The 144,179-nt window shown below is 48.1% G+C and overlaps 1 protein-coding gene across 3 annotated transcripts; it reads right to left on the reverse strand.

Annotated features, from left to right (window-relative positions):
• Positions 1–45,474: 45,474 nt before the first annotated feature.
• Positions 45,475–112,208, reverse strand: DICER1 (dicer 1, ribonuclease III). 3 transcript variants are annotated; one of them, XM_039254557.1, is made up of 29 exons: positions 111,958–112,208; positions 92,972–93,035; positions 91,959–92,054; positions 88,320–88,506; positions 87,506–87,668; positions 85,951–86,081; positions 84,852–84,986; positions 84,001–84,161; positions 81,577–81,745; positions 79,881–80,353; positions 72,678–72,810; positions 71,172–71,414; positions 70,416–70,570; positions 67,465–67,597; positions 66,415–66,490; positions 65,392–65,531; positions 63,295–63,474; positions 62,882–63,095; positions 62,527–62,680; positions 60,949–61,131; positions 60,570–60,675; positions 59,991–60,166; positions 58,304–59,087; positions 55,070–55,225; positions 51,134–52,013; positions 49,177–49,445; positions 46,337–46,499; positions 46,169–46,244; positions 45,475–45,825 (listed from the first exon to the last, which is right to left on the reverse strand). In XM_039254557.1, the coding sequence occupies exons 4-29, from the start codon at positions 88,464–88,466 to the stop codon at positions 45,660–45,662; spliced, it is 5,766 nt and encodes a 1,921-aa protein (XP_039110488.1). In that variant the 5' UTR covers positions 88,467–88,506; positions 91,959–92,054; positions 92,972–93,035; positions 111,958–112,208; the 3' UTR covers positions 45,475–45,659. The 3 variants fall into 3 exon arrangements, with proteins under 3 accessions (XP_039110488.1, XP_039110487.1, XP_039110489.1); XM_039254556.1 differs by having other exon boundaries at positions 91,959–92,059; XM_039254558.1 differs by lacking the exons at positions 91,959–92,054; positions 92,972–93,035.
• Between the last annotated feature and the right edge of the window lie 31,971 nt (positions 112,209–144,179).

The raw sequence follows: 144,179 nt of genomic DNA on the forward strand, positions 1-144,179 counted from the left end.
AGATTTAGTAGATTTTCTTACATAAATATTTCTGCATTTGCTTCATATCCTTAAAACAATTTCAAGATATTTTGGCAGTGCTTTTTTAAAATATAATTTTCACCAGTTATGGTTATTTCCCTGGAGAAAGAGTTTGCAGAACTCACACTGCCATTCTAGAAACCATTTCTTCTCCCTGGGTTTTGCAACAGCCTTGGAACTTGGATCCCCATTTGCACCATTACTTCCCTAGACCCGTCCTCCATCTAATAGCCAGAGTGACTCAAAAAACATAAATCAAGGGCACCTGGGTGGCTCAGTCAGTGAAGCGTCCTATTTTTGACTTCAGCTCAGGTCATGAACTCACAGTCATGAGATCAAGCCCCACATCTGGCTCTGCACTGGGCACGGAGCCTGCTTAAGATTCTCTCTCTCCCTCTCTCTGCCCCTTCCCTGACCACACTCTCTTTCTCAAAAAGAAAAAAAAAAGCCCATAAACCACATCATATTGCTCCCTTGCTTAGCACGTTCCAAAAGGTTTCTGTTAATTTTAGAGGAAATATAAATGGCCTAGTGACTCCAGAATGTTCCAGCCACTATCTACCGTTCTGATTTCATGGATGACACATTTCTTTCTTCATGGCCAGCTTTCTTTCTGATCTTGGAATATGCCAGACTGTTTGCCCCTTCAGGGATTGCATTTCCTACTCCCTCTGCCAGGAACACACCTCCCTGCATTTGTGGCATGGCTGGCTCCTTGTTCGTGTCCAGATCTCTGCTAAGGCGTCACCCCCCACAAAGGTGACCATCCATTCTATTAAAGTTGCTCTCCCTCCTCCCAGAGCTGCGTGTCAGTTCTCTCCACCGTGTTATCCTGTTTCACTTTCCCCCAGAGGCCCATTTCTGTTTGAAATGAGTCTGTTCACCTTCTTATCATCAGGCATCTGCAAGGAGAGTGTCCCGAGCCTTGCCATCCTATTTCCCACTTATTCTCCAGCACTCTCCACAATCCCTGGCACACCGGATGGGCTTGACAACCAGGCGAATTCAGCACCGGGTGTGATCCTCCTTTCGGGTTGTTTGATAAATGTGGTGGCTAATTTTACGTGTCAGCGTGGCTAGGCGATGGCGTCCAGCTGCTTAGTAGAACGCCGATGTTGCTGCGAAGGTACTTTTTTTTTTTTTTTTTAGCTGTGGTTAACATTTAAGCAAGGGAACTCTGAATAAAACAGACTATCCCCCGTCATGTGAGGGAGCCTCGTTCAATCAGTTGAAGACCCTATGAGCAAAGACGGGCTACCCAATGAGCGATGAGGAGGAATTCTGCCCCTACTCTACCTTTGGGCTCAAGTCTACAATATCAACTCCTTGCAGAGTCCAGCTTTACCAGCTCCCACAATTAACATTCTTTTTTTTTAAAATGTTTTATTTATTTTAGGAGAGAGAGAGACACACAGCGTGAGCAGGGGAGAGTCAGAGAGAGAGGGAGTCACAGACTGAAACAGGCTCCAGGCTCTGAACCGGCAGTCAGCACAGAGCCCGACGCGGGGCTCGAACCCACGAACAGTGAGATCATGACCCAAGCAAAAGTCACCCAACCGACTAAGCCACCCAGGCGTCCCATCATTCTTAAATGTCCCAGTAGATACAGATAGATAGATGATCGATAGATGATAGATGTAGAGATACACGCACATGTGCACACCCCCCCCAACACACACATGCATCTGTATGCATGTGTGTCTTTTGGTCTATGCGTGAAGGGTCGGTTTTACTTTAGAAGAAGCGCTAATCATATTCCTTGAAGGCAGGAACCATAACATGCTGTGCTATCCATTTCTCCACATCTCCCCAAGCATCCAGGGTGATACTGGGTGTATGTGAGCTCCTCCATGAGGCCTCGACGACTTCACTAATAAATCAGCAAATAGCTCTGGGTCTCCTTGCCTTTAGAGCCTTCACAGCTGTGCAAGAAAGAGAGAACAAAAACCTGTCTGTGCCCCAGGTTTCCAATCTGTTTTCTTTAAAACCAATGAAGTTTATATTATACGGGAGCCTCCTAAAGAGAACAGGCTTCATCCCATTGAAATGGAGTCTGTAAATGCAAAACAGTAAAAAAAAAAAAAAAAAAAAAATCACAAATTGGTACTTGATATTCCTATATTTCAATATTCCTTTGATATTCCTATATGAAACTTAAACCGTTGGGGTTTTATGCATTCTTCGTCTTTCCTTTGATTCAGCACAACTCGTTGCTTTGAATATGTTTGCTTTAATCACTGGACCATGGAGCAGGAGGGACGTGCATCTTGTTTGCGGAGGGGCTGGAGATACAGTCATCTGGGCCCAGAAAATGGCTGCGGAATCTTTCTGCTGAAACCAGGGACCCCCCCCCCACCCCCACCGCCGGCCTTGCACCAAAAGGGACACTTGCGCCTCTACCTTACGGTTCAAAGGAGGAACAGCAGAAAAAAGCAGCCGCAGCCGGTCCCCTGGTGGGTGCCAAGATCAGGGACAGGTTCCCAGGCCATCTGATCCTCAGCCGATCTGGAGCAGGAATGTACCGAGTTCTGTGCCAGGCTCTGTGCAGGGGAGCGGGAGGTGGGAATATGGGTAAAATCTGTCCTCTTTCAGTTAGGCAGCACTGGTCCTCAAGAAAAGGGATGACTTTGATGATCACAGTAATGCGGACCGTGACAATGTGGATGTCGTTAACAAGGGTGATGGTGGAACTGCAACGGCCCGTGTTTATTAAGCGCTGACTTGTACCAAGTCTGTCTTCAGACACCACTGCCTCCATCTGCATTCCCCCAAACAGACCCTGCGGCCAGGACTTGGGTGCCGTTGTTTATTTGGAGTGCGGAGCAGAGGGTGTGTTCATGAGTCTGTCAGTCACCCCTGCAGGCCTTAGGGCTTCACTTGGCATGGACTCGGGCCGTCTGGGAAATTATCGAATGCCCCTTAGAACTGCCCCATCGGGGGATGCAGATGCTGGTGCACTGATCCACTGACCCATGTCTCCACTGGTCAAGGGATTCCCCCAGGGCAGTAATTGCCCCTTGTCATCCTCAAAGTCCAGCTGGGAACAAGCCCTCCAGGTGACCTGGAGTCAGAGAATGCCCTCGGGCAGAGTGGCAGGAGGACCCGGGCCCTTGAGAAGGGGGACTGTCCTCAGCTGGACACATCCATCCCCGCAGCAAGTGAACTCAGAGATGACGGGCCCAGGAGGGATAGGGCCCCACCTGGGCAGAATCTGCACAACACTTTTGGGGTAAAATTGGTTTTTTTTTCCCTTTAGGTTTATTTTATTTCTTTTTGAGAAAGACAGAGAGGGCAGGTGGGGAGAGAGAGGATCCATTGTGGGCTCCATGTGGAGCCCGACGCGGGGGCTCGAACTCACAAACCTTGAGATCACACCCTGAGCCGAAGTGGGATGCTTAACCGACCGGTCCACCCAGGCGCCTCTGGGTAAATGTTTTTATTAACCCTTTTGTCATAGATAAATCTGAGGCTTAGAGACATGGCAAGATCTCGCGCAAGTGTGCCTGGCTAGGAAATGTCCAGCAAGCTCTGGAGATAGTTACTTACCATCTACGGTGTGTCTGATGTGGTCTGAACGCCAGGAACTTGATACAATTAAGACACAGTCTGTGTCCCCAGGAATGTCCCTAAGAACACCCTGCAGGATGTAAGCAAGCAACCCCCAGCCCCGAGTGATAAAAGCAGGCACAGAAGTAACATGGGGAAAGGGCTCCTACCCCAGCCTGAGGGGGTTGGGGGGCAGGAAAGCTCCCTGGAGAGCCGATGTCTGTTTCGTGGGTGGATTTTTGTAGTCTTGTTTATTAAAGAATAGTTAGAAAATATCTAAAAACCAAGGGCAGCCGGTACTGCATTGTGTGCGCCCTGACTCGTGTGCCGGCCCTACTCAGTTGCCCGCTTCCTGCCTGCCTTGGGCCACTGTCAACCTGGGGGCCATCTGAGAAGAGGAGCCGAGGTGGCCCGGGTCCTTGAGGTCCCTCCACTCCTGAGTCCTGTACATTTCCTAAGCTCTGAGGGACACCAAGCAGCCTGACAGACTGGCAGGAGGTCCCCAAAAGGGAGCAGACAGAGGAAGAGAAAGGACTCAGAGCAGGTAGCCCTGACTTCCAGCCCTGGCTTGACCCAGGCTCGTCCCACTAAGCCTCACCACTCAGCTCCTCCTCTGCTCCAAAGTGCCTTGGGGCGCCACCACCCCAGGGCCACCCCTGTACTGCTCAGATGCCTTCGGGTTCGGGGGGGGGGAGGGGAGGGGAGGGAGAGCCTCACCCAAACTAATCTGCACAAAAAGAGGGTTGGCCAGTCCCTATAAGGGAGTTCAAGGGTGTTAGAGGAGCTCATCCCTCTGTCTGGACTCTGCTCCCCCCTGTGTGGGTTCAGGGCATGCGGCTCTGGACTCTCAGTCGGCCAGTCACCCCGGCGGGACAGCTTCCTTCTGGGAAGTTCTAGCCAAGTTGGGTCATGCACCCATCCCTGCACTGTGGCCAGGGCCGCGGGGAAGATGGCCTCTGCTTTCCCGGGCCTGGCTCGCTCTCTGGGATCCACAGCAGGGTCCCTCAGCTGAACCCTGTGCGCCGTGACCAGAGGGCCGGGTCCCCGGACAGAACTCAGGCTGCTGATGTCAGAGGAGCACCATGGCGCCCTGAGCTGGGGAGGGGATAGGCAGCCCTGCAGGTAAGATTGGGGTCTCAGCAGGGAATGTCCACCCCACCAACTCTTCCCTGGGGAAGAAAGGAGGGAGAGGCAAGCTTGTGGAGAGCTGGTGTGTGTGTGAGTGTGTGTATGTGTGCGCGCGCCCGCGTGTGTACATACATAAGCAATTGGAGTTTGGTGGAACGGTGCCCGGGAGTGCATGTGTGAGTGTGTGCAGGTGTGTGTGTGTGAGCACCTGGCAGTGGGGGGTGCAGCCCGGCGGTGGTGGATGTGGGGGGGGGGAGGGGGGGCTGGAGAGGGGGAGGGGTCTGCGTGTGGCTGCCAGAGCCCTAGTGGGGGACAGCTCAGCTGGGAGGGCGCGCGCAAGGGGGGCCTGCTGCTGCCCTTCCCTGAGGGCTCCGGAAAGCCCAGGGACGGGGAGCAGCAAGGGGAACCAGTGTGGGACCAGCAGGCCACCCAAATGCCCCCCATTAGACCGGCAAGATGGGCTGTGCTGCCCGAGGCAGCATCTAGGGAAGGACCCGAGCCACAGCCGGCCCAGGGGCTCAGGGACAGAGATGTGGCCGCGCTGGGGGCGCACCCAGGACAACGCCCGTGGAGGTGGACATAGGTCATCACACACCCCATCCCAGGGGAGGGACCCCACACCGAGCTGGATCTCAGGCCCCAGGCGGTTAACGCCACCGCTTCCCTGCGCCCAAAACCCTCACTTTTCCTGCCGAGGATTATGGGCTCTGCCAGCTCCAGCCCGAATCCACTCCTGAGCTGGGGACTCAGGCTTTGCTTCTCTTTAAACAGCTCTTACCGTGCCCTCGGGCTCAGGCAGTGTTTACAGGGCAGAAGAAAACTCAAACAAACATTCTAGGAACGGAATGTGGCCCCGGGCTGGGGCCAGGTCCAGAAGCCTTTGGCCTCCCAGAGAGTTTAGAGAGGCACGGGGAGTGGGCGTAGGGCTGGGGCGGGGGAGGCGTGTGTCTGTCCGGACGTGTGGCAGGAAGTGGAGGCAGTGGGGGACGCTGGGGCAGGGTCCCAGGGCAGGGTCCCGGGCCCGTCCCCCACCCACACACACCCTGACCTGCTTCCCAGGGCCCTGGACCCGAGAGCAGTGCAGACGAGACAGGGGCAAGCACTGTGTGTTGGCCGGTCCATTTATGCTGCGGCGCGAAGACCAAAAAGGATTTGAAGCAGCACGAAAAGATTCACACACACTGTGAATAAAAATGATGTGGGGGCGCCTGCGTGGCTCAGTCGGTTAAGCATCTGACTCTTGATTTCGGCTCAAGTCGTGATCTCACCGTTCATGAGTTCGAGCCCCGTGTGGGGCTCTGTGCTGACAGTGCAGAGCCTGCTTGAGATTCTCTCTCTCTCTCTCTCTCTCTCTTTCTCTTTGCTCCCCTGCCCGCTCATATTCTCTCTTTCAAAATGAATAAATAAACTTTAAAAAAAAAATGATATGAAGAAACCAGCCAAAAGGGAACAGGGCAGGAGAAACCGGGAGAAGCCCAGAGTCAGATCAGCAGTGATGGCTGAGGTCCCCGGATGCCGGCCGTGAAGGACTGCAGGCTCGGCTCGCACCTTCCAAGGAGCCAACCTTTCTCAGAAATCATTTCACCAAGAGCCGCGATATATAAAACAGATGGAAATGGGCTGCTCTGGGCGGGGGAGGGAAGCATTCAGGGGCCCGAGCTTCCCCCCACCCCCTGTTCTCCCGCCCCCACTCCCGCAGCTGCCCTGAGCCACCCTCAGACGCCCAGGCTCCGGGGCCACCATCTGGAAAGCCCTGTGCCCATGCGTCCGGGCTGCCACGCGCTCCCAGCAAGCCCAGCCGGGGTCAGGGCAGTCCACACTCTGCCTGGACCGAGGCGAGAGAAAAATGACCTCCGTGGGTCCTCACGGGACACGCTGCCATGTGTCCAACAGTGTCCCCATAGCATCCTGACACCATGGAAGGAGCTCCCGTGGCTACTTCTCTGTCCCGTGAAGCCCGCTCAGCGCCAAGCCCCTCTCCAGGCCACGCGACAGGCTCCACACATCACAGCGAGCATCCGAGGAGTTACAGCCTGGGGCTCAGACCCATACCTGGTGCTGCCGCCTCTCTGAAGGGAGGGGCTGGTCTCCTATATTCCCAAACCCCAGAACTGAGACCTGGAGGGCCAGCCTTGCAGACAGCCGTGTCCACAATCAGAACTGCCCACAGGTCAGCAGGCGCCTGTATCACCCAGGGATACAACACCCCCGACTGGGAGCTGCGGGGTCAGGGGCTCCCGCCCAACTCTGAGTTCTAAGGGTTTCTCCTGGCATCTCCCATCTGCTCCTCCACTCCATCCATCCTGATGGATGGATGCATGTAGGAGCTCGTGCACTTGCTGGACTGGGGACCGAGTCCTGTTGGGTCAGCCGCCAGCCCCTCTCTGATCTCCAGACCCCCGAACGGCTCACTGGAAGAAGCCTGCTCACCAGCGGGGCCCCGGGTGGAAGGGCGGCATTCTCCTCTGACTGCTGGCCTTGCGACGGACACTCTCGCCTTGATGTGCTCTCTACGGCACACACGCCGTAGCTGGGAGTTCTTCTCATTTAGTGGTTTGCACTGTCAAAGGGTAAAAGCTGATGGGGAGCAAATGTCTCCGAGTTCACCAGTAATGACCCCCGGGAGGCCACGCTGAGGAAGTTATGTGCTACCAAATAATAAAACATCTCCCTGTACGTTCAGAAGCTTTGGGCAGCAAAGACAGCCCACCAGGGACTCCGAAAACCTTCAGACAGGATCTGTCTGGCTCGTCCAGCCTAACTCACAGTGACTTAATCCATCACCGGGAAGGGGTGGAGGGACCAGGAAGCCAAGCACAGCCAGATTTCCTCGATGTAAAATACCATAGACTGAAAGATTTAACAACAGTTCTGGAGGAAACGAAATCCCCACAACGCTAAGTGTACACGCAGATGCAAGACATACCCTGACTTCAAAAACCCTGAATGGTAGGAAGAAAGAGAAAGAACGTCCATTTTTCAGAAGAAAGAAATATGGTAGATCGTTGGCCCTTTGGATCTGCAGAGACTTCATTCCCAGCCCATTTCCCTGGGGCCGTGTTTTTGAAAGCTCCACTGGCCAACATGCGGTATGAATCACGCACTCTTGAAACGAAAGAATGTTCTAGGCCCTACCCATCAAAGGGCCCCAGACAGTCCAGTCTGCCCCCTGCACTCCCTGCACCGCCACCTCTGGCCCACCCCCACCCCCAGACACACCAGACACGTGTCCCTGGACAAGAAGATTCTAGAGATTCAAGGAAGGGGGAGACAGTAACAAACCTTTACGGAGCACCTGCTACTTGTCAGGCCCTTGCTAGGTGCTGGCGTGACCAGGCAAAATGAAACCCAACTCAGGTCCTTGATATGATTATAGCTTATGTGGCCTGCTGCTTTGGCCACTGCTGGGTAGCAGGCACATGCCACCCCATTCGAGGGCTCCGTTGGATGAGGAGGAAGTCAAGGCTGGGTAAAGCCAAGTCACCGTAAGCCCAGGGAGCCAATTAATGGTAGAATCTGAACCTGAACTCAGCCACTCTGCTTATTGGTGCTCTTTCCGCCACCCCACTAACCCTCTCCCCATCATCAGAAGCTCAGGGCAGCCTCAGCAGGCCCCACATAGCGATATGTGGGCCTTCCATCCCCTCCGCACATGGATCGCATCCGGCCCACCTCCTGACCATCAACCACTTCACCTGTCTGCTTCTCTTACTTTCCACTGCCAAAGACTTAGTTAGACCAGGTGACCATGTTCATGGTCTTCGGAGGCCGCCATGACCTCTCAACGAGTCTTCCGGCTTCCGTCCTCACCCACCATGGTCCAATATCCACACCACAGCTGGTGCGATCTTTGTAAAACACAAGCCATACACTGCCTCTCCTAACATGATCTCACATCTTCCCCTCGCCCTGGAGATAAATCTTTCACCTCGGAGGACCTGCATGACTCAGCCCCACCTTGCCCCAGACCCTGGATCGTGCCACGTCTGCCTTCCTTCCGTCATTCCAACATGTGTGCCTCTTCCCAGCCTCAGAGCCCTCGCACATGCTGTTCCCAGGTCTGGAGTGCCATTCCCCTCCACGAACGCACCTCTTCATCTTGTTCAGGCAAGACTGCTCTTTTCCTTAAAGCCCCGACCACGAGTCATCATGGTATATTGTCCCATTTATGTATTAAATGTTGGTCTCCTCTCTTGAGCCACAAGCTCCCGGACACCCAAGACCAGCGCTCTTTGGTTCCCCCTCATGCGGTTCACGGGGCACAGAGCTGGCGCCAGAAAATGTGTTGAGCAGAGGCATGAATGACTGGATAGGAACAGAATTGCCGAGCACAATGGCGTGAGCTCGGCTGACCAGGATGAGATGGTCATTGCCTGTCCCCGTGTTTCGAGAAGCCACCACCGACTGGGCAGATTTGACAATTTGGACGGAATGTGAGTTAAACAAACCGACACATCCACACCCTGGACTAATCCTCAGTAATAAGAAGGAACCCAGTTGGAGGGATCTCAAGGGCATGAGGGCAAGTGGAAAAAGCCAGCCTTAGGAGGTTCCGTACCATACGGCTCCATTTACGTAACGTTCCCCATCTGAGCAAATGATGGAGGCGCGGAAAAGGATGGAAAACAAAAACAGAGATGAGAGATCCCAGGCGTTAGGCACCGGCAGGGTGGGAGCGACCATCAAGGGGAAGAAGGAGGGGGCTCCTAGGGGGGAATGGTCCAGACCAAGATCTCGGTGGCAGTCACACGGATCTACTCATGGGATCAAGTGTTGTAGGACAGCACGCAGAGACACACAAAGAATAAAACATGAGCGTGTGTGAACACTGGTGAGACCGAAGCAAAGCCTATAGCCCAGCTCACTGTACTGTGCCAAAGGATGTCCTGATTTTGAGCATGCGCTAGAGTCACACACGTTGTCACCATGGCGGAAGGCTCACGCGGGACCTCTTGGCTCTGTTCTTGCAACTTCTTGTGAGTCTATAACTATTTCAAAATAAGGGTAAAAAAATAAAATAAAATAAAATTCACGTGCCACCCCAGGCTCAGACTCTCCATACCCACCGTCATCCCTCTGTCCTTGGGATGCCAGGTGACACGTGAACTGGGGGCCTATCTCTCGGCGGGGAAAACCGCAGATGGCCCAGAGCCATGGGCCAGTCACCCGCACCCCCTGTGGCTGGAAGGGACCGGAGCCCACAGGCCTACCTCTCCGGTGGGGCCGGGTAACACTCACCTGAGAGTCAGGAACCTCACCCGGTGTCTCAATTTTGCACCAGATTCAGAGGGAGGCCTCTGTATGTGTCCAGTGTGATCTTCAATGCGGTAAGAGAACACGCTGCCCCAATTGGATGTCGGCGCAGCGTGCGGGGGTGGGGGGTGTCTACCGCAGACCCCACTCTAAAGCCCGTCCTTGGGAACCCACCCCTACAATCTGGGGATGGCGAATCTGTAACTGCACCATTCTGTCCCAAAGAGGACGATTTTATCTGTCAGCTGGGCCCCGGGCTGCAGGCAGAAGAGCCGCTGGTTTTTGTTAAGGGTGAAACCCTTGCCAGGGTGAGATCAGAAGACAAAAACGCCAGGGGGCCCGCGTGGCTTCGCGGCTCGGGGCTGAGCTGGCGAGGCTGCTCTGAGTGTCGTCCAGGTCCTGGCGGGAGAGAAGCATTAGAAGGAAAGCGAGTTCCCGACTTGCGGCCACACAGGGAGGAGGAACTCTGTCTACACCAAAACGAGGCTGCGGGCACAGTGTTGTCTTAACCCCTGGCTAGCCCTGAGCACAGGCTGTCTGTCTACACAGGCAAAGGACTGGCAGAGCCCTGGGTCTCCTAGGCGAACCAGGTCCCTGACTTGGCCTAGGCTGGGACAGTGAGCACTGGCTGAGGAGTCACTGAGGTCCTTGATTCACCATGGGAGACCCTTCCCCTCCCCGCGCCTCAAGGAGAGCGGTGGGGGTGGGGGAGGTGCTGCTCTGATCCCTTGTGGCCCAGGCCCTGCCTCTACATCCTAAAAGAGGCATTTAGGGAGATGGCCACATGCCTATCGATCGTCAAATTTTCCCGACGTATGAGGTTATCATCAGAGCTACACATTTGTCCATACCAGGGATTTCCGCCCCCTGTTCTATGAGAACTGAGAATTCTTTGTTGTGGGGGCTGGAGTGAGGTTGTAGAACACGTAGCCGCATCCCTGGCCTCTACCCGCTACACGCCAGGAGCAGTGCCCCACCCGCCACACAATGTAACCACCGAAAGTGCCTCCGGACATTGCCTAATGCCCCCAGGAAGACCACTGCCTTAGACTCCCAATACTGAAGTCAAGGAGGAGCAGGGAGTCCAGACGTTCGCCTGATGGAGGAGGCCCCGGCACACCTCCTCCATCAGGCTGTCTCCCGTCTCTGAGCTCTGGAGCGGGGTCCTTGCCCCCAGAACTGCACTCCTCATTCAAAAGTTCTCTTTGGGTTGAGCTGCAAGACCCATCGCTGTTTGGAAGCACCCAGAACTGGGCTGGACTGTCCCCTGTGTTCCAAATCATTGGCCACTTGAAGAGACCCATCATTTCCCTTCTCTCCTCCAGGGCCACACCCTGGGAGGACAGGTACCTGCCTATGGGAGGGCAGAAAGGGAGGGGGCAGGTGACCCCCATCAGGCTCTGAGAAGGGGGTCATCTTCCTGAACCACACCGGCCCCCGGCGCCCAGCCCTGCTCCCTCTCTCCTAGCGCTCACGGTCACCTGGCCCGGAGCAGACATGACATGTGTGATGGTCGGGCTTCTCCCAGCTCCATGGCAGCGGGGGGCAGGGGGATGGTCTTTGCCCTGCTCGCGGCTGTCTGCGTAGCAACTCGACAGGGTCACACCAGATTCTCAACAGCTGATGGAAGACAGTCCGCTGAAAATGGAGGCTTGAAGACCCCAGGGAGCCGGAGCTGGCGAGGGCTGGGGCAAGAAGATCAAACACGTAGAAACCGTGAAGCTCAGGGCTTGAGACACCAGGGCAGGAGAAGTGAGTAAACGCTCGAGTTGGCTGTAGGCTTAGAGGCGACACGAGCCACCCTACATGGGTGTGGTGATATATTTATCAACTGCTATGCTAACAGAAACAAATATATTCATGAGCATGTAAACACGACTTCAAGAAATATTTGACGTATTCCAACATGCACATGTGTATACAAAGCACAGGGATCAGTTATCGTAGAAGTTGCTCAACCCACATTCTAACAGTTCCCCAAAAGGTGATTGGCTTCTAGCACCTGCTGGGCCATCCTTTGACGTGACCATTAATAAAGGGTGTCCCTGTCTGAGCCGTGATTTGATAGGGGAAACCCCTTCTTAGTCTGCGAGGGCTGCTAGAACAGAACCCCACAGACTGGGGGCTCCAACAACAGATGTTCATTTCTCACAGTGCTGGTGGCTGCAAGTCCAAGATCAAGGTGCCAGCAGATCTGGTCCCCGGTGAAATCTCTTCCTGGCTTGTAAGTGGTCACTTTCTCACCGTGTCCTCCCATGACCCCTTTGCACGTGAACGGAAAGAGCTATGCTGTCTCTCCCTCTTCTTACAAGGGCACTAATCCCATCTTGGGGGCTCCCCCCCGCCCAGTGACCTCATCGAAGCCTGTGACCTCTCATATGAAGGCTCTACCTCCTAACACATCACGTTGGGAGTTAGGGCTTCAACTTCCGGATTTGCGGAGGAGACACAAACACGGAGTCCACAGCACTCCCTAGAAGGTTCTAGCGGCCTGCTCACTGAGAGGCCCTAGGATGCTGGTGCCCAGCCCTGTGCTGCCCCCAGCAGGCGGATGTGACCTGGCCACACACCCAGCTGGACCCCTGACCCCGTCCAACCTCGCCATGTCCCTGACCTCATCCCCACCGCTGTCACATAGATTCCATGGAAAACTACTTTGGGTTTTTACTCAAAGTTTCATTTCTCCATTAAACCTTCCTTGGCCGCCCTTCTTCAAATCGTAATGTCCCCACTCCCGGCTACCCATTTCCCTCCTCTGCTCTGTTTTCTCCTGGCACTTGTCCCTAGCTGGCATCCACACATTGTGAGTCAGTAAGGAGTCAAGGCCGGGACTCTTCTCTAGGGAAGCTAATTGGGCTCCATAACGTGGCTGATGGCCCCCATGAGAAGACTATTCCCTGGGAGCCTTCAGCTCCACCATAACAAAACTATCACAGGATTTGAAATGTTTTTAAAAGTTATTTTAAGTTTATTTATTTTTGAGAGAGTGAGCAGAGGAGGGGCAGAGAGAGAGGGAGAGAGAGAGAATCTCAAGCAGGCTCTGCACTGTCAGCACAGAGCCTGATGTGGGGCTCGAACTCACAAACTGTGAAATCATGACCTGAGCTGAAACCAAGAGTCAGACGCTTAACCACCTGAGCCACTTGGGCCCCCCCAAAATATCACAGGATTTTTAAAGGAAAGGGATGGTGGCATCAAAGGGAAGGGACTTGCTTGAGTGCTCAGGGCCTCTGTCCATTATCTCATCTGTCCCCCCCAAAGACGTGTGAGGCAGGTGCTTTCAGGGCCATGTTCCAGGTCAGGGAATCATTAAGCACAGAGCCAGGACCAGACCCAGGCCTGTCCTGCTCCAGTGCCCATGTCCCCTGTCCCCCTCCACACAGCCTCTGGTTCTAGGGAGGAACAAAACCACAAGACACCCCCACCCCTCTCTGGGGTCATGGGCCTGCTTCTCACCTGCGTCCAGCCCAGGGATCCCAACGGCCCCGAAGTCGGAGCCTTCGGAGGAAGGCCGGCGGCAAGGAGCTGACCCTTTGGAGCCATGGCCTTGTTCCGGAGAAAGGAACCGAGGACCCGTGCCCTGCTCTGCGTTCCTGCCCGTCAGAGCTGTCTGCTCCCATCAGGACAGGGCCTCAGACGTACAAAACCCAGGCCCTGCCTCGGGCTGGTCTCGGGTTTCCACAGCACAGTAAAGCGGCGTGTTTTTATTTCTCCATCTGTAAACATCTCTCCCTCTAACACGGTAACTGCTGTTTATACAGAGCTATAAAAACAGAGGTCAGAGCACAATAAGATTATAGTCTTACTTCAATACATCCAATCCATAATAAAATAAAATCTTACAAACGAGCCAGAGGGCCCGTTTAGGGGTTCCCTAAGAATTAATGTCTGTCGTATGGAAGGATTCTATTTGGGCATAATATTTTCCACAGCTGTCAGGGCCTATTTAAGAGGCAATATCCTTTCGCTGCATTTGATTTAGACTCTGTTTATGCCATGTGGAGGATTGTTAATTCTGCAACATCTGACTCGGGGGTGTTTGATTACGCCGAGGCCACCGCCAAGGGGACGACGCATGACGTAGCGTGAGCGGGGGCAGAACCCGGCAGCGGGAAATGAGGTGTCCCACTCCCCAGGCAGCCTGGGCCAGTGGCGAGAGCTTCGGCCTGAGATGGCCTGACTGTGGCCACAGAGCAAGAACGGGCAGAGGTGCATCTGTATCGGGCGACCCTGCCCCTGTCCGCCACCCCGGTTTCCCCACCCCACTCCTTCTTGCTCTAGAACCAGCCTCACCCCTACCAGCTCGCCGGCTTGAACCCCTGCCTGAGCCACACTGGATGCCGGGAAGTTTCCCCTCAAGTTAACTTCCGGTTGCCAGGTTCTACTGCCGTCCACTCCCGAGAAAGTGTATTGGCCACAGTTCTGTTGACACAGAACAATAAAGAGATTCGCTATAAGGGACTGGCTCACGTGGCCATGGAGACGGGCAGGTCCAGACCCTGCAGGGTGCGTAGGCTGGCAGGCTGGAGCCCAGGGAGGGGGCGATGTTTTAGTTCAAGTGTGTCTGCGGGTGGAATTCCCTCTCGCTCAGGGGAGGTCAGTCTTCTGTTCTCCTCGGGCCGGCCACTGATTAGAAGAGGCCCATCCGCTTAATGGCGGGTAATTTGCTTCGCTCAAAGTCTACCAACTTAAATGTTCATCTCAGGCTGAAACACAGTCCCAGAAACATCCAGAATAATGCTTGACCGCATAGCCGGACATCGTAGCCCAGCCAAGCTGAGACGTACACTAACCATCCACAGAAGTCAGGATGTCCAGGCAACGCGCAGCTCCTCAGCACAGCGGCTCGAGCCCAGGGGCGGCCGTTACCTCCACCTTTTGCCAGCTGGGGTCCTCGATCAAGTCACCTCGTGTGTCTTGGGTCAAGCCCTCTGCTGACCAGGAGAGTCAGAGTCCTGCCCCTTCAGGCTGGTGCGAGGACCGAATGGGCCGGTGTCCGTAAGAGCTCGGCAGGGAAGTCTGGGAAACGCTATTCCGCGGTGGCGGCGTCAGCGGTGCGGCCCCACTGGCCTGCCTCCCTGCAGCCTGCCCTCTGCTGCCGTCCTCGGCAGCTGTCACCCTCCTGTCCATCGCCTCTGCACCCCCCGCCGGAAGCAGTCCTACGCTCTCCGTGCCCTTCCGTCTGCTCCGACCCCTGGCTCCTGGCTCAGTCGGGCCCTTTGGACCCTCCTAAGCCTCTGTCCCTGGAGCCACCTGAGGGCCGGTCCCAGTCCCCTCCCCGCAGATGTGTGCACAGTGACACACGCACACACTCACACATGTACCCACGCACACACTCACACATGTACCCAACACATGCACACACACGCACCCCAACATACACATGTATGCATACACCCCAACATGCACACACGCACACTCCAAACACACACGTGTGCTCCAAACACACGTGCACCCAGCACACACACATGCGCCCCCAAATCCACACACGTACCCCAACATGCATGCACCCCAACATATATACCTACCCCAGTGCACAAACGAACATGCACCTTAACACATATGTGCACACATACATTAACACATACACACTCCCAACACTGCCACGTACATGCATCCAACACACACACACACACCACTAACATACACACACACACACCCCCAGGACTGGGCAGCTGTCCTGACTTGGTCAAAGGCAGTGGCACATAAAATCCCCTTTGTCTCCATGTTCACCCAGTGTTTACACAGACGGCCTCAGTGTCCGACACTGTGCACTGTACTGGGCGTACGGAGACGACAGTGAGAGCGTGGGCTTGTCACGGCATTACGCGCCGTCACGGCGTTACGCGCAGGCTGAAGGCCACATGGACACCTGGCACAGAAAAGCAGCTGACGGCCAAGTGCTTTCCTTCATGACTGCGCCCCACTGGTGTGCCGGGGGCTCCACTGACCCTTCAGAAGGCTTCCATCTGAGGCTGTCGTTGTCTCAGCCGTGAGATGCCCCCCGGACAGACCCCACTGTTGCCAGGAGCCCCAGCCCCGGGCGAGGCCTGTGAGCCCTAGAAGACTTCTCCCGGAGCCGGAGGCAGGGCAGCGGGACCCCAGCCCACCCCCCACCATCCATCACCAAGCACCCAGGAGCGGCAAATCTGTGCCAGCCCGGGGACCCGCCGAGGGATGGCCACTGCCCGTCCTCAAGGAGGAGGTTGGTAAGCTCACGTGGGGGATCTCGTCCTGCCAGGGTCAGCGGCCACAACAGCGCAGATGGCAAGAGTCACGAGAGCCCTCCTCCCTCTACCACCTCGGGCCGGCCTGGGAGTCACAGCCGCCCCCCAGCGCGCCTGGCCCTTTCCCTTCCCACACCCAGCGCCTCACACGCCCACACCTGAGCACCAGGCCACGGGGGTGGCTGCTGTCTGGAGCTCTGTTTGAGGGAAAAGATGCATCTGTGAGTTCTTGGGAGCTGGGGCTGAGGCAAGGCTGGTGACCGACCCCGCTCGGCCACAGGCACCAACCGGGAGCCTGGGGGGAAGGGGGGACAAGTCACCTGAAGCATTTGGATTGTTTTCTACTCCTGTTTTGTCCACTGGCTGCGTAGACTTGACAATGACGGCCATGGGGGTCCACGGTGAGTCCTGAGCTCACGGTTGACGGGGATGTGCTCCGTGACAGGGGAGGTGGCCCTGTGCAGGTCTGTGACACGTTCTGCCGTGTCTTTGTGCATCAATGTGTGCATCAAGGACTTCAGCTACACAGCCACGCTGTGTGGCTACATCTGTGTACAAGGTCCGGTCAACAAGGACAGTGATGCACCTCGGGGGGCAGGGGACTCAGCCCAGCCTCGTCGCCCACCGTGTCTGCACCGGCACAGGACGGGATTCCAAGCCTCTCTGCTCTGATAGTCCTACCTGCGTGGGATGCCTTGGGCTTTCTCTAGATCGGCAGCAAGTTGCAGTAGTGCAACCTCTCGTAGATAACTACATCCTAGAAAACTGCAGGAAACCAGAGTGGTAAAGAAGGTTGAGACAGAGCCCAGGGGGTCCTCCAGACCTGAAGGGGGAGCCTTGGGGGTGCACCATGGTGGCACAAAAGCCCATATTCCGGAGTCAGACAGACCCAGATTCTGACTCCTTGCAGGCTATGTGACCTCGGGGAAGTCACTCAACCTCTCTGGACTTCATTTCCTTCATCTGCAGAATGGAACTGGCCACAATCGCAATGACAATCACACTGGCCGCACAGGGAGGGGCGAGGGCGAACACACAGCACCGAACTTACTGGCAAACAGCCACACGGTAAGTGCCTCCTGCGTGTTGGTTCCTATGATTATTGAAATGTGTACCCGACGTGCACGGCGGCGGCCCCATCCCTGGTGGCGGCTGGTCGCGGGGCTGAGCAGGCCGCACGGCAGCGTTTTGCCTGTGAAAACATTTTGGGGCAATTTTCTGACCCGCAAAAATATTTTTACAATGAAAACGCACGTCTGGTGTGGAGCTGCTCAGTCTCACTGGTTATTTAGCTTTTCAGGAAAATAAACAAAAGCGAATTCTCGGACACTGGGGGATGGCCTCGAATCAAACAATCGTGGCCCTCTCCCCGCCCCCAGCCTGCCCCCCTCCCCCGCCCCACCCAGCAGACAGACCGGGGCACCCAGCCAGTTTGTCACTTGTCTGGGAGGCCGATGAGCCCAGGGCCTTGCGGTCTGGAGCTGCAGCCGGGACCCCGGGGCGCCCGCCGGTCCTCATTGCTCAGCAGAGGTGATGGCCCGCAGTAGGAAGACCTGCCCAAGTTCTCAACCGCAAGATTGCGTTTGCTCATTTGTTAGTTTGTTGAGATGTTTGATATGATGGACTGAACCCACACCAGTTCTTTAAGGACGCTGTTCCATCCCTGTGTTTTTATAGGAGGAAAGTGGGATTTGGAGAGGTTGTTTGACATGTGCAAGGTCTTCAGGCACCAGGACTCAAGATTCCTTAATTCGAGAGGAAAGGCTCTTAGGGAAGGTTTTGTGCTGCCCTAGACGACTCTTCTCCAGGCAGAGTTGTCTGGGAAGGTGGCGGGGTGCCGAGGAGCAAGCCTCAGCCCTGGAACACGGGGACCCCTGCCTGGCCATTATTCAATGTGTGAGCTCGGACATTCCCTCATCCACCTCCGTCTCTGTGAGATGACAGTTCCATGCAGTGGGATATCACACAGCAACAAACAGGGACAGACCACGCACACGCCTCCCAGTGCGCTGAATCGCACGGACGCCGAGAGATGCTAGGCAGAGAAGCATCCTCTGGGTGAGCCCGTTTATGTGAAGTTCAGAACAGACAAAGGGCCTGGGGTGAGCAGTGTCTGTCTCTGCTCTGGGCTGGTGGCCGGGAGGGGGCCCGAGGGAGCCCACCGGCAGCTGGAAACACCCTCACAACTTGGTCTGGGTTCCCTGGGTGCCTTCGAAGGGAAAACCTGACCCAGCTGCGCCCCAAAGTTCCACGAATACGTGCGCCCTCGGCCTCAACACAGATAATGGAAATGAAGGAAAATGAGGACAGCACACGCGCCGGTCTCATGGCGCTGCGCCGTCCAGTTGGCGCTCGGTGGGTAACCAGGCAGAGGTAACTCTTACTTCTGGTCTCGACTGGCTTGAGCCTGCGCATTCTGCTCCCTTCGTTTACAGGCAGAATAACCGCGTAGATGCATTTGTGCACTCGGCCATTCCTTCACCCCCTCGGCACGCCCGGGGACCCACGAAGGGAGGCCATGCACGCACGGGCACACTCAGGCGGGCCTTTCTGCAAAATCATCCTGGCGCCAGGACCGGGGGTTGCTGGAGGGGCGGGAGAGATGCCGGTCAGCGGGAGTAGACCGTGAGCTCCCTTCCCGCTGGCTGTTCTCTGCCACGTGGCGATCACAGAACCTCTCTGGCAAGAGTTAGGCGTGGGTGCAGCCAGCTCACCCCAGAAGCCTCAGGAAGCTGCCCCGGTCGGTATGCAGCCACCAGGGATGCTCGGTAAGGTGTGCTCCTGGTAAAGGCACCAGCAGACACCTTCGTCCTCATGTTTTCCTAGACAAAGCTCTCTCTCCTGTGGCCACAGTGTTTGACCTCTTCATGGATGAACCTGCTGGTAATAACCTGGAAGGGGCGGGAGTCGAGCACGGGCGGAGGAGGGATCCTTCTGTACAGAAGTTTTCCTTGCGGTTAACTGAGCAACACGGCGGCGACACAGGCACACCGGGCCCCTGGCCTCCAGCAAGCGCACCCGCTGCTACGCCCGTAATCACCACTGGGACGTGTGCACTGGGATGAGGCCCGACCTCATCTGGGGTGCATGGAGGCCTCCCGGACGAGGCACCATCTCAAGGGGGAGGTAACAAATAGGCAGGGGGACAGGATTCCCACACAAGTGCGGGGAGGGAAGGGCACGAGCTGGGCGATGACGAGCCAGATGGGGCAGGGCCCACTCAGGCCACGCCTCCAGGCCTCTGAAGGGATTTGGGGCCTTCTGTGAAGACGGGGCCAGTGGTGTGGGGGCTCTGGGGGTTAATCAGGAGACTGACCTGGTGGGAATTAAGAGTATTTAGTGTCATTCCGGCTGTCAGGTGAAGAGCAGCTTGGGAAAGGCAGGTCTGGGGGGCGCCTGGGGGGCACCTGGGAGCCTCAGTCGGTGGAGCGTCCGACTTCGGCTCAGGTCATGATCTCATGGTTTGTGGGTTCGAGCCCTGCGTCAGGCTCTGTGCTGACAGCTCAGAGCCTAGAGCCTGCTTCAGATTCTGTCTCTCTCTCTCTCTCTCTCTCTGTTCCTCCCTGGCTTACTCTCTATCTCTATCTCTCTCAAAAATAAAATAAAGGTTGGGGCGCCTGGGTGGCTTAGTCGGTTAAGCGTCCGACTTTCGCTTAGGTCATGATCTCACGGTTTGTGGGTTCGAGCCCCGCGTCGGGCTCTGTGCTGTCAGCTCAGAGCCTGGAGCCTATTTCAGAGTCTGTGTCTCCCTCTCTCTCTGACCTTCCCCTGCTCACGCTCTCTCTCTCTCTCTCCTAGAAATAAATAAAAATATTTAAAAAAATAATAATAGCCCAAACTTTAAAAAAAAAAAAAATAAATAAAATAAAATAAAATAAAATAAAGGTTAAAAAAATTTTTTTTAAAGAAAGAAAAGGCAGGTCTGGAAAGCTTTAGGGCCCCTCAGAAGTGTCCAGAAAGGAGCAGAAGAGACAGGCCATGGGTTTGGGAATGACGCCAGGCCTCCTGCCTTCCTGGACTTGGTGACCAGGTAAGTGCAGAGGGTCATGAGAGGGAAGGATTCTGCGTGACACTGGGTGTCTGCCCGGAGCACTCGGCTGGAAGCAGAGGGAGACAAGTCTGGGGCCCCTAGAGTCCAGAATGTTCTCTTCTCTGCCTGACACAGCACAGCACCCACAGGCCCCAGGCCTGGAGCACTTGTCCACCCCCCCCCGGGGAAAGCCCAGCTGGGCCCGGAGGCGCAGGAAAAGCAAGCGCAGCCACATTCCCGTCCGAGCCCAGCGCCTCCGCCATATGACTTGCATACGGGTCACCAGGCACCTTGGTCAAATGCAGGTTCTCACTTTGCGGGTCTGGGGAGGGTCCCAGGGTCTGCTGGCCCACATACAACCGAGTAGCAACAGAGCCCCTGCCTGGGCTCCCAGTCAGAGACTTGGTGGCCCTGCGCCTGGCGGGAGGGGCTCCTGCATGTCCCACCCTCTAAGGCAGGATATCTGCTCCCCCCCCCATCCTCGGCTCTCCCGAGGGGTCCTGTCGTCACGTACGTGCCCTCGGCCAGAGGGTGGTACCTGCTGTTTTCCTGCTGCCCCGTGCCAGGGTCCCAGAGGTTTTGAGCACGGAGGCCGCCAAGGCCTGTCCGGGCACCACCAGGCCCCACTGCAGGGACACTGGGCCGACGGGGCCCAAGGAGCGACCGACCAGTGGACACGGCCACGCGGCGCTAAGGTGTATGTGGGTCTGGAGCCCGGAGAGCCGCGGGTGGGAGTGCAGCGCGTGGATCCAAGCAGAGGCCCTGGAGAAGGGGGCCACGTTAGTTTCCCAGGGAGGCCACACTACAAACCGCAAACCGGGCAGCTTAACGCAACAGGAACGTATTGTCTCACAGAGCTGACGGCCAGAAGTCCAAAGTCAGGGAATCGACGAGGCCGCACTCTGATGGTTCTGGAAGGAACCCTTCCTTACCTCTGCCAGCTACCAGTGGCTCCCGGGGGTCATCCAGCCCTTGGCTTGTGACGGCATGACCCCTACTCTATCTCCATGCCCACACGGGCTTCTCCTCGGTGTGTGTGTCTGTGTTATCATAGGGCCTTCTTTATATATATACATATATATATATTAAAGTTTTTTAATCTTTAGTTTTTGAGAGAGAGAGAAAGACAGAGCGTGAGCAGGGGAGGCACAGAGAGAAGGGGAGACACAGAATCCAAAGCACGCTCCAGGCTCCGAGCCATCAGCACAGAGGCCGACGCAGGGCTCGAACCCACGGACTGCAAGATCCTGACCTGAGCTGAAGTCAGATGCTCAACCGACTGAGTGCCCCAGGCACCCCTCTTCATAGGGCCTTCTTATGGGGACACTAGTCATTACAGATCATGGCCCATCCTAATGACCTAATGTCAACTTGACTGCATCTGCCAAGACCCTCCTTCCAAGTAAGGTCACTGGCCCAGGTATCTGGTTTAGGACTTCACATCTCTTGAGGGGACACACTTCAATGTACAACAATGGGGGGCCCCAAAAGAGCCAGGAACCTCCCAGTGCTGCTGGGGAGGCGCCCCCATCAAACAGCACCCCTCCCCACCGACCCCTAACAGAGGAGGGACTAGCTGTGTGCCTCTCCGCAGCCCCTCAGGGCCGCCCGGCGGTGAGGTCCTTGCCTATAAACTGTGCTCCATTGGCTGTAAACTGTTTGTAAGGTTTTAAATAAACACCACAGTCCTTCTGAAGTCTGGTGGCTTCCCACTCGCCCTGGGCTTTGGCAATTGTCAGCAAACTCCACAGCCGGGACTCTGAAAACTTACCCAATGGGCAGAGCCACCCACAGAGGCCAGCAAGGAGGTTCCTGCGGCCTTGAGGGGACCAAACAGCCCAGGAGGCTGGGGAGGGGTCGGCCCTTCTCTGGCTCAGACGCTGCCTGGAGGGTAGGAACTTGGCGCACTATTTCCCCCCAGGCAGCCGTGGCTTCCCAGTTAGTACAGGGAGGTCCGACTCAGCTTCAAGCAGGGATGCTTCCGCAGAAAGTCACATCCACTGAGGCCGGCTGGGCCCGGGAATGGGTCCCCCCCACCTCCTTACCATAATGGAAGCTGAGGACCTTGGTTCCCCGATGGAAGAGACAGACGGCTCCGTTTACCCTTGTAGCTTCTCTGGCTCGAATCACTTCACCGCCAGGGCCACTAGCTGGTAGCCAGCGGGCAACATCCAGCCCCACGTGGGGCTAACCGGGCTACCAAAGGGTGGATTGTAAATGTTTATAAGTAGGGGCCCACATGTTAAGGTGGGGAAATGTCCTATAGAGATCTGGTTTTGAGCTTTCCTTGAAAATCCCACCAGGCAGCATGGAGCCGACGCTGCCTTCTGGAAGGAAGGCCACAAGCATTCACTCGTGGGCTGCGATCTCCTTCTGGCGAGTTGGGAGGTTGGCGAGGTGGCTCTGGCGCCCAATATGTTTAGCCAGTGGGAAAATGAGATTGATGAAAAAGGCAAAACGTTTCGAAAAGAGCAGCGAGTGAGACATGAGGAACGGCCTAGCCATTTGCCGGGCTCCTGGGGCCCCTCAGCAGCGGCCCGGCCCACCCAGACCTCCTGGATTCCAGTCCACCGGTGCTTTCCCCAGCGTCAAACTTCTGGACGGTTCCACCAAAGGGCACCAACCGACAGGGCCGTTTGCCTAGAGGTGAGAGCGCGGGCTCCTGACTCTTCCAGGGCTGGAGTCCCCGCGCTGTACTCCTGAGCCGTGAGGCCTGGGCAAGCGGTGGAACCTCCCCGGGGGCGGCATCCTCGTCTGGAAAGGCACCTCCTGCCAGGGGAACGGAAGATTAAGGGAGGATGATGCGTGGAAAGCGATTAGCCTGCTAACTGGAATCTGTTTCTATTGTCGTTATGGTTGTTTTTCTTGCTGCTGCTGTTGGTAGGTGTCTCGTGTCTTAGTTTTTGTTCTCCCAGAAACAGACTCCAAGGCCGGACGGGGGGTGGGGGGGTCAGGGGCAGGGGTGTGTCTGTGGGAGAGGAAGGACCCCGGGACATACCCGCAGGGAGGGGGAAAATGAGACAAGAAAGGGAAGGTAGCAGAGAAAGTGTAGGTGGGCAAGCCTGTTACCACGGTGGGCAACTGCCCCACAATGCTGCTGGGGGCTCTGGAGCTAATGAGCCCATATGCCTCAGGGTTTACACACCTCAGAGCCCACACACCTCAGAGCCCACACACTTCAGAGCTTACACACCCAGAGCTTTCACACCTCAAAGCCCGTGCATTCTCAGAACTTACACACCTCAGAGTCCACACACCCCAGAGCTTACACGCTTCAAAGCCCATGGATTCTCAGAGCGCACACCTGCTTACACACCACAAAGCTCATGTACCTCAGAGCCCACACACCTCAGAGCTTACCTACCTCAGAGCTTACACACCCAGGGCTTTCACACCTCAAAGCCCGTGCATCCTCAGAACTTACACACCTCAGAGTCCACACACCCCAGAGCTTACACACTTCAGAGCCCATGGATTCTCAGAGCGCACACCTCAGAGCTTACACACCACAAAGCTCATGTACCTCAGAGCCCATGCACCTCAGAGCTTACCTAACTCAGAGCTTATGCACTCCAGAGCCTTCACACCTCAGAGCCCATGCAACTCAGAGTTTACGTATCTCATAGCTTACATACCTCAGAGAACCTCATGCCTCAGAGCCTATGTAGCTCAGAGAAAACCCACCTCAGAGCTTACACACCTCAGAGTTTATATACCTCAGAGCCCATGTATTCTCAGAGCTTATACACGTCAGGCCACATACCTCAGAGCTCATACACCTCAGAGCCTACATGTCTCAGAGCTTACCCATCTCAGAGCTTTCACACCTCAGAGCCCATACATTCTCAAAGTTCACACAGCTCAGAGCCCAGGTACCTCAGAGTCCATGTATTCTCAGGCTCACACACCTCAGAGCTATCCATCCACCCTACTTCCTGCCCCTGTGAACATGGGAGCTACCTCACTGATATATGAGGTACCTCTAGTCATGCATTGCCTGAGGACTGTTGCCAGAGGGGCTTCACCTCCTGGCCCTCTGGCCTGCACAGGGGAGGAGAAGTGAGCTTCTGCAGCATTTGGGAGATAAGTGGTAAGACCTGAAGTTCTCGAGGTGAGGAGATGTGGGCAGGCTGTCAATCGCATCTGCCAGAACTCCTGTTTCTCTTTTCCATGGATGCAAAATCCACATTCAATTCCATGGTATGTCCATGTTTGTTTTCATATAAAATATATCAGTGGGGGCACCTGGGGGGCTCAGTCGGTTAAGCGTCTGACTTCAGCTCAGGTCATGATCATCATGATCTCACGGTTCATGAGTTCAAGCCCCACGTCGGGCTCTGTGCTGACAGCTCAGAGCCTGGAGTCTCCTGCAAATTCTGTGTCTCCTTCTCTCTCTGCCCCTTTCCTGCTTATACTCTGTCTCTCTCTCAAAAATAAACAAACATTAAAAAAAAAAAAAGATAGATGGATAGATACTGGGCCTGAAGAACTGAGTAAAAGTGATATTATAAAAAAGTGCCTCATGTTTACCCTGCAATTCTTTGTACTCCTTAGCACACTACTACACACGTGCGCACACACAGATGTCCCAGACCTTGTTAGTGATACTAACCGACCTTACTTCATTCAAACCTCACAACGATCTGGTGCATTAAGTGCGTATTATCCCCATCTCACAGATGAGGAAATTAAGGCCTGGGCTGCTGAGTGACCTGCTTAGAATGAGAGCAGCAAGTAGGTGAAAACCACAGTAAGGTGCCCTTCAGCAGTGAGACCCCATGGAGCCCAGGCTATGGAGGGGTTCCCCTGTGTGCCCTATGCAGGGAAATACTCTACAGGACCAGAGGTCTCCCGGAAGTAAGGGGTGGGTGGTGGAAGCAGAGCCCATGCATTTCAGAAAGGTCATTGTGGCGACCGTGCTGAGAAGGGATCAGAAAGGCTGAAGTGGGGCCCGGAGAGCCGTGGGGAGGCTGCTGAGAGGTGCCCTGGCGGGCCCAAGAAAGACAACCCAAACCAGAAGCTCTAACAGAAGAAGAAGTGGCAGGACCAGGGCCCCCCGGGAGGCGGATGAGGAGATGGGAAGGCAGGTGACGAACGTGACTCCCACGGTTCTGATTTGGGCAACTGGGCAGAAGGTAAAGGAAGCCGTTTACGAAGACCGGAAGCACAGGAGGGGGAGTGGCTTTGGAGAGGCGGGGAAGGTGATCGGTTCTCAGGTTGCTGATGTGAGGGGCCACCCACGGGGGGAGTCAGGGGATGGACAGATATACAAGACCAGAAGGGGGCATGACTCATCTGAAGATGAAGATGTGGGAAGTCATCCTCACGGTGGGTAATCAAGACCATGGGGACAGAAGAGGTCACTCAGAGGGAATGAGGAGCAGGAAGAAGAGAGCAGCACCCAGGGCCGAGCTCAAAGAACACCCACATCCAAGGTCAGACAGAGAAAGAGCCAGTGCAGGAGACTAAGCTGTGGCCATGGAGGCCAAGGGAGAACCTGGAGACAGGAAGACATGGCGGCCAAGGACGGAATGGTAGGATCCAGCAGTGTCTCCGGGACTGGCACACAGCAGGTGCTCTAAGAAGACTTTCTTGATTGAAGGAGTGTATGGATGCATTGCCTTTCCTTAGAGCTTCGTGGCTTGCAAAGTTCGACCACAGCGACGGACCCATGTGACCCCTAGAAGAGTCGAGCAAGACTGACCCCACGCTCCAGATCGAAAGCCCGAGCCTTCAAAAACTTCCGCAGTTGGTGGAGAACTTGTAGGCTCATCACAGGGTAATTTCTCTTCCCTGGCTCCCCATGGCTCTGTCTGGCCCTGAGGGCAACTAATTGGTGCCCTGGGGTTAAGCGCTTTCCCAGAGCCCCCTCCGCCCCCCTCCCGCCGCCTCTCACACCCCTAAACACCAGGCCGGTTGCCTGCACCAAGCAGGGATATTTGGTGTGTGAGAGTTGATTGGTTTTTGACAAATCCAGCTTGGCCTCTTTTTAGCACCTACTCATCCCCCAGGGGCTGGAAACCTGATATTTTAATGATTTGCTCCAGACCCTTTGGGGGTGGGGCGGAGAATTTGTGGGGCCAAATTCGGTGGAGGCAGGCCTGGTAGATGTAATTAGCAGGTGAGGCTCCCTGGCTGGGGAATCAGGTACGGCCAGCACGCTGTGCTGGTCACTCACGTCCTTTCCAGCCAGAGAGATTCTTAGTTCCCCGAGAGGGGAGGAGCAGCCTTCCCGGGCCGAGGGTGAGAGAGACTTGAGGTTGCTCTTTTGTCTCGTGACCGAACAAACATTTTTCCCTCTGCTACTGTTTGTTTGGTATCAACTGGCAAGTTTTCCTCCAATCCCTTTTCTTTCTTTCTTTCTTTCTTTCTTTCTTTCTTTCTTTCTTTCTTTCTTTCTTTCTTTCTTTCTTTCTTTCTTTCTTTCTTTCTTTCTTTCTCTCTCTTTCTCTCTCTTTCTTTCTTCCTTTCTCTCTCTCTCTCTCTTTCTTTCTTTCCTTCTTTCCTTCTTTCTTTAAGTTTTTAATGTTTTTTATTTATTTCTGAGAGAGAGCGAGCAAGAGAGAGAGCGAGAGCAGGGGAGGGTCAGAGAGAGAGGGAGACACAAAATCCCAAGCAGGCTCCAGGCTCTGAGCTGTCAGCACAGAGCCTGAAGTGGGGCTCGAACCCACGAACTGTGAGATCACAACCTGAACAGAAGTCAGGCACTTAGCCCACTGAGCCACCCGGGAGCCCCCTCCTTTTTCCTTTCTTTACTAAAAGATTTTCCTGCACCCCTCTGATCCTCTCTTGGGATCACAGAATCTCACAGGAGGAAGGAGGCTGAAGTTCCACCTCTTTGTTCTATAAATGGAGAAATTGAGATGCTGTGAAGATAAATATGTTACCCAAGGTTATACAGGGAGGTAATGCCATCATTACCATCTTCACCATTGCCAGGTTGTCATCACCACCATCACCATCATCACCACCACCATCACTGCCACCACCAGCAACAATATCATCACCATCACCACCACTGTGATTACAAGCACCATCTTCACCATCATGTATTTGTTTGTTACCCCAGAAAGGATTCAGGGCACCTTAGCCACCACAAGATCATGGGTCTTCACACTCCTTCCTTAGGGATCCTCCTAACCCCCATCTTGTCCTCTCTTTCTACAGGCTTCCTACCTTCACACTATCTCTTCTTCCCTGTCATCCCTTCCCCCCACACCGGGAGATGGCTTTTGTCACCTGTGATTTCTCACATACACACTCCTGTGCAAAATCCCGTCTGTGTCTACTGTTCCTTCTGCTTAGGGAAGGACTGAGACAGAAGGGCCCTGGAGAAGAAACCTATAAAACACGGAAGATGTGAGGCTGGGGGCAGAGATGAAGAAAGTAGCACGTGCTCTCATGTGAAAGGGGTCCCGGGCACACTGCTGCGTCAGCTCCACAGCCGGGTAGGTGGGAACACGGATGGGCTACATCCACTCTCTGCCCCTCTATGTCTCCTTGCTTAGAGAATGGTCTGAGGGAGGGAAGGAAGGATTATGCTGGAAGATCCCGAAGTCCCATATGGCTGTCACGCTGCTGGGTTCTAACAGCATGGGGATTAGGGGGGCAGGTGGAAGGTCTAGTCTGGGCATTGCCTGAAGACGGCAGAGGAAACAGTCATCAGAGTCCCCAGCCCTTAAAATCTGACCAGCTCCAGAGTCTGGGCTGCATCTCCACACCCCACTAGGGGAATAGGGTTTTAGCTGCCAGATCTCCCAACAGGCCACTCCTCCTCCACTGAAGCCCCTTAGGTGGGGTCCGGCAGGCTTACATGTGGGAGGTGCCAGTGGCCCTGATCTCTGCAGGGACAGCCACTGGGGCAACGCCACCCTCCGGGCTGTGCCCTCCTGGGCGAGCTCCCGAGCACATAACTCCCCAGCCTCCCCTCTTCCAGCCCTCCCCCCCCCTCGCCAGGCCGCTTCCCCCACCCTCCATCCCCCTGTCTTGCGCTTTGCAGCCAGACACTTTGAAGTGCGGGTCCCACTTTGGCTGGGTTTGGCCAGGGACATCCATCCATCACAGTCGCGCCTTTGGAAGGAGAGTGAAATTCACAAACCACCTCCAAGAGCCTCCCAGCAGAAGGCCAGCTCCTCTGTCCTCTCCAGAGTGACAAGTGAAGGGACACAGATGACTTCAACCGTCCAAGGGCCCCCATAGCGGCTCAGCCGAGGCCTGACTTATGCCTGGTGGAGCGAGTCTGACAACACATCCAGGCTGCCTTCCACCCCCCTGCCCCCGGCTCCGGGGCCTAATGAGGTCCTTCTGGAGAATGGCTGCCAGGAGGCGAGGCCATGCCAATGGTGACATCCTGGGGCCCGGCTCAGTCATGGGACAACTGGCCGCAGGTCTGCAATCGATCCACAGCCTGGCCTGGTGATTCCCGGCTATGCTGGTGTTCATGCCGCCAAGGTCTGAATTTCCTTTCAGAAAAAGGAATGCAGTATAGTCCCGCAAATAAATGGGGGTGCAGCCAAGAGCAGCACCCTTTCCCCTCACTTGGGGCTAGGGGCCGGCTGGCAGGGGATGCGTAGTCATCTTCAGGACGCGGAGGTGACTTAGGTGACAACAGGCCTGTGTCTTTCACACGTGCTATCTGTCTGGTCCTGTGCTAAGAAGCAGAAGAATCCTGCAGTGGTACAGCCGTGGTCGCTTCTATGCAAGAAGGTCAGACCCCTGCTAGATGGCATGACTGGGGTTCGACCTCCGCCCCACCAGACTCCAAAGCCATGCTTCTCTCTCTGTTGTGTCATGTTGCCCCCACCTCGAACCATCCACTGCCACCAGGCCACTCATCTTAACCACACAGAGACCAAGGGTCGTGCTTAAGGAGGTGGCCCAAGGTCACCCAGCAGACAGATGGAGCCCGGTTCTGTGCTGCGAGTGAAGGTGGGGAGGGGGTGAAGACGGGGCGGGAGAGGAGGGCTGGGGTCAGGTGACAGCTGTGACGGGCCACTGAGGAGCCACACGAGGAGGGTGGGAGGCAGGGAGTGGAGAAAGGAAGGACGAAGCCATCGGAGGGCAGGGCCTGGTCTGAGCTATGTTTTTCCGAAAAGTCTGACAGCTGCACGGGACATGGATGGCAGGAAGGCTGACCATGGGGGCTGCTGCTCAGGGGCCGTGGGAAAGGTCCGGGCCGGCCGGTAGGAGAGGCAGCAGCCGGCTGATGGCCATGGAGGGACAGCGGGAGGAGGCGGGCAGGAGGGAGGAGGAAGAAGGGGGCCTGACTTTTCCAGAGAGGGAGAAAAGCAGGTGCGTTGACCCAGCAAAGAAAAGCAGAGGAAGCAGTGAGCCCGCTGTGCCCAGGCTGGGCTTGGGAAAGGCTGGGTAGGTAGGCATTGGGAAAACCGGGCCGGGCTTGACGTCCAAACTGGAATTTCAATTCAGGATGCACTCTGCACCTTCGACATTATTCACTGAGTAAATATGCTCCGGTAACCTCCGGTTTCAGGCTCTGGACCAGACACTCAGGTAGGAAAGATGGTTTGTGATGGTCCTTGCGCTGCGGGAGCTCAGACTGCCCCTGTCCTGGGCACCAGGGATGATGACGAAGAGACTCCTCACCTTCTCCTTCCTCTAAGAGCCAGGATGCCCACATCTCCATCCACCCCCATTCCGTTAGCCCCCATCTCCATTATCTCATCTCCATCCACCATATTCTATCACCCATCTCCCTACACCCATCTCCATCACCCCCCATCTCCATCACCCCCCATCTCCATCCCTCACCTCCATCGATCTCTTTGGTCCAGGTGTGAGTTTCTTCTCACTCTGTTCTTCCATTTGCCTCTGTGCACATTTCCCCAGCTGGACTGGCACCACCTCTGTGGCAGGAACCACCAACCCCCATGTGACCCATTGCGGAGTAGATGTTCAGCAACCAAATAAGACGCCCTTGATTACTGTGCTTGTCAGTTCCTTAATAAAGGTACTCATTGCCAAATGATCATTAAACAGTTCCAAGTTCTAACTAAAAACAAAAATCAAGCAACCTAGCTTCTGAAACTTGTGGATGAAGCTTCGGGATCAGTTCCTCCATTTTGCTTTCTCATCCATTCAACAGACTGGGGCTGTCCCTGGTGCTACAGCTAAGATCCGGAGGCCAGCGCCCAGCGGCTCCCGGCGGCGCTCCAGGAACGTGGAGCAAGACTGATAACGTGTGTGTGACAGATGTATACGGTAAGCAAACTCGGGAAACAGTTCTACCAAGATGAGGAATCCAGGAAGGCTTCCCAGAGGAGGGGCTGCCTTGAGAGCTGGGCGGGGTGGGCCAGGTGGAGGGAGACAGTGGAGGCCATGACAGTGGAAGTGTGCGGGGGGAGGCTGGAGGGTATGGAGTTGCCTGCTTGGGGAGGGGGGCGGGCTACCGGGCAACCATCACCTGTTGGTAACTCCCGCACCAAGCTAGGCTGTTGGCTGATGGGATCCTGGAGTTTTCTACTCACGTCATCATCTCAGGTCAGGAATCCCTCTGGGCAGCACTCCTAGCCCTTAAAGCATCCAGCACTGGCGCCCACCAGACTTCCCGAGTCCAAGCTCTGCGGGGAAAACCTTGCCACTGAGGCCCCAGAGTCCAGCCCAGCCCTGGGTCCACTTCCCTTCCAAGGTACCCCCCCCACTCCGATCCCGCCTCTGTCCACCTCCCCCAGAACCCATCGCCTCCTTCGCTCTTTATGACCCCCTCGGTCCCTTCCTTGGGGTGCAAACTGTGTCCTGGCTGGTCAGTCTGATGTTCAGATGCCTTCTCGTCCCCTCCGTAGGAGGCAACTGGGCCGAGTGGATGGGCGTGCCGGCTCGGGAGGCAGAATGCCTGGAGAGGGTGCAGAGGAACCGGAAAGCCTCCTGGAGGAGGGGACCAGAGTCCTTGGGTGAGACGAGGGAGGGATGAGAAAGGGGGCTCCAGGCAGAGGAAGCGGGAGGCGTGAAAACACTTGGCATTTGGGGATCATGGTAGCAAGCGGGTGAGGAGGAGAGTAGGTGCATGGGGGTGAGGAGGGGGGGTGAGAAGGACGTGGCAGTTCTGGGGCCGGAGCAGGACAGGCTGCCCATACGGTGCCCAAGGAGGTAAATGCAGCCCCTCTCGGCCCCGAGAATGCGGCGCACGTCAGTGGCCGGCAGCAGACGCTGGCTGCACACCCGCCTGGACGACACATGCCTCTGGGTGACTCAAGCGACTCAACCCTGCAAAACACCGAGGCATCTCTTCCAGGGTTTTCTAACGGACCCTACCGTGAAGAGCTTTCCTGCGGGACCCCGCTTAGCTCTCCTTCTCCCCTCCTTTCCCGGGGCTCCAAGGCTGCGATCCTATCGGCCATCATTCTTTCCCCCATTCATTCATTCGCTCACTGGTCATTATCCTCCGCCCTTGCGACGCGGCCGTCCGTTCAATTGTGTAAAACTAAACAGCGGGCTCCGTTCTTCCAGGCCGCGTGATGTGTTCTGGGGAATGTTTCTCGGAGCGGTGAAAAATTTAATTTCTTCCCCCAGCATCGTGATGTGTCAAACATAATTTATGCCTGGACATAATTCATCCCTAAAGATAAATACTGAAACCCAAGAGAGGAGAGACGGCGGCAGAATTTCCAGGGGCCGAGGGGCCGGGGCAGGGAAGCTAGGAAAGGGGGTCTCCCTTCCTGATCCCACCACCGGAGGGGTGAAAAAAGTATAAACGAAGCGAAAGTAAAGTAGCTAACTCGGGGTCTGTTCCCAGTCTCCTTCTAGAACTGCTGCAGACTTTTTTTTTTTTTTTTTACAGGCCTCTTTTGTGTCTGTTGAACTGTTGCTCCGTCTTGCATAAAATCTCTTGCAATAGAAGTCCTCAATTAAAGTCACCTGCTGGTCTTTGTCAGCTGAGCTTGACGCTGTCAAATCACGCAGAGCTCCTTAAGCCAATACAAGTCATTAAGGAGGAGGTGAATTAGGGATCGGACATGGCGGACAGGAGCCATCCATAATCAATTGATATCTTCCTCGGCTGGAGGCGGGGTCTTGGGGAGCCACCCCCCGACTCCCCACTCACCTCATCTACAGGGGCCGCTACCCCTGGATCTAATTAGGCTGAGGCTCAGCAGGTCCGAGGCTGCGCTGAAAGGCCATCAGTAGGCGAGCCCATTAATAACTCGCCGGTGCCCTGCGTATTGTAATTGTCAGGCTGCAATTTACAGTAATCCTCCAATGCGAAAGCCCGAACTACGCAGCTGATTGGAAATTCATACGCCCATTTGAAAGAGAAAAACACAAGATGCACGGGTTAAAAGGTCGGAGCATGCAAGTGTGTGTGCTGAGTGACAGACATTTTAGTACTAGCCTGGGACCACATTTTAAAAGGTCACTGAAAACTCTTGGCTTGGGCCCTCTGACAAACAATGAACGTTCCATATATTTATTTGCCATCTCTTTGTTTTTACAGCAAGCAGAATAAATGAGTTAAATGACGTTGCGCGGGCCTGCATATTGTCAGCACAGGTTATAAGTCATTATTAAACTCCATCAAATCAAACCGAACCCGGTCAAGGCAATGAGACTAAAAGTTATTTGCATTCCTTCTGTCATAAAAAATCATATCCCCTTACTCAAGACTTTCGTTTCTTTATTAAATGCAGCCACAAGAGTATTTCAGGTCTGGCAATCTAAGCTCAGGAAAACCTTCTCGGTATAACTCAGTGTAACAGTTTAGACCCGATTCCACTAAAAAGTCCCAGCTGAGCGTATCTGGGCACTCAATCAAGACATACATATTACTTTTAAATAAGATTAGCCTTTATATTTTGCTGCTTAAGTTAAAACTTTTCATGTCATTCTCTACTTTTATGTAAACTCCAACATAATTCTGTTTTAGCAAAATACTTCAAGCAAATTAAAAACCTCAAGTCGAACGTGTCCTTAACAAAAACTTGCTTAATGGCATCGCAATGTGTTTGCTGACATGAAAACACTTTTAAATGAGATGGATTTTCCCTCCACTTCCCTGCATCTGTAATCACGGCTGTGCCGAGCGCGCCCTCGGTTACAATCGCAAAGGCGGATATCTGTGCTCCAAGTATTATTTGACCAATAGCTTACCGGAGACCTACAGCCACCGTGTAAAAAACGTCTTTCCCGATCTGCCCCTGGGTGGGGTCTATGTTGGTCGAGAAATGGAAAGTGATCAATGGAACTGTTTGGGGGAGGGGAGCCAGGAAGCCTGAGGGTAGGCAGGGGGGTGGGGGGCTGTCCCACTGCATGGCCCTCATATGGTAAATCACAGAGTTGGCGATCACGGTAACTTTCTAAGCCTGTTGGAGGGCTGGGAGAAGATGGGAATCAGAGTCAACGACTGGACCCTGCATCCATTCCTAATCCAAAAAAGATGTCAGGGGCCGCTATGAAGACTGTGGGGACTTGGAAAGGCAACGGGTTTTGAAAAGTGAGCTAGAAGCAATTTCAGTGCCCATTCAGGTCACTGATCAAATGAGAGGGGATGGAAGATAGCTGTAGTGCCTTCACTCCCTACAAGCGCTCAGTGTATTTAGTGGTATCTTCGGCCGAAGCAGAGCTGCGGTACTAGTCGTACTCCCCACATCTGGCACTTCCTGCCTGCCCGTGGCACGTGGCATGTGGCACACGGACAGCACCTGGGGCTTCCTGGCTTACTCCACATTATCACACAGAGGCCGACAGGATCCTTCCAAGACCGGTAGGAATTACCATCCTCACGTGGCAGCCGTCAAAGGGAAAGCTCCATGAGGTTAAGAAACTTGTCCAAGGTCACATCTGTGGTATGGCAGGCCGAATCCTAAGATGGCCCCTACGACCCCTACCCCTTGCTGAGTGAGCTGTACATAACACCCTCCCCTGGAGTGTGGGCGATACGCTGGGATGTCGCTGTCATAGTTGGCGTATGTTATGACCAAGGTGGAATTATTTTGCAGATGTAATTAAGGACCCTAATCAGTTGACCTGAAATGAATCAAAATGGACATTAGCCTTGGTGGGCCTGACCTAATCAGGTGAACTCTTAAAAGAAAGGATCCAAGCCTTCCTTGAAGAGACTGAAGTGGGAGAGAAGCTCTCCTACCAGCCTTGAAGAAGAAAGCTTCCAGAAGTTCTGCGCCTGCGGGCCATGAATCCTGCCAACGACCGTGTGACCTTGGAAGGACCCCAGGCCAGATGAGACCACAGCCCAGACAACACCTTGATCGTGAAGCCCGAAGCAGGAAACCCAATTAAGCTGTGCCTAGATTCCTGACTCTCAGAAGCCTGGGGGGGTGGGGGAGGGGGGGACAAATGCATTCTGTTTTGAGCCATCAAATTTATGTGAATCGGTTACCCAGCAATAGAAAACAAGACCACATGGCCATCAACCCGGGAGACTCACCCCACATCCACATGCAGCCGTATTTCAGCCCCACATGTATACTCCTTTCGAATATATGCAGCCTAAACATCAAATATATGCCTGTTTTTAAGTGGTTTGTATCTTACCATTTTCTAATCCTAAGCTCTATCCTTAAATATACCAAAATCGACTTCTTGATGGAGCCATTACTATGAACTGGTCTAAGAGCTTTCTCATAATACCAAAAAAAAAAAAAAAAAAAGAGCCTGCAGTACCTTTTCCTTTTTCATTTCAAAGTCCCACAAACAGCGGCATGCTTGACACTGGTGTGAAATTTTCTTGGAGCGCCCATAAAAACTAGGACCTTATGAGAAAAGTCGTACCTTTAAAAACACCTGACTAAATATTTCATAAACGCAACGAATGGCAAATTCCTACGGTAGATTCACTGGATTTACAACCATCAAACTATATTAAACTTACAATATCAAGATTTATCACCTATTAAATGGAGTCTCATTTTAGTAATATCTCGCATTTGATCCCAAAGGGTCTCAAATACCTTGGACCCTTCACCAGGGCGCTCTACCGTAATTCATAACGAGGTAATAGAAACCCTCCCCGTAAGGCCGCCGCTGCCGTGTTGGGGGATTAGCTCACCTATCAGAGAGAGGTAGCCAGGTCTGGGGCCGCCGGCGGTGGAGTGCAGTTTACAGAGTGCAGAAACGGGCCCAGGGTCCAGGCCGTGGGGGGAGAACCCCACAGAGAGCCACAGACGGCAAGTCGGAGGGTCCAAGCAGGCTTGTGTCCCAGTGGTTTTCAAACATCAGTTTTTGGCAGTGGGGCCCTTTCTTCCCACGCGATGTCGTAAGAAAGCTCAATAAATAAAACAGATCGAGCAGGAACGGCCCTGGCTGAGCTGCGAAGGAGGCCCCAGCCCTGCGGGCCTTCTGCAGCCCACGGCGGGGGGACCGTTTCCACTCCCGTGGCTCCTCGCCTGGGCCTCACCCCGCAGGGGTGCTGATTCTGTCGTGATTCTAACTCACATTTGCTGGTGTGGCTGAGCCCCCCCCACTTGCGTTGGAGGAACCCAAAACTCAGAGCGGGAGAGATGTGTTTACGGAAGTCAAGGTTTAAAAGTACAGCCCAGGAAAATACAGCCCCCTCTCAGAACGCGTGCAGGGATGGCCTCGTTCCCATTGAAATGATAGATTGGGGTTGCGCTGTGAGTTAATTTTGAAGATGTATAATTCCTTACCTGAAAGAACTCCTCAAAATCGGGGCTTTACGATATAGGCTGGTGGCCTGAGTAACAAAGAAGGCTGTCGCCTGCTGAAAAGGTGGCAGGCACATGTCTGCGGCACCACAGACCGATGCCCACTGTGGTGAGACATCTTAGAAGATCTTCTATTCATCCCTCAAAACCCCAGCTCAAGTACTACACTTTCAGTAAACCATCCCTTCATCGTCCAGCTTTTCTTCTGCTGTGACCTGGTCAGCCCTCTATTGGAGGAAACACCGGATTGAAATTACTTGGTGACACACAACTGTCACCACCGGAACTAGAGCCCTGACTACGGGCTGTGTGCGCTGTGGGCTCGCAGGGAGGTCTTCAGCGTCCCGGCCTCTCTTTACTCGTCTGGAAAGTGGGAACAGCAGTCAGACCTACTCTCACATGAAACAGAGGGAAAGTGCTTAGGACAGTGGGCATCCGATAAATGTTATCATTACTGTTTAAACTTGGCCATGCCGCCCCTTTCACTCGATTACGTTACCCTGTTTTGCTGTCTTCCCAGCAAGAATCGTTCTCCAAAATGATCGGATTTCTTCGATGAAGATCAGTCTCCCCTCCCCACTCCCACACCCCCCCAGAGCGTAAGCTTCTGTGAACGTGATGGACTTGTCTGACCGACTAATGTCACTCACTCCGCCATGCCCAGAAGGGCCCTGACCACAGGGGGCGCTGAACCAATGTTCGTGGATGAATGCGTAAACGTGCGGAGCGAAGGAGCAAGCCCGAGAGCTCGGCTTCTAGGAATTTATGGCCTTAGCCAGGCAGGATTCAAACCTCTATTACTTGTGCATTTACAAATTAAATGTGTGTGGCTTTGCGTGTCGACTGTTGGCAGATCTCGTGGGCCAACTCCTTCACTGGAGAGTAGGGGACAGAGGCTAAGGGAGGCTCATGACTTGGCCAGGGAGTGGCTGACCCAGGGCTGTGCTGCGGGGCCGGCTCCTGGGCACCGGCTGCCTGGCTCTTTGGTGCAGGAGGGTTAAAGCCGGATGGCCCCGGGGGCGTGTCTGGGACTCAAGAATTCCAGATGCCTAGGGATCCTCAGACCACTACTTGACAGTACCTCCCCTTTGTCAACAAAATTGGTTTTAGTGAGCCTTACTTCTGGAAAGCCTAGATTTTCTATTTATAAACATAACCTCAAGTTGGAATTCTGGCTCGTTAAGAGGACTGATTCAGCCCTTTATTCCCAAATAGGTAAATAGAAGTAAAAATAACTAACCGCCAAACAAAACCCAAAGCGGCCTTACGGCTCTTAAAAGAACATAAAGCTCAAGCGCGCTTTCCCATAAAAGCAGCTTTGTCCCGCTCTGTCTGCCCGCACTGGAGCCTGGGCTCTGGGTGGCAGAGGACCATAAGGGCACCCCCCTCCCCCCCGCCACCGCCCCAGCACGGGGACAGCCACGGCTGGCTGCCGTCTTGTCATCACCAAACGGTATGAAGTGTGGCTCTGTCCACTCATCACGCTGGCCCCCTGGCCCAAGCAGCAAAAGCCAGCGCCAAGTTCAAAGCTGGGACCAGAGCACGATTTGCCTCCTCAAGGAGCCCCTTCCTCACATATGTCGGCCTCAGGTCACTTAGGAGGCTGCTTAATAAATATGTACTCCACCAAGGAGTACCAACGGGTTTGTCACGGCCCCTCCCCTTCCCCAAGGGATCTGTGGCAAGAGTGCGACAGCGACAGTCCAGCTGCCGCTCCAGGACAGGGTGGAGACGCAGGGCAGCCGTCTGTCATCACAGACCTGTGTGCTCATGGGCGTACCGCGGGTTGCTCCCAGGAAACAACTAGGGTTGATCTGGCCACAGCCTGTCTTCCCCGCCAGGATCCACTAGGACGTAACTGCCGGACGTGAGGGCAAAAACTTTGTGTTATTTGTTGCTCTGCCCCAGCACCCCCCCAGGGGAGGGCCTGCACACAGAAGCTGGATAAATATTGGAGTCAATAGAGGGAACTAGAGGTCTACCAGAAATCCGGCTCTGAGTTGCCTAGTAGTCTGAGCAAAAAGGGAAAACGGTCAGGTACGAGATTCAGGGTCCGCTTAAACTGAATCTTCATGAAAATCACAGGCTCTTTCGGGTATTTCCCTGCTGGGTGTTTAACTGGATGCGTACCGATGTGTCCGAATGACCCGGGGACCCAGCCTTCACCCAGGACTATGACAATATTTAGGAGCGCCAGGTCCTAGTCTCCTTGGAGAAAACCTTGGAGAAGGCAGGGATTTTCCCCACTCCATGGTGCTGGCAGCCCTAGCCCAGGCCCCGCCCGCTCCTGAGCCCGCCCGGCACCTGTCTCCTGGAGAATCACGGATGCCTACAGACAACGGATGGAGAAGAGTGCAGCACTGATCCGAGACCAGCATCTAGCGAGGTTCTGCTGTGGTCCAGAAGCATTTGGGACTTGGGTCGCATAGTGGTGGTGAGAACACAGTCCTTTGCCTCCCTGCAGCTCACACGCACAGGGGGCAGTGGCAGGGACCAAAGGTCAGGCACAGGGCTGAGGTCTGCCGGGACGGAGGGCAGTGCTGGGTGAGCAGAGGAGGTGGGGCGGGCCGGGAACGGTTCAGGCAGAGCCAAGGACACGTGGAAAGGCCTCTCTAAAAGCTGCAGACGGGGTTAGAGGCAAGACCATGTCCATCAACCCAAGATGGGCAAGGTGCACCCTCTGAGGGTGGCAGACTTCACTTCTCTGTGCCTCACTGTCCCCATCTGTAACAGGGGGATTGCGGCAGTAACAATGAGCGTTTATTATGGGCTTATGATGTGTGGGGCACTGTGGCCAGCACTGAACACGACCTGTCAACTGAATCCAAAGGATGCTTTTCCTAATTGCAGAGGCAAGGGTGTGAGGCCGGGAGGACTCAACAACTTGGCCAAAGTCCCCCGGTGCTGGAAACCAGGCGGGCGGAGTCCACATCTCAATTTGAATCTCTCTCCTTTCCTGCCCTCCAAAAGTAGCCACGCCCATACTTGTGGTGAGGAATAAGTGGCATAAAATGAATAAAACACGTAGCACAGATCAGGCACCTAGTAGGTGGTCAGTAAAGCTTCGCTATCATGGGCCCACAAGCCCTACGAGGAAGGCTTGAGGCCGATGTCTTTTGTAATTCAGAATGTTTCAGGAGGGTAAAAGGCAACCCCCAGAATGGGAGACTAGGTCTGCAAATCACAAATCTGGTATGGGCTTAAAATCCCAGCGTGCATAAAGAACTCTTACGACTCAACACGACCAAGAAAACCAATTCAAAAATGGACAAAGGGCCCGAACAGATGTGTCTCCAAAGAAGTTAGACAAAAGGCCAGCAAGCACATGAAACGACGCTCAACGGCACTAACTCGGGAAATGCAAATCAAAACTATGAGACGCCACCTCATATCCATTAGGATGGATATTTAAAAAAAAGAAAAAAAAAAACCCAAAAACCCCGAAAGCAGGTGTTGGTGAGGATGCGGAGAAACCGGAACCCTTATGCACTGCTGAGAATGTAACATGGGGCAGCCGCTGGGGAAAACAGTAAAGTAGGTAGCCCCTCAAAAACTTAAATATAGAATTACTGTTATGGGCCAGCAATCTCACTTTCGGGTTCACACACTGAAGAACAGGAAAGCAGGGACACGAGCAGGCCTGTGGACACCAATAGCAAAGCACCGTTATTCACAACAGCTGAATGGCGGAAGCGACCTAGACAGACAGATAAGCAAAATGGGGTGCACATAGATACAATGGGACACTATGGAGCCTTAAAAAGGAAGAGAATTCTGACTCCAACATGGACGGATCCTGAAAGACCTTATGCTAAGTAGAATACAGAAGTCGGGTGTCAAAGGACAAATACTGTCTGATTCTACTTACAGGAAGTGCCTGGGAAGTCAAATTCAGAGACTGGAAGTAGCATGGTGGATGGCGGGGGGCTGGGGGAAGGAGGGGAGGTTACTGTTTCACGGATACAACATTGCAGCTTGGGATGAAGAAAAAGTTCTGGAGTTGGATGGTGGCGATGGCTATACAACAGCGGGTCGTACACTGAAAAATGGCAAAAGTGCTAAGTCTTATGTGTAATTTACCACAAGGGGAAGAAAGAAAAAGCTCGAAGGGTCGTTCACGCATTGCCTTGCAGAGGCTGAGAGAGCAAGCTCTTGGCCCGCACCTCCGCTGCGAGGGCGCACCCTTGCTCCTGGCGTCTTTGCAAGGGCAAGTCCGTTTACAGCCCAGCCGGCCGTGAACCCAGCTGGCATCCACCATCCCATCTAAAGCACGCGTTACACGATGCCGATGGATCTGCAAAAGGAAAACATTTCACTTCCATCTGGATTCTTTTCATGCACATCATGACCTGCAAACTGATACGCTTGGGCCGGCTGTGGTCTCTTGCAAGCCAGGAGAGGGCGGGGTCACAGGGTGGCAGGAAGGGGCGGTGGGACCCGGGTCTGGCCTGAACTAGCCAGTGATTTCTGGGCTGTAACGCCAGCTCACACCCGCACGTGGTCCTTAACCAAATTCCTCAGGATTAAGATACACAGTTTTTCTCCTCTAGTTTGGAGAGGTTGGAAGGAAGGAAAAGGAAGGGATTAATTTAAACTCTTCACAAAGGAAAACTAAGATGTTTTCTCGTTCTAAGAAACTTACATACTTACCATCTTGTTCCTACAGCCAAGTCACTTCTAATAGTCCTTAGTTTACAGGGTTACGAAAAGATTGGGTCAAATCTTGGTATGACAGAAATCTCCTGCATAGCCGATAGTACGAGGAGGACCTCTTAAAGACAGAGAAGTTGAACATTCTGTCCACTTGGCTTCAGAAAAATCAAATTCACTTAAGGAATGTGGCAAATGCATCCCATAGAAAACACAACTCAAGATGCCATCAGCCAACGTGGCAGTTTCAGAGAAACACACTGGCTCTTATTTAAATCTCGAAAAGAAAAAGACAATTGTTACTATGCCACCCCACAGGTCGGCGTGAAGCAGGGCTCGACATATGAAACCTTCGTCGTATTAAAACATGCATTTTCATAGGACCATGGAATAAAAACGCTCTAAGGGTCATTTTTGCGACAACTATCGTATGTTATCACCTACTTGAACCGAATCAGAACGGGAGAAGAAAAAGAAAAAAGGACACAAAATGAACAGACCATAACTTTATTGGAGATTGACTCTGCTACAATTGTTACAAAAGAAAACAACTGAAGGGAACTGGGACCCATAAGGTGCACTGCGTTATTTCTGCAGCATGAGTACTGTACGAATGAATTACATCATGTTCCTTAAAAACAGCTGCAGCATGTGACGGTCAATATCTTATTGTCAATCAAATCCTGTTAGTTTTTCTTGATTTTAGTCATTTTCCTTCACTCTATTTACAGCAGAAAAGCCAGAGATTTTACTTGCTGTTCACCTTTGCGCTTTTGCTACATGACCTGAGTGCCTCCGTAGAATTTAAATCATCTGTGGTGGACGTCCAAGTTAAAATGGACGAGGGGGAAAAAAAAACAATTAATGATTAAAACCTATTTACAAGTGAGTTCTGAAAGACCTTTTGCACTGCAAGTGGAAAACACAACAGTCTTGGTGCAGATGCCCGTGACATCGCTCCCAGCGTCCCCAACGACTGTTAAAAATCCCTTTAATATTCTGGGTCTTAAACATATCTTACAAACTTCTCACATACGATATAAAAGACAGACATTTATTTGGGAAGAATGAAATTCCTGAAAAGTAATCAGTGGCTGAAAAAAACAGACCGATTCGGACGCAATCACAACGACCACACAGGTCGAGGGACGCGACGGAAGCTTCTCCTCCGCGGAGGACACAGACTGGGTGAAGGGCTCCGACACTCGTTCGTTTCAGGTGAAGTCTGAGTAAAAGGTTTCCAGGCCTCGGTTTGGTGGCTTCACGTTCGTGGAACAGGACTAAATGCCCTAACAGAGGAAGGTTAGGAGGTTTTCAGTCAACCGGGCCCGAAGTCGGATCGGACCACGGTCGGCCTGGGTTCCGATTCTCCTCTGCGCCCCACGGTCCCCGCGAGCCTCCCTGGGTGAGGACGGCTTAGAGCCCACGGCTGGGTGCGTGGGCGTATCTGGGAAGCGACCCCACGGACCCCAGGCAGCCTCCAGCCCCTTGCCCTTGGGGCGGGGTACTTTGAAATCTCTCCGAGGGCAAGCTATTAAGAAAGTTAAAATATTAGTAGTTTAAGAGAGAATTACAGGAGAGTTAGAGGTCATTCTAACTTTAATCACTTCACATGACATTGAAAGAAGATCGACAAGAAAAGTAACAAACACGTTTAAAACATACGTAAGAGTTCAGTTAACAGATCTTTGTCATACACAAATAGTAAAAAAAAAAAAAATGCCACAGACAAAAAAAAAAATGACCTATTTAAGTTGTGCGAGTATATGACACATTGCAGGCATTATAATCATCTTTTTCAAATCCGGCAAATCAAAACAGCAGCGAGGCCAAACCACATCTTTTTTTTTTTTTTCCCCTCTCCGGGAAGCAGATTTTCCTTGAAATGAGGTAAAGCAACGGTACGAAGTGCAATGCTTCTTTCTCTGTGCCACGCGAACGGAACGGAGCGGGACAAAGCTATTACCAAACGCAGCATAGTTAGGACCGTGGAAAGTAGACCGTGAGGGAGAGCAAAGGTTGTGACGATGAAGGTTCCTGCCCGCTCACCTCCACACAGTCATCGTAAGGAGCTTCTGCAGCTGTTTCTTCAAGACCCCCCCCGCTCCCCCAACCACCCCCCCGCCCCCCACACACGTGCCCGCGGCGGCCCCCGCGCCCTCGGCTTCCCCGTTACATTCGCTCTCACAGTGCAATCACGGGAACAAAGGGATGGCACAAGCGGGCGGCAAGTGGGGCGACGGAGAGACTTTCTTCCTTAATTGATGGATGCCAAACACTTCAACAGGCTAAACTGGGGGGGGTGGTGGAGGGGGGAATAACTTTACAGCATTAAAACTCAGCAGCACAAAAGCGTTCATAACCATCTCATTGGTCTAACTCGAGAGTTTTTATTGTTCTGACTTAGTAAACCAGGGGATCACAGAATGCGTCCGAGTGGGAGTCACAAATGAAAATGCACTATCTTTCTTCAACAACAGAAAAAAGGAAATCGCTGAAGGCTGCTGTTGATAAAACATTTTGAACGGTAGCAGGAAATTTGAACCCCTGAGAACGTATGACCTAATCATATCCGAGTCTGAACTTTTTTCGTTTTAACAAAAAAATACTCTTCTTAAGGTTACAAAATATATTGAGGCATTTTTCTCCCAACGGGAATTGGGAGTTGTAACTGTGAAACAATCTGGTTTTGGTGCCAGGAGGCGAGAGGTTCCCTCACCATGGAGATTAGTGCATTGGAAGCAATGCAAAGCCCTAGGCTCCTGGCATCAGGTAGTTTATAAATTAAGAAGAGATTTGTGATAGAACCTTATCACAAAATCACCCTCACGAGAAAAATTCACATCCAGCCTTACTTGTTAATTGTATACGTTTACAGCTAATATAATTCAGGAGTTGCTGGGTTTTAACTTGCTAGGAGATCTGACGCTGAGGTGTGTTTTTTTAATTTTTCTTTAAAAAAAAAACAAACAAAAAAACAAATAGAAAGCTAAGGTTCCAAATCAGAAAGCATTTTCAAAGTAAGTCTACCCAAATCAATTTGCTCAAAAACTCGCTGAATGATTTAGATCACCAATTTACATTTCAGATCGGAGACAACAAATAACGTGGAGACACCTAGCATCCCCTTCACCCAGGTCTCCTTGAAAAGTGGGGCAGACAGTTTTCTCTGGGCACGTGTGCAGAGGTATTTCTCTGGGGGCTGGGGGGTGGGGTACAGATAAAGCAAGAAGTACAGTATTTGACTGTAAGTTAAAACAAAAATGCAGCATCACACGAAGCATCAAGTTCAGGAGAATGTGCTGGAAAACATTAGACACCTCTGCTCAGCATTCTTGAACTTTAAGCATAATTAACGGGGCAAATTGCAGCAAACCTCTACTGGTATGTCGGTGGGGGTGCGAGACTGACCCACAGCTTTTTCAAAAGGTAAATTAAGAGGTATTATAGTTACAGTGCAAAAAAAAAAAAATTAAAATTTCAAGCATAATACATAAACATAGCACCAAACACGGGGAAAATGCATGCAAAAGAAAAGAACTGAGGTATTCAAGTGAAGAGTGCCTACAAGTCTAATTAAAGAAACTTCGGCAAATGCCTAAAAACCTTTTTTTTTTCCTTTTTCAAAGATGGAAAGAATGAGCTGGTTTATCTAAATTAATGACCTAAATCACAGATGTATCAAAATTACGGCAGTTTATCGCAAACGTTACATTTCCATGGCATTAACAGCACGGCTTTGGTAGGTGAGACATGCATGCAACACTGTGAAAAGCCCAGTAAGACATTTACGTGAGAAGAGACTAAGGGTAAAAGGTGCTCTGTTTTGCTTCTTTAAACAAGTAACCGATCACGTATAAAATCTGCAGCATATTTTAGGTGTGATATGTCTAAAGTTGATCTTGTTAGAGCAACGGCCTAGGGGGCAAAACGCTTTGCCACAAACAGTTTCCATTAGTGGAGCTACCTACCTAGCAGGAGGTTTTTTAGTAAAACTGGGTATTTAGCCAAAGATCATTTTTATTACGGTGCCAAAAAAAGAAGAGAAGAGAAGAGAAGAGAAGAGAAGAGAAGAGAAGAGAAGAGAAGAGAAGAGAAGAGAAGAGAAGAGAAGAGAAGAGAAGAGAAGAGAAGAGAAGAGAAGAGAAGAGAAGAGAAGAGAAGAGAAGAGAAGAGAAGAGAAGAGAAGAGAAGGAAAGGAAAGGAAAGAAAAGAAAAGGAAAGAAAAATCCATAGACTACAGATATATTCTGGTTTTCAAAATGCCTTCAGTACACAGAGGACAGAAACGCTAATATAATCCTGGAATAAGTTAAGTAACAGCCACACTAGTGACTTATAAGTATCACGCGGTCTCAACGCCTAAATGCACAATAAAATGGAGGGAATGTAAGAGTTTGTTCCAAAAAGATCAGAAATTAAAAGGACATTTGTGAGAGCTTTACTTTTAAGGCAAGAACCTTCTCTACGCAAGACTATGTGGCATGAGAAAACGAAAACTCGATTCGCCAGCATGCCGGCCAACGTTACTGAAAAATCTGTCCCTTACGATGCGTTAAGTGCAATGGTGACCGGGAGACATCACCTCACACGACAGGGCGTGGGAAGAAAGGATGGCGTGGGCACACTTGTCCTCTGGCAAACCGCACCGTTCTCCTGGGCGCACGGGCCCCTGGGGGCCCGCGCCGGCGCCCACGCCGAGGAGGGGAGGGCGCCCCACAGAATCTAGGGGCTGTCTCAGCTGTGCGCTCCTTGGCCTCTGACCACTAAGCGAAGCTGACAGAAATGATATTGTGTTAAAAAAAAAAAAAAAAAAGAAGAAAAAAAACCACCCCAACAAACCAAAAACCCCAAACAGAAAAAGAACTGTCAATAATTCTTCTGAACACTTGCTAACTGTCGTCATTAAAGCACTCTCGTGATTTAAACAAAGCAGAAGTGAGGAAAGAAGACAAGATTGTGTTTGCGCAAAAAACTAAAACTACAATTAGTTCCAAAATTTTTATACATTTGTTAAACGTTTTATTCTGTCATCTATCTTGTTATCGAACAAACTTTAAATTCTGCCTTCGATGCATTCCACTCACTACCGACTTTAAATCAATCCTTCTCGATTGAAATCTTTTCCCCCTTCATTCTGCTTTTTCCTTTTTTTCACTTTAAAAAGGGGTTTCAGCTGTTGGGAACCTGAGGTTGATTGGCCTTGAGGCTGCGAAGGGCTCTTCTTGCTGCTGCCGATTTGGCGATCCGGTAGCTTCGGCCGACGCCCTTAAACTTCCCCTTCCCTACCACTTCCACCGTGACTCTGACCTTGCCGTCGTAAGTCCTCTCAGCCGGGCTGTAAAGAAGCCAGACAGCTTGAATCAGGAGTCGGAACTATTTATTATGACTGTCAGTCAGCCCTGAGCACGCACTCGGAGGCGGGGGGCGCGCGTGTGAGCCGACAGCACATGGGGAAACGCGGGGCGCACGACAGCGCGCACCCCGACAGACGCGGCTGCGTCTCTCTTTTAACGCGGCGGTTACTTTATAAAAGCAGAAGGGAAAGTCAATCAGACCACAAGCGGGAAGTGCAGAGGGCACGCCCCACTGTAAACATTTTTCCATCTTTGACAACTCCCTCCATCCCCCCCGTCTTGTTTTTAAGTAGCTTAATTTTTTCCATGCACATTTTGGCTTACCTAAATTTGGCAGTTTCTGGTTCCATTTCAAGCAATTCTCGCACAGGGGAACGGGGCACATTCGCAGAAAATTTTTCTGTAACCAAAAGGAAAGAATAAGGTGCATGATATCCTTATAGAGGTTTTTTAAGGATGATTTTGTTTCCTTGCAAGGGGAGCGAACGGTACCTATCAGCGGCCGCATCATGGGATAGTACACCTGCCAGACCGTCTCCAGGGACATCCCGCTGTCCATGTAAATGGCACCAGCAAGTGACTCGAAAATGTCCCCCATGGCCTTCGGAACTTCGATATCCTCTTCCTTCTCTTCATCCTCCTCAGACCTCCTGAGCTATTTACACAGAGAAAAGGGATTCGTAAGCAAAGAGACCATCTTGAAATGCCTTCCGCGGAGGTTTCTTTTCTCGGCTAGGACTTCGATTATATCTTTTTTTTTTTAATTTTTTTTATTTATTTCTAGGAGAGAGAGAGAGAGAGAGAGACAGTGTGAGCAGGGGAGGGTCAGAGAAAGAGGGAGACACAGACTCCGAAATAGGCTCCAGGCTCTGAGCTGGCAGTCAGCACAGAGCCCGACGCGGGGCCCGAACCCACGAACCGCGAGATCATGACCCAAGCGAAAGTCGGACGCTCAACCGACTAAGCCACCCAGGCGCCCCTTCTATTATATCTTTAACAAGGGTAACACCACCCACCATTTGGGGCAATGACCTGTTACACTGTAACAAGCTCTTCATAAACAGTAACTTATCTTAAAAAAAAAAAAAAAAAAAAGACTTTCCCAACTTCTCAAAGAAATAACACAAAAACAAAAAACTCCCTTCCCCACTCAGTACTATTCTGTACTCAGCAAGGGAAAAAAAGAGTACTTCTAAATGAAAACAAAATCAACGCTAACACAAAATTAGAAATAGTCAATAAGCGTATGAAAAAAATTTTCAAATCCCCTCCTCATCAAAGAACTGCATCTTAAAACAGCTCTACCCCCTAGCGGCTTGGCAAGGATTAGGCAAAATACTAATCAGTACAGCACGAACACGGGTCTGTATAAATTACTTTGGGGAGTATAAATGACCACTTTTTGCCAGGGAAATTCTACTAGAAGATAGATTTCTCCAACTTCCCTTTTTATTACACCCCTTAATACACACTGACTATTAAGAGTACCTGACGTACATTCAAATTGATGTAATAAAAAACTACGAATAGATCAATGCCTTTTAAAAGTTCATAGCTCTTTGAACAGTAATTCCATTTCTAGGAATTTATCTGAAAAAGGCACCGGATATATTTGCCACACTTGTATTTATTAAAAGCCGTGAGTAAAATCAACTTAAATATCTGGCCACAAAGGACTGTTTAAATACACTCCATTGGAGCTATACTGCCTAGTGTGCAGCTACTGAGCCTTGTAATACCACTGGGTACGTGGAAAGGTGTCCTCAATGCATTAAGTGAAAAGAACGCACTATGTACACGACGCATAATACAACTGCACTTCATGTATGTTCATGTTTATACACATTAGCAATAAAACATCACAACATTAATTCTCGTCATTTCTAAGGCAGCATATTCGCATGACTTTAATTTTCCTTTTGCTTATTTGTATTTTATAAAAGAAACACAAATTGCTTCTCAAAGACAAAAAAAGAGACGAGGGACATTTTAGGTTTTTTTAAATTTCTAAATGGACTGTTCAGCCACACAGAGCTCTATATAAACTGCTCGTAATGCTGACTACTGGGAAAATAGGATCCTTACTGTTTGTACGTCACGGCTTTGAGGTAGAAAGGAATTTTAAAACTTACTGAGTCTAATTCTCTCCTTTCACAGAAGAAGAAACTGAGGCCCAGAGAGGTGGAGAGGCTTTAAGATCCAACAGAAAGTCAGAAAAGCCAGACCACTGACATTTCCGATCAGTTTTTATTACCTTCTAATACATATGTTTACACAAACAAAGGTCAGGAAAAGAACAAACACAAATTAACAGAACTCGTAGGTCCCATAGTCACCAAAAGAGAACTGAAATCTAATTTTAGCTAATGCTGCAAACGCTAAGCTCCAGCGCTTCTAAAGAACGAGGCCAGAAGCCATCCTGAGAACACAGCAGCTGCTTCTAAGTCCTGGTCCCACTGCCAGCCGCGCTGCAGCGGACGGCCAGCCCTCGACGAGCACACGTGGGGGGACGCAGATTCCCCTCCGGCACACATTCCGTAGTGTTTACAGGGTCTGACACTTCCCTTGCGGCTACCCCTCAAGTTCCTTTCACGGCAAGTCCAGGAAACGCACTGCTCCCCAGCCAGGGTTTGGGGCAACGGCAAGAGGGAAGGTGCAGGCTACAGAAAGAACAATTAAAATGGCCACCAGATTGATGCACACACTTCCTGCCTCCTTACAGTAAATCTACAACAGTAAGGAAAACAAAGGAATCAACGCGGAGGACAGCACCCGAGGGCGCTGTCCTGGGTGCACAGGGAGGTAGACGGATGGCAGCGAGGCAGCGGAGGAAGGTGGAAAAGATCTAAGTGAAATCCTTTGCTACAAAACTTCAAAACAGCTCACTAACACATTAAAAGTAGCTCCATCACCGAGGAACCTTTGGCTGAACTTAGGCCAGAAGTCTCTCAAATTCCACCGCTTAAAATTTTAGAAGGCTGGTTTTTAAGTGAGTTTTCCTCTTTTCAAGAAGGAGCAGAACACATACACATTGGTGACGCGTACCTGAGACAGTATCAGCGAATGTCTCTGATCCGTTTGAACATGCAAAGGCCGAACACACGGCCCGAGCCCTTGCTAAGGTTCACGCGCGGCTTCGGGCAGGGAAGACGGGGCTTGTCGAGTTCGCCTAAATCTTGGAGGGCTGATCCGGGGACAGCCCCCCGCCCCTTCTCTCCCCTGAAGGTCCCCGCGCACCACCACGGGCGCAGTCAAGTGTAACGGGCCGACGGGGGTGGCACACGGCTGTACCCTCCGTCCCCCCCGGACGGGGCCCCGAGCAGCGCACTCACCTCCGAGTCCATGCCCTGCATCTCGTTCTTCTCCAGCTGGAACTGCACGAAGTCGTCGATGACGTGGAAGAGCTCGGGGGAGACGGCTTTGAAGTACTTGTGGTAGTCGTACTTGACCGCCAGCGATGCGAAGATGGTGTTGTTGACCAGCGCAGACCGCAGGTCGGTCAGGACGCCCGGGGAGTGCTGCCGCGGGTCTTCGTAAAGGTGCTTGGTTATGAGGTAGTCCAAAATCGCATCTCCCAGGAACTCCAGGCGCTGGTAACAATCTGCAGGGCCCAGAGCGCAGTCGTCAGCTTGCACGCCCTTCCCACACAGTGACCCTCAGCGAGCACCGGCCCCAGACCCGCCGCAGCCAAGTGTGGTGGGCGTCGAGTTCATGCATGCTCTTCAATGACAATCCGTGTGACGTGTCACACTTACTAAAGCCTCTGGAAATGCAATTGGAATGGCAAATTAAGCCTATTTCTTATCTATAAATTGGGGTCCTAAAAGCCTACGGTGGCCCAAAGACCGATGCTCCCGCAGACCGACACTGGCCAGGGGGACCCATCAGGGTGGGCCCTCCCCTGGGGCGCAGGGCTAGCTAGGCAGGTGCTGGGTGCCGTCTGGGGCCAGATGCGCCCTGCCCCTGTCCTGTGCGCCCCTCGCACCGCATGCACCCTGCACTGATCCCCTCGCACCATGTGCTCTTTCCCTGCGCACCCAGTGCTCCCTGTGCTCTGCCCCCGCGCTAACCGCCGCACAGCCCATGCTGTCCCCATGCTAACCCCTGCGCACCCCATGCTCCGTCCCCACTCCAGAGTGTGTGCTCAGCCGCCCTGCCTCGCCACTCCTGGATCACAACAGCCACCCGGGATGCCAGCCAGTATACTAGAAAACCCCTTTCTCTGCCTGCTGAGAACTGTGGAGTTTGGAACAAACAAGGGCCGGAGAAAGGAGAGTTGAGGTCGTGAGCAAAGACCCAAGGCACCACGGTTGACAGCCCACACGGGGTAAGGCCCCAGCGCTGCCCGGCACCCCCCCCTTCTCCTCACCGTGCCCAGCAGGGCCCACACAAGGCAGGAGGCTGGGCAGGGACGGAGGCGGTGGCATGTCCCAGACAGCCGGAGCTCGGAGGCAGGGACCCCAGTCTGCAGAGGGCAGGAGACCAGCGCAGAGAGAACCTGCCCTGGGCGCTGCTGGTCCCTCCAGGCCAGAGCCAGATCGGTTTTCACTTTTTGGTTTTACACTTTCCTGATCATCTTAACCTTTATTTAGTTTTTCAGTTCTATAGACCCTCTGCTCTGGTATCCCAGATTCAAGCACTTATTACTCCAATACAGAAAAAAAGCACAAAGGCATTTCACAAGCGGAAGCTGACAGCACTTTCCAGGCACCTAATCTCCCTTCTGATCTGATGCACGGGCCCCCACTAACCCGGGGAGGGAAAATCCGGGAGCGCAGTGCCCAGGGGAAGACGCGGCAGAGTCCGAGCAAGGGCCGCAAATCCTTCCCCGAAGACGTGCCTTTTAATCCGCTCACCTTCGGATTCAAAAAGATTCAAGAAGAGAGGGAGGGGCCTTGCTGTCCAGGAGGGACCCTACAAAGCCGCGGAAATCCACCCAGAATATGCGAATGAACCGAGAACTAGACACAGCACCGGGCAGGCATCAGAGGGGCACCGGGGGAGGACAAAAACGGGGAACGCGCGACAGAACGCGAAGGCTCAAAGTCCTCCGTGCGGCAGGCATGGGAAACGGCATCTCCCGAGAGTGTGAGGAGGAGGCCGGGCTGCCGGCTGTCGAGGGACAGGGGGCGGGCTCCCAGAAGGCAGAGGAAAATAAAGCCTCCTTCCTTTCTCGCTCGCTCCCGCCCGCCACCGTGCATCTTAAGCACCAGGCCTGCACGTGCAGAGGATGCTTTTCCTTAACGAGGCCGCAGGTTCCGAGAAACGGGGGGCGGTCGGGCTCCTTACCAGTGATGGTATTGTAGTGGTAGGAGGCGTGCGTGAAGGCCTGCAGAAGGTAAGCCTTATTCTTGAACCTGTAGTTGATCTTCTTTTCGAAATTCTCGAAACCCGATATCAGGTGACTCAGCGTTTTGTCTGCGTCTGGATGATCGAACATACACCTCGGGGGAATCTTCAGACAGCCGTACTCCAGGTCTTTCGACAGCGAGGAGCGTGAGCCGGCCGCCGCGGCCCGGCCCCCTGAAAGGGCCTTTTGTTGGCTGCCCGAAGTCTCCCTGGCGGGGCCCGCGGCCCCTTCCCGGTCAGTCCTTTTCATTCCCGGGAGCACCTTCAGCCCCAAGGAGCACAGGAAGAGCTGGGCGGCCCTCTCCCCGCAGCTGGTTAGGTAGCAGCCCAGCAAGGCCTCCACGCAGTCGGCGATGCTCTTGTCCGCGATGCACTGCTCCGTGTGCAGGTCGTACGAGATGGACTGCTTCCCGGTGTCGACGCCGCAGTTCTCTTCCGACGGATTCCAGAACCCCACCACGAAGTCGTCCTCCTCAACGGCCTTGCTGGGATCCAGGTAGCACATGGCATCCCAGGAGCTATAGTCGAAGTCCTCGAAATCTGAGGAGAACGGCCCACTTCCCAAGGAGGACTTTTTGGGCATTTTCCACTCGTACGCAGACACGGTGGTGGCGAACGGAGACAGAGAGATCTTCTTGACGAACGCCCCGGATCCCATTAACATGTTGTCTATGAACTTGATGTGTTCCTGATCGTACTCCAGGAAGTCGTCTTCGTAATCGGCGTCGTCCTTGGGAGCCTTCCACATCAGATCCTCGTCGTCGTCGTCGTCGTCCAGCCCCTGGCCCAGCTTGCCATTAGCCAGCATGCAGTCCTTTGTCTGAAACGAGGGGGAATGGGGAAGGAGGGGAGACAGAGCTGCTGTTTTTAAAAGGGTTTGAAACTCAATAAAAGCAAGGGTTATGGATAATTTCAAATGACAACCACAAATACTAAAAGGCAACTTTAAAATCATGGCCATTTGTTTTCAATTAACATAAAATAAGTTATTTAATCACATAAACAAAGTGAAACATGTCCTTTGAATGTTCATTCTCTACGTTATAAAATGACCTTTATCCAGTACGAAGCTTTAAGTTAAGGATTTCTGTACGTGGATATAAAGTTAAAATTAACGTCCACGAGGCACAACTTGAGCTACGAAGTCCTGCTCCCGGCAGGCACACAATAAAAGCACTCACATGCCGATCACAGAGGTCTTCAGTTTTGCTGACAGCATTTTAAAATGCTGCAAAAGGATTTTCAAATTAATAAAATTACAAGTCCAGATGCAGAAAAAGCATTATCTGTGCAATAAAGAGTATACACAGGAAAAAAGATAAATGACTTTAAAAACCAGTAGGATATTAAAAATAGGCAACAGGGTTGCATGGTAAAGTTCTGTCCCCATTTTCCACTTCAAATCGAAGTACATCTGCTACAATATAAGACTAGATGGCTCTGCCTGAAAACCAAAAGTGATCACTGCACTAAGCTATGAATTTGGGAAATTATGCTTTTCCCCTGCGCTGCGCTACAGTAATCAGAGGAACAGATTATAACCTAACTGACAAAAACAGAGGAAAATTTAGACTAACATGAAACACAACAATCCAATTTCTGTCAGAAGATCTTTGCTAATTCCAATTTCTTTGGCAAAGGCTCATTTGTGAATGACAACCTTAATAATGGGCTAGGGTTCAGGAATGATGTAACTTTTTCGCAATGCTAAGAGATGCCAAATTTCTGTTGCGCAAGAAATAAGAGAGAGAAAAAAGACTTTACTTTGGGGGGGAAGGCAGGAGAGTGCGCTTCGATTTTGATAGCGACGACCTTTTCCAGAAATTTCCTGACAAAAGAGTCTTCAAATCTCGAGTATTTTTTAAATATTGCAAATATTTCATTTTAAGTCAGACTCAAAAGGGATAGTGTATTTGTTTGAAAAGAAAGATGAGTAGTGAGCCAAGCCATGTATCTCCAGCAATACACTTAGCATTTTTTTTTAATAAAAAAAGTTTATAAATCTTTTGTAAGGTTATGGAAGAATCTGAAGAGAAATCGTAGCGGCAAACCTCTAGGAACTATTTCCTGCTAAAAGCCCTCGACTTTCCCAAGGCAACGTGAGCTGCTGGGACTACTGTTCAGTCCTTTGTGAAAAAAGGCAAATTGCAATTAAAAAAAAAAATCGGAGTGGAAAAACATTTCATTAAATAAAATCCTCATATATCTTCAGGAAGATGCTACCATAAGTCTGAAACTGGCAATATACACACACCAACCCCAAAGACTGGGTTTTATCACAAATAAAGCAAAGTTCTTTTCATGCCTCTGGCTTTCGGTTTCTCTATCTGTGAAACTGCGGGATTCGGCCTCATTAAATAGATTCTAAGAACACTTCGAGCTCTTCAAAAAAAAAAAAAAAAACACCTGGGCATAAAACTCTTTTCTCTTCCAATTCGAGTCAGCCTCCTACCTGAGTTATTACCTTCGTCTGCAAAGGTTTCTCTTAAACCTACGTGTGGAGGAGTGAGGCGGGCCGAGCAGGAATGCCAGCACTCTCTCTCCCGGGTCCTGTAAGGGCCTGTTCAGCAAGCATAAATTACGGAGTGAAAATATGAATAGTATCTTTTATGTATTCCAAAAGCCAAAGTGCCAAGTCATCTGAAATGTTAAGGAAAATAAGAAATGTCTGTTCTATCTTAAAAGAAATTTTTTTTCCTAATCGATAGGACTTGTCAGTGTCACCTCATGCTAACTTTAAAAAAAAAAAAAAAAGCCGATTATGAAACTACTTTCAAGGCAGAGTAATTATCACTGGAATGTTTTTCACAGAGAGGCAATATTGTCTCTAAAGTTCTCAAAACCTACACGTTTTCCTCTAAGGTTCCACCCATTTCTAAATCAGTAATGGATATAATTTTTCTAACCCAACTTGCATTAAAATAATCCAGAGAAGTTCAATTTCCGGAAGATACTGAAATTATCTCAAATACTGCGTGAGCTAAAACTACTCAGTGAAGAGGTAAAAATCAAAACAGAGTCATAGAGCAGCCAGCGGGCCTGGAAATATTTGAGACCAAGAACTCGGACACGCATGTCAGAAAGAAGACATGAAGAGCACATATATTTAGGAAGCATAATCTGTGAAAGACACGGTATTCTCACCGCTGGCCTGGAGGAAAAATTAAATAACAACGATCTAGTTTCTCATTAATGCAAAATAAACGTCTAAGAAATGAAAGTGCAGAGAGACGGCCTGTGACTTTGGACGAGGCGCTCGCGCTGCCCAGACGCCCGCGACCGGGCGGGCCGCTCTAGCTGCTCCGGAGCCCTCCGAGGTGCCCTCTGGTGGCCTTTTGGACAAGACAAAATGAAGCCGCTTGCAGCTAATACTCGGTCTTCTTAAGTCACTGGCAAGATTTAGCTATTTCCAAAAATTTACAACCTTCATGATTTTTTTTTTTTAAGGTCACCAAAGGAGACCTAGTCCTAACTGAGAAGACCCTGTAGAAAGCAAGGCTTTACTGAAATTAACGACTTTGCAGACTGGAGATCACAGATCACTAAAGAGTCATTTTATTGAACAGAGCTAAGGATCTATGCTAAACCATAATACAGGATAATGAAGTGAAATGTTACGGAGTTTTATTTCTTTCCTCTTTTTCGGAGTCCACAACATCATACAGCTCTGGAGAAGGAAGAGGGTAGAATTGTCTCCCATCAAATATAACACTGTTTCTAAATTCAGTGAAGAGACCGTTTCCTTGGAGAAATTTAACTCAATGCATCAAACACCTACTCTATTATAAACACGCCGTGGGAATGAAATAAAAAATTAATAGGACAAAATTCTCCTGTTCACCACAAAATAAATCCTTCCAGTTACCAAAAACTTACCATTTCATCTTTTTCCCATTTATCTGTGTTACTTTTGTCTTGGTTTACTACATAACCGGGAGGAAGCCAATTCACAGGGGGATCAAATATTGACACCACCATGCGGCTGGGCAGTCCCTTCTTTTTTCCAAGCCGGTACAGATTACAGTTGCTGACCTTGAGCAGAAAACATCTGTAAGACACTTATCCATAAACGGCCACTGCTGGGGCTCATACCAGGCAAATAAACATAGTTTTAGCTAAATGTCGTTCACATCAGTACAACCGCTCATCAACGGTAAACAATGTACATGTTTTCTGCCTGTTTGCGGCAGGGAACATCACATTCCGTGTATTCTACAGCCTTTAGTGCAGTTAGATGAATGTTTCTGAATATCAAATGCATCAGAAAAAAACTAGTAGGCAAATTCCCTATAAAGTCAGAACAAACAATTCGTACAATACAGACTTTAAAAAAAAAAAAACGCAACATGATGATATTAAATGTAAACTGCCAAGTGGGACTATCAGACTAGAAAAGAATCCAAATAAAGCGTCTAAGGTGTCACAACAGTCGCAGTGAAGTACACGGGGGGGGGGGGGGGGGGGGGGGGGGGGGGGGGGGCAACACGGCAGGCTCTATGGAAGTGGAAAATGGCACTCAATAAATGGGAGCTTAAAAACACTTTATACTCCTAAACCACAAACGCTATTTTTGTTCAATCATTTTCAAACACAGCAAAAGGTAATAACTCCCATGTTTATTCACATCAATAAAACACTTCACTGTTTGCCCTGTGGTCTGTTGTTCCTCCCTAACTCACTCAATCCTTAACATTTCTACCTAGAAATGTCTAGTAAAAACTTGGAAACGAGGATCTAGAACTGTCCTTGTCATTTGCATTTCCCATAAACCGGGTTCCTTTTTATGTCAGTACCTCGCGAGCCCTTTTTCCGGGGAACTTGATACCACGAACAGGCAGCCACAACCCAGAGAGAACACAGACAGAAAGACTGAGCAGGCGACACAGCTGGGGGCGGGGACGGGGACCTCTGTCTACTGGTGACACTCACTACCTGCGGCATGCTGCCGGAAACGGAACAGCTCAGATAAACGCTGGCGTCCTTCCCCAGAGCCGGAGACCACAGCATCCGACAGCACTCATGTCCACGGTCAGACGGCCCGGGCAGCAGGATGGAATGGGAAGAAAGAACTAAGGGCCACTCGACACGCAGGGGGAGGGCCGCGAGAGAGAAGAGCGGTGTGCAGGAGTCCGTGCGAAGCCCAGTGAGGGGCTCAGGCCTGGTCAGGACCCCAGGAGTGACGGTGACCTCTACAGGAAGCAAGGAGCCAAAGCTTTCTGGGCGGACGAAGGGATGTAAATTCTGAAACACGTACGCTAATGTCTTTCCTAGCTAATAGAGAATATATGCTGCTGCTTTATGCCCATTCTTAGCCTCGGAGGCTTGCTTCCTACAACCACCTCTTGGTGATCCCATTTGCACTGACAGCCTGGATTATTATCACTTATGGAGACTATTCCCCCGGCCCGTAGCTCAGTCCTAAAATCTCAATGGTCCCAGCGTTTCACTTCATTTCCAAGAGGTCCGAAAACCCTAAACCTAACCCCCGATTCCTCCGTTTGTGCTTATCCCAACAAGGGGCACCGCCATGGCCCCAGCCTACACACGGGCACCCTGGCATCACGGGTCTCTCTGCCCCCCAATTACACAGAGTGGCGGTGAGAAGGGAGGCGAAGGGTACGGGTTCTCACTTCCAACACCCTCCTGGCCATCTCTGGTGACTTAGGTAACCCTACACCAACTAAAGTAAACTCTCTAGGCAGGCGTCTCCCCATCTGCAAAATGGGGACATGTTAGCTACCCCACAGGGGCTCAGTGAGGAGAGTGAGGTCTGTAAAACGCTCGGTGTAGCGACATCATCTGCTGCGCACCTGCCACGGGACCCTGGGGCAAGTTAACCTCTCCTGCCTCAGGATCCTCATCTACAGGACAGGGATAATAAAAGCCTGTACAATTATATGGAAAATAAAAAAATTAATAAAAGTATGCAGAATTAAGTCAGGCAATTAACACATGCAAGGCAGCGAAAGTAGCATCTGGCTGGAGGAAATGCTTTGTTAAGTGCGAGTTTCAACTCTCACTCACTCCCTCCGAAATCCTCCTCGCCTCAGTGCTGTCCTCACTGCCAGAACGCGGGAACTATCCCCTACTCTGTCTGCTTACGCTTCTGCGAAGGCCCAATGGACCGGCCGCCCCGCCTGGCGAGGCTTTGCACTTGGACTTGGGCTGCACTCTGCTACCAGGGCGTCACGTACAACCCCGCTTCCTGCGCGGTAAGTGTCCCTCGTGTGAAAAGTGTCCCCAACGTTCCAAGTAAGCACGAGCTCCCGGACCTAGCGCGGAAGGTCTCCCCGCAGAGCTTCACCCCCCTGCCTGTGCACTCTTTCCTCCGGTGTTTCCTCACCCCTGCCTGCTGCCACCGTCGAGTCGCTGAGTGCTGACGCGCCCTGCTGTTTGTTCACTCTGCTTACACACTCTGCTTACACACCAGGCACCAGGGCACCTCTTCCATGAACACCTTCTCCTCCCAGCGACAGTCCTTCTCTCTGAGTGTTTGGGCCAAATGAGCAGCTTTGTTAAGTTACGTGCCAGGCAGGTATGTGCGACACAGCTTTTATCATTGTTTAAACGTTTTATTTTCGTTGCTTCTCTTCCTTAAATCTTAATTCCCCACTGGCGTGAGGCCGCACTGTTCCTCCGGGCGCTAGGTCCCTGTATGCTAAGAGCTCTGGCGTCACCCCCTTTGGCATCGGGGAGTCACTGACTGAGCTACCCTCCCCTCCCCTCCCGACGAGTTCGTCCACACAAGACCTATGTTTTCGCATGTCCATGTGTCCCGTGTGCCAAGACGACATTCTCCCGGATAAACGTCTCTCTCGATGAAAGGAGAGTGTGAGTTCCCCCCGCCAAACAACCAGCCACAAACTTGTTTACATCCCCTTGGGACCCAGCGAGCTCATGTCCTCTCGCAAACGGTCCCGTCGGAGCTGAATTTCTGTCCGTCGCCAAGGCACAGACAGGCCAGCCGGTGCCCCGCACCTGAGGGCCTCGTCAGGGAAAACACAGCTCCCCATCCGAGCATCCCTCGTCCTCTGAAACCAGCTAGGGGGTGACCCCACATCCCGGGCACGTAGAACGCTTGCTCTCCCCGAAAACCACGGCGTCTCTTACCTTTTTGCTTCTCATGTAGGAGAGGCGGCCCTCGTGAGCGTCGGGGTAAGTGCAAAAGAGATAGGTGGTGATGGCGTGCTTCAGGAAGGAGTCACCGAGCATTTCAAGCCGCTCCAGGTTAAACCCATCGCTGGCATTGGAGAGGGTCAGAGCCTGCAGAATAAGTCCGGGATTCGGGCCCAGAGTCCTCGAGGAGTAGCCGGGACCAGGGCTCGGCGCAGAGGCCCTCCCGTCCCGGGCCGCGGGGGCAGCTTCGCGAGTACCGGGCGTCGGGGCCGCTGCGGGACTTCCATCTGAGGTAGATGTGTTAGCGTTTCCATCAAGGTATTTATTACTCAGGAGAGTACATTCATCGCTGGGCTTGGGCTGGTTCTCGTAACTGTATAGATTCTGAATGGGATATGAGGTAGTTGGTTGTACAGGGACTTCCTGCTTGTAGTAACTCGGCTGACTTCCTTGGCAACACACTCCATTAGCTAGGTCGCAACTGCCATTGGCAAGGTTTTTATTGTGAGAGACACCGTTCCGCGCTGTGAGATCCGTCAAAGCCTCGAAGTGGCGCTTCCCGGGTGGCTCGCCGAAGAGCGTTCTGCAGTTCACAGACATTTGGTCGTGATTCTCTAGAGAGGAGGTTCTAGTAGCACCTTGACGTGCAGCATTTTCAGGGACTACAATTGTGCTGTGCTTACAGTAATTATCGTTTTCAGCTGAAGAGGAGTTCGCAATTGAGATGAAAGATTTGCTGTCGATAGATTTCTTCCACCCGAAGTCTAGGTTAGGGTACCTGCAAAGACATTTTTAGGACTTCATCAGACCCTTCACAGGGGCGGGGCTTAGAGCAAGAGCAGGGTGAGTAATACAAACAAGGAAGATAAAGATGCCTACAAACGAGCTCCCATGGGGAGGGGAAACGAGTCTCCAGGGCGGAAATCACCGTCATTGGAATTCTGTACGAAGGACGCCGGACAGCGAGCGCGAGCATGGGGCGGCAACGGCGTGCGGGGCAGGCGACGGGACCTGGAGCCACCGTCTGCGCGGGAACCCCAGGCCCCCGGGCTAACTAGCTGGGGACCTGCAGGGCTGCTCTGCGCCCTGGAAGAGGGGCTAACAACTCCTAGCCCCCAGGGTTGTCCTAGTGATTAAACGACCCAAGACGGCTGACGGCGTCTAAACCGGCATTTGACACCCAGGTAAGTACTCAGCAAACTGCAACTGTGACCACAACTCTGCTGTTTTAAGGTCCCTTACTCCCTGGAACTGCCATGGCCTCCACAACGGGATAACCAAAATTAATCTGCGTGATTAAGCCAGTAACTTCCCTAGAACGTGGAAGCTTTCCTAGCGGGAAATGAGAAAGACAAAAAACATCTCGAGGCAACTGTCACTTAATATAGATTGGATTTTATAGAAGAGGAAGCGGTCCTCAAGTGTCGGCATGGTAACAGAGCGGGGTCCGTGTTCGCTCTGCCCGCCGTCCCTGGAGGGAGGAACGAGCCCCTCTCCCTCTGCAACTTTACAAGAACGCAGGAGTCACAGGTGCATTTGTTTCACGTATGAGACACCCATGCTTTCTTTTTAGTCTTTCAAGAATTCTTTTGTATGAAATCAAAATCTGAACTTAACTTGGTTCTTTTGCAGACAGGAGCCCATGGCCCTGCGCCCTTCCTGGCCCACGGCGCTGGCATACCTAAAATCCACGGGAAGCGAGCAGACGCCTACGCCAGCGTCGCTGGCCGTCTGAGCCCTGAGCTCCTCTGCGGTCAGAAGGCAGTGAAGGCGGTAGAGTATGCTAGGGAGACAGACCGCTTTTCTCCACAGCGATGCTGGAATCGGGTGTATCGCACAGAGCTCCGGAACCAGTATCTTTGAAGAGGCAAAAATGTGCACAGATCAAATATAGAGCACACACAGAATAGAATAAAAAAATTAAAGACCAATTTCACGAATGGATAAAGACAAAAATCATAAATACTAATAAAAGCTGACTTCAAAAAATGATCCTTTAAGGCCGAATGGGGTTTATCCTAGGATTTATAAGGATGAACCAAATTTTACCAATGGGGACCAAGTATTAAAGGAAACCTGTCCAGTTTCCAAAAGGCCATTCAAATACAAGTATACACACACAATTAGCTAAAACATGACCAAACCTAAGGGCTGGTAATCTTCCAAAAACTTCCTGAGTCACTCGGTTCACCTGACAGTATAAAAGCCAAACTTCTCTTTCAAAATAGTGAACGATGCTGGTTAACAACGAACATGTTACCTGTTTATTTTGCAGACTTTCCCACTTGGCTTTTCTCTTCTCAGCGCTGCTTAGAGGAAGGGCCTTCCCCTTCTGATTCAAATGGCGAGGCGTCAAAAGATTAAGTCTATAAACATTTCAAAGATAATTTTATCAAACAAAAAGCAGCAGCCCCTTCAAAAGGGTTCTATTACCTTAGTGTCCTTACAAGTCACCCGAGGAGGAGCTCATCTAAACTGCAGACTCCAGGACCCCGCCCCGGGCACCTGTTCCTGCAAAGAATCTCCCGGTTTCAGAGTCTGCGGGTGGGGAGTTTGACAGTGAACCCAGACATCTATCTGCTGACCTCTGCAAATAATGCCGCAGGTGAAAGTCAAATGCCCTTTCCGAAACCCCTTACCTCGAAGATGTGTGGTCCACATCCAGCAATGGCTGGTTGAGATTGGTCAGGTCAAGGTTATACTTTGTTTTATAATATTCTGCAAAAGTTTCATACTCCGGGGAAGGGAATTTACTCAGTGGGGTAAGGTCAGTGTATACATCAGCTACATAAAATCGATGAGGCTGATCAAAATTGCGGTATCTAAAAATGAAAAGCAATACATTGAAAGCAACTGTCCTCAATACGTGTTTTTAATATGAAAACGCAAATTACAATTTTAAAGTTCAAAGGCTAAAAACAAACGGCGTTAATGGAAACTTCAATGCCAACTAGTATGTTTCAGGTGGGTGTGAGACAAAAACTAGATTTGTATTAAGTAAAAACTGACTTTCCACACTGCCCTGCTTTATCATTATCCTTGTCCTAAATATCTCTGATCGCTCTGATAACCCACGAAAGCTAAACGGCGCCTTTAAATCTCTTAGTTTCACCAGTATAAACAGGGTAGAAAACTTTCACCGTTCTACCAGCTGAGTAAGCAAGCGCTCTGCAGGACAAACATGCTCAACATGAAGGGCGCCTGCCGCCTGAAGGCATGAAGGCACCACTTCCGGTACTAACAGTCTGATGACAGCTGACAGCTAAAACAGGACTTTTAAGGGGCGCCTGGGTGGCTCAGTCGGTTAAGCGTCCGACTTCAGCTCGGGTCATGATCTCACGGTTCATGGGTTTGAGCCCCGCGTTGGGCTCTGTGCTGATGGCTCGGAGCCTGGAGCCTGCTTTGGATTTTGTCTCCCCCCCTTCTCTCTGCCCCTCCCATGCTAGCACTCTGTCCCTCTCAAAAATGAATAATAACAATAGTAACAATAAAAAAGTTAAAAAAAATTTTTAAATTAGACTTTTAAGTTGCAAAGAAGAAAAATAAATCAAAGACAGACAGAATTATAGCCACTACTCTCATTTTATGAAAGGTTTCTATATTTAAATTTTTGCTCAAAATCTATCCCCTAAATTTTTACAAAATAAGAAAAAAGGCATCCTAATTTACTACTTCATTACACTTAATAAACATTATTCCCTACTAAAACGTTTAAGCAGCTGTTATTTACAATCAAATTCTTTAAGACTTTGGAGATTAAAACAATGAGGATTTGGGGGCGCCTGGGGGGCTCAGGCAGTGAAGCATCCCGCTTCGGCTCAGGTCCTGATCTCAGGAGGTTTGAACCTGGGGTGGACTGCACACTGACAGCGTAGACCCTGCTTGGGATTCTCTCTCTCGCTCTCTCTCCCCCACCCACTCCTCTCTCTAAAAATTAAATAAACCTTAAAAAAAAGAAAAAAAGATGAAGATTTTAAGAAAGCTTTCAACAGCATTTAGATGATCTGAACTTCAAAGTAAAACCCCTCCACCCACAGCGTTCCAGGTACTGTTTCTTACAGGAGGGCGTCAGCTGGGAGAACAGGCCCGCCAAGAAGAGACATCTAAACTTCCCATCAGTGACATCAACGCCACAGCCCACCTGGGTTTCCACGAGAGCCAGCAACTCTCCAGAAACAAAGTGCCACTCCGGCTTGGGGCTCCGCCTAGACACTCACCTCGGAATGATAACGGCGTCCTGGTAATCTTCTAATTTAAAAACAAAGGGTGTTTCTTTTGAATACTTGGTGCTGGGAATGCCTATGCGAGCCTCAGACTTCTCAATATCTTCCATGAATTTGAAGTCAATGTCCAAAGTGCTGGAGTCATTCACTTACGGAAGGAAAAGACTAGTTAGCTTGTAAAGACAGGATACAGGTAGGATTCTTCCCTAAAGTTACGTATCAGAGTCGGTGTCTACTTTAGAGTGATCTCTAGTAAGAGATTTCTCTAGTGGCCACAAGGCACTAAGACTAAGCAACTTCCCTTTCCCAGCTAGCATCAGCCCACACGTCAGAGTCTAGCCCTTCTTACCAACGTTAAGAGGTAGAACACAGTAGGCTGAATCAGCGTCTGTGGGTTTAAATTCTAGTGCAGGTTTTTCAAGCCGAAGAATATGTGAGAATATGTACTGGTGAAGTCTTGTAATCAACTCAAGCATTTGGAGAGGCAACGTGAAACCTGACTTCTTCAACTCAATGGATATGGTGACCTCTCCAGAGCGTGTGTACACAGGAAAGTGCGGGATCTGAGCAAAAAGAGAAAGCAAGCATCCCAATGTTAACAGGCATTTTATTCCATCACAAATATTTCATTTCAGAGGGGGCACGGCGCTGTCAGTCCAGGGAACAGAAGGGACACCCTGACTTTTAAGCACTAAACATTCCGAGGACACAAGTGGGGCTCTCAGCTGCCCCCTCCTATCGCAGTCCTGAAGGACTGTCTACCTGAGGGATGGGCTTGGCCGTCAGGATTCCAAAGCATCTTGTGGTGTCCTCAGGGGGATACAGCTTCCGCCTTCTGAAGTTGAGCTCATCAGGTAAGGGCGTCGTCAGAACCATTCCTATCACATACAGGTAACAGGGCTGATCGGGTCTGGGATAGCTATCCCTCAGACATTCTGGAATCTAGAAGTAGAAAGAAAACTTAAGCATCAAGATCAAGCGTAACAGCCTCTTTTCCAGACACTGACAAAGAAACAAAAACAAAAAACAATTTACTCGTAGCTCTCCTAAAAGGGAAGTAGATACCTAGGAAAGGGGACCTCATTACTTAACTCTGGGGGACAGTCAGCACCGCTCAGGTCTGGGCTCAGGCAGCCCAAGGTCACCTCCCTCATAATGCACTGTTGACTCTATAGTGAACACCAAAATTCTATGAACGATCAAATCCTGTAGGGTATTTTCTAAGAAACGCTATTCATTTGACCTATTTCTTTTGATTAGAGAACTCTTTTCTTCCTTGGGACCTTTCACCTTTACTCACTGTAGAAGATCAGGAAAAAATGCAACACTTCCCAAGTCCCACATAATTGTAGAGCTCAGACCTCACCTCTACTGTTAACATTCTGACAGACTGCGTCTTCCAGACTTCTTCCTGTGTGTAAACGTGTATCGACACATACACATTTGCGTGCTTCACCACACAAAGAATGACACAACAAAGGGCTGTCATCACCTCATTTTTTTTTTATCTCCAATTACTACACTGAGGACATCTTCGTAGTCAATACAAATCTGTATCACTTTTGATAGCTATCTAGCTACAGAAGTAAACCATAGTTTAATGAGTCTGAGACGGTTTCTAAACTCTCAATATTCACACAACCCCAGGCAACAGAGTCGTGCAGTTTCTGAGGGTCAAGGGCATAAATTGCAGCTGTAGTTAAAAGGCACAGAAATACTGGCCAGGAGATCGTTATTAAGGGAGTATCAGATAACCCGAAATGTATCTGTTAATTGGAACTTATCATTACGACTGGTGACGTTTGTCCTATGAAACGAGCCCAGCGGTATCCGGGGTAAATGTGGAGCAGGGGGTCAGGGAAACCGAGGGAGACAAGCATTTCAGGAAACAGGTAACATTCATAACTGTTAAACAACTGACATGATTTTCAATCTTGAAAATGCTCAGCTGAGTGAGAACTTTTTAAAAAGTAAAACGCAGGGGCACCTGGGTGGCTCAGTCTGTTGAGCGTCCAACTTCGGCTCAGGTCATGATCTCACGGTTCGTGGGTTCGAGCCCCGCGTCAGGCTCTGTGCTGACAGCTCAGAGCCTGGAGCCTGCTTCAGATTCTGTGTCTGCCCCTCCCCTGCTCACATTCATTTTCTCTCTCTCTCTCTCTCTCAGAAATAAACATTTAAAAATTTTTTTAAAAATAAAAAGTAAAATGCTCAACATAAAAACAAAGGAACCATACTTTTAGCTGACGATGAAAGCACACAGCAAAACCTGGCTTTCGTTTGCAATTCTTATGGGGTGGAAACGTTAACAAGTGTTTTTTCAGTGAGACCCATTAGTCCAGGATGACTCTACCCAGAAGTCCGACTTGGGGACATGGCAGCACACGAATCCTGCCCGGACGCCAGGCTCAGCCGGGCGCGGCCAGCTGGCGGGACCAGCTCTGTCCGCAGGCAGGCCAAGTCCTAGCCCCTAGTGCGCCCACCCCTGTCACCTGCCTGTCTGGTCGTGCAAATCCCCCTTTTGTCTTAGCCCCGAACACGAGTGGAGCCGTCTTCCCACTCAAGTGAATGAAACAGAAAGTGTCTCTAAAGGGAACGGACTCGTTCTGGAAAGAACTGGCAGATGAGGCCAAGCTCCTTCGGAGAAGAAACACAAAAGCAGTGACCCAAGTGGGCGGGCGCACACAGGAAAGAGAGGGCCCGGCTGATCTGGGGAGAAGCCATGACGGGCGGAGCGAGCCGAGATCCCCACGGGCCAAATTACAAGGTCTGGGAAGCCAAGCAGGGGACGGCAGACTGGCTGCAGCAGGAAATACAAAGCCAGAAAGGCCAGATTTGTGCTCAGTTCTAACCAATACTAACTGCTTTGGGGTAGCACTGCCTTCGTTTGGTGGAACCTGGTCTTCCCGGAACACTGGTCTCTTCTTCGTCGTGTAAATCAAGCTCTTCTTCGTATTTAACTGTCTCTTTCCCAACTGGCATCAAATGGTCATCCAGTTCGCCTAAGAAAGGTACAGAGAATTCACATTAACAACCCAGATTTTTGCTTCTCTATTGAGTAAATAATCCGGAGCGGCACTACGTTAGAAAGCAACTGGAAGGGGAATGAAAGCTAAAGCGTCTTTGCTTTAACAGCATAGAGTAATCGGACGTGATGCTTTAGGCAGTCTGTATCGGCATTTGTTTATTCAGCATGAGCAGGATCACAAACTCTGCTCCAAGTGGCAGAAGCAGCATCTGAACACGGCAGGGACGGGGGGGACAGTGCAAGGCGAAGGAATGGCGCTGTGTGGTGACAGGCAGCAGCTACCCTTGTAGAGACCAGCACAATGTACAGACGTGTGGAACCTCTACTCTGTACACCAGAAACCAGGGGACACTGTGTACTAACTAGGCTTCCGTAAAGAAAAAAAAAAGAAAAAGAAAAAAAAGTGTTTTAAAATAACATCTAAATGGAAAAACAGAACCCACCACTGTTTTACAAAGTCTACGGAGAATAAGACTTCCCATTTTCTTTAAAAAACGGATTAATCTGTAAACTAAACTGATTTGAGAGACTGACCCATTAGAACATGAATGCTCCCGATTCAACACTTACAAGAAGACCCGTACGTGTTGAAAAGGGGTCAGTGAGGGGAGCAGATACATTACAGCTGTTTGCAGGGAAGGTGTGGCCATCAAGGAGCCGGTACATGTTACAGGACCCTCAAGTTACATCGTATTTATGTCCGTCCGTCTGTCCAGCTTCACCAGAGCACACGGAGAGAGAGCAGGGAGTTCAGAGCGCCACAAAATCCTTAGAAACCTACAAGTCTTTGATATGCTTTTGTTTTACAAGGTTCTCAACCTCACTGTTATCTGCATGTGCTTTTCAAACACTCTTACCAATTTTGTGCAGTTTTTCACAGCAAATGAGAGCGACAACTCTCTCCGCCAATCGTATACAGCTCATTGGTGGACCCTGAAAGTGACAAAAAACATTTCCACTGTATATGCGTGTAACCATCAATCATGAACACATACAACTTCTAGGAAACCTCTGACCCGCATTTTTAAAGTTGAGCTTTACCAGAGCGAAGCTCTTCATTTTGAAAAGTGCCAACAGGTTTGTTAAAACCCTGATTTCCACAGGTGAAACGGCCAGTTTTAAAAGCCCTGCCCAGTAAAAAAAATCTAGATCAGCTATGATGGAGATTTGATCATTTTAACGAATACAGATTTCAGTTAAGATTTTAATGTATCTTATTTTGACTAATCTACAAATAGTTTTAAAAAATAACTAAAGATATATCAAAATGGGACTGTAACATACACATTAACAGCACACATTTTTACGTGCAAGAGAAATCAGTCATCCCAGAAGACCTGGAAATCAGTACTGGGACCAAGAACGGCAGTACCCCGAGGCAGATTTTCAGGTGAACAACCAAACAACTACAAAAGCTCAAATATATTTAATAAATTCTGTTCCTATAAGTATCTTAAGCCACAGCTGAGGGATTCGGTCGGAAACATTGATATTAGTAAGATCTCAGTGGAAACTGCAGGGGTCACCTTGGTATACAGTCTGCTGACGATCTGAATGTGTGGCTGACCACAAGAGCGATTTATAAATGTTCTCTTAAGACAGATTCAAAGTGGGGCACCCGGGGGGCTCAGTCAGTAAAGCATCAGACTTTGGCTTGGGTCACAATCTCATGGCCTGGGATCTCGAGCCCTGTGTCAGGTTCAGCCCCCGCTTCAGATCCTCTGTCTCCCTCTCTGCCCCACCTCCCCACCCCATATACTCGCTCTATAAAATAAATGAATATTAAAAAAAAAAAAACAGATTTAAAGCTACATTTACCTGTAACTTACATGGGCATAGAGAAGCTGAAAAAAAAATCCATTAACGACATACTTTCAAGGCACAATCATTTCTTTTTCTAAACTTACAACAATGGAGGCTCGAAGAGGTGAGTTAATTGGCAGATAAAGAGTTGAATAAAATGTACCATCAGGCAGCTCTCGAGTTCTACATTTAGGAGCTAGATGAGTAAACGGATCACTTGGTAATCTAGCACAGTATCTGTGAAGAAAAAGAAATTCTGGTGCTAAATCCACGACTAAGAAACAGAGGGGAAAAAATCCTTTTTGGTAGTCATATCCTGAAGTCTAATGTTGTACGTCCCTCTTCCCCTCCACTGGGTTGGTACTGACAGGTGGAGTTTGAGTCCCAGTGCTTCAAACTTTCAGTAAGATGAACACCGTCGTCCAAAGGAGTCGTGTGCAGTGACCTTCTGTGTCTACACTGTCCAACAGGGTGGCCACTGAGCACCTGAAATGCGGCGAGGAGCTAGGGGACTCTTTTCTACATTTTATTTCATTTTGACTCACATTAAAATTTGAATTTAAATAGACATGCCCAGTGCTACCACACAGCACAAAAAGTACTGTGCGGAATCCATTAGGAAAACTCACTGCCAGTGCTTGGTCCTTACTGTGTTCTGTGCACTGGCAAATGTTCAGGGCCGGCCCAGTACTGACACGACGGAAAGCATCAGAACAAGAAGCCACCCCTCCCCTCCCACCACACCCCACCTCCCCCCACAGGGCAGGAAGCCAGCTGCAAGGGCACTGAGCCTGAGCAAGGAGGGCGCTGGGACAGGAACGTGGTCCGGTGGGGGCCGGAGTCACACAAGGAGGGCAGGGGAAGGGGCCGCCGCCCTGCAAGGTCACGACCCATGCACTCAGGACACCCAACACGGCGGCAGCCCTGCCGAGCAGGAGACTGCCTACATTCAGGGACACTGAACATAAACGTAACTATTTTGAGGGCAATGGGAGTCCTATCTCTCACTACAGAGGAAGCCAGAATAAAGATGGGAGAGACGAAAGCTAGAATGGACCCTGTGGTGTCATAGTAAAAGTGCATGTAACAACATAAAGGACGTCAGATACGGAAACAAATACAGCTATAAACGTGTATGTGAACACACACACACACACACACACACACACACACACACACACACAGACATGCAGTTTATAGCTCTGTCAACTAAGGAGCCTGTGAGCATCAATACTCCAGAGGCAATGAACACACTTAGTGCTCAGACTTTGGTTTCTAAATACCACCATTTGCCACTAAAAAAAAAACCCAGAACATTTTGGGGAAACAGCCAATATCTAAGCTGGGGCAAGGAAAATAAGAGTTGAATCTAGAACATCGTAGTGTGCCATAAAATAGGAAGTGACCAAAGAAGAAGGGTGATGGAAAAAAGACTAGCTTGACGGGGCTTTCATTGGCCAAATCTGAGATAACTGTAACATCAGAGTAAATAATAAATAATAGTAAGCAGAATACAACCCACTGAATAATACAGAAGTCCCTCAGTACATATTAGATTAAAAAAAACTAACAATAATAAAAAGAATACACGAACGGAGAAGAGAGAAAGAGCTCTTTGTTATGGCAGAATGCCAACAAACAGAACAGCAGAGTTAGAAAATCACCACTTGGCAGATGCCACAGCCATGACCAATTCAGGCAAGAAAAAAAACACCAATACTTAAACTCATGGGTGAAACGAGGAGGAGGAATAAATTTTACACGGTCTTCAACCACCTCCCCATGAACTACATACTCATTGTGAAGGGAGAGAAGGCAACTGCACAACAGAGGAAGCTGGCCCACCTGTAAGTGACCTGAGCCACCTCCACCAGTAAGAGGACAATCGACACCGAGTGCAGTCAGCAGGACGGGACGAGACAATGTGGCATCACTTCTGTGAGGCGCTGGCCCCAGCACATAACCCGGGGCTCAGGGTCACAAACAGCAGACAAAGCCACGTGGAGAGGCAGCCTACAAAATGGCTGGCCTAGAAGCTTCAAAAGTTTCAAGGTCATTAACGTCAAGGAAAGACAAGAATAGTTCCGGGCTGAAGGAGACCGCAGAGATGAGAAAGGCACATACAACCCTTGATGCTGACTGGCTCCTCTCACTACCGAAAACATTCTCATGAAACCTGAATGGGTCTCTCTGGGTGGGGGAGTGTGTGTGTGGTGGGGGGTATATGGGAGTTCTCTGCAGCGTTCCTGCAATGTTTTAAAGTTTGAAATGGTTTCCAATTAAAAAGTCAAATAGAAAATCTTATGTCAGTTGCCCCTTTATTTTGCCTCTGCACAGAAATTTATCCTGATACGTAATCTAGGTATGTATCTGCTTTTCTTAGTTCTCGGAAATGTTATTACCAATTCTGGAGAAAGTAAATTAGCACATAATCAAAAATACCAACCAATTTAACATAATCTTGTAATAGCGCAGGTAATGGAAAATTCAACATCCCTCAACATTCATGGCACAAGATTTTTCATGATAAAAAATATTTAGTGAGCACTGTAAAATTAAATTAAATTAAATCTAATTAAAAGAAGCATCCCTTGGGACACCTGGGAGGCTCAGTCAGTCGAGCGTCTGACTTCAGCTCAGGTCGTGATCTCACAGTTCGTACGTTCGAGCCCCGCATCGGGCTCCGTGCTGACAGTTCGGGGCCTGCTTGAGATTCTCTCTCTCTCCTCTCTCTGCCCACCCCCAACTCATGCTTTCTCTCTCTCTCAAAATAAATACATGAACTTAGAAAAAAAAAATCACGTCTTCATTAAGGCTGCTTTGCCAACAAAAACTAAACTTTTATCATGGCACTGTACCGTTTTAATCTTTTGACCAAAAAGCAGCATGAATGGAAAAAAGCAACTTTTTTTCTTTCTCTCGCCAAAATACTACAAGCCATAGATGAAAAGACTGGCGCTTCTTTGCAAAAGGGTAAGCACTTCCGTACTCACAGCTTTGGACTTAAATCTTGCAACACTCCTAGGTTTTCCACGCAAATGACTTCACATCATACCTATTGATGTGTCCAATGGCCGTGTTGATCGTGACTCGGGGACCACCATCGTCGGGCCGCAACACATATGGTGGGAACACATCGTCGTCATCCACAACAGGCTCAATGTCAGTCTCCCCCGTATCCACGGACTTGGAACACTTGTTTCTCAAGATCTGAGCGTTGTAAAAACAGATTTTATGAGAAGAACAAATGCTTTCTTTGCCACATGTCAGCTGCCTGCCTCTGCACCTTCAGAAACAGCTATCGTGACGTGAAGCAGCGCTCTCTGTAAACATGCTTCAGTACTGCAAAGTCACCTGGCGCAGAGCCTCCCTCCCGGGGCGCCCCTTCCCAGCTCCAATCACGTGCAGACACTCACCACACGCACACGAGGTTTGCATGGTACTGCACCTATACACACAAGCACAAACATGCGCACACACGTGTGCATGCACGCGCGCACACACACACACACAGGGCTGGGTCGTCACCTTCTGACCACTCCACACAACTCAGTCCCTCCACTGGGACTGCAGGGTCCACACCACCAGGACGCTTTCCAGGCATTCCTGCCCAACAACCACAGGACCATGTTCACTGCGAGCTTTCAAACAGTTTGTAAAATACTGCTGGCTCCGTGGTTACTTGACTTTCTTAAAATATACGCACTGCACACCCCTGTGGAGACTACGCTCTGTAGATAAAGCTGCTTTGATCTATTTCTCTGCACGTGCAAAATAACTTAAAGACGCCATATTGACTCTTGGAACTCACCTTTTCAATAGCTTTGTATGTTTTAAGGTCTTCTTCAAAACTTTTTATTTTGTCTGTATCCGCTAACATTATGTAATTAGAGATCGGTGCCCTTGCCCTTCCCTTAGATTGAACATAGGATCGATACTCTGTGGGTAAATCAAAACGAACCACCAAGTTGCACTTTGGTATGTCAACACCCTCTTCCACAATACTTGTTGCAATAAGCAGGTTGGTCTCATGTGCTCGAAATTTCCTAAGTACCTGAAAAAAGTCCACCAAGAAAAGCAATTCTAAGAAATTTCCAAAGGAACAGTGCAGTACAAGTAAGTGAAAAGTGCCATTTCTGACACATATTCTAGGCGCACTCAATCTTTAAGTCCAGGCTAAAGAAGAAGACACCACCACACAAAGCTCAAGATGCATGAGCACATGGGCCAAGAGGCTCCGATTTATTTCCAGTTGAATGGGACTCGAAAAATCAAAGTGCCCTTCTACCGTACACAAGTACGTACAAGTCATAGAAAGCCTTCAGGCTGGAGAGGCCGGCTTCTTCAACGGCCACAAGAGAACCTAACCAAGAGAGTGACCAAATGAATCCACTTCTGGAGTCCTGCTGACACTCTGACCTTACACGGCAGTATCTTATGTCTGGGACACTGTGCTAACAGCCCTCCAAAGATGCCAAAGCTCCTTCATCAAAATCCCTAAAACACTGGTAATTACAAGTAAGACATTACTTACTTTCTGGCATCTTGGGACATTTTCAATTTAAGGAATCAGAACTACTAATTAAAAAATTAAGTGAAAATCTTTTATATTAGATTTAAAATAACACCATTTCCCAAACCAGGAGAAGTTACGTAAGGAAGTAAGTTGGCTTCTAAACATAAGTTGGCTTCTATCATACCAGCTATTAGACTCTCCAAACTTGGAATGTTATCAAACAGCTATGACATAGAAAATGAATGCCAACGTGAATTATTCCACCTTTCACTGAAATAACAAACTGCAAATGAAAAGTTTTTGTTTGCCAGCCAGGACACTATATTAGGTTTCCCATCTTTACAGTGCTGTCTCCTATATTAAAATCTTAGAATGTATGAAAAATATTCAGCCAAAATCTTTAAAATATAGTTTAGTTTTGAAGTATTCAACCAAGGCAGGACTTTAAATGGAAAAAAGACACTTTATAGAAAAAAAAAATTCCTTTTGTTGCTCAGTCATATGGAATCAACAGGAGTTATAGTTACACATGCTTCATTTTTCTAAGAAATGCCATCAGTCCAATAAAGGAAAATCAAATGGTTGATGGCAATTAAGACAAAATTGATTTCCTAGACAGCTAGTCTAATTCTGAACACGAGTCACCACACAGCTACCTCAGAGGAGACAGCTAGTCTATCTATGAGCAAGTCCTCTACATTACCAAAAATGCCAGCAACTATAAAAAGAGGGAACTCCTCTGAGCAGAGTTCATACAAATTCTGAAAATTGTTATTGTACGATTATTTCAACTTAGGTTACCTCTTCCTGTTTTCTGAATTCTGCTTCCATCTGTTTGTTACGAGGCTGATTCTTTCCAATGCCATGTCCAGTTATAAAATTGCTGCTGATGTAAGCCAGCTCTGGATCCTGTTTGCCAGCTTCCTTTATCAATCTAAGAAAATTATATACATTTGGAAGTTAAGCATGGTTGAAGGAAAAAAAAATCTAAACTTTTGTTTGTAAGGTCTCCCTGAAAATGGAAATATGTGTCTTTTTTGCTAACCTACCTCACAAAACGGTCTTGGTGTTATTTTGTTGTTGTTTGTTTGTTTTCCACCTGGCTTAAAACAGAAATCACTGCCACTCTTCACCGAGTAGATCTGTGGGCCAAACACTTATAACACCAAATACAGGGCTGATTTCGACTGACAAACAAAACAGTCACAGTACTTCAAACTGTCTAATTTGGCAGTGATGACTTACTAGGAATGTAGCCCGGCAGGGGACAGAGCCAGGCAGAGAGGAACATGGAATCCTCAAACGTCTTGGCTTCAGGCCAGGACCTATAATGAAAAAGCCGCACACACTTCTCTGAAAGCTCAACGCACTTTTCCAAACACACACACACACACACACACACACACCTCGCGGCCGCAGTCAAGGCCCTGCCTCGACGGCCAAGCTTCCGCAGGATGCGCACCAGCACCGGAGGCCAAGAGGGGAGTCTACGGCAAGGGAAACCTCAGCCGCCTGTCCTGCGGGATTCTACGTCCTGATTCTACGTCCTGAGGGAGCGCCTGCTGCGTGTGAAACACGGCGTGGTTACTTCAGTCTCACCGCAACCCTCCCCCCCGCACTGGACGCAGAGCTCCAGGGCAAGAGAGGCCTCCCCCGTGCCCGATGCTTTCCTGCCCCCCAAGGCCGCTGACCCCCCCAGTTCTGCACAACAGAACCAGACTTCGGCACGGCAGTCGGTGCCAGAGTCGCCATCCCAGCCTGTCACGGAAGCGAGGCCCCCAGCTCGTCCCTGTCGGTTCCGCTGCGTGAATCCAGAACGCGGGTAACCGAACGCCGGCCTTCCGGCTGAGCCGCGGAGAGGAGCTACAGGAGGGGATCGCGTTACACGGGGACAGGAGGTTAACAGTTAGCGTTGCCATTACAGCTATTTTGGAAATATCCACATTCAAAAACTCAGCACACGGGATAAATGGTTCCACACCTGACGTAAGTGATTCCAGATGGTTCTTCTGAAGTCATACGCATAGTATAAATTCCTAATAGAAAATTGCATTTTTAAGTCAAACCACTCTTTTTTTTTTTTTTTTAAAGTACATGAAACAGACTAATATCAAAGAGCTGGAAGAACCCTTGAGTGGCCATCTAGAATATCTTCCTGCCTCCAAATCAGCCGGACACGTGCGTGTCTAGGTTAGTTTACGAGTCTGTGCTACATTCAAATACTTAAAATGTTCAGAATCAGAAACTTCCTTAATATGTCCCAAGCTTTGTATAGTTATTATAATAAATCTACGATGTCAGTAACATCATGTTTGCATGTTTGTTACATGCAAAGAAACGCATGTCTAAAATGTAAAATTAATTATCTTAGAAATACGTACTTCCAAATGTTAGTGTATGCAAGTAAGCATCCAGACGTTAAAAACTGCATTTCACGTCAGGCAGTAGGCAAAGTAAGTAATTTAATTAGGCAAAGAATGTACTTTATTTTGCCAAAATGGTCGCTTTAGCCGATTTCAATTAGCTGAGAAGCAGGAGCGCTAAGAGTAAATGTGTTTCTCCTTCGTGAGACTCCCATCAATGCCGCAGACAACAGAAGAGACGATACGCCCATTAACAAACCACATCTCTGTAAGCAGCAATTAAATGCGAGATACTTATGCTGATGGTGTTTAGAGAGAAAACTTTGGCAGCTAAATGAGGGGATGCCTGATCACAGTCCCCAGACAAAGCCATAGGCTTCCAGAGGGCGAGCAAGGTGCCTACAGTGGTCAGGGAGCTCACAAGCGAGTAACACAAACTGCTTACAGACCTCACGGTACCACGAACAGATAAGACAAAGTCTCATTTGTGTCTTCTGATTTTTACACTGAGTTTATGTGAGCTGCTGCACAGGTAAGCGGTTTAATAAACCCTGCTAGGGGTGCCTCTAGGGCCCAGAGTTCTCAAACTACCTGCAGCTGAGAACAAGCTTTTTATTTTTTCTTTTTGTCTAATGTCAACTCCATCAGAGAGCAGCATGTTTGTAAAATTCCATGAAAATTTACGAAGAAAATGAAACAAATATCTGAGACCCAACTGTCTTATATTCAACAGACATCACATGCTGTCAAAATAAGAGTTTCTAGATGTTCTCCCTCAGTCTCTGTGCCTGACTCCCTCAGCTGGCCCCAGCCCGCACATCGCCTCCCCTGTCACACTGGAAACAGCGTGGGCAGGGGTGCCGGGCTGGCTCAGTCGGTTGGGTGTTTGACTCTGGATCTTGACTCAGGTCCTGACCTCACAGTCCGTGAGTTCAAGCCCCGTGTCAGGTTCCGCACGGACAGTGCAAAAAAGCCTGCTCGGGATATTCTCTCTCTCTCTCTCTCTCAAAATCAATGAATAAACACACACACAAAAAATGAAACAGCATGGCCAGAAATAGGAAATACATGCACTAGATTCCGAAAACTAGGAGAACCATGATTTGACTAAACGTGCTAATTTATGCAGACAACTGTAAGGGGAAAAAAAATTCAAAGAAACAAACACATCGTTTGAAATATGTGCCAAGTACTAAAATATGTTAACGATAGCTTTTAATAGTCTCCTTACTCCTTTCATTTTTTTTTAACAACATAAGCAAATGAAATGTAATTGCTCTGTGATTCTACCAGAAGAACCATCACTGACAGCTCCAGTATAGAGACATGATGTGCACTGAACATGTGCATAAAGCACATAAAAAAACCCAGCACCTACTGTATCCGGTGATAAAACAGCCATTTTTAGATACATTGTTAAGAGACAGAAAACTTATGTCTATTTTACAGACGGATATGCTGAGGCTTTAAAGAGTTAAACAACTCTTCTTTCAGGTTGCCTGGGTGGCTCAGTCAGTTGAGCGTCCAACTCAGTTTCAGCTCAGGTCATGATCTCACAGTTCATGGGTTCAAGCCCCACACTGGGATTCGAGCCTACTTGGGATTCTCTCTCCCACTCTCTCTCTGCCCCTCCCCCCAATGCATGCTTTCTCTCTCTCTCTCTCTCTCAAAATAAACATTTTTTTAAAAAGTTAAATAACTTCCACAAAATACACATTTAAAAAAGCGAGTAGAAATTAAAGGAACCATGGATCCTTGGTGATATGGCTGATTCCAGAGCTGGAGCAGGGAACAGGTGAGAAGAGCCCGCAGCGTCTTACCTACCACAAAGTAAGGAAGTGCTCAAAGAAACAACAACAGAAAGGATGAGGGCATGTTGAAGGGACAAAGGAGCTGACCTCAAAGAGCCCCCTGTGGTTCAGAGTGGAACAAGGAGAACAGCAAGATAAATGACCCAGGCTCAGGTTAAAGCCTGAAGTGCAAAATACACAAACATGAGGGGCGCCTGGGGGGCTCATTCGGTTAAGCGTTGACTTCAGCTCAGGTTGTGATCTTGCGGTTGGGGAGTTGGGGCCCCGCATCGGGCTCTGTGCTGACAGCTCAAAGACTGGAGCCTGCTTTGGATTCTGTGTCTCCCCCCCATCTCGGCCTCTCCCCAGCTCTCACTCTCTCAAAAATGAATGTTTAAAAAAATTGTTTTTAAATACACAAACATGAGTCCACAATGGGAAAAGAACCTAAGTCAAGAAATGCAAGTAAGTAAAGAGGATCAAAGAGAGTTTTCCTCACAGAAGAATTCCAATAATAAATGTAAATAAACATGCCCCTTTGTGGGATGAACTAGGCCTAGTGATCTGCTTCCAGAGAATGAAGTAAGGAGGAAAAAGAACACCTTCCAGGAGAACCCTGGCAAACACTACCATAACCGTGTGACGAGGTTTCACGTCACCAGCAATGTCTCATGTTGACACCATGAGTCCCCATGATGCAATGTGATGAGAAGGGCACTTCACCTCTATGGTATTCTTCCAAATCCTAAATCCCTATTTTAATCCTGAGAAAAACATCAGACAAATTCAAATTGAGGGTTAGTCTACAAAATACCTGGCCAGTACTCCTCAAGACCGTCAAGGTCATCGAAACTACGGGAAAACAGAAAATATAAGAGGACCAGTGGAGATCAGGGACACACGACAACTAGATGCAATACGGTACCTGGGATTAAGACGATGACACTAATGGGAAAACTGGTAAGTGAAACCGAAGTCTTAAGTTTGGTTAACGGTAACGCACCAGTGTTAGTTTCCTGGCTGTGACAAACGTACATGATAACATAAGATGTTAACAACGGATGGGGGAAGCCAGGTGAGGGGCACAGGGGAGCTCCGTATTCTCTTTACAACTTTCCAGTAAACATTTAAGTTACTAGAGAAACAGAGGGAGAGGGGTAGAGAGACGATGTGAACCCAGGCTTGTCCGATGCCAATGTCATACAAGACTAGCAAATTACACAGTGAAAAGGGCACCAGACTTGGCAACTGGAAGCCCTTTTCTGTATCTTCATATCTGTGTTATTTTGGGAGGATCACAAAAGGAGCCTTAGCTTCCACATTTATGGTACAGTTAAAACATCTACCTTCCTTCCTATGGAGTGTTGTAAAACTTAAAAATATGGGGCACCTGGCGGGCTTAGTCGGTTAAGCGTCGGACTTCCGCTCAGGTCATGATCTCATGGTTTGTGACTTCGAGCCCTGTGTTGGGCTCTGTGCTGAAAGCTTGGAGCCTGGAGCCTCCTTCAGATTCTGTGTCTCCTCCTCTCTCTGCCCCTCCCATGTTCATGCACTATCTCTCTCAATAACAAATAAAAATGTTTAAAAAAAGTAAAGATACACATATATTTAAAAAGTAAGTTATAAACCGGGGTGTCTGGGTGCTTCAGTCGGGTAAGCGTCCAATTCTTGGTTTTGGCTCAGTCTCTGCTGACAGGGTGGAACCTACCTGGGAATCTCTCTCTCCTGCTCTTTCTGCCCTCCCTCTCTCTCTCTCAAAAAATAAACTTAAAAAAAAAATTGAACATAAGTTACAAACCATAAAGCCCTACATACATTAAGGCAGAAGGAACACTATACTCATAAGATGGTACGCGTAGCTACGTTACACACAGGAGTAGCTCTGACTCACTGTTTTAATCAGGAGAGGACAACGCTGCCCATCCATCACAATAGCTTAGACTCCCATGAAACTATTCACTGAGGAAGGGGTTTCCTCCCATTAAACTGATGGAAGGAAAGAATGTGGGTTTCAGGAAGTTTTTCTAAGCTTATTAAAAAGCTTACTGGAACAAGACCTCTATTGTATATTTAATTAGCTGCCCATAAAGTCGACTCTCAAACCGCTCTTGATTCATCATCCAACACTGAATTCCAGCCACGTTTCAGGAAAGCTGATCACCATGAATCTGATCCTCAAAGTCAATAGGAAATAACAGACTGATTTTTGATAACCCTTTTCAGGCTAGTATTCCTGACGTGAAAAGTGGCACAGCTCTACATTTAAGAATGCAGGTAGAGGAGAAGGCAAAGAAGAAAATGTACCCCATTTCTTCTAAGCCCCATAAAACGTAGTTAATTCGTAAACCATCCTGTCTGGAGGCAGGGCCGTAGCGAGACGTGGAGCTGCCCCCTGAAATGCCTCTCCCCTGTTCTAGGAAAGAATCCTGACAGTCCTGCTCGCCCTGGTCTGTCTCCCAGATGTCTGCCCACTGTAAAGCGCTGGTTTTTAGTGTTCTGTGATGCCCAAGGCCATCACGGCTGTAGACGGGACTGGGAACCAGGAAGGAAGATATCAGGATTCTAGAACTGTCTCAGCCACTGCCTCGCAATTTCACTCAGGGCCTATCACTTTTCCTCCTGAGGCCCTTTCTTTTTTATAAAAATATGCAGGCTGGATTAGATAGTCAATGAGTCCCTTTCCAACCTTAAACTTCTGATTCTAATGTAACTCACTACCTAACGTTATTTGACTTTGTATTCATCATAAGGATCAGGTCCAATGACTATGAAAATTACCAGACTAAAAACCACCAGATGACTACCCCAGAGTCCAATTTCTCATTACTCAAATCAGTTTTCAAACCCCTAAAACAGTCAGAAGCAGTTTAGGGGGGGGAACCCCAAATTACCATAGGAACCAAAGCTGAATTCCTCCTCAGAGATCACTACTCGCAGAGCTGACTCTTAGAGCTCAGCTCTGGCCAATTAATGGGTCTCAGAGAGAAACAGACTGTTGTCGAAGTACAAAATAAGGACCATTTCTGGCCCTTAGATACCACGGCGTCTGTACACAAACCAAAAAGAGCCCTACGTTACGGGACCATCCGACACAAATTTGGAGTGCCGCTCCTTGGCTGGGCCTACACGTTCAGGAAGAATCAACTTCTACCAAAGAGGTGGGTGGAGATGGGAATCCACAGCCTAATCTGCACACAGGTCATCCTCTTCCAATATCCTCTGAATCCTTCCCCGCCATTTGTGTTTTCTTCTGATTCAGAAAACTTTAATATACAGTCTATGAACCAATCCTCACTGCAAATCCAGCTGTTCTCAACTTTTTTCCACTGCGAATTGGCACACTTGAATCAACACTGGTTAAGATAAAAAAGCTAACAGCAACAATAATGACAAAATAACCATGATAATTCTCAGGGAAAACTTATCCTCGAACTACGTGGAGGAGGAAGCTCGGTGTGACATGCTCAACATGAGGCCACATAGTCGAGGCGAACGACATGAACTGCATCTAACAGTGAACCAGGAAACAGAAGTGTTTTACTGTCATGTAACTCAACTGTCCCATACTTGCTCTCTCTGTCAGATGGATTACAACCGATTAACATCCTTCAAGGAAAAAAAACCCAACCTGATGTCACATCAGATCTAGCCTTTCGGGAAGGCGACAGTCCTATGAACATCCCCCGTTGCTGCAGGTACAGCTTCGCACACGACCGCGGATGGTAGCGGGTGAAGGACACTCGCCCGGGCCTTCCACCTGCCAGTCTCAAAGCTATTACAGCGTGTCCCGGCCCCAAACCAAAAGCTGCCTCGCTCCCCTGCGGGAAAAGACGTTACTCATGCACATTTACCTGTTTAAGACAACTGCTGTGTATCTTCTTTCCACGAAAATGATCCCGCATAAGATGTTGGTGAACGGAGATGGAAAGTTGGTCTCTGGTTTCTCCTTCTCTTCGATTTCTTCATCCTCATCATCGTCCTCGGAATCACTCCAAGACACATAATTATCCTGATTTCTGTTGTTATACCACTCGACACTCTCGAACTGCTGCCGCTCATATGGTTTGTACTTGCGTAAGATCTCGAGCAGTTTGATTACCTTAGGAGTCACGAATTTCAGGTCAAGGGAGGCAGGAGAGAAGTGCTCTTCACACAGTGCGTGGATTTTCCGTAGGAAGGTGTCTGTAAACAATAGAAACTTCCTGTGCAGCTCCTCCTGCTCGTGCTTGATGTACTTCTGCAGCTCCCGGACCATCATCCCAGCGACCTTGTCTGCGCACCAGGGGCCCAGGACCACCAACACGGCACGGCAGTCTGACAGTATCTACGAAACAGCGCAAAGAGCCAAATGCTGAGCAGTTATCCCTGCAGCATTTTCGTATGTGGCTTAACCGGGACTTCGGTTGTCTTCGGTCTGCCCCTTCGAAATAAATGTACCCCACTAATACGGCCAATTCCTCACGGTCGAGGGGAGCAGCTGGTGGGCATTTTTGAATCTCTCCCTTTTCAGATACAGATATGCCCAGAACCGCCCTTTTGTTTTCCCCAGAAAACGTAATGGTTAACAGAATATAAAAGATGCAACTGTGTAAGGTGGTTAACAAAACTGAATTTCAGGTCTGTTGTTAGTTACAAGTAGAATGGAATCACTTACTTCCAGGTAAAATGCAAGAGGTTACGCAGCAGCGCCATTTTCTTTGAGGTACCAGAGAAGAGCAAGGCAGGTTTCCTTGCACCTTCTGCCCAGAGCGCCACATCTAACAACCCTCGCTCAGAGCAGAACAGAAATCCCTCCCTGGCCAGGTCTGCAGGCCAGTCAGAGGCAAACTGGGTTGAATCTGCGCAGACTTCATGAGAAATCAAGGGCTGGGAAGAGTCTAGGCATTGCTGCTCCCGAAAAAAAGTCATCAGGAGGGAAATCCGGACTCTGATGTAACAGCAGCACACATGAATGTTCTATAAAGTCCTAGGGTGACGGTTCTCAAACGTTAGTGCACTGGGACACCTGGAGACCCTGGCACAGCTCAGCCAGCGGGACCCCTCCCCTGAGCATCAGCTTCAGCGGATCAAGGATGGGCCCCTAAGCTGTTGGAACAAGTCCCAGGGGGACGCGGACACTGCTGATCTGGAGTCCACACTCTGAGGACCACCAGTCTGAAGGCCTCTCCTCCCAAAGCTGTCCGGCTCCGGAGAGATGGGCTCAGACCCAGTTACACACGGGGGAACAGCCCGAGAACTCGTTCAGCCCAAGGGTTGGAGCAGGGACTAACTCATCTGTCCAAACAACAACGATGGACCCCAACACAACTCCTTGGTTTTCTCTTTCCAACCGATCTCCTTAAACCAAGGAGATCTACACTTAATAATCTGTCAGGAAACCATAAACTCAACCCGATATGATCTGTTCAATGAAAAACGTCCAGAAAGAAGATAAGCTCTTGAACTGAAACCTAGCAACAGCCTCATGAGACGTGCACTGTCATTTCCGTACGAAAAAGAAACAGAAGCCTTTGATTATACTTCCTCTACTTACTTGCTCACGCTTACCTGTTTAGAAATCAAAGTCGAATCTCTCTCTTTCGAATGCGCAGATATGTTGCAGTCGTTGATAAAACTGAGTGCTTCCTCCAGCTCCAGCAGCAGTCGGCCATAGAGGCCACTTCTGTCTGTGAACGGCCCACAGTCCACCACAATCTCACACGGTTGAGACGTGTATCTTTAACGGGAAACAGCAGATGTCACCGCAACAGTGAACTCCCGCACCACCACCCAAGATTACATGTCTACGGCTGGGATCACAGGCAGGCGCCCTAGTGATCTTCCCCATGGGGCTCTCACTTTCAGACGTGCTACCCTTGCTCGGGGGGCTCTAGGAGCGACTGCCTAACACCCGCATTCACAGAATCCTGTGAGTCTCACCGAGACCTTATCATCCCAGGATTTTTGGTTTTTAGGGTTTTAGGTTTAGGCTTTCAGCTTTGTCTCCTTGGGCATCAAGATACTCAAACAACTCAATTATGATTACTTCCCAGACACAGAAATAGGGATGGGGCATATCATGGAGAGAAAATGTTACTGAATCTACCCACCTCCATTCTATTTGAAACTTTTAGCATTTGCAAATTCAATTTTATTTTCATGTATTTTTACTGTATCCCTGTAAGGAAAGCTCACTTAGCTTTGAACTGATTATGGTATCATCCTTGGATCTCTTATGCCTTTCATGAAATAGCACAACCAGAACAGCACATAATATTTGAGAACACGAACAATGACTAGAGTGTCTGGGTGGCTCAGTGGGTTAAGCGTCCGACTTCGGCTCAGGTCATGATCTCACGGCTCTTGGGTTCAAGCCCTGCATCAGGCTCTGTGCGGAGAGCTCAGGGCCTAGAGCCTGCTTCGGATTCTGGTTCCCTTTCCCTCTGCCCCTCCCCCCACTCACACTCTGTCTCTCTTTCTCTCTCAAAAATAAACATTCAAAATAAATAAATAAATAAAAGTACCAACAATGATTAAGGAAACGAAATACACTAAAGACATATAACAGTTTTCATTATTCTCAATCAGAATTCATACTTAACCAGAGAGTGGTGCTTAGAGAACCAGGAAGCACCAGATTCAATGGATCACTTATCAGTTTTACTGAAAGGCTCTAACACCTCTACTTCTGAAAACTTCAAGTAGTGCAGGCTGCCCAGTCTAATTCAGAGCAGATCAAAGGAAAAGTACAGCCTTTCACTTCCACATCAGATCATTCTGGCTCAAGAAAATCGAGAACAACACATTTGAGAGGTCACGAGAGGTATATTTCATACGGCACTTGAATCCTTACCTGCCGTGAATCTGAAGCATTATCTTTTCTTCTCATTCTACAGGTTCCTATTAAACCTATCAAATGGCAGGTACACTACAAGTTCCTATTAAATGGCAGGTACACTACAAGATGTTTCTCATGTATCAATGTGACTGATCATCAAAGAATCCTCGGAAACCACTGACTGTCACCACCATTTTACCAGTTCCGGGACAATAAATGACTCACCTGAAATCATATAACTTCCAGTCTGTGGAAAATAGGATTTCGAAACCGGTCTGATTTAACTCCCTAACCTGAGAAATCAACTTCTCTAGTCATAATAACTGTTCCAAGAACTACCACTTATAAGGATGCTTTAGGAGTTGAATTAGACTTATCTAAAAACCTAACTTAAATAGGCTCCCATCCACCAACTCAAATCAAAAAGTGTGTATGTGTGCACGTTTTACTGACACTCAAAACAGCTACCTTCTCAAAGCCACAAACCTGGAAAGCATAAACAACATTGTTCTCAGATATTCACACCCATTTTCAAAACAACCGGGTGTTTCCAATCAGTTTAAAACATAGTGTAGGGGCGCCTGGGGGGGCTCAGTCAGTTTAGCATCCAACTTCAGCTCAGGTCATGACCTTGCAGTTTGTGAGCCCAGGCCCAGTATCAGGCTCTGTGCTAATAGCTCAGAGCCTGGAGCTTGCTTCGGATTCTGTCTCCCTCTCTCTCTGCCCCTCCCCCGCTCATGCTCTGTTTCTTTCTCCTCTCTCTCTCAAAAATAAACATTAAAAAAAAATTTTTTTTACAACAGCACAAAACCCTGAATTGTCCATAAAGTTGTGTTCTTTCGAAGTATCACATGGACACTTAGGTTGGAACGACCACACGCACGTGCGCGCAGACAGAAACAAGTTTCCCGTCCTCGTTCCCGGTCCTCGTCCACATCAGCAAACAAGAGGGGCCCCCACTCGTGCCACCTTCTGAGCGAGGAGGCCCCCCCATCTGCTGCTCTCTGTGGAAGCAAGGGGAGCTCCCTGTCCTACGGATTCTCAGACTCGCTCGTCCCCTGCCTCAGCCATCCGTAGCCATCCGTCCACTTGGACAGGCGCGGTCCGGGAGGCCCACGATAGGGACCCGAGGGAAACACCAGCTAAGCACCTACCTGTCCAATACCACCAGGTCAGTGGCGGTCTCAGCATTACTCTTGAGGATTTTCTCCAGCTTCTGAATCTTTTCTTCCAATTCCTCGGGATCACATTTCCCATTTAAAATGGAAGCAGTCAGTCCCAAAATACGAGGACACGATGGACAATCTTCGCAGAGCTAACACAATAAGAGATACTAACAGTGAGGCATTCGTTCTGCGAGGCCAGAACGACAGAGACACTGCCAGACTAACCGATGTCAGGAAGATGGGCAGATGCTAAAAATATCACTTATGGAATCACTGGAGACTGTTTCAAAGATCTCTGTGCCAAACAGGCACGCGTAAACATGCTATGACAGATCACATAACTAATTTATCGCAGATTCCGTACTTCATTTATTTGTTTAAAATTTTATCAAAGGAGGGGTGCCTGGGTGGCTAAGTTGGTTAAGCGTCTGACTTTCACTTAGGTCATGATCTCGCGGTTCGTGGGTTCGAGCCCTGCGTCGGGCTCTATGCTGACTGCTAGCTCAGAGCCTGGAGCCTGTTTCAGTCTGTGACTCCCTCTCTCTCTGACCCTCCCCTGCTCACACTGTTTCTCTCTCTCTCTCTCCTAGAAATAAATAAAAAACATTAAAAAAAATTTTTTTTTAATTTTATCAAAGGATTAGATTTACTATAGATTACTCATAATAGTTTATTATTATAGATCTCAGTGAAAATTAATTTAATATTCATTCATTCATTCATACACGGAACCAAGTTCCCAAAACCGGTAACTAATATTACTGTTTTTGATATATAAACACACTGCTTATTCTCAGGAATTTGACTTGTGCAGAGACTGATGAAATCTAAAAACTTACCTTCATAATTTCTCGGTAGGGGTGGTCTAGGATTGCAAGATGACACTCATCAAACACCAAGAGGTTAATGTCTGACAGTGATAAGTAGCCATTTTTCAAAACATTCAAGGCGACATAGCAAGTCATAACGAGAACCTAAAAGAAAGCCGACATCACTGTACGAACGTGCGTTCACCCACCTGCGTACACTTCTACTGAATCAGGTTACGGAACCACCACTTCAGGTGAGAAGTGAGGAACTTGTTAGTGAAAATCACAAGAGACATTCTAAATGCACGCAAGCTAACACTATGGAACCAAGACATGGGAAAATACGGAAACAGGTTGGGAGAAAAAAATTCGTGATGACAGAGACCATGTTTTTATGATAAATCTCCTAAAACTACTTCGGGTTGTTGGGTTCCTAGAGCCATATTTTGACTGACGAGACCTACTGATTTAATCAGATCACAAAACAATTCACCCTGCATTTTCCTCTTTTTTCCTGCTGAACGGATGAGGTTTTATTGAAGAAGGTGCAGACTAAGTGTTCTTTTAGGGCACTGTCTCTGGGTGGGCACGTCAATGTGTCATTCATGAGGACTCAACCCCAGGTGCGAGGCACACGTCGGCGTGGACGGCCCTGGCTGAGTCAGGAGGCGTCTCTTGACCACTTCAGACCCACCAACGCCAAAAGGACCTTCAACACACACTGGCCCCACAGAAACGTGGCAGGTGGAGGAAGTCTCGACAAAGACCCAAAGATCTCAACCAAGAGGTGTCTCCAGTTTCAAGACATTTAACACAAGCATGAATCTTCTGAAAAGCAGGGTATCTACAAGCGGGAAGCACAGCATCAGGATTTGTGTTTTTCCAGCAAATAAATCACACTGGGAAGCTGTTTCTCTTCTGTGAAACAAGAGCAACGTTGTAAGTTACTGTTTATTTGGTCTTCGGCTCAGACAGTGAAAACGAGTACGGAAGGGCTAGTTTCTAGGTTGAGGAAGTACAGGAAGAGAGTTTTCAAATGAAACAAAGACAACCAGGATAAAGGTCACCTTATAAACGAAGCCGAGGACTCCTAGGGATGTGGAAAGGGGAACTTCTCTCCAAGTCTTACCTGGTGCTTAGTAAATTCTTGGTTCCATTTCTCTTTTGTCCAAGATGCATTCACTTCTAGGTGTGAGTATTCCCCAACCTTGAGATCTGAATGAGTTCTCACAGCTGACACTTGTTGAGCGACCTGGTTTGCTGATTACAGACACAAACACTCCTTGTGAATACGACACATCTCATCTAGTTGGCTCTCTGGACGACTAACGATTAAGATAGCTAAGGAACTCCTTATTGTTACCTATCACTACCTAACCCCCAATTTTTCAGAGAGCCACTTTAAAACCCTGTTTCCAAGGTTATCCCCCAAAATGCATTTACGGGACTCAACACCCAGTTCTCCGTCATTCACTCCAGAAATCCCTACGTCGCCCTCCTTCTTTACAGCTGATTTTCCCAAACCTAAGAACAGGACTTTCAGGCTGGGATGCGAACGACTCCAGATCCACCCCCCCACCCCTAAAATCGGATTGTTTCACCAGGAAATAAGACAGTCTCATATGTATTTAAAGTACATGAGAGCATCACAGACTGAGACCATCTTAATAAACAAGGGGACCACCGGCAGGACTGCATCAGCACCCTGGCAGCTGGGGTGCACATTTTATAGTTTTCTTTTTAATACGTAATCCCAAGCATAAACCCCAGGAGTGCAAATTCTAACTGAATATCTAACTTTTAAGAAGCATCTAACTCCCCTTCTGTAAAGGGTGTAGCAAAATCACAAATCATGATGTTACCGATCTCATAAGTCAAGTGCTTTTTGACGGACTCTGAGAAGCTAGAACAAATATGACCAAAAGTAACTGTGACAACACAGATTAGGTTATGTTCCCAAGGTAACCCATGCAAAAACCACAGCATCAGAATTCAATACATTTAAGGAGAAAGCTAAAGTTTAACATCTGTGAAATAAAATGGCTAACGCTTAAAAAGAGTACTATAAAGTTAAGAAATAAGACTAAATGATATTTCTGCTATCAGAATTTCAACAAATATGTTATTTTTCAAACTGTCTGTACATTCAATAATCTTTTTTTTGTTTTTTAATGTTTATTTTTGAGAGAGAGAGTGTGAGCGGGGGAGGGACAGAGAGGGAGACACAGAATCTGAAGAAGGCTCCAGGCTCTGAGACGTCTACACCGAGGCCGACGCGGGGCTTAATCTCACAAACCATGAGATCATGACCTGAGCTGAAGTCGGACGCTTCACCGACTGAACCACCCAGGCTACCTGACCCGTTCGATACTTTTAACTTAATATCCACAGAGAAAAAAGTGCTTATGGGACACCTGGGTGGTTCAATCGGTGACGCGTCTGACTCTTAATGTCTCAGGTCATGATCTCACGGTTTGTGAGATCAAGCTCCGCGTCGGGCTCCGCGCAGACAGCTCAGGGCCCGCTCGGGATTCTCAGTCTCCCTCTCTCTCCCTCTCTGCCCCCCATCCCCCCGTTCTCTCTCTTTCTCAAAATTGATAAGTAAACCTTTTAAAAAATGCGCTAACTATAAAAACGTCATCCAATTTCCTCCACGCAACATAGCAACGTAACCGCTGTATTACCGGAGTTGACCAAGAACACCGTCCTTTTCTCATTTCTGCTGAAGTCCCCCCGGATCTGATAGGACAGCTCTTTAGTGAGCAGCACGGCGATAAACGTCTTCCCTGAGCCAGTGTTCAAGCAGACTATGGTATTATGATCCAGAGCCGCTTCAAGCAGTTCCACCTAGAAATGCAGTGGGGGGAGAAGGATGACAGGCTTCTGGTCGAAGTACAAAACTGGGCAAACTGGATTGTGTTTTAGTTCGGGAAACTGTGCTCTTTCCTAAAATCTTCCTCTGATGAATCTGCTGAAACACAGACTTTCTGTGTCTTTTCGGACAGAGGAGACTCACAGGCGTGAAAAGGCCTGTTATACACAGCTGGCTGTGTTGTGTGAATACACGTAGGGTAACGTTCACAATTTGAGAACTATTTTTGCGGGGGTGGGAGGGAGGGACAGAAAACTTCTCGAGAATAACACAACAAACTGAACCGACAGTGTTCTGCCCGTTGTGGCTGTTCAAACCCGCCTCCGCCCCCACCCAGCCATTGAGGACAGACCCCCCCCACCCCCCGCAGTGGATATTGCCGAGTGGCAAGGTTTTTCAGAGGGGAATCAATGAGGAATTTCACAAATGAAATGATTCCATCAATCGCCTTGGCAGAGGTTAGAAAAAGAAAAGGGCTATTATTAAGAACAAAAGTTATCTGGCACAAGAAAATTAATCGAAGAGGAGAGCCTGAAAAGGTAAATGGGTTTTCCAGAAGACATGTCAACTACGCGCTGACTCCCATTTTAGTGAAAACACTCCAGTATTAGTGTCCTCATTAGTACCTGATATTTTCTTGGCGTATAAATGTTATCATGGATTGCTTCTTGTTGCCATGGCAGTCCAAAGAAAGGGCCCATTGGCGAGGAGGCAGGGGTCACGAGCTGCAGGCCGGCCATGCTGAGCGGCCGCAAAGCAGGGCTTTCATTCATCCAGGGCTCCCCTCACTGCATTCTGCGCTAGTGCAGCTCACTACGGAGGGAGAGAGAACACCATGACACCACCGTGCGGGGTCAAGGGCGAAAGAAAGCCAAGACACAAGAGAAACATTGGAATGTCATTCCGACGGACCCTTTCCAACTTCTCCTGTAACTGTTTTAGCTTGGTCTTGGTCTGCGAGGAACACTGTAAGACGTCAAGCGTGCTGTACTTTCCGACCCAGCAGGTCTACACCGAGAAACTCGTCTGAAAGGATTAGGCAATACACAAAGATACAAGGACATAGGACATGAGTACGTACTGCTGCATTATCACCCAAAAGCAAGCAGCGCCTTTCGAATGCATTTGAATGTATTTCTGGAATATGAAATGAGCTACGTAAATGATGGTACCGTTATATCATGGGATACTTTGAACCTGTGAGGAAAATCCGTATCTAAATTGACTGATATAGAACCATGCCTATCATATACCTTCAAAAGAAAACATAAAGATGATGTCTTGTGAAATACATATGTACATATGAAGCATGTGGGTACATAAACAAACGTATTTCAAACATTCCTTGTCAATTCTACGATGCCACTGCCGATAAAGTTGCGAGGTAACGTTCGGAAGGCACAGAGCCCTGGGAAAGATTCATGTGCCTGCCAACACTTTGTCATCTTCTCGAAAGATCATAAACACATAGGTCTTTTCCTCAACCGACAACCTGTCTCAACTGCACAGCTGACCAACTATTTTAAATCTCTATCTTTAAAATTACATGTATCCTAGACAAATTGAGACAAAGGGCACCATTCTGAGTTTTTCACGGTAGGGAAGCACTCTTCTGTGTTTCACGTATTCTTTCCCAAAGATGAATCTGACTGTAAAATGACCCACTAAACTGGAGTATTTTTTAAAACTCCTAACCTGCAGCCAGAGGGTCAGGGTCTCAAACCTCAACATGAGAGGCCCACCATCAGCATCCTGACCGGCAGCAGCATTCACTTGCCCCAAAGGAAATTTCGGCGCCCATGCTGCTCGGGAGCTTTCACCGTGATCACTCTAGGGACCTGGAAAGAGGCCTGCCCTCTATCCCTTGACGAGAACCTTGAGTCTCCTGACATGTGAAATGTACGACCACCATACAGGACAGGGACTCAAGCTGTCCCACCTGATTCAACGGGAAGTGTCCTGTGTGGTCTCTGTTGTGCACGGGCCCAGCCCAGGCCCTGACTTCAGAGAGCAGTTCGGTGGACCACCACTCAACATCTGGCCAACTCCCGTAGGACCTCCAGCAGGCGGTGGGGGGCCCAGGGCTGCGGGCGCCCAGAACGGCAGCAGGGCGGGTGCAGCCAGGCCGGACAGCACACACCAGATGGTATGACCTACAGCCGCTCTTGCTGGCCCTCTGGGAGGAGGGCGGCGAGCAAAGGACTGCAGGTTCAGTCTGAAAGCTACCAACTGTGTCCCTCCTGGAAATCATCTGCTCGTCACCTACCAAACCAAAGCCCCATCAACTGACCGTTCTCTTCACCCCACACTTGGCGTTCACTGTTCTCAACTCCTCGGGCCTGCTGCCCGCACACCCGTGGGGTAACTCAACACGGCTGCCAAGAATCCAAAGTTAAATCCACGGTACCTCATATCCTGAGGCCCAGTGGGCCACTCTGTGGGACCCATGCCCAGACCACAAGCCCTTCCCATCGACTACCGCCCCGTCATGCTGCTCTGGGTCGTCCTTACTGTGGGCTGCTTGCTGTCTGGGACGACTTATGCCAAAGGCCTGATGCCCTCACCCTTCACCCAACCCAAATGCCAACCAAGACCGATCTAAACTATGGCAAAAGGTATCAGGAAACCAGCATAAATCCTGACTGCTGAAGAGAATAAAAAAGGAAGAAGGCAGCTAAGCAGATCCCCAATGAGCTCTCCGTCCACCTGCGAACACCACGTACAGCCAGGAACCCACGGCACCCCCCTGCTGCTGTCACCGCTGCCACCATTCTTTCTCACACAGAGAGCAGCAAGCGGTGTAACTGTAATTAACAAGTCCAGAGAAAGAGGCTACAAAAATAAATGAGAAGACTGTTCCACTTTTTTACAAAGGGAGATTGTAGTCTTCAAAACTGTATAAAATACAAAGAAAAACATAAAAATGTCCCAGATTAAAGGCTATAGAGAGACGTGACAGACAAACGTGGGTGAGTGCCCTCAGACCGGGTCCTGTGGCGCAGAACGACTCCATAAAGCGCATAACAGAGCCCCTGATGGAGCCGTCAAAGTCACCGGGCCTGGTAACTGCACTAAGGCTGTTTAAGAAAGCCGCTGCCTTCTGCTGAAGAAACAGACCCGCAGCGCCGAGGGCTAAAGGACCAGGAGACGCGCGCAACTTCTTCTCAAATGGTTCAGACAGAGAAGCTACACATGAGTACAGAGAGTGTGCACAACCGGTGAAGCAGACGGGGCAAAAGCCCAGATTCTCTGTCCCATTCTTACTCCTGTGACTCTGCTGCACGTCTGAAATAGTCATTTCCAAATAAAGACTTTCAAAAAGGAAATAAATACGAGCGGTGAGACTGGGACTCCCTCGCACACTCGATCACCCGCCACACCCAGAACGTGGCAGACAATCAGGGCGGCTCGTGGGATGAAAAGCACGTCCACGTGAGTGATGGTAAAACCCTTCAAACGGCTTCTGTCTGCCTTGCAGATGTCAGGTCACCTGGCGCATATCTGCAGAGGGACGCACGTACACCCCTGGTTCTTCTACCAGCACACGTGCTCCCCAGGAGCACAGCTGCGGGTCTCCTTCCCTGCTGCGACGTGCCCCACGTACGTCCAGGTGAGCAACTGATACGCTCAGCAAGGGAGTCACGACCGCCGCACAGTCATGTACAGAAGCGCCACTGTTCCACACGACTGTGTGTGTGGTCTGGAAATCCACACCCTCTCCTGGGAGGGCGGGTGCGGGAGAGGGTGTGCAAGGAGACAGACGACAGCGATTTAACCCGCTCTTCGTAAGGTCACACCAGTTGAGTTCATCTTCACTGATGGAATATAGTGGCCCCAGAGAGACCCTTTCTATTTCAGGAAAGCAAATCCAAGACGAAAACCCTCAACAGGTAATCTGAGACCGCGAAAACAGAACAATCCGTAATTTTGCCAATTTTTACTTCCTTTGACATGTCTAAGTAGATTTTTTTTTTCCTTAACCTGGTCTTAACGAAAAGCTCTACATCTCTGCTGGTAAGTAAGGGCTCTGTCATCTCACACACGAGCCGACTGTTGGTTCACTGCTTTCGCAGGGCCAAGAGACGCCTCGTGATGGCTCCTCGATGACAGGCTTTAACTTTCTGGCCAAACAATTTACATCCATGAAATCGGTGAGGCCGTGGCATAGCTCCTATGTTATTATTCACTCAGAAATAATTTAGTAAAACACACGAATAAAAACTCTCTTCCTCTTTCCACATATGATAGAGAAGTCGCAGATTTACCGTGTTAATGTCTGAGATCTCTGCGGTGCTGCTGTCTGAGCTGCATTTTGACATTGTGATAGCAGTTTATTGGAAAATCACAGCATGCCCGAGCTTCTGCTCTAAAAATAAATGCAAAGATAGCCACGTTTAAGATTCCTGTACTTAAACCGAACGTAAACACATCTACAAGAAAGCCCTATTGAGAGGAAGAGCTAAATAAAAGACCATTATGTTGTATTAAATGTTGAACAAAAGACATTTGGGTTATTTTAGGAAGTGAAGTCTTATTCTAAAACAAAGAACAAGAGAGTGGGGGCTATAACAATAGCTCGCCTAATTCCCAGAGATCTGGGTAAAAGGAAAAGTTAGAGAAAAGGTCAAGAGAAGATGGCACAATGAATATAAGAAAATCAAACACAGGAAATACAATCTAAAGATAGCAGCTAGAGTAATGGGGGGGAGGGGAAGACGACAATGACACGTAGATGTCATTTCCTAAATTCACATACACGAAAGAAATGGGGATCACCAGAAGAGGCACGTGGCTGAGAAATCCAAATCACCGCAATGCATGCGTGAGCTCTGTCAGTAATTTCAATTTCTCAGAATGGAATTAAAAACACAACAGTTCAATCCACACTATAAACTCTTTCACAGAATTCATTCACGAGTAAAGGAATTCAGAACAATACTGTTATAAAGAAATATAAATTTAGTGTGGTTCTGGTAAAAGATTATAAATCAAAAACTAAGGAAGCGTGTTAACGTGGAAAGCTTAATTTAAATAAGAAATGTTGATTTTTGTCGGATTTGACACCAAATCTTGCTTGTGCTCATTACGCTAATGACCGCAGCGTCTCCACTACCACAGGCTCGGAAAAGCAATTGTTAGACGCCTCAGTGTCTGGTCTAGTCGGTTCAAGGGCATTCAAGCACAGATGACACTCATTTCACAGACAAGTTCGTTTTGCTCATCAGGTTCAGAGTAGAACGGGGAGCCCTTAGCACTATTGTAGTGTGTACATATTTACCTCAAAATGCTGATTCTAAGTTCTTTCAGTTTCCAAGTCTGTATTAATTCATACCCTAGGTAACCTAAAAGCAATCAGAGAGAGTATTTTAGAACAGTGAACTCATTTTTAAAAACCAACTTTAAGAAAATTCCTAGTTGACACAATTTTCATAGGTTAACTTATCAGAGGAAGATTCCAGGTAACTTAGTTTTCTACTCAGTCACGGAAAGAGTACATGCCAGAAAGAGCTGCCTTTAACTGTATTATGCTTTAGTACAATTGAAAATGGGTGTGAGTTGTTAGGACAATCCAGTTAGATAGAAGGGTGCGTTCTTAGAAGTAACTTACATCTTCCTCCAGTAAAATCTGACTTTAAAACTACGGGAAGCCTATGTGGGTGGGTAACCATGTTTTCCCAGGAGCCGATCTCCCCTCCTCTGGCGTCTGTTTGGGTTGCTAAAGCCACCTCCTCCCTCCTTTGACACTTAATTCCATTTTATACCGCCACCTAGTAAGATACAGACTCAATACACCGTCATGGCCCCATCCATCACGCTCCACGCTGTTCTAATTCATAGTCACGCCTTTGCTCAAAACACCTTTAACTAAAATAATAAAGCTGACAATCCTTTAGCTTTCAGTGCAACTCCACTATTACCAAATTACTGCTGAGTTACCTGAATTATTTCCTTAGACAATTCTGTATAGACATTTGAGAGTTACCATGCCAAGGACAACAACTTACTTCATGTTCATAAATATAGAGCCACTAGATCCAGTTTTCTCATTTTCATTGATGACCCTAACTTGGATTATAAACATGCAAACCCCTGTTTGATAAGCCCCTCTATGGCGGCTCTGAAAAAGACATGCCAGGTACCAGACACCCGGTCAAGTTCTAGTCGGAACCCACCAACTTCACCCACATTAGCATCTAAATCCGGCCAAACCCCTTCACACAAGGGCTTGTAAGAACGGACAGCTTAACCATTCTGATGTGAAGTCCAGAAGCATCTAGAGCCTCCCGGGACACATTTTCAAAACGGGTAACAAAACTTCCAACTCAGTCATTCCATCATAGAGTGTCAGAGATGCGGATACTCCTAACTCCACAGGCACGGCTGTCCAGGTTCCCTGTCTACTCTCCTGAGCCCAAAGAGGGACACTGCCATGACGCCCCCTAGTGGACCAAAGAAAAAACCCACACATCAACACTGGGACCGTAAAACGCTGTCAAAAGTTACTTCTTAAGCTAACAGAGAAAACTAAGGACCGTTTGAAGAGCCTTTAGATCCTAGCAGCAAATGTGCTGGGGAGATACGCCTAAGATCACCAGGCGAGTCTGTGGTCAGAGACGCAGAGTAACGGGTCTAGACGATTACGGGCATAAAGGCAAGTTAAAATAAGAGGTGTCATTCTCCCAGTTGATCATAAAAGGGAAGAGAGTCTTTCTCCCTCCCCGCAAAACCTACCTCCAGTCACGAAGATATGAGGAAAGGAGCAATTTTATCTTGAAAACATGGGTGTCAAGTGTCATAACCACCCAACTATACAAAAGAATGAGATTTCTTGGTCTTTTGGAGCCTGTTTAGCAGACAGCCGCTGAGGCCTACGGCAAGCTGGTTTAACGCCTACCCAGTAAGAAAACTGTGCTCTTCCCTCTACCTGTGTGGATGAATTTTCTGGATGAAGAGGAGGTTCCGTTTTCAATTATATTCCCTCAACACTGGTCTTTAAAACAACAACGACAACAACACAACCATGAAATATATTCTCCAACAATATTCAGGCCAAATAACAAATTCTCATTTCTTGGAACTTGAATTCTAGAGAAATCCAACACCGTTTAGAGAGAGGATTCTGGGGGCACCTGTCTGGCTCAGACGTGAGAGTGTGTGACTCTCGATCCTGGGTCATGGGTTCGAGCCCCACGTTGGGTGTAGAGGTTACTTAAATAAATAAATAAATCTATAGAGAAATAATTGTTTTAGATTAAAAACAAATCAACAAAAACAAAACATAAAATAGTTTTTTTTGAACTTCTCCCTTCCTAAGCCATTAAATGTGGTAAAACTGACCCTAGTTTCTAGGACTTGAATCACACTCACTAGCCTTCCTCTCTCGTACTCCTCTATGAACCAAATACATTTCTGGGTTTCTATAAATCTGTAACAAACATATTATGTTTACATCTCCATGTCATTATGCCGAAAGTTAGATCTGTCCAAACGCGGAACCGAATACAGGTCAAACACCATTTTAACAAATATCATCCATCAAAATCTCCACATAAAAAGCATCTCTGGGCTGCCAGCCAATGGCCCACGTACTTGGAATATTTCTTAAAAAGACAACATTCCTACACACCAAAATGGCACCCGGAACTGTCCCTCCCCTTCGGGTAATGTACAAGGACATTTCCCCTTCAGTTTTGTTTCAAGAAGTAAATACCTTAATACACCACTAACTTTCAAGGTGAATTTTAAGGTTAATGGTTGATTCCAAGTTTCCATCCTTTATTCAATAAAAATGTTGTTCAACAAGTGCCAGAATTTACTCAGTTCATGAGCATCTTCTTGTATGTCTTTTATGTATCACCTAAGGACATCCCCGAGAGGAAAAAAGGCCAGTTTTCTGTGTTAAGCTGTTTTAACACAATGTAACGCATGCACATTTTAATGCTAAAGAGACGTCAGTCCTGAGACAAAATGCTTAGGACAGGCCACTGACTATGATGGCCGCAAACATGTGAAAAGTTCCGGGCAAGCAGTGAGGCACCAAGCACTGTAGTGCAAGACGTGCGCCCACTCCTGTCATCTGCTTCCCCAGAACCCGGTGACTCGTATATCCCAGCCTTCACGTGAGCTGCTGCTTCCAGACCCCCCCCCCCCACCCCCCGCCACTCCCTCATCCCAAAGAACCTGACACCTATCCTTGGACTCCCCTCTCATACAGCACACTGTGGCGTCTATACCACCCAAATCATAGCTGTTTTATATCTTCTGCTCCATATTCAATATTATTGCTAAGGCTACTCCCCCCATCCCCAAACTGTAAGGTTTTCCAAAGGACAGACTCTCTCGTACTTGACTTACACAGAATTGAAGGAAAGCTGGAAACAGCAATAAATATGTTTTCCTTAACTAATTCTATGTGGAGAAAAAACCTTATTAATCAAACTTTAAATCAATATGTATCTTTTTGCAGGTCAAATAACAAATTCAGCTTGGATGCTTCTTACTTTTAAAAGACTTTAAACCACCCACATTATTTAAACAAGCTTAACACCCCCATCGTCACCCCGTCCCCCAACAAAGCAAAGTTCAGGGCTGATCAGAAGCCATCAAAGGTGCAGAAACGTCCATGAGCAGTGATAACCCTGACAGCACCCAGCTATACCGACCCCACCAGCCTCGCCCTCTGAGTGCTCCCAACCTCTGCAAAATCGTCTTGCACGTTAATGCAATCTGTTGTGTTACAAACTTCGAAAATGTCTCAGCAGCAATGTACAGCTCTAAAGTTACAACATAACTAGCTGAGAAAACCCAAAGACTCATTCATTGTATTAGGCTTAAAATCCAGATAAAATTCTATTTAATGTCAACTAATAAATGTAGAAGGAATGAGAGAAAACAAACCACTATTTTGAACCATCACGTTAGTAACTGAGGCAAGAGTCATGAATGGATGCTAAAGCGACTGGGTGAAGTTTACAAAAAGATATTTACGTCATCTCAAAGTATCTCTGCACAGATTACCTAGGAACCCTAATGGAAACTGTTAACTTTGCACCAGGAAAACCTGACAGATGACCTTCTTAACCAAAGTGACATCACCACAACTGAACAAACTGACCCGTATCGCCCAAATGGGATGAACTGAGAAAGAAATGTCATTTATGTAGATTTTCCTATCCAAAGTGCAAAACTTGAGTCTCATCATGAGGAAACATGGAAACCAAATTTGAGATTCACTTAACAAAGCAGCTAGCTCGTACTCTTCAAATATGTATCACAAAAGCTGAAATCTGAGAAGCGATTCCAGATCCCAAGCTAAACGTGACAGCTATGTGCAATATACACGGTTCAGTTCCTGGACTGACTCCTGTACAGGAGAAGGAAAACGGCCATACAGGACATTACTGGGAGGAAGGGTGATCAGCACAGGCCACCTGAAAACAGGCCACTTTGGCATAGGGATTATTCTGGGCGAAAGGCCAGAGAAGTAGCAGCCACGGAAGGAACTCTCTGCCCTTCTTCTTTCTGCCTAAAACCAGGACATAAATGTGGCTTTGTGAAAGTGTCCCTCCTCCCCACTCCAGTACCAGGAAGAGATGTTAATTACCACAAAAGACCCAGATGGACGTGAATCTGCATAAACAAACCTTACTGACATAACACCCACTACTTTCCCTCGTCTGTTTCCCTCCCCACCACTGACCACCCCAGAAGCCCAAACTCATTCCTTTTTTCTTGTCACTCATCCAAAATACATGGCCCTTTATTAAAATGGCATGTACGCTCTCAAGTCTAACTGCCTTCCTGGGTTTTCACCCCTGGGTGAATCTCCAGTGTGCATGCCGAATAAATCTTTTCTCTGGTTCATCTGTCCTTTGTCAATTTAACTCACTTGATCCACTAAGGGCACAGAGGAAAAGGTTTTTTCCTCCCCCCTAGAGACACTGGTGAAATTTAACTGTCATTATCAATGTCAAATTCTCCGAATTCGGTAACTACACTGTGGTTATGTAAGAGAATCTGCTCTTGCTCCTAGAAAATCTGCCTCGAGCATCCAGTAGTGAAGAGCCGAAGGCCTGCTGCTTGATCTAACAAGGCTCAGGAAAATAACGATGTGCAGAGAGAGAATGCAAATGTGGTGAAACGTTAACTGTTGGTAAACATAGGTAATAATATGGGAATTCTTTATACTATTCATATACTTCATGAGTTTGAAAATATTTTAAAACAAAGCAAAAAACATGACTCTACCAAACACTGATACAGATGTCTGACTATCAAAATACCGAAAAATGGAAATTATCCAATTGTATTTCAGGGCAGTATAAAAAGTAGTACTTAAGGTGATGTTCCCCACTTAAAAGACCATTGTTTTGCCTCCTGCCCCTTAAATTGTTCATTCATTCAGCCAGTATTTACTGGGCGGGACCTCCACACTGCCGACTCGTGTTGTGGAGGTGGGCACCGGACTGGAGCCTGGATTTGAAGGGTGAGCGGTATCGGCAGCGGTCAGGGAGGGGACACAGGGCATCACTCGAGGGAGGAGCCCGCACGTGGAGGGAGAAGCACTGAAAAGAAACCAGGCAAGTCACATCGGGGACGTCGCAAGCACTGTGCCGCGCAGCACCTGCCCACACGAGAGCAGCAAGGCAGGACAGGGGAGACAAGCAGGAGCGACAGCATGATGGCACCTTCAAACGCAGCCCCGCCAGGGCCGTGAGCCTGTGGGCTCCAAGCCAGACCTGGGCCTCTGCTCTTCTGGTCTCCACACACGCCCCGGGCTCTCACCCGGTTCATCTCGGCCACGAGCTCTCTGCGGGAGGCCCTCCAAGGCCCGGTGACAGGAATGGTGACAGACAAGGGACTTCTGAAGTTTACTCTTTGCTTTAGAAAAGACCTTCCTTTTCCTCGTCCTAATCACCACCTCTGCTCACACGGGAACTTCCCCTGTTGGCACACTGAACGTCCCCTGTCCCCGGCACTGGGCACTCACTCATCCCAATCGTGAGGGAGGCAGGATGGCCGGTCCCTCTCTCTAGGGACGACTCTCTATCCTTGGCTACCTGCGGCACACTGCTATTTGGGGCTCCCCACCTGGTGATCAAGGGAACTTCCGGCTGTTCCAAAAACGGACATAATCTAGTAGGGAAGATGGAGGTTTGTTACTGCTGAATACAATTTAAAAAAATATATCCATTACGGGAGTTAGAGGTTTCAAAAAAGAGAAGCAGCATCAGAATAAATGCAGCCTCCTAAGGTAACCACCTTTATTTCACTCAACTACCTTACAATTAAACCCAGAACACACATATTAGAGAAAGAAGCCAGATGAGAGGGGGAAAGGAAGTGGGCTCCGAAGTCAGAGTGGTGACAGGATCCATCTGTGAACTACAAGATCTTGGGCAAATGACCTCATCTGCAAAGCTTTCAGCCTCCACATTTTTTTTTTTAATTCTTTTAAATGTTTATTTATTTTTGAGAGAGAGAAAGGCAGAACACAAGCAGGAGAAGGGCAGAGAGACAGAGAGGGAAACACAGAATCCAAAGCAGATTCCAGGCTCTGAGCTGTCAGCACAGAGCCTAATGCAGGGCTCGAACCCACAAACCCGGAGATCACAACATGAGCCGAAGTCAGACACTCAACCCACTGAGCCCCCCAAGCACCCTGCATTCCTAGGGCTCTGTGAACATGTCAGCCTCTGGCTCCTCTACATGATCCCACAACACATACATTTAATTCTTTGGCTACTTCAAATATGCAAATCCCTACACAAACAGGTACAATGTTACGTGTGGAAGAGAACTTCACCATTGGGGGGAGGAGGTGAAACACTGCAAGAGCCTCTAGAAAGAGCCCTCAGCTTGACGGGCAATGAAGAGCACGTGACATTACTGACATATCTGGGGACGACAAAGGACGGGAAAGGAGCAGGAACCAAAACCACAGCTGCAGGCTCACATCTTTCAGAGTATTTATAACCCTCTTAAAAAAAGAAAGAAAGAAAGAAATGCAAAAAACATAGGAAAGAATCCACACTAGACCAAAGGGCAAAATCCCAGCAGCTACCAGCTCCTGCGAAGGCAGTGGGCTGCTGACCTGCTCTACGGCCCGGACACCAGCAGAGCCACTAGGACACCCTACACGTGCTTCCGAATTTTCCACACCTGCTTCCACCTTATTGCACGGACCAAGGCTGCCGTCTGTACGGGGCCTGCTCAGGAAGTGCACTACAGTCTGAATGCACTCAAGGCTGAAAGCCTGAGTAAATGTTTGCTATCTGCTGCCAAGGACCACCAACTATCAGTCCTGGGGTGGGGGAGGGTGATTGAAAACAAAAGAAGAATATTAATGGAGCTCAGAGCACCACATAACCAGGTATGGGGAAAACAGGAGTCAAACCAGTAGAGCAAGATGCCTCAAAACCTTCAATGGATTGATTCCCTCCACAATCAGGATACAATCCAAAATCCCTACTGCACACGGCCCTACGTAATTCTACCACCTCCCTGCAGACACACCACCAAGCTCCTTTCTACCCCAGGGCCTTGGCACATACCACCCCCAGCCCTCAGCTAACCGCTCCTCCACCTTAGGTCTGGTCAACAGTGCTGCTTTTTCAGAAAGTCAACAGTTTCAGTTAAAAGACAATCAATCTATACATCCAGAACCAGCTGGGGTGTCCGGCACACGCAGGATCTTTCTGGAAGAATAAATGCGGACAATTCTCACCAAGAAGCAATCCTACGGTAGAGGTTATTTGAATACTGACTGCCCTGCTCCCAAAATGTTTTTAAGATACTATTACTTCCTACTTTAACGACTTATTTTTATTTTTACTATCACTTAGAAACAATTCTGCAAAGACAAGCCAAGAACATGTTAAATTATAATTCGCTACAGTCAAATTGATCCAAGATGAAATGTGGTTAAAGAGTAAAAATTCAGCTCCGAATCTGCTGACAGATTCCATGTAACAATAGCTTTTGAACATAATTTGGTTTCAGGGAGCTAACTCTGCATCTATATCCCACTTGTGCCTAAATTCTAAGAGCATAAAAAACCTTTTCAAGTGGCATTCATCACTGCTTACTCTTCCATGAACCACAATAAAGAGCATTCTTCATATTAAATCTCTTAACGATCTCTTAAAAAGTTGTCATTTTTCCAAATGGAGCAACGTTTTATCTGGTTATTTCTGTTTTTAGTATCAATGACATCTTAGTAGCCACTAAAGAAAGTACTTCAGAAGAAGTGGGCAAATTCCCTGAAAAACACAACCCACCAAAATTAACATCTAAAGAAACAAAAAATTTGAAGAGGGCTATAGTTTAAAAAAAAAAAGTATTAAAAACTCCCAAGCCCAGACGGCTTCACTAGAGTGAATTTTTCTTAACATTTAAAGAAACTACAATCTTACATTTAAAGAAACAATCTTTAAACTACAATCTTAACAACAAACCCTTCGGGAGGACTGAAATGAAAGGGAATCCTTTCCAACTCTTTCCATGAGACCTGCATAAACCTGACAACAAAATCTGACAAGGGCATTATGGTAAAGTAAAATTACAGACCTGTCTCTCAAACCAAAAATGCAAACAAAAATACTAATCAAGATGTCAGTAAGCTGAATCCAGGAATATATAAAAAGGAGAATGCATCACGACTAGCTGCAGTTTATCACAGGAATGCAAGGACGGCTTAACGTTCAAAAGTAAACTGATTTAGGGGCGCCTGGGTGGCTCAGTCAGTTGAGCATCCGACCCTTGATTTTGGCTCAGGTCACTATCCCAGGGACGGGGGATCAAGCCACACATCAGACTGCACAATGAGCATGGAGTCTGCCTAAGATTCTCTCTCCCTCTGCTCCTCCCCAGCTCACACATGAGCACAAGCGTGCACACACTCTTTCTAAAAAAAAGTCAACTGATTTATCAATTTTTAGTATAAAGCTGCAATACATAAGATAGTGTGGGTAATGGCACAAGAAAAGACAATGCAACAGAACAGGCTATGGAATCAGACCCAAACACGTAAGGGTCATTTAATTAACAGCAAAGCAATACTGTCGTGTAGTACAGAATGATGGTCTTTTCAAATAACAACTGGGTTAACTGTGTGTCCAGATGGGAAAGTGAGTCTTGACTCCTTAAGTCATACACAAAAATCAATGCCAGTTGGACCGTAGTTCTAAATGTGCAAAGTAAAACAATGAAGTCTTCAGAAAACAACTCAAGAGAACACCTTCATGTCCTTGGAGTAAGCAAAAATTTCATAGACAAGATGCTAAAATCACTAATCATAAAGAAAAAAAAAGGACAAAGTGAACTACATCAAAAAGTAGACTGTTTATGATCTGATCTGATTAAAAGCGAAAGGCCAGCCAGGGTAGGAGACACAGAAACAATTCCTACATGCTGGTAAGGAAGAGGCAGACAAGCAAATGGCGAATGGGCAGAGGACTTCCCGGCACAGGATATCTCCTGGTCAATAATCTTCACAAGCAATCAGAGGGATGCAAAGTAAGCCACAATGAGCTGCTACTACCACACCCATCAGAACAGCCAAAATGAAGACACAGGGTATCAAGCGTGGGAAAGGATGTAGAGCTTAGAGAACTTTCACACAAGGCTGGCAGAACACTGTAAATTGAAAGTATCTGCTCTGAATATACGCACAGACTATAACCCAAATAATTCCAGTCTCTGTGAACACCGACTGAAATATACACATACTCACCAAAAGACATGCGAAAGAACTGCACTACTCCTAACAGGCAAAACTGAAAACAAATGCCTATCAACAAGACAACAGACAAGTAAATATGGACATATTCATATGACAGAATACCACGAATCTCACACACACGAGATGTTAAGTGAAGCAACCCAACACAAAATCCCAACACAAAATCATACCATATAACTTCCACTACATAAACTTGGAAATAAGGAAAAGTCAGTACGGTGTTTACTTTTTTTTTTCCTTGGCCAGGGGACAGGAGTGTAATTGCCTGCGACGGGCACTGAGAGGAGCCTGTAAAACACTGGTCATATCTGCTCTTGATCCAGGCACCAGCTACAGGCGTGTTCACTCTGTGTATCCTTGTGATTTAGGTACTTTCCTGTTTATCGGTTGAAACTGATTTCACTTAAAGTTTATTTTAAAAGAGAAGTAAACAATCCTTAATACAATACGTAAAAATCCTTCATGTACCATGGTACCTATGAAATACCAAAAGTTCCCACAGTAAGAGGGAAGAGAGAAGATTTACCTTTTATGGAACATTAAATTCTATCATCTAATTTAATCCTCAAAACAGCCCTGAAGCTACGGTCATTTCCATTTTACCAGGGATCTGAAATAACTTACGCAATAAATGGGAAAGGTGGAATTCTACTTGAGTTCTGACTCTCAACTTAATTCTACAACATACAATACACGATGATCTCAAAGGAGGGGTCTACTAACACCGATCTGCCAGTCAAAATAAGCTGGATATGGCCCCTTTGATCTCCTCAAGGGGCTGAAAAACGATTAAATGCAATTTAAAAATAACAGAAGCAAACTGAATGTTTCATTTTCAGCTGAACACATTTAAGTAAAACTACTGCTTTAATTTTAAAGCCTTTGGCAACTGAAATCAGCCCTGTCCACTGCCATTTCTTCTTGGCCTTTTTAGCCTAGGAACACACGTGCTCAATAAACACACAATGACTGTATACCCCGCCATTTCTTCTAGTATCTTTATTCCATTCATCTAATGACTAAACATGATTCACTACCTGATACAAATACTATGGAACGACTTCTCTAATGAAGTGAAAAGTACTAGCTTAAAAGAGATGACGATCATAAAGGGGGTCCAGATATGGTGAAATATACTAGATAAATTAACAGTACCGAAACTACAACATACTGTGTGATTTGTGTCTTCACTCGATACAGATAACACAAGTGAGCATTTTACCCGAGCACCTGCTGCAGACACAAACAATACAGGTTTCGTACACTACGTGCGTGCATATCACGTGTGTATATGTGTGCGTGTTATCCGTGTGTGCTTGTGCACATGCTTTAAAGAAAAGGCTTTCAAAAAAATTGTTCCTTTCCCTATTCTTGGCCGAAGTACACACCCAACTCACAAGTAAAACAAACTTCCCAGAATTCTCTTTTCCTAACGTTCGCCAACACAAAAGCTAGGTGTTTACAATGACTGGGTGTCAAAACAATGTTTTCCTTCAGAACTGCATCATAGGTCAGTGGAAATTTTTTATAAACATATCCCCAAAGGGAAGTACTATTTTGCAATGCCTTATTTCCCATGTTTTATCAAAGAAGGGCTGAAAACTAAGGGTATATATAGATAAGCAAAAAAGAATTATTCCTTTGAAGGCGCTAATTGTGTTCAGACAAGAAATTACAGCTTTTGCCTTTCCTCCAGTTCAATTTACCTCCTGCATTCAAATGCCTAACTTAGATGTCTTTTGAGTTTGTTTTTTTAAATCTTTTTTTCACATATTCTTATCAACAAAATTCTGCCTTTCCCTTAAAACACTCAAAATTATGTTTGGTCTAAGATTGATAAATGACTTGACTTTATTATATGCAGCAGGTACATCTAAAGATTTAGAAGTTCAAGATTCTCCCTTTTTAATGCTTAGCTATACAAGACTGTTAGAAAAACTAGGTGCTCTCAGTATAGTAATAAACACAAAAGAAGGGGCGCCGGGGTGGCTCCGTTGGTTAAGCGTCCAACTTTGGCTCAGGTCATGATCTCACGGTTCATGGGTTCAAGCCCCACGTCGGACTCTCTGCTGAGAGCCAGCTCAGAGCCTGGAGCCTGCTTCAGATTCTGTATCTCCCTCTCTCTCTGACCCTCCCCCACTCATGCTCTGTCTCTCAAAAATAAATAAATGTTCAAAAATATTTTTTAAAAACACACAAAATAAAAGTTTTTAAAATCAAAGTACCACTAGACACTTTCCTCATTAATAGTACCCAAGGCCTCCTGATGGGTTACTTGTTCCTCACCCTCCTGGCCAGGTAAAAGCCTTCAAACCATGTTAGATTTTCTCCTCACGAACCAACATTTACCAAGCTGTACTGGGAGCAGAGACAGATGATGAAAGGCCTCAACTCTCTGAGAGATTCTGCCATCCATTCAAGCCAAAATCTGGCTCTCTCTACTTTTCAAGACAATTTCTCCAGGTGTTCATCCTACATCCCTGCTCAGAACCACCCACAGTTCCCTTGTCTCCTTCCCCGCCCCCCCCGTCACTGTAAACAAACCTTAATACTAAAAAAAAAAAAAAAAAAAATGCGACCTCTATTTTCCATGCCCCACGTTTAGTCGAAATTCTCAGCTTGAAATGGAGGGGTCCCGGGGTTCTATGGGTGCCTAAAACATCACAGACTAGAAGATAACTCAGGGACTTGTAAACGTTCTCGTTTCACTAGTGAGAAAGTCAAAGTCTAGAAAAACCAAGGTGACCTGCCCTCACCACAAGGCTCATTATTTAGAAGGAAAATCAAGCTAGAACAGAGGTTTCTTAACTGCACGTTAGGCTGCTCTGTCCCTGTCCGTCCATCCATCATGTGGGGCCTGTGCCTCAATCATCCAGAATGTTGTCCCTGTTCCTTATTTAACCTGTGACTTGCGTGTGTGTGTTGACATGGCCTAATCGAGCCTGTGCAGAAAGAATTCAGAAGGGACCCCTGCTCCTCCTACAATTTTATGTGAAATTATGAGTACGTACATTTTTCTGGGAATAAGACTCACACCTTTCAGCAAATCCGTAGTCTCCCAAGAGTTTAGAACCACTGGCCTACACCAAGGATGTGTGGCAGATACATAAAGAGTTCGTGATGGTGCGAAATACAGATTCAAGGATGATGTATTTATTCGTGCATAACAGGAGAATCATGGTTATTCAGGGAAAGTCAGCGACACACCAGCACAGTTACACCTGATATCACTGTTACAGGGACCGAGTCAGACAGAGAGCAGAACCATATGATGCAGCGCAGACAATTCTCAGCAGAGACACCTGCCTATGCAATGCGGCTCTCAAGCCCTCCTTTCCCTTTCACCTTCCATCATAAATGATTGGGACACACATCTCTATAGCATTAATGGGGGGATGGGATGGTGAATCACAATACAATCACATTAGGAACACAGCAAGATTTTCTCTAATACAGATAAAGGGAAAACAGTATCAGGCGAATGTTATCCATCAGGAGCTACATGCCAGAAGAGGGCTGAGAGTTTCAGAAACTCATTTTTCCCTCACAACCTCAAGTAGGTGATTTTACAACCAGTTTACCAATGAGGAAGCTGACGCTCAGAAAGATGGCCGTACAGCCTATGTTCCTCGGCTACAACCCGGAGCGATCCGCATCTGAACCTTGGTCTCTCTGAGGTCAAAAACTGGATCTTACACATCCCTATAACGCCATAACAAAATATTAGTATTTAATTCTGCAAGGTGGATAAAGCTTAAAATACCACTGATCAGAGGTCCTCATGAGACGTGTAAGGGGAGAGGCCTTCAAATCTTTGGGTTTGGCAGGTTAATTCTGCTCTCCTGGGCTATAACCAACAGGAAAGCACAAGTCCCGGAATCTCCGAGTATTAGAGAAGTCTCCGGCCTTTCTTTTCCCCTTCAAATAGGGTTATTGACCTAACTCCTTAGTCAAAGAAACTTCCAGGGGCGGCTGGAAGTGGGTTAAGCGTCAGCCTTCGGCTCAGGTCATGATCTCACAGTCTGTGGGTTCGAGTCCCGCGTCGGGCTCTGTGCTGACAGCCAGCTCAGAACGGGGATCCTGTTTCAGATTCTGTGTCTCCCTCTCTCTCTTTCCCTCCCCGACTTGTGCTCTGTCTCTCTCCTTCTCAAAAATAAATAAAACAAAAAAAAAATTTTAAAAAAAGAAACTTTCTACATCATTTCAATGATCAATTTTTAAACTGAGATCCTTCTCTCATTATTTGAGTTAAGTACATTATTTTTAAAATTCTTAACGGGCTTGCAGACATCTAATTCCCAGGCCATTTTCCAAACATGTTTTTTTTTAAATCGCTACTTTATTGCACATTGAGCTGTCAGCAAAAACAGAACCACCACCGAGGACCACAGTCAGGCCACAGTCAGGCCGCCTCAACCATGAGAATGCTGTCAATACCAGTACAACTCCCAATTTCTACAGCAAGTTTCTTCTAGGGGCTTCTTAACACTTCTCCTGGTCCACAGTGTTTCTCTGCACCTAATCATCTGTACATCACAAACGGAGGAGAATCAAAAATCGGACGGCATGATGCGTCCCAAACCAGAAGAGTAACGATCGTTTTAAAAGCCTTAATATACAAGCAAGATCGCTCTCTGTGAATCTATCTTGCCTTCTAAGGACTACTCGAAAAGATTAAATATAAACTAATCAACCCATCAGGCAAATCTGAGCACCTTCTCCGCCAGGCACACTACCCTCTCCACCTAACACAGCCAACACTTTTGATATCCGCACGGGCCTCAAAGGTGAGAACGCTTCGGCCAAAACGGACTTGTTTTCTCTCTTTCCAGTGAGTCTTCGGGACCTCCTCAGACACTTTCTTGCAGCATCTTCTCAGTCACTTTCATAAAACGTAAAGCAACCCTGTATACGTAAGAATCCCAAAAATTCATTGACAACTTCAGATGAACGGGAAAGCCGCTGTGTGCTCAGGATCCATGTTAACAAAGGCCTTTTCAGATGACCGGAGATTTAAATTTCATCAGCCAGACCTCAGAAAGAATGCCTTTTCTCTCTGTGTTCATTCACTGAGTGGACACCACCGCGTAAGACAGGGAACCCACCCACGTTCCCCAAGACTGGCAGAGAGAATCTGGAAGATCCTGACTGCCTACGCTGTCCGGAAGAGGGTTCCTTTGTGACTGGAGTGTGATTCAGCTTCGGTCAAAAGCCTGAATGAGACCACTGATGTTGCGGGACAGCACCTGAGAGGTTAATGAACTAAACACTGACGAATCGAATTACAGACCGACGTGCACCTGCACTCCGGAAGCTTTCCTGCTCTGCCCGAGGCTTTTCTCCAGTTTCTCCAAAACGGCATGTGCGAAACGTTTCCCTAGCATCTCTGTAACGGAACACATCTTCTCCACGTATTGTTAATGGCATCTTATGCAAGAGTCCAAACGAGTCTTCTTCGTACGAGACAGAAGTCTGCTTCTCCTGGTACGCTTCCCCTCATTAATCAATGCCAACTACATAATTAGTTCTGTTTCCTCTTTTGCTTTGACTAATAAAAATCAAAACAAGACAAAACAAGTCTTTGGTCACGTGCAGATGCTGAGGCTGTCCTCGCCCTCAGCCTCTCACCCATAATTCCTTCCAGCCACCTCCACGCTCTACCCCTCAACCTTTTCCGCTGTTTTCGGTCTTCTCAAGCCTGTCCCTGAGCGTGAGCCCATCTCAAGTCCTTTCTCGACGTAGACACATAATAAAGCAATAAGCGGCGGTCTCTCCGCAGACCGTACTACTGCTGGAATCGCTTCCGCAGAAATGAGCTGTTAACTAAAAAGTCAGCCTCTATCATGCAAAGGATTTGGTGAACATCAAAGAATCAGAAGATAGGGAGCAAAAGATCCACCTGGCGGGCTCAGGGGGCGGACCACAAGAGAGAGTGTGCTGCTTCCCCAGATGATCACCCGCTTCGGCAAGTTAGGAAAAACGACCCCAAAGAAATTCGTGAAGAGCCAGTAGAACACGCATCCGTCCGCTGGGGTTTGTGAAGGAGGTAAACCCCTGAAGGTCCGAAAGGCAGAACACAAGGTAAACAAGATAAACCCCTGGCTCGCACTTACTGTTTACACGAATTAAACACAGATCTTCCCGGCTTCGTCCTCTCGCACCCACCCTCAGAGCACAACGGGGCCCCACAGTGAGTCAACTGAACTCACGCCTTTGAACATGTACCTGCCACACAGTGATAGGAAGCGAGGTCATAAAATGAGTACATCCTGGGCCTCAAGGAGATTAAAGTCGTCTATGAACAGAGGGGGATTATTGGTAGGGGGTGTAACTGCCTAGGGCAACCCTCAGAAAGCTCGCGTTGAGCTATAATTCTGACTCCAGTGTTTTGATGGTCAAGAAACAGCCTGACCGGAAGGCAGGGCCTCAAGCAGATACTCGTACACGTGTGTTCCCAGCAGCGTTAGTCACAAAGCCAAAAGGCAGATGCGACCCAAGCGTCCATCCATGAAAAACCAGATAAACAAACTGTGGTGTGTATATACATGTACACGGACTATGATTCAGCCTTAAAAATGGAGAGTCTGAGGGGCGCTGGGGGGCTCAGTTAAGCGTCTCACTTTGGCTCAGGTCATGATCTCGTGGTTCATGAGTTCAAGCCCTATGGCAGGCTCTGTGCTGACAATATTGGATGATTCCACTCCGATGAGGTTCCCAAAACAGTCAGATTCAGAGACAGAAGGGTGGCAGATGCCCAGGTCTGGGAGGGGAGTGCAATGGGGAGTTAGTGGGGAGAGTTCCAGGTGAAGGTGATGGAAAAGTTCTGATGATGGATGGTGGTAATGATTTCAAAACAACATGCATCTACTTAAGGCCACCAAACTACACACTTAAAATTGGTTAAAAAGGTAAATTCCGTTATGCAGATTTTACAACAAAAAGGGAAAAAAATATGAATGAGTCGGATAATCAGGGGTCACCAGACTATTTAAGGTCAGAGTTTCATTCATTCAATGATTTATCTTTTTTTAATGTTTAATGTTTATTCATTTTAGAGAGACAGCAAGAGACAGAGCACAAGCAGGGAAGGGGAAGAGAGAGAGGTTGACACAGAATCCGAAGCCGGCTCCAGGCTCTGAGTGGTCAGCACTGAGCCCAAAGCGGGGCTCGAACCCACAGACCGTGAGATCATAACCTCAGCCAAAGTCAGATGCGTAACCGACTGAGCCACCCAGGCGCCCCAGGATTCACCTGCGTCTTACGCAGGTTTTCTCCGAAAATCTGCCTGAAACAACAAGGCAGTGTGCTACACAGAGCCCACACGCAAGGGCTCTGAAATCAAACCAAGACTGACTTTTGACTGCCACTTCTAGATTCCTAACTCAGGTCAATTAATCTGAGTCTTCGTCTCCTTGCACATAAAAGAAGGATGATACTGAGTCTGCCTGGGGGTCGCAGGGAAGACTGAATGAGCATGTATACAAAAGCAGCAAAACATCTTGGCAGAGAAAAAGGAGGCATTTTTTATTAATAAACGTTTCCTTTCTTTCCTTTGCCACAAGTAATGATCACAGGATATCAATCAGGTCACGAGTGAGAGAAGCTCTATGAAATACCTGATTTCTCAGATGAAACAAACATGTCACGTGTCAGATAGCGGCAGGAAGTCTCGGCATCCTAAGAATCATTCCTAGAAGGCAGCACTACACCAAAAGAAATGCCAACTCTGTGACACCACAAAATCACTATCTAGTAAGAATCACGAGCCACATAAAAATAAAAGGTCTTCCAAAACGAAGACAAGAAAACAACCTTGCTGTATCTGCTCAAAAACAAGAGTCACAGGCATAATACACAATAGACAGAAGTTAACCTCTGATGATGAGCTGATAGCATTAAATTAAATACCTACAGGAAAAGATCTTTTCTCCCTGAATTAAATGGACTCCTACACCTTTTCTTAAAACAGCATGTTTATGACATGAATAAATCCATTAACCCATGTTGCCATTTAAATATTTATAGTGACCCTATTACTGGCAATCTTTACAGTATTTCTAATCTATAGAGTAAGCTTTATATGGCCTAAATGAAGTTCTTAATTATATGCACGTGTGCATATACGTCTATGTGTACAGTGTATATTCCATGTAATACACATGTGCCACAGGTAGCTAGGGCTTTAAAGACAACACTGCGAAATAAACTGATTATTCCGGAGCCTAGATATTAATAATATTCCCCCAAATACTAGTAGTACTAAAACTATTACTCCCTAGCAGTCTCATTCAGAATCCTGCACCATCATCCAATAAATTGTTGGAGCTCTTGATTCAGGTGTGTATTCTTCTTGAGAAAATTTAATGTTTACATCAAGACATTTTCAATTTGGTGAACCCTCTATTAGAGCACATTAAAAAAATATATATATATGTACTTTCCAAGTTATTTAACTCCTAACTCCTGCCCTTTTCCATTCACTGAGTGCGCTGCACTTGAAAAACAAGCAACAGAGGACAACTGAAAAGTCGGGATTGTAAAGACTCAGAAAATTCAAAGCCAGAAGCTCCTCCATGTGGCACAGACTTCAGTGATGAGTCCTTAATAAGATGAATCATCTCGTGAGAGTCCTAAGAATGCTCGGACTTTTCCTATGGATCCGGAACGTGTCCCCCGCAAGAATGACTTTCTTCACAAACGCACAGACTTGAACCCTCAAGACCAAAGGACTCCTTCTGGCTCATCCTCGTTGTTACAAACCTCCAGGCTATTAAAGATACATTACGCGGTGCGCTCGCCCGGCTGCGGGCAAAGCCTCCCGGGCAGCTCGGCTGTTCTAGACCATCCACCTAAATCGGACGCGGGAACCTGAAACAGACACCGACTGCCCAGGGATGACAAATCCTCAAGAAAGGCCCCTCCGCAGGGTTCCGGCGTTCTGGCAACAAAAACATCGGAGGGGAGGGGCGGAAAGATGGCCCGGGCCACCAGCCCCGGGGGGGGGGAGACCCAGATCTGGTCACCAGCCAATACACACCAACAATCAATGCCGGCCGGGCGGGACCCCAAGGCTCGTGCTTCCCGGCCGGCACCGACAGCCGGCCTTCCTGCCCTCCGAGCAGGCCCGGCACGGCCCCCAGGGTGCTCCCGACCGCCGCCGCGCGTCCCGCACGGCTCCCGCGTGCGTAACCGGACCTGTCAAAGCCTGTTCCGCGCGGGGCCCGCGGGCGGCGGCGCCGGCTCCGCGGCCCCGACCGCCGCCGGCTCGACCGCACCGCGGCCCTCCAAGGCGCCGACCCCGGAGGGGCGCCAGGGGGCCGGGCGGCGCGGAGCCCGGCCCGGTGGACGCCCGGCCCGCAGGCCGCGCCGCCCGGGAGCGGGCGAGGCCGCGCCATCTGGCCGCGCCGGCTGCCCCGCTCGGCGGGTCCGGGCCCCGGGCGCCCACGCGGGCCTCCGCGCGGAGGCGGGCGCAGCCGCTCCCCGCCCCGCACACAAAGCGGCTCCGCGGGAGCCCGCCTCACCTGCAGCACGGGGCGCCGCGGGCCTTCGAGAACCATCGGACCCCGCTCCGGCGCGCGCGTCACAGCCCAGGCCTCCCGGTGCCGCCTGGCGCCGCCGCCGCCGCCGCCATTTCCTCCCGCTCGCCGTCGCCTCGTCCCCGCTGTCAGGTTACTCCATTCACCTGGGCCTGGAGCAGCCTGCGCCGCGCCTCCGCCTCGACCCCTCCCGCCCGCGCCTGCGGAGACTGCGCAGAGCCCGGCTCGCCCGCAGCCCGCGCACGGCCCGCGGCAACGGCGCACCGCCGCTTGAAGAATCCCACCGGCGCCCGCGCCGCACCCCCCACTCCGCGCCCCCACGCTCCGCCTGGCCCCGCTCGCCCCGCGCCGGCATGAGAGCGAGCCTGTGATTGGACAGAGCGCGGCGGTGAAAGGTTAATCGCGGCCCCGCAGCCATTCAGGAGCCGGGAGACAGCGGACGCGGGAGGCGGAAGCCAGGCGGCGTTGGCGGCCCAGCGTCGGGAGTGGACTGGCGAGATCCGCCGCCTGCGGCCCGGCGCCTTCGCCGCACTCCTGGGCCCGCGCGCCGAGGCTGCGAGCGCTCGCCGAGTTCGGCAGCACCTCCCGGCTCTCGGGACTCGTCCGCCTCCATTGTTGCCCCTCTGACACCCTCCGCCCCCTCCACGGGGCCCTTCCCCGCGGCCGTAATTGTTCTCCGGAGGCTCAGCCCTCCTCTGACCACCGCCCCCCCTTTTTAAAGGGCCTTCCCACTCGCCCGCTTGTCCCCCGCGGTGGTGGTGCGGGGGCCCTCCGCATTTGGGGAGACAACAGACCCCGCCCCCGCCCGGGAATAGGGATACCCGGACAATGGGACGGAGACGGGGCCGGGGGGGGGGGGGGGGCACTTATATAAATTGCTCATCTGCATAGGTCGCAGCCCTCTGCCTCGTGGCTGTGAATTAAAGTGTACATGGAGGTCCAGTAAGAGATGGGCTTAAAGAGAATCCTGTTAATTCATCCCAAAATGGAGACATCTCTTCCAGAGGACTCCAGGGCTAGGCTGGTGTACTGCAGACGAGAAGGGGTAACAGGGACCATGCTTTGAATCTTACGCGTTAGCACCGAGCACCTACTAGGTGCTCGATAGATAGTGTGCTGTACAGCGGCCACCGGCCCCGTGTGGCCCTTGAGCACTTAAAAATTGGCTAGTCCCAATCGTGCTCTGCTGGTTGGAACTCATTGACGTTTGTGTTCTTTACCAAAAAAAAAAAGACTGTAAGACAGTACAGTCGCGCTAATAATTTATCTTACTGATGCCCTGATGAAGTGATCATGTATTTTACACGGTGGGATGAATAGTAGTCTCCCTTGTTTTTCTTTTTTTGATGTGAGTGTTAGAAGAATTTTAATGTCTTATGTGGCCCACATTTTATTGCTATCGGAGGCAGGCTGCCCTAAGGCCCGCAGGCCCGTGATGTAAATGTGGAGATGGGCGTTGTAACTGGCCCCATTTTAACAGAGGGAGACACTGACTAACCTCCAGCAAGTGGGCAGCTAATAAGTGATCTGAAGTTAGAGCCCCAGGTAGCCTGGCTTCCGGACTGGTGTGCTATCATTACCTGTGCTCAAATTTTGATCATAAATCTGCCACAGATTGGCTTGGAGTTTCCCCTAAACATAGAATGTTCATGGGCAAAGTTAGGAAATGGAATGCTTTGGGCAGAGCTCCATAAACACGTTTCTTACACGTTTCCCACTGTGGGCGACAGACCTCCCCGGTACCACACATAGAGGCTTCTTGGAGATAATCCTTCGTGGAAAGGATGGCTTCCCAGGGTGAAAATAGGCACTAGCGTGGGACTTTGTGGGCAGGTAAAACTTTTGGCCCCTTCTGCTGTCCTTTCATCTGTCAAGGCTGGCTGGTCTTCTCCATCAGCAGATTTGTCTGATTTTCACCAGTTTTTTTTTTTAATTAAAAAAAGTGGTACATGCAAGTGGTTTATCCATCAGAGAGCATAACAATGTATACAGTAGACAGAATCTCTCTCCCACACCTGTCCCCAAGCAGATATTTCTTACTCATTCATCATAAGAATTTTTTTATGTGCCTACAAGCCAAGACTTCCTCATTTACGAAAATGGTAGCAGGCTATACACACTGGCTTTACCTTGCCTTCTTTACATAAAATATCATGAAGATGTTTTATAGCAAGATATGCAGAGGTCCTTGCTGTTAGTTTTTTAATGTTTATTTATTTTTGAGAGAGAGACAGAGTGTGGGTGGGGGAGGGGCAGAGGGAGAGGGAGACAGAATCCAAAGCAGGCTCCAGGCTCTGAGCTGTCAGCACAGATCCCCAAACTGTGAGATCATGATCTGAGCCAAAGCCAGACGCTTAACAGACTGAGTGCCCCAGGTGCCCCCTTGCTATTTTTTTTCCAATCCCCATAACACTCTATTGCTGCCATGTGCCTCAATTTGTTCAATCAGCTCTCTATTGGTGGACACTTAGACTTCCAGTCTTTTGCAATTAAACATTGATCCGTTTGGAACCGACCCAGCATGTGGGATGAGGGAGGGATCCAAATTCATTCTGTTCCAGATGGCTACACGGTTTGCCACTTATTGGCCATTTGTTGAAGGGTTCACTTGTAGACCCTGTGTTTTGTTCCAATGATCTTTCTATTCATGCTCCAGTTACTAGTTTGGTTTTATATCCGAAGACATAAACTCTTGTCAGGGATAGTGTTTCACACTTTGTTTGCATCACTAGAAATCTTGGAGCTAATATTTCAGCCCACGTTAAGCAATGGTATAGTACCATGTGGTATGCATTTTCTGTGGGCAGAGTTTTTCTTTTCCCTCTGCCCTGATTATTTCCATAATTTGTTTTCTTTTTTGAAGGACAAGTCAGTATACAAATATACCTTTGTTTAAGACTTTCTATTTGCGAGTAACAGAAACAAGCCCCAAGCAGCTTAGCCAAAAGGGAAGAACTGTATCATAAGGTTGCAGAAGCTTCTCACAAAAGCTGACAGCAGGAATACAGCTGCAGCAAAGAAGTAGACCCAGGAGTTGGAAAGCTTTCAGGAACTCAAAGGTACTCTCTGTGATTTTTTTTCCCCCTCTGTATCTGCTTATCTGTGTATCTTTCTCTACTGGCTGGTTCCCTCTGCTTTTCCATCTGTGTAGGAGAACATAGCCCTGAATATCCCCCTATTCAGCTAGGAAGTCAGCCCGTGTGGAGGTCGGAGCCAAAACAAGGAAGGTGGGGCAGAGTCCTGCAAAGTCAGGTGGCCGATTATATATACAAGGGGACCCTACAAATTAGAAACTATATAGAGGGCCATGGAAGCCACATTCCTCACCATTAGAGAATAGAGTTACAAATACAGAGAGGAGAAAAGAAGGCTTGATTGTTCAGATTGGAATTGGAAGTATTGATGTGAACGTAAGGCGTTCAATGTATATAAAAATCTATCTATGTATGGATACTTCCTACGTCTGTCGGCCGAAAGAACCCTAAGGTAGCAGCAGCCCTCGATCCAGGAGAACACCTAACACCCAGACCGAAACACCATTTTCCATTAAAAGGAACCAGAGCTCCTCGAAGAAATACCTGATTTTATGGTTGGGACAGAGAAAGCATACGTGAGCCTGGACCTTCTTGTTGTGCCAAAAAATATGAAAATGCTCAAAGAGGGAGACATTTCAAAAGGACAAAGTAGTCTTCTTGAAGGGGGACTCCCGCTGGCCAAATCTGGGAAATTGGAACATCAAAATAAATGATGATGGTAGGAGATTAGGTCCCATGGAGGAAAATAGAATCCATGAGTCCACACTGATGTGTATTTTTAATGAATAAATAAATGAGGAGAAGACACAGGTCTTCCTTAGGATAGAATGCAACTAGTAATTTGGAAGGGATAGGGGCTCCTGGGTGGCTCAGTGAGTTAAGCATCGACTCTTGATTTCGGCTCAGGTCATGATCCCAGAGCCATGGGATCAAGACCCGTGTCGGGTTCTGCACTGGGCATGAAACCTGCTTAAGATTCTCTCTCTCTTTTTCTCTCGCTCCCTCTATCCCTCCCCACTTCTCCCCTCTCATGTGTGCATGCTCTCTCTCTAAAAAAAAAAAAAAAAAGAAAAAAAAATTAGAAGGAATGATGGAATTAGAAAATCACCATTTGGCAATCACCAAACAAGAAATATCAGTGTTTGCTAAATCTCGTGGGTGAAAGTTGGACAAAGAATGAGATGGTAACGTAGGATCAAAGCATCTCCCCTAAAACTCCTAGTTAAAAAAACAAGAACTTTACAAGAGAGACTCTAGCAGACATCACCTTACTCAAATTTCAATGTTAACTGTCATGCAACAGGTCACAGACACCCCCGATGGGTGCTGCATGGTGCAGCTATAATATGGGCTTTACTGGGGGGAAACTTACTGCAGAAAAGTGGCGGAGTGTCCACACGCCATCCCCTGAATGGCTGCTGTGACACAGCATAGGCTAAGCACAGCAATTGTGCATGTACCACGTCAAGGGGCCCTCCAGGACAAGGCCTGACTCAGCCAGCAGCCAGGAATACAACAGACTGAGCTATAGACCAAGACAAAGTGGGCCCCACCCCACACTGCATTACATATTTTTTATTTTTTGAGGTGGGGAGGGGCAGAGAGAGGGAGACACGGAATCTGAAGCAGGCTCCAGGCTCTGAGGTGTCAGCACAGAGCCCAGCGCGGGGCCCCAAACCACAAACCATGAGATCGTGACCTGAGCTGAAGTCAGATGCTTAACTAACTGAGCCACCCAGGTGCCCTCTGCATTACATATTCATATGTTAGTCTCATTGGGGTTGGGAAATTTTCAGTTTCTCTACATAATAAAAAATACATCAAGGGAACCCCCAGTTATGGTGCTAGGGAGGAAGCATACCAAGGAACAAAGTCTGCTTAGAGGGCCCTGGAAACAGCCTTGCTCACCAGGAATAATCACCCTTGCCCAAGGTCTTGTCTCTGTGCAGACCTGCTTGGTCCAGCTACGCAAGCTTTCAGCTCCATGGCCACAGAGATTTGTCTCTCATCATTCTCACTACCAGTGATGGGACAATTAATGCCAGGTGCTACAGCATCGCTTCTGTAATATTTCTGCCAAAAATGAGCATTTTTTAATGTTGGGTTTTTTTTTTATTTTTGAGAGAGACTGAGAGCAAGCAGGGTAGGGGCAGAAAGAGAGAGAGGGAGACACAGAATCTAAAGCAGCCTCCAGGCTCCAAGGTGTCAGCACAGAGCCCAATGCAGGGCTCGAACCCATGAGCCATGAGATCATGACCTGAGCCAAAGTCAGACGCTTAACCAGCTGAGCCAACCAGGCACCTCTAAGGATCTTGAATCTTATGAGGAAACACCAGACAAAACAAGTTTAGGGATAGCTTACAAAATGACTGGCCTATAATACGAAAAGATTTTGAGATTATGAAGGTCAAAGGATTAAAAAACACTTTCCGAAAGAAGGAAACTGAATGTATATGACAAGTAAGTGCAATGTATAATCCTGGTTTGGTTTGGATTTTTTGTCCTAAAGGAAATCATCAGTATAATTGGTGAAAAGTGAATGGAGGTTCAGGGTGAAGAACATACGGGAGTTCTTCACACTTCTCTATTGGTCAGGGTTCTACAGGGAAACAGAACCAAAAGAATATATAGAGAGAGAGAAATAGAAGAGGAGATTTGTTTATAGGAATTGGCTGACCGCGTTATAGAGACCAAAAAGTCCCACAGTCTGTCATCTGCAAATTGGAGAACTGGGAAAGCTGGGGGTGTAATTCAGTCCAAGTCCAAAGGCCTGACCAGGGGGCCATTGGTAAAACTCCCAGAGTCCAAAGGCCTGAGAAGCAGGAGCTCTGGTGTCCCAGGGCAGAAAAAAGACATTCCAACTCAAAAAAAGAGAGAGAATTTCTAGTTCCTTTGCCTTTTTGTTCCATTCAAGCCCCCAGCAGATTGGACGATGCCCATCCACATTGGTGAGTGTGACAAATTTTTTACTCAGTGTACCGAGTCAAATGCTACTCTCTTCCAGAAGCATAACCAGAAATAATGTTTTACCAGTTATCTGGGCATCCCTTAGGCCAGTAAGTAGAGACATAAAATTAACCATCACGACTTTCTTGCAACTTTTATTTTAGAATTCTTTTTTTTTTTTTTTAATGTTTATTTTTGAGAGAGGCACAGACAGACCATGAGTCGGGGAGGGGCAGAGAGAGATGAAAACACAGATTCCTTTGGAAGCAGGCTCCAGGTTCTGAGCCGTCAGCACAGAGCCCAATGCGGAGCTCAAACTCTCAAACCGTGACATCATGACCTGAGACAAAGCCGGCCACTTAATCTACTGAGCCGCCCAGATGCCCTGGAATTATTTTCAAATAAAACGTGAAATTAAGAACAAGAAAAAGAAGTGACACTGTAGAAAGTTCTAAAGAATATGCAAAAGACATACTGTGACTAATCTATGAGTGTACCAAGACCACTAGATACAGGTCAGTATGCAAAAATCATTTATATTTCTATAAAACAAATAATTAGCAATTGGAATTTTTAAAAAACCATAATAGTATCAAAAGACATGAAATATTTGGGGATATATTTTTAAAAATACAAGAATTTTACATTGAAAACTAAAACATAGGTAAGAGAAGGTAAAGAACACCTGAATAAATCAAGAGATATACCATGTTCATGGAACAATGACTCAGTATCATAAAGATGTCAGTTGTCCCCAAATTGACCTATAGATTCTATGCAATTCCAATCAAAATCCCAGCAGAATATTTTGGTAGACGCTTACATGTTGGAAGATGCAACTACTTGACTTCGAGATTGCCTATAAAGCTACAGTAATCCAGATGGTATGGTACCAATTTGTAAGGACAAGCACAGATCAATGGAAAATGATAGAATATTTAAAAAATCTATTCATATATGGTCAACTGACTTTCTGCCAAAGATGGCCAGGATGGAGGAAAGACAGCCTTTCCAACAGTGGTGCTGGAATAATTAGATACTGATGTGCAGAAGGAGAAAGAGGAGAAGAACCTCAAGTCATACCTTGTATACACAATTAACTCAAAATGGATCATAAACCTAAATGTAAGACCTAACAATGTAAGACTTCTAGAAAAACCACAGAAGAAAATCTTTGTAAGCTTGGATTAGGCAAAGGTTTCCTTGATAGGAACAAAAAGTGTGAATCATAAATTGTTTTAAATTGATAAATAAGACTTCCCAAAATTAAAAATTTCTGCTCTTTGAAAAAGACACCACTAAGAAAATGAAAAGCACCGACTAGTAGAAGATATTTTCAAAATATATATCTGATAAATTGCTTGTATCCAGAATTTATAAAGAACTTACAACTTAATATAAAAAAAAACAATTTTTAAATATGAGTAAAAGATTTGAACAGATGCCTTGCCAGCAAACACATACAGATAGCTACCAAATATGTAAAAGGTTCCTCAATACCATTAACTGTTTACAAAATGCAAATTGAAACTGCAATACATACCTTCTAGAACGGTGGCAAAGATTGAGCTTATGAAGTGCTGACCTCTGCATAGAGCAATTATAACTCTCATGCATTGCTGATAGGAATGCAAATAACCACACTGGAAAACAGTTTCGCAGTTTCTTATAAAGTTAATTATATACTTTCCTTGTACCCTGGCAATCTCAATCCTAAATATTTATCTTAAAGAAATGAACACAAATGTCCACACAAAGACCTTTATATGAATGTCTATAGCAACCCAATTCACAATAGCCCCGAACTGGAAATGACACAAATGTCATCACTTGGTGAATGGAGAAACAAATTGTGGCACATCCATATAATGGAATACTACACAACAATATAAACAGAATGAACTTCTGATAAAAACACCAACACTGTTGAATCTCAAACGTATACTAAGTGAAAGAAGCCAGACATGAAAGGTTATATGCTCTAGGAGATTCCATTTATGTAACATTCTGGAAAAGGCAAAACTACATTCTAGGAAAAGAAATCAGATGAATTGTTGCCAGAGGCTAAGGATGAGGGAAGGGAAAGGGTTGCCTACATAAAGGTACTAGGGAACTTTTGAGGGGTGGTGGATATGTCCTATCTCCTAACTGTGATAGTGATTATACACTGTATACACTTGACAAAACTCACTGAATTATACACTCAATTCTACTGAATTCATGTTAGACCTCAATAAACCTAACTTTAAACCAAAATCTATGACTCCTCAGTGGAGTTCACTTACATCTTCATGGTCACCCTAAGCTCCATGCAATGAATGCACACGCCATCTTTGCCTCATACCACCTTGCCTCAGACATGAAATCCCAGTCTTCCCTCCATTTCCCCTCATTCAGTCTCTTCAACCATAATGACCAAAAATGCACAGAAGTTTTAGGAGGAAGGGAAGGAGGCAGGATGGGGCAAAGGAGAAGGTTTTGCCTCTTATAAGTGTAAATAACTCCAGTTGAACAGAAGGCATCGTCATCTTCAACATGATTTCTGAACACCTCGTTACTGTAGAGCTCCTTTGTGTCTTCACCTTGCTCTACTCTTTCCGTGTCGCCTCTTGGGTGACATTTCTGTTCATCTCTTAGGGCCTGAGAATAAAACTTCTCACCCTCCACCCTCTCAGAACAACTGATTTTTCTATCTCTAGTACAAGCTGTCACCCTCAGAGACAGTCTACGTTGATCGACTCCACCTGAATACACATGCTCCTGAAAACCTGCCAGTGACAGCCCCTATTGTCTGAAAATCAACAAGCCTCAGCCCCATAACCATGTATCCACACCTAATAATCCATCAATCCCTAGACATGCCTGTTTCTGAAAGTCCACCAGTGTCTGAACTCCACACTTCCCATTGCCTGCTTAAGATCAGCAGTTTGCTCTGATCAGAAAGACTATGCCAAGTATAGTTCTCTGTCTCTTAGGCAAACAAAAGATTCAACTCTGGAATTCAAATATTAAGTGGTGACCTCTTCCTCAAACAGGTCTTAGTGCTTACGGACATTCATGACTAGCAAGGGCTCACCCACCTCATCAGCTTATTCATCAGGTATCCCCTCCAAGAGTACCTTACCTAAAAGAAGTCCTGTCAGCTGTTGCAAGATTTTTTTTCATTTTATGAAAAAACACTCATTCACTAAGTATTCATCGGGCACTTCCTTTGTAGGAGACACTATTTTGGTGCCAGAGCTACAGAGTCGAAAAGGGTAGACATGGCTCCTATTCTCATGGAACTTAGACTCTAATAGGAGAGGATGTCAAATAGTATCAATAAAATTGGATGATTGCTATAATGGCAGATTCATATGGATGGATATGAGGGCAGCTAACTTAGTCCATGAGATCAAGGAAGTTCTTCCTAAGTAAGAAACCTCCTTGTAAGCTGAGACCTGAAGTGCTAGTAACCAGGTAAAGGGTAGTAGGGGGTTCAGGTAGGAGGAACAGGATGCCCAAACTCAGGGCAAGGAGGTATGACTCATTCAAGGAACTGGAAGTCCAGTATTGACCCACACGTAGAGCAAGACATTAGGAAAGACCAGAAAATGGCACCAGGACACAAAGGAGCTTGTGTGTCATGTTAAGGATTTAATGTTTCATCTCAAAGATGGAGAAGCCATAGAAAGGTCTTGAAGCCAAAGGTGATAACATCAGATATACATTAAAAATTTTTTAATGTTTATTTTTGAGAAAGAGACAGAGCGTGAGCAGGGGAGGGGCAGAGAAAGAGGGAGACATGGAATCCAAAGCAGGCTCCAGGCTCTGAGCTGTCAGCACAGAGCCCGACGTGGGGCTCACACTCATGGACCATGAGATCATGACCTGAGCCAAAGTTGGCTGCTTAACTGACTGAGCCACCCAGGCATACATTTTTTAATGTTAACTCCAGCCAGTGTAGAAAATGGAGAAGAGCAAAACTGAAGAGTTCGTTTGCGAAAGTGTAAAAGAAGTGATGGCTTCCACCAGGATAGTCCTAGTGGGAGAGAGATGGAGCTGAATTAGATATCTGGAGGGTAAAAATGGGCGTGCTTTCCTCTCCCTTTTAATCGTTGTGGTTTCAAGCTCACCAAGAGTATTTTCCGGAAAGTAGAAGGTGTAATTCCGATAGAGCACAGCTGGGTATCAGAAGTCTGCCATCTGACCAAAGGGCCTTGTTAACTGTGGTCAAGATTAGCAGTCTAGGGGCGCCTGGGTGGCTCAGTGAGTTAAGAGTCTGACTTTTGATTTCAACTCAGGTCATGATCTCACGGTTTGTGAGTTCAGGCCCCACACTTGCCTCCTTGCTGACAGCGCAGAGCCTGCTTGGGCTTCTCTCTCTAGCCCTCTGTCTACTCCTTCCCCACTCAAGCTCGCATGCTCTATCTCTCAAAATAAATACACTTAAAATTTTTTTTAAAAGATTAGCAGTCTTTACCACATGGTCAAACTTTTGTTATTTTGCTTTTTTTTTTTAAGTGCGTTTATTTTGAGAGAGTGCATGATGCATGAGCAGGGGAGGGGCAGAGAGAGGGGAAGAGAGAGGTTACTTTGCTTTGTTCTTAACAAAATAAGTGAAACAGCTAAACATGAACCTTAATCTATTCAAGTAACATTTTCAGTTGGAATAAAATGCAAAGAAAAATACACCAGGCAGGCACATTCAATCCCTTTTTCACTGTCTCAGATCATATCACACCTCTCTTTAAACTTGAGTAAAATTGTCTCCTGTTTTCTGGGATGACATTTGATTCAATCATGTCTTATGCACTCACATCAGCACTGAATCCCCGAGGCTTGTTTAATTTAGAAGGAAGGAACCCTGACCTTCTGACAGTTCAGTATTTTACCAGGAAAAGTTACCCCAAACTACTTGCCACTTTTCCCAGTGCCTTGACTAGCTCCCCTATAGAGTGTCAGTATCTTTTCACTCTGGGGAAAATAAAACAACAGAAAGATTATAGCCATGTGGTAACCCTATCAGTGTCACAGTATTTGATTGACTTTCCCTTCCCCTTCCCCCCCATTGGACTACAGCAATTTTCCCACATCTTAGCATTAACTCTTTTTTACTTGGAAAAAAATGTATACACACATATATAGTATACTCTTAATTTGTGTTTAATTGTTACTTAGTAAACAACATTCACAGGGCATTAGTACTTGTACTGAACCATCTTGAAAAGCACTTAGAATTGTGAAATCAGGTTCCCCCAGATTTTCTTTTAAAAAAAGTCATTCCCTGATCTGGGAGCATAACGCTTTGACATACTGTATGTATTCACTTGCTAGCGCTGCTATAACAAAATATCACGCACTGAGGGGGGCGGGGGGCTGAAGCAACAGAAATGAATTTTCTCACAATTCTGGAGGCTGGAAGTCTGTGATCAAGGTCTCAGCAGGGTTGATTTCTTCTGAGGCCTCTCGCCTTGGCTGGCAGGTGAGCTCTGCCCCTGTGTCCTCACATGGTCATTCCTCTTTACACTCACATCCCTGGCGTCTTCTCATGGAGCCCCATTTCCTTTCTTACAAGGACAGACTGCACCAGGACCCACCCATATGGCCTCTTTTTACCTTAGTCACCAATTTAGAGATCCTGTCTCCAACTATAGTCACATTCTCAGGGTGGCGATTAGGGCTTCATTCAACATAAGAATTTTGTGGGGACACAACACAGCCCCTAATACCCCACAATGCGTCGGCCATCACTGGGGTCTCTGGGTGGATGTAAGTGACCCCTGGAATGGCATCCCAAGCTGAATGCTGCTGGGAACCACTGTCCTTGCTGGTTCACCATCCAGTAATGACCTTCTGTCTTACCGAATAAGTCAGAGGAAAAAGAGAGGCTATTGAGTGTGAATCCCTTAGATTGGATGGTTCCACTGCTCCAAATCTTCCAGGACTTCTCAGTTGGGACTCAAGTTCCCCAGTAACCCGTTTGTACTGGGGTTTCCAGCCTCGGGGCCTGCTCCCCCATCAGCTTGCCCTGCATGCTCTGGGGACACTGACCTACTGGTGCCGCCATGAAAACACTCTCCTTGCAGAGGCAGGATGTTTGGGTCCCTATGCTTTGACTTAAGTTTGTAATAGCTATTCTACAGCTATTCGCTGGAAAGCCTCCCCTGGCCCCTGTCTTCAGAGCCCCTTGTCTTTCACACTTTATTCAAGTACCACTTCATCACGTCACCACCCGAGACTCCTGTCCCCCAAATGGAATTACTGTCCACCCTTGTTTGTTTTGTTTTGTTTTGTTTTGTTTTTTGTAGCAACAGCCCTGCTGAGATAGCACCGCCCATGTTGTATGTTCTCTTCTCCCTGCCTCCCTCCACGCCCAGGCCACGGCCTCACTAAACAGAGCTTCTCAAGGGCACAAGTAATTTTGTCTGTGTCATTGATGGTCACCTCTATGTCTCCACAGTCCGCACAGAGCAAAAGTAAAAAGGAAGAAAGAGAGAGGAGGAGCAGGGAGAGAGAGGGGGTGGGAGGGAGAGAACAAAACCCAAGACTGTGTGATTCCCTATGACTGCAACACGTATTCACTTATCACGCCACTAGTAGGAAGATCCTTTCCTCTGTTTAAAGATTAGCGAAACGTACCTTCCTCATGCAGTTTCAATGCAGATACACCGTACAGTAGCTACCACAGGAGGCAGTGGCCCATGTCGTATGTAGCAACGCACACCCATTGCTTTGTCTGCCCTGGATTAGCACATGTTTCTTAGGTAGAAATTCTCTCTCCTGCGATCCCACCTCTGACCGTGTCGTTCTACGGGACTGCCAGGCACAGACCACACCCCTAATCTCCAAGCTGGCCGGGTGAAGGCTAAAATAATCACCAGTTCACGTTTCTCCTGGCCACATGACCCCCTCCTGGCCAATCAAAACCTTCCCTAAGATTTTTGTGCCTGGAACTTGTGAAGAGGAATCCCTTTGCCTCACTGGTCAGTGTGTGGGAAGTATGTGGTCCTGGAAGCTTCTGGCAGCTTGTTCCCCTGGTGTGGAGAGAGCCCATTTCAGGAGAAGTAAAGGACACCAAAAACCAGAAAAGCCAATATAAGAGATGAAGACAGGGAATAGAGGAGGAAGGAGTGACAGACAGACAGGAAGACAGCGATAGAGATATTGTAAGAAACCCTTAAAGCTGGCTTCCTCCCATCTTGCCCCAATAGTTTTTAAAAATCTGCTTTTAATACTTCTTTATTTTTTAGAAAGAGAGAGTGGGAAAGGGGCAGAGAGAAAGAGAGGGAGACACAGAATCCCAAGCAGGCTCCAGGCTCTGAGCTGTCAGCAGAGAGCCTGATGCGGGGCTCAAATTCACAAATGGTGAGATCATGACCTGAGCCAAAGTCAGACACTTAACGGACTGAGCCGCCCAGGTGCCCAGCCCCCGATAGTTTTAAAACCATTTGAATCGCATCTCCATCCTTGCAAGTAAAAATAATCATGAAAAATAGTAAGCTTGAACTTCCAATGATCCTAGTCAAATTTTCCATAAAATGTGGTCATAGGACAGTATATATAGTGAGAGAGAGGTCAGCCTCTGTCTCCAGATAATCTGGATTGGAATCCAGCTCCATCTCTTACGAGACCACCTTACGGAGCTTCAGTTCCATCCTTCATAAAGTGTAAATAGAGTATGAATGACTTGAGGCTGAGAGAATTCAATGAAATAATGTATGTAAAGTGATCAGCACATGGTTAGCATTCCATGAGTTGTAGTCATCGTGAATATTAGAGGCATGGAGCAAGAATCGCTGAAACCAATGAAGTAAAAGTAGCGGCATGTATTTGAGCATGAAGTATGCGGATTCTCTACCCTCATATTCCTGTGCCGGGTACCCCAAGGAGTGAGAGAATCGCATACGGCCTGTGCCTTCCAGATGCTGATAATCCCCTTGGCAAGATTCTGAGATGCTTCATATCGAAGCCGCCCGTTTCCCTGTGTCTCCCGCCTCAGCGATCAACCCACCCTGGAAGCAGGAAACATGTCAGATCTTGTTTGGATCACATGCCCTTCGTACCATCCCAGGCACAAGGCAATAGTTCCATAAAGACCCGCTGGATGAACAAAGCCTAAGGGAAAAGACACCTGTTCTTTGGAAGTTGCTGTCCTTGAACCCGCTCCTGGATGGCCAGCAAAGAATATAAAGTAGGCTAGTTACAGAAGCAGACTCGCTCCCATGCCTCTGTGTAGCCATTCCGGGATGGCCTCTTTTGAGGCCCTGGGTTTCAGCTGCAATGTTCTCTCTGAAAGTGAGCACATGCTGGCGAGCTTTGCCACACGCCTGAGTAAACGTGAGGTTTTTAGATTGAACTGTGTGTGTTTTGTGTTCCCCCAGCAGTTTGGCAACTGGGCGGGGGAAATGTTTCTTCCGTTCCTTCCCCACCCCACACCCAGCCGCTCTCAACTACAGACTCTTAGGGAAAATCCAGCAGTATGTCAAGAACATGCAGATCTACTCAGAATGACATTTCCTGGGGCGCCTGGTCCATTGGGCATCCGACTTCAGCTCAGGTCATGATCTCACAGTTTGTGAGATCGAGCCCTACATCAAGCTCTGTGTTGACAGCTCAGAGCCTGCTTCAGTTCTCTCTCTCTCTGTCTCTCCCTGCCCCCCCCCCCACATGCTCCCTCTCTAAAAAATAAAGCTTTAAAAAAAATGACATTTCCTGAAGGCTCCGCACCAAAATGAGCTGCCTCACCTTTGCCTGTGCCAGGCCAGGGCGATGTGTTTTCTCAGCAGCCCTGGTGATTCGTGTGCTCACTGTTCGATTGTGCTGTGGAGTTTTTTCTCAGGGACTGTAAGCCACAAAAGCCTGACTTGGTGCTGTCAGCCAGGCTGTAATCCAGCGGCTTGTCGCAGACGAGCTACTCTCTTAGATGCTTGTTCATTACAGCTTGTCTGTATTGATCAGTGTCTCTGGGTGACCACCAACCAACACTTAAGGCTAGTTACGTTAACTGACAAAGGGATTTTGTTTGAAGGACACTGTTAAATCCCACAGTAGATCCATGTTATATCTGAGGGAGAGCTGGCGGATCTAAGGGGAGGGCAGGAAGCAGGATCACTATGAGAAAGCCAGCAGAAGTTCATGAACCATTGCTCTGGCACTCTGCCACAGATAGGGCTCAACACCCACGTGCCTAGGTCGAAATTCCAAATGCCTGGGAGGAAGAATCCGATTGGCCCTGCTTAGGTCATGTGTCTACTCTTAGATCAAGTGAAAGTAATAAGGATATTGAAATAAGCCATGGGATGAAATGTGCAGCATGGCGACTATGGTTAATAATACGTTATTCCATTTTTGACAGTCGCTGAGAGAATAGATCTTACAAGTTCTCATGATAAGAAAAAGGATTCTGTAGCTATGGAAGGGGACAGCTTATTGTGGGGATCGTTTCACAGTACATATGAGTATCAAATCATGATGTCTTATCCCTGAAACTAATGTAATGCTATGTGTCAATTACACCTCAATAAAAAAAAGAAAAGAAAGAAAGAAGGAAATATGACTATGGAGAGGGTCCCCCTATGGGTGGGTTTCCTGTTGTTTCTGTAACAAATTGCCACAAACTTAGTGGTTTCAAACAACAGAAATGTATTCTGTTATGGGGCACCTGGGTGGCTCAGTGGGTTAAGCGTCCGACTTCTGCTCATGTCATGATCTTGAGGTTTGCGGGTTTGAGCCCCACTTTGGGCTCTGTGCTGACAGCTCAGAGCCTGGAGCCTGCTTTGGATTCTGTGTCTCCCTCTCTCCCCCGCTCATGCTCTGTCTCTCTAATAATAATAATAACAATAACAATAACAACAATAATAATAATAAAATAAATAAATAAACAAAAAAAATTTTAAAAAAGAAATGTATTCTGTTACAGTTCTGGAGATCAGAAGTCTGAAATCCATTCCATTGGGCTTGAGGCCAAGGTTTGGGCAGGCTGGTTCCTTCTGGAGGCTCTGAGGGGAGAATCCATTTCCTCGCCTTCTTCTGCTTCTAGTGGCTTCCTGTGTTCTTTGGCTTGAGATCTCTTCCTCCATCTTCAAAGCACAACATTCTGCTTCCAACATTAAATCACCTTCTACCCTTCTGTAGTCAAATCTCTGTCTGCTTCTCTCTCACGGGTGACACTTGACAGTACCCTTAGCATTTACCTAGATGATCCTTTCATCGCAGGATCCTTAACCCAATCTCACCTGCAAAGTACCTTTTGCCACCTAAGGTAACATTCATAGGTTCCCAGGATCAGGACATGGATACCTTTGGCAGAGCCTGGAGGTAAGATATGCATGTGCGGTGGGGGGAATGAGGGAGCAGGGAATAGAAGAAGGAAAGAATATTTAAGGAGAGGAGTTCCTAGAACTCTCCACAAAAATCTTCACATCACTAGGAACCACCTCTGTGTGCCCCTAAGGCTAGTCTTAGGTCTTGCCACTTTTGCTGTTGACTGGGTGTTGCTCTGACTGGATGTCACTCCTCAGCTCGCTTTCAATCCGCAATTCCTACATTCTTTAGAATTCTCTCTACTTCCTACCACTCAGTTCCTGTGACACCAATCCTTTTATAGCTAATAATTATATTAAACTTTCCCCTTTCAGATGTCTCTGTGGTTTGTCTCCTCACTGAACCCCGACTCCCACAGAAAGCGTGACCTCAAAGCCTGGGCATGGACTGAAACGAGTCTCCCTTCTTATGCTATTAGTGGGGGTCCATAAAGTAGGTTCACAGACCCAAGAAGCCTTTGAAAGAATTCAGGGCGTTCACAAACCAGGATGAGAACAAAAAAAAAAAGCCCTGTTTTGACTCACCTCTAACTGAAATGTAGCGTTTCCTTCAGTTATGAACGTAGTGTCGGTAGCAGCCATAGTAGGTCATGGCACTTGTTAGACCGGCTGCCATATTTGTTGCAGATGCAGTGAGAAGCACAAGGGTAAATATTTCACAATGACCTTTACCATAAATATTTTTGAAGTTGTTATTTTCTTAAAAACTTTGAGAATTCTGAGAAGCGGTTTCAACACATTGCCAAAGGGACCCACGCCCTAAGGAAGGTTAAGGACCTCGCTCTGTAAGCCACGGGAGTTTCGGGGAGGTGCACGGGGAGCCCACTGAATGCTTAATTTCCTGGCATCCCTTGTAGCTAATGTGGCCACGTGACCAACTTTCACTAGTGGGACATGAACAGAAGTAATGCAAGCAACTTCTGGGTCATTCCCTTAAAATTAAAATGTCTTCCTCCCTTCTTTTCTCGCTTTCCTGGGGCTGGAATAAGACACAGTGGTGAGGACCTGGGTCTGTCATGTCAGACGAGGTAACAGAAGCCGCATGTTGAAGACGTAAGAGCTACAAGATAGAAGGAACTTGGGGTCCCCACATGTTGGAGCCACCGTCAGAGACTAAACTCTTTTTTTTTTTTTTTTAAGTTTCTTTATTTATTTTAAGAGAGGGGGATGGAGAAAGAGAGAGAGAATCCCAAGCAAGTTTCACACTGTCAGTGCAGAGCCCAATGCAGGGCTCGAACCCACAAACCGTGAGACCTGAGCCAAGATCAAGAGTCCCACGCTTAACTGACTGAGCCACCCAGGTGCCCCAAGAGTCTAAACTCTTAGGTGAGGACATGACCTTGTTTAAATCACGAGTAGTTGCGGTTTTGAACCTGAATCAGTATCCTCATACAAAAAGTCTGGGAAGTGTGCAGCAAATCTGAGCAGGATTAGAAACGGAATCCAAATTATTTGGGCTAAAACCTCTTTGACACATCTATTTAGCGAGGAAACTGTTAGGGAGAGGGAGGGTGTGGGTAGCTGGACTTCGGCTGCCTCTGGATGGGGAGCTAATTGGCCCTGAGTCACTGTGGATTCCAGCGTGTCTGTGTGTCTGTCAGTTCATTCTAATCATCCTTTGCCTGGGTCATTTGGGCAATTTCCAAGTATGATGCATGTTATATTTAGTCCAAAAGAAGGATTTCATTCTTTTGTTGCCTCGTCCATCCATTCATTTATTTATTCCTTCTTTCTTCAACAAAGGGTTTTGGGACACTGACCATGACCTTGTTCTCAGATTCCCCTAGAGACTGGGGATATAATGGCAAAGAAGTTGGTGTCTGGTTTGTGGAAGCTCTCGGCCCAGAGCAAAGGCTGGAGACAGAGGTAAAAAAGAGGCTTGGTAATACCTTAATGCTTTGCACTTGCTTGACGGGCACTATTGAACAGGTTGTTACCAAGGTTCTGATTTAAGAGTTAAAGATCTTAACTGCAATAAAGGTTTTTCTAGCAATTTCTGGTATTTTGCTTGATACGAAGAAATCCAATTATATAACTTTTCTAAAAATTATCCGTGAAAATGAATATCTGGGGGAAAAAAAAGTCAGCAAATGACAACTCAGTTTTTAAGATGTGTAACAGTAATAGTAATAGATGACCAGGATGGGACACTTTTTATGTGCCACTTAGTGTGTTGATGGCTGCATATTAATGAAATCCTGGTCACTCCTCTCAATGGCCTGTTTTGCTTAGAGACGCCACCCAAGTCCAGTTAGTGGCCCAGTACTGTTCGTCCCAAAGGTGAATTTGAACTTTCCCCTGTGATTCTGTTTCCTCTTCTTTATATCGCCACTGCCCTGGTTCTGATCTTCCATTTCTCCTCTGAACTCAGTAGCTTCCTAACCAACCTCTCCAAGTCTTCAATCACTACAATCCGTCCTCTGCTTTGCTTCCAGACAATTGTTCTCTCGTCCCTGCCCTGCTTCAGAGCTCTCAGTGCTCCCCGGTGTCTGCAGACTTCCCACCCTGAAGTTCAAGGACCTGCAGAAGCTGGTTCTGCCTGTGTAACTTCTCGCCCTGACACCCCACCAAACTGCGGCCGCACTGGGCTCCCTGTTTCCCAAACACATGATGAAATTTCACCCCTCTGTGCAGCCGTTCATGCTGTTCTCCTTGCCCAAAATGCCCTTCCTCTCTTTCTGTGCCCTTAGAAATCAGGGTTTATTATGGCGCCCGGGTGGCTCAGTCAGTTAAACATCCGGCTTCGGCTCAGATCATGATCTCACGGTTCGTGGGTTCGAGTCCCGTGTCGGACTCTGTGCTGACAGCTAGCTCAGAGCCTGGAGCCTGCTTCACACACATTCTGTGTCTCCCTCTCTCTCTGACCCTCGCCTGTTCACGCTGTCTCTCTCTCTCTCTCTCAGAAAAAATAAAAAAATAAAAAAAAAGAAATCAGGGTTTATCTCATCTGTCTCCTCCTTTGTGGGGTCACCCACCTGAGGCCTGATGCCCCACCGCCCCCCACCCCTGCTCCCCGCAGCAAAATGAATGTCTTCCTTCCTTCGTGTGCAAGGCACACAGCATACGTGTGCTTTCATTTCAGCACTTAGCACAGCGTACGGTTTTCACTGGAGCGTCTTCTTCATCTACTAGACAGTAGTCGCTTGAGGTTTCTTCCGGTTTAAAACACCCTGTCTGGCTTGTGCAAGGCATACCTGCTCTCAACGGATGACCTGGCTCGTCACAGAACTGTCACCTCTGACCACGTCCTTTCGCTGCCTTGAAATGCTGGTCACCTGCGAGTAAGAACACCACTGGCAACCTCCTTGCCCTTGCCCCTGACCCTCCATTTCCCTACCCACCTCTCCAATCCTTTCCGGAAGTCCTTTCCTCTCTCATTATTTAACCTCACCCCCCTCCAGCGATTGCAGCTCTGGGGAGAGCAGAGCCGCTCCTCTTAGACCCTGACAGTCGAAGACAAGGGTCAGCAGGTCACCAGAAGCCAAGCCTGGGCCTCAAAACTGTAGCTGGGAGATACGAGAGCAGGAGCCTCATGTTAATTATATTTATATCCCTTACAGTCTAGCAAGATGCTCTGAGCCTGACACCGCTTACAAAACTCTTAAATTAAATCCATGCTGAAAATGAACCAAGGTCCACAAAGTACAAAACCCAGAGATATCCAATTCAAAGTATTTACAGTAGATGGAGCTATATATTTCCCTGTGATCTATTCCGTATGTCATATATCACGTGAAGTTATTAACATTTTGGCATCTATTGATCAGTTCATACTTTTTGCTTAAATGTCTTAAAGTGCCGTGGGACTCACTCGCCCAGGTCATCCTTGTGAGCCAGATACTGTCAGAACGTGTTATTAAAGAGCTTGCCTGAAAATTGTACTGTAATCGAAAGCAATGGGTACAAGTAATGGACGTTATTCAGAGACAGAGATAAACCCTAACGTAAGCTGTGAACTTTGGGTGATGGTGATGTGTCACGCTGGGGTCAGCAGTTGTAACAAATGTCCCACTCTGGTGGGAGACATTGATAATGGGGGAGGCCAACTGTGTCAGGGGGCAGGGGGTGTATGGGAAATCTCTGCTTTCCTTTCAATTTTTCTGTGAACTTAAAACTGCTCCAAAAAATTTAAGCCTGAAAAATAAGAGGCAGAGGTACAATGACATCTTGGAGCGGCCGATAGGTATCCCGTGCAAAGGACATTCACACTTCATATAAGGGCAGTCAATTTCAGGGGCACCTGGGGAGCTCAGTCGGTTATGCGTCCCACTTTGGCTCAGGTCATGATCTCATGGTTCATGGGTTTGAGCTCCGTGTCAGGCTCTGTGCTAACAGCTTGGAGCCTGGAGCCTGCTTCAGATTCTGTGTCTCCCTCTCTCTCTGCCCCTCCTCCACTCCTGCTCTGTCTCTCTCTTGCAAAAATAAACATAAAAAAAAATTTTTTTTAAAGAGCAGTTGATTTCAAATAAAGAGGTCAACCGCACTTGTACTCTTTTTTATTTATTTATTTATTTTTTAGTGTTTATTTATTATTGAGACACAGAGAGAGACAGAGCGTGAGCAGGAGAAGGGCAGAGAGAGAGGGAGACACAGAATGTGAAGCAGGCTCCAGGCTCCGAGCTGTCAGCACAGAGCCTGACGCGGGGCTCAAACTCACGAACCGCGAGATCAGGACCTGAGCTGAAGTTGGACGCTCAACCGACTGGGCCACGCAGGCGCCCCAACTTGTACTCTTAATGCAAGAAAAGGTATTTTTTTATAAGTAAATTTTAAAAACATATTTTCTAAGTTAACCAAAAGGTAGGTGAAAATGCTCAAATGTGATGGTCTGTTCAAACTGCTGTATTCTCAGTAATTAGAATTGGCTCAATTCTTCTGGAAATCAGCTTGGCAGGGAATGTAAAAATCATCACTCCTTGAATTAGCGACTATATTCCTGGGAACTTTTGTTAAGAAATACTCCAAAAGGGGGTGGTGGCACCTGGGTGGCTCAGTTCATTAAGCGTCTGACTTCACCTCAGGTCATGATCTCGCAGTCTGTGAGTTTGAGCCCCGCATCTGGCTGCTCTGTGTTGACAGCTCAGAGCCTGGAGCCTGCTTCGCATTCTTTGTCTTCCTCTCTCTCTGCCACTCCACCACTCCTGCTCTGTTTCTTTCTCTCTCAAAAATAAAAAAAACATTAAAACATTAAAAAAAAAAATACTCCAAAAGCAAAAAGTCAAATTCATGAAGTTGTTTATTATGGCATTTTTTATCATTGTAAAATATTCAAAACAACCTAAATAACAAATCTTAAGATCATAACTAAGTAAAATATGCTATTAGAATGATAGAATACTCTGCAGCCATTAAACTATGTATGCAGTCTATGTAGATATATGACAAATATGTGAGTGAAGGAAAGATGGGACCAAATATTTCAGAGTATAATCTTATATTTATGCTCTAGTTGGGCTTTATAAAAATTGTACATAAATATAAACAAACGCTGCTCTAAATGGAAACATTTAAGTAGTATATGTATTAAGTGTTTCCTAGTGAAATTGTCTCTTTTAAAATATTATGTGTTGTAATGTTTTTGCGGTCAAAAAAAAACCCCAAAAACTCTGGGGGCGCCTGGGTGGCTCAGTAGGTTAAGCGTCCGACTTCGGCTCACGTCACGATCTCATGGTCTATGGGATCGAGCCCTGCGTCGGGCTCTGTACTTGCAGCTCAAAGCCTGGAGCCGGCTTCGGATTCTGTGTCTCCCTCTCTCTCTGCTCCTCTCCCATTCACGATCTGTCTCTCAAAAAAAATGTTTAAAAAACTTTAAAAAACAACTCTGAATAGCAACTCTATTCTTTTATTGCCAGATCGAAGCCAGCAGAGGTATGTTGAGATTCAGAATGTATATCTAATCAGAAATAATAGCACTGTGCTTGGTCCTGGAAGATCTGTTTTCCAACCACAGTGCACATAATTCTGTCTACAATCTTGTATGAATTAAATCACCACACTACAGGCTCTTTAAAAGAGGGAGAAATAATACCTTATTAATCTGTTGTCTTCAGACCTGGCACAGTGCTTGAAACATAATAGATGCTGCGTACAAATTTTCTATCAGTCTTAAGTGAGCAAATGGCTAAGAAAATTCCTAAACAAGCTACCACCAAAGGGTATCAGCTTGTGTCTGTGAAGTTCATGGATTCCCTTCTGATTCACTGCACCTAAACTAAGCCAGGGAGAGCGTGCATAGGCTGTTCAAGGAGTGACTTTTGAATGAATGCCCGCTTGATGTAGTCATAGAAATTGGTCTGAAATAGATCCAGGAGATGAAGTATCCTTCAGCTTTATCTTTATGTAATAAAGACTGAACTTCTTAGATTTGGGGGTCAAAAAAGGGTTGGGGTTCCTTGATTCCTTTCCCAAAATTTCTGATCTCCTCCCCTAGGATAGCTGTAAGAAATGGCAAAGACCAGGGAAACTCACATATAGGGAGTGATTTTAAGAGCAAGAATCATTAGCACTTGCCAAGTGTCACTTCTTCTCTCTTATTTGTCAGAACTTGTCACATGGCCGCACCTAGCCACAAGGAAGGCTGGGAAATGGAGTCTTTACCAGGTAGCTGGGTGCCCAGCTAAATGTATAGTAAAAGTAAGATAGAAAAAGTAAGATAGAATTAACAGTCTACAGTAAGGGGATGGTTTAAAACATTTTATTATGGGGGCGCCTAGGGAGCTCAGTCAGTTAAACGTCCAACTTCGGCTCAGGTCATGATCTCATGGTTTGTGGGTTTGAGCCCCACATCAGGCTCTGTACTGATAGCTCGGAGCCTGGAGCCTGTTTCAGACTCTGTGTCTCCCTCTCTCTCTGACCCTCCCCTGCTTTCTCTCTCTCTCTCTGTCTCTCTCTCTCAGAAATAAATAAAACATTAAAAAAATTTAAAACATTTTATTATGGAAAATTTTAAGCAAATAAAACATGCTAATAAATTGCCTTGGGCTCACCATCAATCTTCAGCCACTGTCAACATTTATGAATCTTATTTCATTCCCCACAACCCCCTTCCCCACCACTACATATTGTTTTTATGGATTTCAAAAAAGTGTGGTAAAATCTACATAAAATAATTTTGGATTATTTTTAGCATGACATTTTACCTACCAATACTTCAAAATGCCTCTCTGATATGATCTTTCAAAACATAGTCATCTGCCACTTTTCGTATAACAAAATTAACAATGATTTGTCAATATCATCTCATTTCCAGTCCGTATTAAAATTTCCCCATATGCCAAAAAAAGAAAAAAAAATCTATTTATGGTTCATTCAAATCAGAATCCAGACAAAGTTTGTCTGTTGCATTTGGTCATTATGTTTTCGGAACCTCCTTTATTCTGCAACGTCTCCCACTTTCTAAAATGTCATCAATTTATTGGGCACTCTCCCCCGTGATCCTAGGCAAGCACTGATCTTTTCACTGTCTCCATAGTTTTGCGTTTTTCAGAATGTCACGTATTGTCATTGGAATCATAAGGTACATAGCCTTTTATCAGTGGCTCCCTTCACTTAAGAATTTTCATTGAGGGTTCCTCCATGTATTTCCAACACTCAATAGCTCATTTCTTTGTATCGTTGAATAACATCTCATTGTATTAATGGATCATAGTTTGTTCATCCACTCACCTGTGGAAGGACATCTTGGTGGCTTCCAAGTTTGGGCACTTATGCATAAAACAGCTATACACATCTGTATGTGGGTTTTTCTGTGCACAGAAGCTTCAACTCATTTGGGTAAATACCAAGGAGCAGGATGGCCAGATCAATGGGAAGACAATTGTTAAAAAAGAAAAAACAAGCCCAGTGTGGAGTCTTTTGCTCTCTGCAACAGCAAACGGGGATTTAACTACAGTTTCAACCGCTCCTAAGAATGGGATCTTTTAAAAGTCCACCTGACATTTCCAGATCAGCCCTAGTGATGGTCACCTGTGTAACACAAACCCTGCCGTTCCCTTCCACTCACCCCCAAAGATGACGGTCTGGCCGAAACAATCCTTTCTTTTCTTTTGCTAATAACTTCTTGTGTTGCCGCTCTTTCTATAGAAACCTTCCGCTTTATAGAACTCCTCCGAACATCTCTCTCTACTTCTTGCGGGATGGGCTCTTGCCCGACTCTTGAGTCCCTTAATAAAACCAATTAGACCTTCAAATTTACTCTGTTGAATCTTTTTTTTTTTTTTTTTTTTTTTTTTTTTTTTTTTTTTTTTTTTTTTTTTTTTTTTTTTTTTTTTTTTTTGCTAACACTATGTTTAGCTCTGTGGGAAACTGCTGACCTGTCTTCCAAAGTGGCTATTTTGTTTTTTGTATTCCCAATGACAAATGTGTTTCTGTTGCTCTGTAACTTACTGGCATGTAGCATTGGCAGTGTCCTGGATGTTGGCCATTCTAATAGGTGTGAAGTGGTATCTCCTTGTTTTCCTTTGCAAATCCCTAATGACCTATGGTGGTGAGCATCCTATTAAATACTTTCTTGCCATCTGTATATCTTTGTTGGTGGAGTGTCTATTCGGATTGTTTTTTTACTTTTTATTTTTTATTTTTTTAATTAAAAAAATTTTTAATGTCTATTTATTTGTGAGAGAGACAGACAGACCACAAGCCAGGGAGGGGCAAAGAGAGGAGGAGACACAGAATCCGAAGAAGGCTTCAGGCTCGGAGCTGTCAGCAAAGAGCCCGACGCAGGGCTCGAACCCACAAACTGCGAGTTCGTGACCTGACCCAAAGTCGGACGCTTATCCAGCTGAGCCACCCAGGTGCCCCATGCCTGTCCTTCATCTTCTGAATAGTCTTCTGCACGTACAGAAATTCCTGTCTGTGGAGTCCTGCCTCCCAATATGAGATGTGGTGATGGTGCAGAAAGGGCATCAGAGGGCTACTCCGGGTACCTCTCCCCTGGGATCACAGGTGCAGGGACTTCCTCATCCGACTTGGGTACCATTCTCCAAGCTTTACCTTAAATTTGGTTCTCTACCTCTGCTCACAATTCTTTTATTGCCCATATCCTTTACTTATTTCATTGATTTGAAGAGAATTCAGAGCCTTTGATCACCCAAACAATAAACAAAACCCCTCCAGCATTACTAACTGCCTGTCCTTTTCATTTACTTCTTTCTGCTTCATCATCCAGAGTCCATTTCTTTTGCTTGGAACTAAGCATGTTGACTGATCAGTTTCCTCAGGACTCAGGCTCCCGGGACCCCGAGAAACAGAGGTGAACTTTCAAGCACTTGTGTTTACAGGAGTTTTGCTACAAAAACATTTGCGGGGACCAAAATAGCACAGATGGCCATCTGAGACTGGACGCCAGATTGTTTATATCAGTGAGTTACCCCGTGGGACAGGCAGGAACAGAAAAACCGGAAACGAAAGATGCTGGATTTAGAAGAATCATCTTCAGTGTGAAAATCTCTCAGCACCAGCCCTTCTTCGGAGGCAATAATCAAGACGTATATTGGGCTACAGTAGAAAGTTAGATTTTAAGGAGACCTCAGGATTAAAACTTAGATTGTCTCATCTGTTGCCTGGGTGATGCCTTGGACAAGACCCTTGACATTTCTTTCTTTTTTAATAATCTTTTTTAAAAGTTTATTTATTTATTTTGAGAGAGAGAGAGAGAGAGAGAGCGAGCCTCAAGCAGCCTTTGCACCGTCAGTGCCGAGCCTGAAGCAGGGCTCCAACTCATGAACCATGAGATCATGACCTGAGCCAAAATCCAGAGTTGGACGTTCAACTGACCGAGCCACTCAGGCGCCCTATCATATACTTTTTAGACAAAGACAATGCATCTGTGAAGAGCTGATGGGACAAAGAGAACTTAACTTTGGGAAGTTCAGTTAGTAAGGAATTCTAAACAGCATTTGGGCTGGGGTAGTAAATTAGTAAAGAGTAACAAGGGCTTCTCTATACAGCCTTCCCAGCTCTAAATTTTCCATCTCTGGTGATAAGGATGTCTTTTTACCTCCTGGTGCAGGGAGAGGACCTTTCATATGAGAGATTTATTTCCTGCTTTCCAGAAGATGGAGGAAGATCTGAGTGTCCTTCCTCCACTGGCTGTCTCTTAAGTGATTTATTTTTAACTTTTTTTAACGTTTATTTATTTTGGAGAGACAGAGAGCATTAGTGAGGGCGGAGAGAGTGGGAGACACAGAATCTGAGGCAGGATCCAGGCTCTTAACACAGAGCTGGATGCGGGACTCGAACTCACAAACTGTGAGATTGTGACCTGAGCCGAAGTCGGATGCTTAACCAACTGAGCCACGCAGGTGCCCCTTAAGTGATTTTTATTTCAAATAACCAATGGGTTATTTGGGGAGGCTTGGCCTCGGCTCTATAGTACTTCCATCAGCCACTTTCCAGGGCACTTGGGCAGCCCCCCGTCGGGGGGGATGGGCCTGTCCTGGTGTTAGCCGCCTCACGCGTGTGCTGTCTCTTCTTCTCATCACCAGATGACCGTTTTCTAGTCTATTTATACCCTCAGTAACACAGGAACTACCACAGGCCTTTCGGAAACCTGGAGCAACACCATCAAAATGAAACAAGACCACATAGACGCAAGTGCAGCCTCTGTAACTGACAATTATTAGGAAATACACCAACGAGCCGTGATGTGGAAGCTGAGATACATGGTACTTGTTAGCTAAGAATTAGTGTGGTTGCGTAAGACAAAAACGAAGATTATAATTTCCCTTGAGAAGGTGAAGATAACAGGGACGCCTGGGTGGCTCAGTCGGTTAAGCGTCAGACTTCAGCTCAGGTCATGATCTCACGGTTCGTGGGTTCGAGCCCCGCGTCGGGCTCTGTGCTGACAGCTCAGAGCCTGGAGCTGCTTCAGATTCTGTGTCTCCCTCTCTCTCTCTCTCTCTCTCTCTCTGAAATGAAAAAACAAAAAAAAAAAGGTGAAGGTACAGGTGGTTTAGCGTGCCACTATTCAAGGAGTGGGCCCTGGCCTGCCACTTATCCTTGGGCCTCTGTGAGGCAAGTTCAAAAACAGGACATTTAAATACCTTTTAGGAAGGTGACAGCATAATTGTATGTCCGCTGAGTCTAATAACAGAAAATTGGGGCTTGTATTTTTTACGTCTTTTTAGAATTTCTTTTTTTTTATTAATACATTTATATTGTACAAAAATTGCTCAGTGACAGACTGAAAATCCATTTTTAAAAAATGTCCTCTTCCCCCAGTAGCTTGGGAAGACCTAGTTAACATGTTTCCGCATGGACTTTGACTTTGGGGAACTCTGTCCCTGGACGGGTGAGGCTCCAGCCACGCTCCATCTTTGGACCCACATTCCCACATGGAATGCCACCGAGGGTCCCCCGGGACTGAACTAATCCCTCTTAGCAAGTAATTTTGCCTAAAATGGCACCTATGTGATTTGAAAGCTAACTGTACCTAGACCCCAACTCTGCACAGACTATCTACAAGGAAGAGATTAAAATCTACATTCAAGGGTGCCTGGGAGACTCAGTCCGTTAAATGTCCGACTCTTGGTTTCAGCTCGGGTCATGATCTCACAGTTCGTGGGTTTGAGCCCCCCATTGGGCTCTGTGCTGACAGCACCGAGTCTGCTTGGGATTCTCTGTCTCCCTCTCTGCCCCTCCCCTGCTGCTCTCTCTCTCTCACACACACACACAATAAATACATAAATATTTGAGAAAAACAAGCTGTGTTCAGCCTCTACTTGTTTTCTGTGGTCACTACAGACGGGCCAGTCTTCCCACGGGGACTTTCCGTCTGTCAGCAGAGCGGAGCTCTCGACGTGGATTAATTCTGCCCTTGCACACCCATTTCAGTAGCTGCGGCACCGCTGCCTGGGCCAGACAGAACTACGTGTAGAAACGCTGCTGTCTAGAACATTCACAGCCGTTGGGACATCCCGAGGGTTATGACAATGACACAAAAACTCTGCAGATGAATACTGGGTAGGAGGGGCATCAGTTCTAAGAAAATAGGATTGGAGCTTTGACTCTGTTATTTAAGAAATAAGGACACCGTTATAACATGAACATCCGTGTGTTATTTCTTGGGTATTTTCATGACAGCAGCTCATTTCCATCCTCACAGTGGGGCTGTTACCATTTCCATTTCAGGTGGGAGATCCGAGGCCCGGGAAAGTTAGAGACTTCCCTATGGTCCCCGGGAGAACTGACCGCTGGCGAAGGGTGCAGGGGAAGCTCTCCTGTCCTGTGCTCTTGCCTGTGCGGGGATGTGGGCCTCAGAGCAGAACCCTGGAGGCCGTTCTGTCCCCACGAGCCCCCATGAGCCCTGTTTGGGAGCAGCTGTGGGTCTCAGGCACCAGTTCACATCCCCTTGTTGGGGGGGCGGGGGGTGGGGAGAGCACAGCTAGAAACACAGAAGACAGGCGGGTTGGGGGACAAGGCCTGGTGGCCCCAGGTTCTTTTTTTATATATATATTTTAAATGTTTTTTAATTTTTAACTTTTAGATGTTTATTTATTTTTGAGAGAGACAGAGCACGAGTGGGAGAGGGGCAGAGAGAGAGAGGGGCACAGAATCCGAAGCAGGCTCCAGGCTCCGAGCTGTCAGCACAGAGCCTGACGCGGGGCTGGAACCCATGAACTGTAAGATCATGACCTGAGCCACAGTCGGGCGCTTAACCGACTGAACCACCCAGGTGCCCCAATGTTTATTTATTTTTGAGAGAGAGAGAGAGACAGACAGATAGTGAGCAAAGGAGGGGCAGAGAGAAGGAGATACAGAATTCAAAGCAGGCTCCAGGTTCTGAGCTGTCAGCACAGAGCCACACACAGGGCTCAAACTCGCAAACCACGAGATCATGACGTGAGTTGAAGTTGGACACTCAACTAACTGAGCCACCCGGGCAACTCCCCCCCCCAACCAGTGGCCCCAAGTTCTTATTCTAACTCTGCCAGGCAGCATGTGAATGAATTTCTTTTACCCAACATCAGCCTTCTCATGGGCAGGATGCCCACTTCCCAGGATGATGTGAGTTTCACGATGGTGTAAGGGTTCTCTCTAGCCTGGGAGAATGTTCAAGAAGGGCAGCTACTGGGAACCATAGACCCGCTTTTCTCTCCAGCTCCTCACTGACCTTATTCTTGCACTTTCACCAACGTTGAGCCTGTGAGCCCAGGACGCCTTCCGTACAAGAGCGTTTAATGAACAAGCTGCACACACGTAACCCAACTCAACAGCCGGGTCTAAGGCAAGTGTCGCCGAGGCCGCTGGTTAGTCGCCTGTCCCCACCTACGTCCCTCCTCCCGCAGGAAGTCCCTTTAGCAGAGTGTGCAGCCAAAGGACGCCTCTCCTGACTCCCTAGTCGCTGTCCTCGTGACTGGGCTTGGGGAGGAGATGAGACGTGGTGTGCTGTGTGCTTGTCCCCAAAAGTCTCAAAAAGATCCCTTCTGCCTTCCTACAGTGCGGAACACACGTGTGTCGTTGGTGGGAGGACAGACACCACTTTGGAGCAGGGGACACAGATGGCACTCTAGGGACGATGCAGCTAGAACGACGCTGGGAACAGTGACGAAAGCTGCGGAGCCAGCCCTGGACTGGCGGCCTGTCTCCTAAGAGACAAAATGAAAACTCTGACCACGCGTAGGCCAGGGCTCTGCTGGCTTTCCTGCCAGAGGCAGCTGACATTGATCCCAAATAACACAGCAGCCAATAGGAAGGAAAATGTCCCGTCTTTACATCTGACCTGTTTCTGGCATAGTCGGCATGTCCAAAATAAAGGGGTGGGTGTGGCATCAAGTTAAGACAAGATGGCACACAGCTGGGTCCAGGCTTTGGCGACCTGAACGCAGGATATATCTTCCTCTCATGTCCGCCGCCGCCGGAGAGTCCGATGTGTTTTCACCCTGGGTTTGCTCCTCGTGTCCGTTCGGGCAGAGGGCGGGCTGTGCGCAACACCAAGGAGGTTTGTAAGGGGCTCCTGGTGTCTGTGTTCGGAAGATTGGAAATGCAGAGACAGCAAGGCGAGAGGAGAGGGTGTCCGCTGTGCGGGGCAGAGGGGCGCAGGGGCGGAGGAGGTGACGGAGAGCAGCATGGGGGCCCCACAGGGTGCCGGCGGGGACGGATGCTTGGTGCCCTGGGGACCTGGGACCCGGATCCCACCAGGGGTTCCCAAGCCTCAGAGTGGAACAGCAGCAGAGCAGCGGAAGGGACATCGGGGCTGGGCTGACAGGTGATGGGTAACCCCGTGGCAGTCCCCGCACTGTGGGCAGAAGACCTTGGGCAAGGAGAGACGAAGCAGACACCTAACAGGCATCCCAACTTAACCTGCTCACATTCAGTCTTCAAGCTGCCCCGCCCACATCCCCGCACCTCAGTGCACAGCACTGGCATCGTTCCCGCCAAACCTCGAGCCTTTCTCGACCCTTCTTCTCTCACAGCCCACACCCAACCCATTAGCAACTCCAGAAGGTCAAGTACATTCCCAAGTACATCTGCATTCAGTCGCTGCTCACTGGTCTTCAGCAGTGTCCTCTCCGCCCCACGCTGCGGCAATGGCCTCCCAGCTGGCCTCCAGTGGATCGCAGCTCACTCGGGGTAAAAGCCAAAGCCCTTACGACATCCTATGGGGCCGGCCCTCCCTGATCTAGTGCACTCCTACCTCTCCCCCGACCCCCACTCACTGCTTTAGCCACACAGGACCCTTCATGTCCCTTAAACACACTAGCTGTGGTCTCATCTCAGTGCCTTTGCACCTGCTGCCCTCCCTGTTTGGGAAGCTCTTCCCCCACACATTCTGGTGACTTGTCCCTGCATCTCCTTGGGGTCTAAGGTCAAATGTCTGTCTCTCCTTGAGGCCTTCTTGACTAGTAATATCTCACTTCCCCATCTGCTCCCAACCTGATTGCCCTTCCTTGGCCTTTCTGCTGGTGTTCACCTATACGTATGTGACCTGCTATATATTTTGCCTATTTTTTTGGTTCACGTCTATCTCCCCTGACTTAGAATGTGAGCTTACCAACAAGGACTTTGGTTTCATTGACTACTTGATACTCAGCAACCAGAACGGTGCCTGATCCCTAGTGGATGTGCAATAAATATGCCGTGTTGCCTTCGGATTGCCTCCTTTTCTCCTTCCTCTTGCTTCCCTAGATTACACGGATCCACCCAATGGTGCATTAGTACATAAGCTTCACTAGGGCTCTGTTTTCAGGGGAGCCCAGGCTACTAGAGTCACTCACTGGAGGCCCTGAGGCTGGCTGGAGACAGATCCGGGTTCAAACCCTGGCAAGCAGTCTACTGCCTCACTGCTATCACTGGTGTTTATTCCCGGAGCTTCATGTGCAAAGACTCGAGGCCAGTTAATCGTCAGAGAAGGCACATTCCCGGGGTGCCTGGGGGACTCAGTTGGTTAAGCATCCGACTTCGGCTCAGGTTATGATCTTGCAGTTTGTGAGTTCAAGCTCCACATCAGGCTCTGAGCTGATGGCTCAGAGCCTGGAGCCTGCTTCGGATTCTGCGTCTCCCCCTCTCTCCACCCCTCCCAGGCTCATGCTCTGTCTCTCTCAGTCTCTCAATAATAATAAAAAAGAAAAGAAAAGAAAGAAAAGGCACATTCCCAACAGTCTCTACAGCTTGAAACCCAACTGGCTTCACTTCTACCCTGGCCTCGGTAGTCTCGGCGGGGACACAGGAAAGGTGGTGCAATTTCTGACCGGCAAAGACACAGACACACATGGAAATAAAAAGGTATCAATGAAATGGACAGTTTGTGAAGTTTATACTTAAAAATTTTCTTAAGAATCCATGTGATTTTCCAGGACCACTCATCATAGCACCGAGCCTATGCTGTTCCTTAATAGAAAACGGTCAAAGAGCAAATACTCCAGTTAATTTCCCACAGGTATAAATTATGCAAATAGTCATTTATATCTTCATTTACAACGAT

The sequence above is a fragment of the Hyaena hyaena genome, unplaced genomic scaffold (assembly GCF_003009895.1).
Source record: "Hyaena hyaena isolate Hyena2069 unplaced genomic scaffold, ASM300989v1 scaffold_493, whole genome shotgun sequence".
Classification (NCBI taxonomy): Eukaryota; Metazoa; Chordata; class Mammalia; order Carnivora; family Hyaenidae; genus Hyaena; species Hyaena hyaena.

Coding starts and splice junctions, on each gene's coding strand:
- DICER1 (XM_039254558.1), bottom strand. CDS start 88,466: ATGAATGAAAGCCCTGCTTTGCGGCCGCTCAGCATGGCCGGCCTGCAG. Junction 80,354..81,576: donor CGACTTTGATTTCTAAACAG/GTAAGCGTGAGC, acceptor GCTGTTTCGTAG/ATACTGTCAGACTGCCGTGC. Junction 52,014..55,069: donor AATGGGAAAAAGATGAAATG/GTAAGTTTTTGG, acceptor CCCTCGTTTCAG/ACAAAGGACTGCATGCTGGC.